The sequence below is a fragment of the Podarcis vaucheri genome (assembly GCF_965113315.1).
Source record: "Podarcis vaucheri genome assembly, chromosome: 1".
Taxonomy (NCBI): Eukaryota; Metazoa; Chordata; class Lepidosauria; order Squamata; family Lacertidae; genus Podarcis; species Podarcis vaucheri.
In genome coordinates, this window is record NC_138759.1 from 10,187,617 (window position 1) to 10,331,795 (window position 144,179).

The following is a 144,179-nucleotide window of genomic DNA, read 5'->3' on the forward strand; positions in this document are numbered from 1 at the left end:
CTAGCACTGCATATTACTCATCTATTCTTTTTTTAAAAACCCCCGCAAACCTGGGGTTTTATTTTCTATTCTCGAGACAAAACATCGTTTGCTGCAACTGCAGGCTTGGAAAGGGGTTGAGGGACAACAATGAGTTGAAGCAGGTGGGCCAACAGATCACCTTTGGGAGAGCTGTAGATCCCCGACCCCAGCCTTTAAACTTCCAAGTGCCTGTAGGCTGTGATCAAACTTGGATATGTGCCAAGAATAGCACTGGATCCAAAATGAGCAAAGAACTCCTCCGTCGGTAGTTGGGGAGATGCAAAACCTTTCCGCAGCTCCCCACCCTCCACAATGTTCAAATGGTTGTGTGAGAATGTGATGCGCCGATTGATGGATGCCGCAATTATAAGGAGGTGGCTTGTGTTGTCTGTCTTCAGACCTCTGTGTTTTCTTTCTTTGCCAAATCCACCAGTGGGAATTCCAGAACCAGGGCTGGATCCCATTTTTTTTTTTTATTGAGAGAGGGGCTTTGGCTGAAATCCATTCTGCAGCTCCTTAATTTCCGAGGCAAAAGGCCCAATTATTTATTTGCCAGTGTATGCACACAGAGGTGGGCATTTCTGTGCAAAGGCTGAACACACACTCGCTTGCAGCACAAAACTTAACTTGTTTCTGAATCCAGAATTGTTCCCACTCGTCCTCAACATGCTCCTTTCAATGCAGATTGATTCTGGATCCTGCCATCCACAATGATGAGTGTGGTTACTTGAGAACCAACTGAAAACCCTCTGCGTAGGGTATCCATGCCTTTCCATCCCTGAACCTGCCCCAGGCGAATGAAGAAGGAAGTGGTGCTTACGATCTCAGTATATGGCTCTCACATATCACTGGGCAGGCTTGGATAGACACACCAACACACTGAAGGGACTGCCTGCATAGGATTTCATCATTTTTTTAAATGGACACACTTGCATGGTAATGCAGACACAATCTGCCACGAGCTTTTCATGTTGAAACCTGTTTCTCCAAAAACGCTGTCCAGAGATCAGGAAAAATATGCAGTAGTTCTAGATTGCGTGTGGAAGAAGAAAACAAGTACTTGATCTCCATTGAGTCTAGAATAAAATGTTGTGTGTGCACAGCCAAAAACGGGCACCTTGTATGCACCAATCTCACCTTGCTTGGGGGGTGTTGCTACACACACAGGTGCCGCGTAGCCCCTGCACTCTGTGTGTGATAAATTGCCACTTGCCTGTGGTCGCTTCCGGACAACGTGCTTATTTAGCATTTATCTCAATTTGTTTGGACAGGCTTTCCAGGGAAGAAAGGGAGCGTTCATTCTGATTTGCTTGCTGGGAGGTTAGACATAGTCATCCCAGGAAATGTCACATGTATTTGCAGGCATGTGCCCCTGTGCAGCCACAAGAAGGGTGCACCGGGCCACTGGGGAGGAGCCCCATGCAACAGCCTATGAGCCCCATAGCCCTGTCTGATGTGTAGGGTGATTGCAGCAGGGGGTGGGATTTGGGGTGCTGCTTCCATGTCAGAGGTGGGGAACCTGCAGCCCATGCATTTCAGCCTACAAGGACGTTTTCCCCAAACCATGCCCTCCTGCCCTGCACACCTGATGCTGCGTTTGAGATCAGGTGTGGGGCAGGCAGAGACCTGGCTGGATTGGCAAGTTCTCTGTGGGGGACACAATCCCTGCAGAAAGCAGCTTTGCTAGCCCTGTGGCCAGCGATTGAGAAGGGCTGGGCTTAAGGCTTCTCAAACTGGCTTGCAGGGCTGGGAAGAGATCACTGGAGCCGGAAAGGTTCCCCGCCCTTGTCCTCAGTCAGGAACTGGCCGGCTCTGCAAGAGCGTTCATCCCCGAAGTCCCTTATGCAGCGTGCCTGTTCCTAAGCATGGCAGTGAAATGGGTGCATGAGCATGGAGTCAGCCCTCCATCCAGTCAAAGGAGCCCCTTTTTAGACTTGCTAAATGCAGAAGCACAGTTCATCAGAGTAGCTGATCGGTAAGAATCGGGATCAAAATCTTCAGGATAAATTAAGCACAGTTTATGGGCAATATCTAATTATTATTATTATTATTATTATTATTATTGAAATCTATATAATTGTAGTTTTGTTCTTGCATCAGAATACCCTTGATTTAAATGTATGCATTGTTTTAGTTTTTACCGATAGAAACAAAATGTACACCTTGACCGTTTTCAGATACTTACTTTTGTGTGAGATGCATCTGAATGTGCAACATTAAACTTGCAACATTTCTCTTAAGTGTCCCGTGCCAGTGTAGAGTGCTGTCTGCTTTACGGCAAACACACACACACACACACACACACACACACACACACACACACACGAAACCGCCCAAAGAGATGATGGGATGCAGAAGGGATGGATCTTACTGAAGCAGAGTTCAGAAACTACTTGCAATTGTTGATCCCAAGCAGTGAAATACTTCCTGTCTCCCTTTCCTGTGCAGTGAGAATTTCAAAGCAACAAAGCAAAGTTAAAGGGGGGTGCAGGAGGCGGTTTGTGAGTTTAAGTTGTGGGTTCACAAATGTGGAGGTTGACAGGGCACAGTACTACTCCCAAAGCAATATGAGCACTTTTAAAAAACCAATGCTCTCTCTTTCTCTCTTTTGCCAGTCAAATCCAGATCTGACTGTTCTTACCCACTCTGTTCATGCAAGCTAGTATTCAGTCCCACTCTGCTAGTTAGGTTGCAATCTGAAGTGCATTTAGGTAGAAATAACTGCCATTTGAGATCACTCTAGTTCCTTGTATTGCATTGTGGAGACTTTGGCTGGATCGAGACACATCAAAAAAAAAAAAACATTTTGGGAAAGCGCATCATAAACCTTGTAAGGGGAAAATCATGTTACCGAAAGGTGGAACTCCACAGCGCCATCTGGTGTCACAGTGCTATGATGCATCTAAAACACTTTTAAAATTATTATTATTATTATTGATGCAGCTGAGTCCTTTCTTTCCAGTTACTGGGACTGTCAGTATCCATTGCTTCTAGTGACTAGGCCACACCAAGCCTTAGGAAGAAACCATTTCCACTTTGCACAGCTTGGGGAAGTTGCACATGGGGTTTGCTTGCATGATCTAGAAAGAACCTTAAGTGTTTGAGTCTCAAGCTGTCGGTGCAAAGCAAAAATGGCTGGGTCAGGGCTCTCGCATCGCTGCAAACTGGTGGCGGCAGCGGCAGCACAGTTTTCCAGTATTGCAGCCGCATAACACGAGCAATTGAAGACGTTTGCATGGGGTACCAAAGCCACAATAGACTTCAGGATGCAAATACAGCATCCAATTGCAGACATCCACAGAGTCTGCTTGTGCGTTGAACTCGACCAATTATCTGGTTTCTCTTGGGTCAAGCAGTAAGCAAAGTACCCTTGCATTATTCCCTTTGCAAAGCACGCTCTTTGGGTTGGGGGCATTCAGGAACGATCCTTTTGCTCTTTGATTAGAGCCTCTTTTGCAAAATGCAGCAATGTGCTTTGCAGATGGATAATTCTGACTCTTGTAACGCATGGAGTTAGCATTACAAGATTCCCCCCGCCCCCCGAGGAAAGAGAATTTTAACCGGATAAGCATCGATCCCATTCCATCCTCCAATCTTGATAAAGGAATATGAAGCCAAGCCAGAATGTTTTGTCTATCTGTTCCAGGATTGTTTAGCAACAGCTCCCCAGGCCTGAAGGGACATGGGTGGCGCTGTGGGTTAAACCACAGAGCCTAGGACTTGCTGATCAGAAGGTTGGCGGTTCGAATCCCCACGACGGGGTGAGCTCCCATTGCTCAGTCCCTGGTCCTGCCAACCTAGCAGTTTGAAAGCACAACATGCAAGTAGATAAATAGGCACCGTTCCGGCGGGAAGGTAAATGGTGTTTCTGTGAGCTGCTCTGGTTTGCCAGAAGCGGCTTCGTCCTGCTGGCCACATGACCCGGAAGCTGTATGCCTGCTCCCTCGGCCAATAAAGTGAGATGAGCGCCGCAACGCCAGAGTCGTCCACGGCTGGACCTAATGGTCAGGGGTCCCTTTACCTTTACCCCAGGCCTGAGCTGAGGGTCTTTCCCCATCACCTGCCACCTGACCCCTTAAACCGGATGAAATATACCCAGAGTCGCAAAGTGATTTCATGCTCTTGATTCAGCTCCTAGTGGTGAGGAGGAATGAATGAAAGTCCCCTCACAGTATCTGCTTTATATACATTATTTACACAATGGGCTGCACATGATTGGTTAATTCCGGAATTCTACTGTAAGCCAATCAGGTTGTGGATTCACTTCAATCTGGAGCAGGATTGGGTGGTTCCTGCCAACCAATCATACTGCTGCATTGTTCTAGGACCAATCAGACGGCTGCATTCTGAATCCTATTGTTCTAGGACTAATCAGACTGCTGCAATTTGGATCCTATTGTTCTCAGTACATAACACCGGAGAAGGATAGAACTGGGACCCTTCCTCATGAAAAGGCATGATTCTGCCACTTAGATATGGCAGAGGTTTATGTGAACCGTGCAGAACAAATAGAGTCACACAAACACCATACATTAAAAGCACATTCGATGCACATTTAAAGCACATGACTTTCTCCAAGGAATCCTGGGAGTTTAAAGGGTTGTTGACACATCCAGTTGGTTAAATAAATCAAATAACTCCAATGGGTCTACTCTGAGTAAAATTTAAATGAATACAGAATTCTTCTGTTGTCACAGTGGGTGGCCAGATACCTCTTAGAAGCCCCTAAGCAGGTCGTGAGTGCCCCACACTCTCCCCACTTGCCATTCCCAACAAATAAGCTCAGCTTGGATAGTTCAGTTGGTTAGAGCATGGTGCTGATAACGCCAAGGTTGCAGGTTCGATCCCCGCATGGGACAGCTGCATATTTCTGCATCGCAAAGGGGTGGGCTGGATGATCCTCAGGGTCTCTTCCAGCTCTCTGAAAATGAAACACGTAACTCTGGAACGACCTATTTCTTTAACGGTGATTTTTTTTCATTTTTAAAAAAGCATATACGAGGTAGAATTTTTGGAGCAGGTTTTTGGCTTGATTGCTAGTGCCGTTCCCACTTCCAGCATTTATGCTTCTTTTCATCTGCGATGCCATTTATCATTGCGGGTTCTCCCTCACCCCATGTTTAACTTCACCCCATTGACTATTGATGAGCTCCTTTTGGGGAGGATGTGTGTGATTATGCAGCAGCTGCATTCTACCACCTGCTCCTCATAGAAATTGTACATATCTCTTCAAGCCAGTGACTGCTGGCGCTTGTAAAAACCATGCCTCGCAATCACCCTTCTGTCTGATGCAAAGGGAACTGCAGATGCACAGTAATTGGTGTGTGTTTTCTTTTCCCACACCCCATCACGTCTTTTGGAGATCTGGAGCGGAGGTGAACCTTCAGAAACATTTCCTCGGCTTCATCGCCACGGTCTCTGCTTTGTATTCTGCCTGCATCCCCAGCCTGGCATTGATCTGTTGTGCGGGCATAGATTTCTGTGAAGCACTGGGCTTTGAGGGCTGTGAATGAGTCTTGTGTTATTAAGAGGAGGAGAGAGACGAGCAATCATTGATCCTGTAGGGTGACGCAAGGTCAGGAGGAAAGGCTTGGAGATAGCTGCAGAAGGGCATCAGATGGCAGGCATTTGCGTGTAGCGAAACTGTTGGGGCTTTTGCACTCTGGTCTCCAAGGGAAGGATTATATCGACAAAGGGGAACCCAAAGTTCTCCAGATGTTGATGGACTATGAAATATACTCGGAGTCGAGAGTGCATTTCATGCTCTTTATTCAGCTCATAGTGGTGAGGAGAAATGGAAGTTCCCCCAGAATGTCTGCCTTATATACATTATTTACACAATGGGCCCCACGTGATTGGTTAATTCCGGGATTCTTCTATACGCCAATTAGGTTGTGGATTCACTTCCACCTGAAGCTGGATTGGGTGGCTCCTGTGGACCAATCAGACTGCTGCATTCTGGATCCTATTGTTCTAGGACCAATCAGACTGCTGCATTCTGAATCCTATTGTTCTAGGACCAACCAGACTGCTGCATTCTGGATCCTATTGTTCTAGGACCAATCAGACTGCTACATTCTGAATCCTATTTTCTAGGACCAATCAGACTGCTGCCTTTTGGATCTTATTCAACTCAGTACATAACAGACTACAAGCCACATCATCTCATGCTGGGTGATGGGAGTTGGAGATCAACACCTGGAGAGCCACAAGCTCCCCATTGTTGAAGTAATAGTGGAATAGTGGCATTGTCCCAAGCAAAACGCCACCCCTCCTTCTCTCACACTTCCTCATTCATCAACAGCACCCACACTCCTATGGTTGCTGCTTAGGGCCATCTGTCTTCAAGCTCTTAGCTCTCCTACTTTTAAGGCTCGCTGGGTTCTGGAAGATGGTGGATCTGGAATGCTTTCTAGTGATAACGTGTCAGCCAGCTGCTCCAGCTCTGCCTCCTCCTCTCCCATTATTTCCCAACTTTCCATTTTCCTCTGAGCTGTGACCTCCATCAAACCCCTGCTGTAATTCTGAACTGTCTTCTTCTCTGGAAGGTTCAGGCTGGGGAGGCAGTCTCCACCATGCCTAGTCCCTGACACCACACCAGTGGTCAGATTCCCTGCCTGATCAACCATATACCACCCTCTGCCCTCAAATGGGACTACTGGACTTCACTTATACACAGCTGCAAGGCTCCACTTCCTGAGTCTGAAGGGGGTGGGACTCTTGGAGTGAGTTCTTAATCCTTGAAGGACAGGTAGCAACTGGCTAACTGTTGTGGAGGTACTGTCCATCCCACAGGAGCTCAGGGTTGGGCTGTAGACCCTAAGGCAATAGATAGCATACACTCTAAATCAAAAGCTACTAATAAAGCAGAAGATAGAATTTTATTTATCATATGCACATTTCATAATTTTATTGTATTCCAGGTACGAATTTCCTATAAAACAACTCAAAATGATTTAACAATAAAAACAATCTTATGTTTGGTGCCTCAGTGAAACCTGTTTGCTTTATGTGGCACAATGGCTTTTGTCATTGAAAGGCCTTTTTAGTATTTATCATGAAACATCTTTATAAGACTCTTAGTGGAGGGGCAGGCAGAGGGATGAATTAAAACGTCTGGTCATCCCCCCCCCTCCAGTATGCTGCACAAGTAAATATTGTCAGTATACACAGTACTAATTTTTGCTGGGATTAGTGACAGAAAACTAGTCAGAGATTAATTAATCGGTACTACAAAATAGAAAACACCTTATACACTGAGTCACTTGTCACATATTTTTACTGTAGGGTAGAAAGAACAGTTTAAGGGGGGAGGAATATACAGCATTCTAAACCCACCAAGAATGCTTGTTTTCAATATACTGATATAGAAACACAACATAAATTATGAAGTGAAGCCTGTACCACGCTCATCCTAAAACTGAAAAAGACCCATTCTTATCTTCTTCATATATACAGCTTATCTTAATCATTGCTTCAAATTATGGTGCACTTTAATAGCAGTAAATTTGGGAATTATTATGTAAAATATATTGAGGAGACCGAACTGGTTTTATAGCAGGATGTAATATGTGAATTAATATCGAACGATTGATAAATATTATAGAAAACTTACAATGAAATAAGAAAAAAACACTAGTCTGTGTTTATATGCCGAAAAGGCTTTTGACAGAATTGAATGTCAATTCCGTGGGAATATATTACAAGCTTTTGGTACTTAGGTAAGCTTCATAAACTGAGTTGGAAGTATTTATAATGCACTGTGTACAAAGATGTTAGTAAATGGAAATATCTCTGATCCAGTTACATTAAGCCAAGGAGCTAGGCAAGGTTGTCCCCTCATCATTATTATCCACACAAAACCCCTCAGTACAGCAGTTAGAACTAATATGCATATCAAGAGTATAATCTTGGGTCAATGTGGGGGGAAAAATCTTTATGCAGATGATGTGGCCATCACCTTACTTCAGTCTGAAAGTTCTATATCTGATTTTTGTTTTTTTGACTTATATAAGATAAAAGTTATAAAAACAGAATGGATGAACTTAAACTTGCAATCTTTGGAAATAGAAAGCTTACAGGATAGAATCCCTAGTACAGAGTATTTCTTGATATAACTCAAAAGTTTCCCAATTCTGAGACTAAACAGGACATAGGTGCTGTAATTCCTAGAGATGAATGGATTTGAATTTATTAAAATGTTAAAACATAATACCAATTAAAATGAAATAAATGATTATAAAATACAGTATTGGTGAAAAAAATTGCAATCTCCAACAGGATATATGTGAGATATATTGGAATTCAGTTGCATTCATATATTTTGGCATCGTACACAAATCAAGCCCTTTCAGCAGGAGATGTTAAATAAAACAAATGACATAACTGGATGTGATATAGCTTTAAATCCAAAGCAAATTCTCCTTGGCTGCCTAAAAGGAGCTTTTAATGACAGAGACCTAGAACTAAACAATGGTGTTATTAATAGCAAAGAAACTAGTAACAGCAGATAACTGGAAATCTCCTGGTAGACCAGATAAAAAGCAATGGCAGATGGAAATCTGGTATATAACTTTCTTTTTCTTCTTCTTACTAAATTAATATGTTATAGAAGGAGGAAAGATGGATGTGCTGATAGCGTATGTATGGAGAGCTTATCCATTAATACTGGACCTTAAAATGTCACAATAATATTCAATCACATGTTTTGTTTTATATAATTTGATATTTGAAGTGTGAGATCTCACAATGGCTGGAGTGACTCAGTACATTGATTGATGCATTAACAGGAAGTTACTGAAGGATTGTTAAGGTAAACAGTGGAAATGGTTTTTCTTTTTTCTCAAGAAAGCACAACATCCTGAATTTGCTCAGTACATTCAACTGAGATTTTTAAAAATAAACTACATAATGATTATAAATAAATAAATAAAACAGAGCATTTTCCTGCTGCTTTATCACATCTTTAATAAAAAGGACTGGTGGGTGGGGGATCAGGAATCGCAGAAAACACTCTGTTCATCTATTGCACATGTTTGGTTTTTTTGCTGCTCCCCTGCGAGAAGCAATACCGCTTTTTTGACGGCATCTAGCAACCACAGAGCCTAGGGCTTGCCGTTCAGAAGGTTGGTGTTTCGAATCCTTGTGACGGGGTGAGCTCCCATTGCTACCCGGTCCCTGCTGCTGCCAACCTAGCAGTTCAAAAGCACATCAAAGTGTAAGTAGATAAATAGGTACCTTTCTGGCGGGAAGGTAAACGGCATTTCCATGTGCTGCTCTGGCTCGCCAGAAGCGGCTTAGTCATGCTGGCCACATGACCCGGAAGCTGTACGCCGGCTCCCTCGGCCAATAAAGCGAGATGAGCGCCACAACTCCAGAGTCGTCCGCGACTGGACGTAACGGTCAGGGGTCCCTTTACCCTTTACCTAGCAACCACAGATCAGCTTAACACAAACCAGACTACTGCAAATGCATTGCACCCACAAACCAATAAAAAAAGTTGCATGTATAGGTGATGGAATCATTCTGCAGGCAGACCAGAGGAATGTGGGTATGGCTTGACGCAACTTTATTTTTCAGACCTTCCTAAGGCAAATTTGTGCAGCGGCCTTCAGGCCTTTGGAACTGCCTTGTCCTATGACGTTAGGGCAAGTCCTCAAGGTACCAACTTCTTAATACAAAGGAACTATCCCTAAATGATAAACACAGTCTTTACAGGTGACTTTCCCCTTTCCACCTCACATTCCTTATCCCTTTCTGCCACATGGCACTATCCTTGCACCCTGTGCTTTTCTTCCTTTTGTTCTTCATTACAAGTAGTGGTGGCAACAGCAGATTCCAAGGGTGGCCTTGGAGGAGGATGTGGCCAACAGTGGCATGGACCAGCCTGGAGATCTGGATCCCGGGGCAGGACCTCCAAGGCTGGCAGCTTTAGGAGTCCTGGCTGTCCCTCTGCAATTCACCTGGGATGCCCACTTGTGACCTCTGTAGTCTGCAGCACTGCCTGTCAGCAGCCAAGCAAACTACAGCGTGACAACAACCTTACTTTTTGTTATATAGAAAGATATAGCAGCTATTCGACACTCTTCTGAGTTGACATGTGTATGTGTCATTTTGAAACTGAGGACTTGATCCCAGGATGGATTATTGAGGGAGCGCTCTAACTGAAACCCACAAGCTCTACCCCTTGACCTCCCCTCCTCCCAATTTTAGCCAAATCATGACTTTCTGAGAACAGTTGCTAAGAAGCCACCATCCCTCTGCCCTCTTCCCACCCCCACAAGCAATTTGAACACTTCTTGAGAATTTCACCTCATTTTCTAACACGGTTCTGGATTAATTTAGCTCTTTGTGTTGCCTCAGTGCGCTCAGTTAATTACTTTGAAGGTTGTTCCATTCTGCCTTCACCTTAATTACTCCTGGGTCCACACGAGCCTCCTGCTTGTGTTTCTCTAATATGGCTTGAGTTTTTGATATGCCTCCCATGTGGGATGCTGCTCCTTCCACAGTTTACCGTGTCATGGATACACAGACAGGGCCTTGATGTAATTTTAGCTCCTGCTGACCTTACGCAGCTTTACATAATTGGCTGGTGTTCAGCAGGGAACATGGTGCATTCTGGAGAGTGTAACCAGCTGCAACTTGCATCCATCTGAGCCAAAAGCAGCGACTTAGTGTGGTCTCCCATAGGCTTGTCAGTTTGGCTGTCCCAGACAGGAAGCCAAACGAAGAGGGGCCACCTCCTTTTTTCAGTCCTAAGGGTGCTATTAGTGGTCAGCCACCCCACCTAGGGAGAAGTAGCCAATGTAAATGAATGTGCACACACACACGAAGACCTTCTTTTATACCCAACAGATCACTCCTGCCTTCTGAAGGAGAGGGCATGCTGCAGATACCATTTTATTAGGAAATTCATTCCACACCATGTCAGAACTGGTCCTTTAGGGTGGTCGAACCTGTCTTTTAAAACTGCTTCCCGTTCTGCGTTCCTCCTCTATTGTCTTTTGGGTACCTGCTACAGATGTCCCTCTTTCAACAAGCCTTCTAAATGGAGATGTGCATTGGATTCACATCGATTTTATTTACGTGTGCTATTGTTGTTTTAAACTGTTTTCACACACATCGGGTGTTTTATTTGTTTTAAATGTTTTTATATATGTAGTTCAAAAACTGTTTTCAGATATGTTACTGTTATGGATTCGTTGTTTTTTTTAAATAATATTTTATTAAGTTTTATCAATAGAAAAGTTCAGAAAAATACAAAAACAGAAAAATACAAAATTACAAAATACAAAAATACAAACATTAAACACAAAAAAGAAAAGGAAAAAACACATATAAAAGAAAACAAAACTCCCTCTTTTTTTGATTTCTCATCTTTAGTTAACTCATTTTCCTGACTTCCTCACGCCTCCCTTTTTTGTATCCCTTTAAAAAATTGGTTCAGCAAATTCATATCCAATTTAGCTGTTATGGATTCATTTTTATTATATTGCAAATTGCTCCAGGGTGCCTTAGGGAAGGCGATTTGTAAGCACACAAATAAACGAATAAAAGACATGCAATATACTTACAGCACACATGCAGATGTACACACATACACACAGCAGCATTTTAAGCCACTCATTGCAGTGCAGGAGTTGGGTTAGCTGGTAACACTGCGTTTTGCTCTGTAGAGAACAGCGAGTTTGAGCTAGCATCTGGGAGACCAGGGTTTGAACCCCTACTTAGCATTGAAGCTCACTGGGTGGCCTTGGGGCGGCGTCTCTCTCTCTCTCTCCTACCACACCAGGTTGTTGTGAAGATGAAATGGAGAAACAGAGAACTATGTATGCCACCTTGATCTCCTTGGGGCAAAGGTGGGATATAAATGTGATGATGGCGACGAGGAGGATCACGTGGGATGTTTTGGTGGGTCAAAATTAAAACCACAACCAGCTTCTATTCAAGCCCCGCCCCCTACCTTGCTGAACATGTAGCATGACACTAGCATGGGCTGCACGCATGTCATCTGGGAACCTAACCTATCCATCCTTTGTTTCAAGAATGTTATTTCCGTCCCTCTGTTCTGGTGGCTGTGAGCTGCACAGACAGATCCTATGTACGACCGCTCTGCACTCAACTAGTTTCATTATCAGACGTTACTTCACATTAGCACCTGCAGCACAGAAACCGTTAGGAGTCCAGAGCTACAAATTACCACGTTACCTGTGGAGAGATGTATCACCATACATGTGCAATTTCATCCTCCTACAATAACCAGAAGTGGGTCAGGGGAAATCATTATCATTATTATTGTTGTTGTTGTTGTTTAGTCGTTTAGTTGTGTCCGACTCTTCGTGACCCCATGGACCAGAGAACGCCAGGCACTTCTGTCTTCCACTGCCTCCCCCATTTATTATTATTATTGTTGTTGTTGTTGTTGTTATGAATTTCATCATAACAAATTATCAAAACATATCATCTTCATTATTTCCCCCCAGTTTTCCCTGCCTTCCCCCTCGCCGAGAAAAACCCTCCCTCCCTCCCCCCCAGACTTCCCTCAGCTCCTCTCTCTGATTTTTCAATACATGTTATTCTCTGCATATTGTAAAATTGTAAAGATACTTTAATTATCTGTCTGTTATGTTAACAATCAATAAAGTTGTGTATGTTTATTCAAAACCTGCCAAGGAGTCCAATTCATATTGTTGTTTTTTTAAGAAGTTTGTAAAAAGGTTCCCATTCTACTTTAAAGTCACAGTTGTCCTCGTCTCGCAGTTTGTATGTCAATTTCGCCAATTCTGCATAATCCATAAATTTCTCTTGCCAGTGTTCTTTTGTTGGCATCAGTGGCATAGCGTGGGTTGTCAGCACCCGGGGCAAGGCAAGTAATTTGTGCCCCCTAACCAGTGGATTTTAGCACTGATTTTAGCACTGCGAGTGCGAGCGCCCCCCCAAATGTTGTGCCTGGTGCAGCCACCCCCCCTGCACCCCCCACACTACGCCACTGGTTGGGATTTCCTCATTCTTTCATAGGGGAAATCTTTAATGAGTGATCCTCGTACCTTTCCTCAAAACCAAGCCCTGATGAGTTCAATAGAAGAAGAAGAAGAGTTTACCACTCCCCTTAAGGAGTCCCCAAGCGGCTAACATTCTCCTTTCCCTTCCTCCCCCACAACAAACACTCTGTGAGGTGAGTGGGGCTGAGAGACTTCAGAGAAGAGTGACTGGCCCAAGGTCACCCAGCAGCTGCATGTGGAGGATCGGGGAAGCGAACCCGGTTCACCAGATTACGAGTCCACCCCTCTTAACCACTACACCACACTGGCTCTCATAGGACTTTTACTCCCAGGGAAACGCGGTGGGATAGCTGCCCTGGCCTAAGCAGCTTGCCAGCCCCCCCCCCCCCAGCCACCCTTGTTTCTCTGCTATTGACCCAGAAGCTGAAACTACGAATCTCTTTGCCCTTGTCCTGCGGGAGGCGCCTGTCAAAACTGCAAGGTGACCTTCCTTTTTGTATCTGAGCCAAGGCTATATAGCGTGAGCCTTGAAACTCAATGACATGATTCTCATGATGGGCCAAATTGCCTTTCCTCTCATTATTTAGATCTAACGCTCCCTTGTGAAATATTGTTTCCTGGATGAGCTTAAACAAACTTGGACGGGAACGATGAGCAGGGAGGTGGTGGAGGTGCTACCTGCTCCTTGTGCTTCGCTGAGTGTGCTTCTGGAACGTTCTACAGCAAGAGCATGGGCGGAAATGACACTAAATGGGGTGAGCAAAAAGATTCATGCATCGCAGGGGGTTGGACTAGATGACCCTCAGGGTCAACACTACAGTTCTATGATTCTATGATTGTAGATGCTGCCTGCTGAAAGCGAGACGCTTCAGGAGTGGGGGAGTATTTTCACACCACCTTTTAGGGTGAGCTTAAGTTGGGGACAGCATCTTAAAAAGTAGAGACATCACCTTGCCAACAAAGGTCCGTATAGTAAAAGCTATGGTTTTCCCAGTAGTGATGTATGGAAGTGAGAGCTGGACCATAAAGAAGGCTGATCGCCGAAGAATTGATGCTTTTGAATTATGGTGCTGGAGGAGACTTTTGAGAGTCCCATGGACTGCAAGAAGATCAAACCTATCCATTCTGAAGGAAATCAGCCCTGAGTGCTCACTGGAAGGACAGATCGTGAAGCTGAGGCTCCAATACTTTGGCCACCTCATGAAAAGAGAAGACTCCCTGGAAAAGACCCTGATGTTGGGAAAGATGGAGGGCACAAGGAGAAGGGGACGACAGAGGATGAGATGGCTGGATAGTGTTCTCGAAGCTACCAGCATGAGTTTGACCAAACTGTGGGAGGCAGTGGAAGACAGGAGTGCCTGGCGTGCTCTGGTCCATGGGGTCACGAAGAGTCAGACATGACTAAACGACTAGACAACAACAAGTTGGGGAGACAGCAGTTGAGGCGAGAGGGCTATTGCTTCCTATAAAAGCATACAGTGGTACCTCTGGATGCAAACGGGATCCATTCTGGAGCCCCATTCGCATCATGAAGCAAACACAACCCGTGTCCGCGCGCGCGCAGATTCGCCGCTTCTGCGCATGCACGTGACGTCATTTTGAGCATCTGCGCATGTGCGAGCGGCGAAACCCGGAAGTAACACGCTCCGTTACTTCAGGGTCGCCGCGGAGTGCAACCTGAAAATGCTTAACCTGAAGCTACTTCAACCCGAGGTATGACTGTACTGCATATTTGGTGGGGGGGGGGACTGGTTGTATTCCTGTATTTTGGATCTCCTCGTGGTTATCGTGGCCCCCATATATTAGCTGTTTCAGTTTATGATGATGTCTTAAGAGGCCGTATAATAATCGATTTGCACTGCTTTAAAATATGGATTTGTAAGTTGTATTTATTTGTGGTGTTTTTACGATGCCGTAAACCACTCAGAGATTTGTTGGAAATATTCTTATTAATTTATTAATCACCTTCCTCAAGAGCCCCAAGGTGATGTACAAGATGCAGTAAAAAAAGCCCAGTAACCCACACCGAAAATAACAGCATATAAATTTAAAAAGAATACTGAGCAGAGACCAATTTGTCTAGCTGGGAAAGTTTACCGGAACAAAAAAGTCTTCAGTTGTTTCCGGAAGGTGCCAATAGTGGCTGCCTGTCCTGTCTCAAAATATGAAAGACTGGAGGAACAAAACCAGTCTGTTTCCCAGACTACCATTTTGGGAATAGTACTGAACAGATCCTTTGAGATGTGAGATGGGCTTCTGGGAGAGCACACTCCTTAGCACCAGGGCTACAATTTCAGACTCTAATGGACTTCCTGGGGGTGGGGAGAAGGTCTCTCTTTAAATGGTAATGTGCAGAAGTACAGGGTTCAGATCAAGGGAAGTAATAGTCCTGCTCTATTTTGCCTTGGTACAGTCCATGCCTGGCGTTCTGTGTCCAGTTCTGTGTGCCACAATTTAAGAAGGGTTTTGACAAGTTGGAACGTGTGGAGAGGAGGGCGACCAAGATGATCATGGGTCTGGAAACCAAGCCTGATGAGGAACAGTTGAAGGAGCTGGGTACATTTAGCCTGGAAAAGAGGAGATATGATGTTTGCTGTTGTTGTTTAGTCGTTTAGTCGTGTCTGACTCTTCGTGACCCCATGGACCAGAGCACGCCAGGCACTCCTGTCTTCCACTGCCTCCCGCAGTTTGGTCAAACTCATGCTGGTAGCTTCGAGAATACTGTCCAACCATCTCGTCCTCTGTCGTCCCCTTCTCCTTGTGCCCTCCATCTTTCCCAACATCAGGGTCTTTTCCAGGGAGTCTTCTCTTCTCATGAGGTGGCCAAAGTATTGGAGTCCCAGCTTCAGGATTTGTCCTTCCAGTGGGCACTCAGGGCTGATTTCCTTCAGAATGGAGAGGTTTGATCTTCTTGCAGTCCATGGGACTCTCAAGAGTCTCCTCCAGCACCATAATTCAAAAGCATCAATTCTTCGGCAATCAGCCTTCTTTATGGTCCATATGGAGATATGGTAACCATCTTCAGATATGTTAAGGGCTATCACGTGGAAGAGGGTAGGCCTTAAACCACTGGCTTTAAGTTACAAGAAAAGAGATTCCGACTCAACATCAGGAAGAGCTTTCTGAAAATTAGGAGCTGTTCGACAGTGGAGAGGACTCTCTGGGGAGGTTGCAGACTCTCCTTTCTTGGAGGTTTTTAAGCAGAGGTTGGATGACCACCTGTCATGTATGATCTTGTTGAGATTCCTGCAATACCAAGGGGTGGATATGACCCTTGGGATCTCTTCCAATTCTACAATTCTATGATTCTGTGATTACTCCCCTTCCTTCAAAATGTGGCAAGCTAGGCTTGCTGTGTTTGGAAGTCCTCCTGTTCATTCTGCTTAGCAGGACATGTGCCCTAAAGATTTACCCTGGCATGCCATTGCTACACCTTTTCCAGCGATTGCCTTCTTCCCAGGCAATGATTTGGGTTGATTCAACCTGCATTCACGTGAGCCAGTGTGGTGTAGTGGTTAAGAGCGGTAGTCACGTAATCTGGGTAACCGGGTTCGCGTCTCCGCTCCTCCACATGCAGCTGCTGGGTGACCTTGGGCCAGTCACACTTCTGTGAAGTCTCTCAGCCTCACTCACCTCACAGAGTGTTTGTTGTGGGGGAGGAAGGGAAAGGAGAATGTTAGCCGCTTTGAGACTCCTTCGGGTAGTGATAAAGCGGGATATCAAATCCAAACTCTTCTTCTTCAAGTGGGATGTAACTTTTTATCATCTGTTTCCAATGTGTAAATAGTTTTAAGTGGTATGTAAATCTTGGTAACTAAATATATTACGTTCACTGTTTCTAAAGCCTGCTTTTGAACAATGTTTTATATCATTCTATGTAAAGAGAGACAGTGCAGGGTAGTGGTTAGAGTGTTGGACTGGGACCTGGGAGGTAAAGGTAAAGAGACCCCTGACTGTTAGCTCCAGTCGTTGACGACTCTGGGGTTGTGGCGCTCATCTTGCTTTATTGGCTGAGGGAGCCAGCGTACAGCTTCCGGATCATGACTAAGCCGCTTCTGGTGAAGCAGAGCAGCGCATGGAAACACTGTTTACCTTCCCGCCGGAGTGGTACCTATTTATCTACTTGCACTTTTTGGTGTGCTTTCGAACTGCTAGGTTGGCAGGAGCAGGGACCGAGCAACAGGAGCTCACCCCGTCACGGGGATTCAAACCACCGCCCTTCTGATCGGCAAGCCTAAGAGGCTCAGTGGTTTAGACCACAGCACCACCCGCGTCCCTTGGGACCTGGGAGACCAGGGTTCAAATCCTCACCCAGTCATGAAGCTCACTGGGTGACCTTGGGCCAGTGACTGCCTCTCTGCCTAACCTACCTCACAGGGCTGTTGTGGTGAACAAATGAGAATGGGGAGAACCATGTATGCCTAGTTAAGCTCCTTGGGGGGCGGGAAGGTAGAATATGAATGCAATATAAAAAACAAACTGCTTTGGAATTATTATTATTATGCAATATATATATGTAAATAAGCATATAATGTTTGCTATTTTAAAGTCTGTTTTAATGTATTTTAAAAGTGTGCGACATTTTATGATAACCACTTAGATTTTTTTTTAAAAAATATGCAGTATATAAAACTTACTAGAAAAATATAATTGGAATGCAGTGTTGCACTCTTCTAATCATTCCCTCTGCGCAAACATTTCAGCTTTCCAGATGGAAGGATTTCCTCTCTCCTCCCTGCACTGTGTTCCTGCTTCTGGGGGTTGCCCTGACCCTATCGCAGCCGATTTCAGGGGACTCAGGGAGCACGTGCGTGGAGGCGAGGGGTGTTTGTGCAAAGCTCAGTTGGAGGAGCAGAAATCCTTGCTCAGGGTATCTGCTGATGGGGCTGGTCGTGTTAATCCCACCCATTACGTCTCCTATTTTCAAAGCTTTCTTGCTATTTTAAGAATAAATACCAATTTCATGTAAACAGGATTTTAAAAAAAATATTGGTAGATAAATCTGTTAAATAAATAAATGTGAGCAAAAATAAATACACCTGAACACATCCACCCGCCCGTCGTAATGCCCCCTCTCCCTTTCCTTATCCCACAAGCCACTTTTCCTGCTTTACCGGGGTTGGACTGGATGACCTTTGGGAGACCCTTTCTACAGTTCTATGGTTCTGCCTCGCTGGCTCCATCCCCACAACTAACCAGCCCCTCCCCTCCCTCCCGCCTCCCACCGTCCCTGCGCTCCCACTGGGCTGGGAGCCGAGTGTGCTCCCCCCCCCAAAAAAAAACTCTCCTTCCCCGCCTCTTGAGCATCTCAGCAGGACATTCGGCGAGGGCTCTCGAGCCGCTCCGGAGATGCTGCGAGAGCGTCACCGCCTCTTAGCAACTCGCCTAGCAACGAGCCCAACATCTTTTCCCTCTGGACCAATCCGGGAAGGAAGGGAACATCTGGGCGACCGCCTCCCTGCTTCTGGGGAGAGAGGGAGGCGATGAGCTCGACAGTGACTGGAGGGACCCGCAGGAGCTGGGCTGGCTTGTTGCAGCCACGGGAGAGGCTATTTTTTTGCCGAAGGGAGCGTGGGAAAGAGGAGGCAGCCCCCCACCGCCCCAGCCAGCACCCCGCACCTCTCTGGCATGTGCGCTCCTGCAGCGACTGGGAAGGTAAACCGGGCGATCCCGACTCCTTTTCTCCCCGTTTTCTTGTTCTGAGCTTTAGGCTAGGACTTTGCCTGCTTAGTCCTCACCGGGACCGAGTCTCCTCCGTCTGCTTCCTCGTGCGCTCCCGCAGCTCGGCGCTGGCGAGAGTGCTTCTGAGCATGCACAGACTTCCCCAAGCTCCGCCGAGGAAGCGCGCAACGCGGGGCAAAGCTTCCAGGCGCCCGAGGGTGGGGAAAGTATCGTGGCGAAGAAATGGAGCTGGTTTGTGCCTAACTGGGCTATTGGACCGCTCAAACCCAGTTTGGGCTCACTCAGTTTAGCATCGCCTCCTTTCCTTTGACTGGCAGCCGGGAGTGGGGCGGGGAGACCCTTTACCCTGGTGCCTGATATCTTTTAGGATAGGATAGGGACCAAACCTTGGTCATTTACCCTGCAAAGTGTGTGCTCTTCTTCTCCTCACCAAGGCCGAAGCGCTCCCCAGCTAAGAACCGGGGTGGCTTCATCCGCCCTATAACCTCTCAGAGTCACTGTTCAAGGATATGTCTTCAAGTCAGCTAGACCAGGGCTGGCCCATGCATGAGGCCAGGTGAGCGACCGCCTTGGGTGGCAGATCCCCAGGGGCAGCAGATCACAGTGTTGATCTCCCTCCCGCCTTCTCCCTGATGTCAATCTTCTCTCACCCCTTCTTCCCTCGCAGAGAGGGGGCACACCCCAATTTGGGCTTTGCCTTGGGTGCCGAAATGCCAGCGTTGGCTATGACATCCTGTGACCAGCATCTCAGTCAAAATGAACCCCCTCTTGACAGTTGAGGTGGCTTTTGTTTCTCCCTCGTTTTAACCTTGTGGTCTTCCTCTATATGTTTGCTGGAAGATGTTTGCTTGATTAAGGATACCAGATTTTTTTCAATGAATCCAGGGACACTTTTCAACTTGAGTAGGAATGATAGGATTTTGTATGGGGACTGATATGTAAATCCAGGGACTGTCCCCGGGAAACGGGGACGTCTGGTAACCTTATGCTTTATGGCTTGGAGGAAGTTTCCCTCTTTGCCCCTGGAGAGATCCAGTCATATGGGGAAGAAGGAGGAGCGAGGTGGTGGCAAGGAGAAGACCAGATTTTTTTTTTTTTTTGGTGTGTGTGTGTGTGTAAATTCATACTCACTCCGGAGCCAATTTGCAACTCCTAGCTCACCCCACCCAGATACTCATTATTATTTTTTTTGTTCTGGAGAGTCCCCAACACAACCCCACCTTGTAAGCCTCGAGTGTTCGAAACTCTGAAAAGTAACCATAGAAACACTACTAAAAGTTCTCATCCATGTGAAGCAGCCTCCTCCCTGGATGAAATAACTGTCTATATATAGAGAGCTCATATACGTGCCAATATGGAGGGATTAGGCGCAGATCAAAATACCCGTTTTGTGACTGGAGCTGAGGCTTATTCTCTGGCATTGTTTAGAGATGGTGCCTATTCTCCGGGCAGTGCGTTCGATTCCTTAAGATTTAATCTTTTATTTTATAGTTTTAGATTCCACTCATTTCCGCTGCGGTCATTTGTTGTCGTTGTCCTTGCTTTGCTCCACACGCCACTTTTAAAATATATATAAACTAGAAAGGCTCGCCATAACACTTTGCAGCGAATTAATGAAAAATAAGCTGTCTGTCTGCAGTTTTTCTCTTGGCGCCTTTGAATCGACACTACCCCGTGTGTCTGTGCTTCCTCCATTCAGCAGGCATTCTCCGCACTTATACATAGCGATCTATCTATACCTACAGGAGAAATTAGATAGATAGAGCAATTATGATTTAGTGCCTTAGAGTGTGTGACTTATCGGGGGAACGCTGTAGCTTAGCAAAAAAGCATCTGTGTTGATGCAGAAGGTCCTAACTTCAGTCCCGGGCATCTTCAGACAGGACTGGGAATGCCCGGGAGAGCCACTGCCAGAGTACAAAATAATAAGCTACATGGACCCAGTGGTTTGACTTGGTATAAGACAGCGTCCTACGAGCTAGGAAGCCCCCTCAACAATTAATCATAGAATTGTAGAGTTGGAAGGGACCCCAAGGGTCATCTAGTCCAACCCCCTGCAATGCAGGGATCTCAACTTACCCAAACCTTCGTTCCTCAGACACTCATCTGCAATAGGATAATATTGCTAACATACCTTGCAGGGTTCTTGTGAGATCACTGAAGATAATGCACGTGAAGTGCTTTAAACATTCATAAATCGTGGGGATTTCATCCATATTACTTTTTGATCAATTGATTAAACAATAGTTAATCAATTATACACAAAAGGCAAAGGCTAGGTGTGAGCAATCCATCAAGACCTTCTGCAGGATGGTGCATGAATAAAATCATTCAAAAACTCAGCAAATTTTCCAAGTTTTCATTCATCCTTTGCTGGAATTATTGCCACTGGAGTCCTTCATTGGTGCCTCTTAATTGTTTTGAATTTTGGCAGGTATCAATTATGAAGTTTCATCAGGTGTCAAATGCAAAATGCCATTCTATATTGTGTGATAAATACTGTCAGATACTAAATTCTACAGCAAACCATCAATCAAAAACAAAATGCACCTGCATTTTGACTCTCGGAGGCAGTCAGAAATAAAATATGCTGTGATTTCAATCTTCACATCCTATCAAGTTTCAAATGTTGAAATAAAAACAGACCATCTTAGCAAATGCAGATATCTGGGGCTTGATCTCTCTAGGGCAGGGGTCAGCAACCTTTTTCCGCCGTGGGCTGCTCCACCATCCTTCAGACCATGTGGGGGGCCGGACTATATTTTTTGGGGGGAAATGAACAAATCCCTATGCCCCACAAATAACCCAGAGATGCATTTTAAATAAAAGCACACATTCTACTCATGTAAATACACCAGGCAGGCTCCACAAATAACCCGGAGATGCATTTTTTTTTAAAAAAGGACACATTCTACTTATGTAAAAACATGCTGATTCCCGGACCATCTGTGGGCCGGATTTAGAAGGCGATTGGGCCGGATCCGGCCCCCGGGCCTTAGGTTGCCTACCCCTGCTCTAGGGGCATAGTTTTGACATGCTTATCTGTAGCTGCACAGATGAGAGCCTGTATGCACAACTAAATGTTGTTTGGCATGCAACCAATACTGTGGGACTTCTTATGAAAAACACTCAAATCCCACTGTTGGGTTGCTGGAGGAGGCTGGGGGTGGGGAGTGTCTGGATTCAGCCCTTCCCATTCCCCTCTCCTGAGCAAACAGCTGATTGGCAGGATTTTAAGCATTTAAAAATGGGCTTGTCATTAGCAGCATGCTCCAATTGGGATGATCAAGTTTCCTGAGTATATCCAGCAAATTTTCCAAAAGTGAAGAGGGTGTCTGCCCTGTGCTCCACATCAAAGTTTGCAGAGGGTAGAATTCCGGTGTATTTTTAAGCAGAGGTTGGACAGCCATCTGTCGTGGATGCTTTAGCTGCGATTCCTGCATTGCAGGGGGTTGGACTAGATGACCCCTGGGGTCCCTTCCAACTCTACCGTTCTATGATTCTGTGAGATACTTTGGAAGGATATGTGCCTTGGCAATCAATGTACAGAGCGACTTCATTGTGAAGACATGCTGGTGCGCTTAAGAAATCCAGACTTTTAAATATTGTTTTAAGAGACCGTGCTAGTAAAGGAAAACACATTGAGATGCTTTTGTCTGGATGGTCAATGCAGGGAATCAGCTGAGGGTCTTATATCAGCCTGGCAGAGATCAGTAGGCCCATCAACCAGCCCATCGTAGAATAATATAACTGTAAGGTCTGCAACTGGACTTAACTGTCAGGGGTCCTTTACCTTTTACCTTTAAGGATGGAAATATTCCCCATACCTGTCTTAGGGAAAAGTGCATTCGGCAGAACCACATCTCAGAGCATCCAGATCTTTTTTTAAAAAATATTTTTTATTAGGAATTTCAACATAACAGTTTATCAAAAACATATCATACTCATTTCCCTCCCTATTTTCCCCTCGCCCTTCCCCAGGAGAAAAAAACAAAACCCTCCCCCCCAGACTTCCCTCAGCTCCTCTCTCTGGTTTTTCAGCACATGTTATTCTCTGCATATTATAACATTGTAAAGATCCTTAATTTATCTATCCATATGTTACCAATAATAAATTTGTGTATGTTTATTCAAAACCTGCCAGTTCATTTTGTTGTTTCTTTAAGTACTTTGTAAAAGGTTCCCATTCTTCTTTAAAGTCACAGTTGCCCTTATCACGTAGTTTGTGCGTCAATTTCGCCAATTCTGCATAGTCCATCAGTTTCTCTTGCCACAGTTCTTTGGTCGGGATTTCTTCATTCTTCCAGCCTTGTGCTATTAAGACTCTTGCCGCCTTTGTCGTGTACATGAAAATGTTTTTTAATAGAGCACCCAGATCTTTAATCCATCTGCTTACAATGTCTCCTGAACACGAGTGGCGGCACTATGGTCCTCATCCAATACTTTAGAGGTGTTTAATAGACTCCCCCAAATTGTCCTCTCCAGCGGAAGAACAAGAGATGGATTGTGGAGCAGGGTCTTCCATGGCCCTCTGCAATTAGGATTAATTATGTATATGCAGCGTTCCGCCCCCCCTTCCCCCGGCTGATTTCCTAACCACACTTAAGTGGTGCCATCAAAATCAATGGGACTTCCTTCCAGATCAATAGGTTTGAGGTTGAAGAGTTCATTCGCCAAGCACTTTTTGCAAAGCTCCCTTTGCACAGTTACCCTGTGAGGGACCAGGCCCCAGCTATGTTCCCTTTTAGAGCTGGGGTGGGGTGGGGTGGGGGTGAGGAGGCCTGCCTGAGGCCGATTTCTGCCTGAGGTCACATTTGAACCCAGGTCCAGGTCTGTAAAAGAGTCGTGCCGGGGGGTAGTGAGGGAGAGAAATCAACGCTGAAGACCAGTGTGAAGTTTGGGGTGTACCATGTTGAATGCACCCCGCTCTTTGTGTTTGGAACTTGGTCAACTGATGGGTTTGGGGGCTTGTCTGGTTTGGCAAATGTAAGGGAGTTTTTGAGCATCTCTCGGGCCAGATGGGGCCAGCCTCGTATGCAAACATAGCCTTCGTATCTTGAAAGAGGTAACCTGTCCTTATGAACCCGAAATGGCACGTCCCATGCAGAAGAGGAAGGTTTTGGAGGAACCCTGTGGGTTGCAGAGGAAACTGATGAATACTGGGCATGCTCAGGAGCCACGGAATGCTGAGCATGGGGGAGGAAAATGGGGGGAGGAAGCGGAATGCAATGGAGTATCTTGGGCCAGGGCATGGCTGGCTGGCGCTAGAGTAATTGCATGCCCTGCTTTGCGGAGGAGAGTTCTTTCTCTGAAAGAATCCTGTATTTCAAAGGCTGTCTATTGTGAGTCTGGCTTAAGCCAATAGGGAAAAAGAAACCAAAGGAGTGAGAAATGGGGGCAAGGTCTTGAACTTGCACATCAACAGTTAGCAGCACCTGGAGAGGTGAGTTGCATTGCGTTGCTATTTTTTAAAAATATATTTTTTTTATTAGTTATTCGACATATCATTTTCAACAGTAATTAAATATATTTTCATATCTTATACCATTTTTTTTACTTCCATCAATCACATCTGAAAATTTTCCAATTTATTCAATAAATATACATTCCTTACTTCCACAACTACATTTAACTCATAACTAATATCTCTGTTCTTTCTCTACTTTGCAATGCTTCATACATTTCTCTTAACAAAACTTCTTGTAGTCCTACTAGCGTAATTTGATGACTACAGTTGCTCTTCAAATAGTTTGTATATTTCTTCCAATCTTCTGTAAATCTCTGGTCCCGCAGGTTTCGAATCCTTCCTGTCATGTTATCTAATTCTGCATAATCCATTAACTTTGTCTGCCATTCTTCTTTCGTCGGAATTGCATTGCGTTGTCATTTAAATCCTAGAACCCCTGTTTCTAAATTTTCACCCAAATGTATAAATTAGCACAGGCAGCCTCCATAGAATCACAGAACTGTAGGGTTGGAAAGGACCCACCAGGGTCATTTAGTCCAGCGTTGCAGGAATCACTGCTAAAGAATTCTTGACAGATGGACACCCAAGCCTCTGTTTAGAAACTTCCAAGAGGGTCTGCCACTTTCCAAGGTTATCCATTCCACAGTCAAACAGTTCTTGCTATCAGGAAGATCTTCCTAATGTTGAGTCAGAATCTCCTTTCTCTTCATTGGACTCCTTTGATTTGGGCCCTACCCTCCAGAGCAGTTGAAAACCAGCTTGCTCCATCTCCCCTGGGACAGCCCTTGAGACACCCAACTCCTTCAACAGTTCCTCATAGGGCTTGGTTTCCAGACCCTTGATCGTCTTGGGTTCCAGCTTGTCAACTTTTTGCCAATTGCTGGAAGACTCTTCTGGTTCCTATACATGGTAAACATCTCTCTCTCTCTCTCTCTCTGCCCCATTTTGCCATTTTTTGTGGGAGACTTGGAGTTTTAGAAATTGAGTCATGACCACCTGTGCACTCTAAATATTTGGGGTTCTACCCCATAGCCTGGGACTTGAGAAGCTAAATCGCCAGGTGAGCTAAATCTTTGCGAACTTCGACAACTGTCTTGAAACTTGCATGTCTGACGATGGAGAACTTCCCATCACATATAAACCACACGGGATTCTTCAGCTTTCTTCTGAGACTTGAACGCCATGCAGAGGTGCCACCAAAAGCCAAACCTGAAGGCTCCAGGGACAGTGTGGCCTCTGGACCATCCTACAGGCCCACAGCTGAAGTTCTTTTACTGTTTCAAAGAAAGATCTCCACAATTCCTAAACTAGCCTGCGCAGCCAAGGGGAAAGCTTGAGGGCAGACAGAAGGAAGTACATTTTTAACCCAGCGCATTTTGTTGTTGTTTAGTTGCTTAGTCATGTCCGACCCTTCATGACCCCATGGACCAGAGCACACCAGACACTCCTGTCTCCCACTGCCTCCCACAGTTTGGTCAAACTCATGCTGGTAGCTTCGAGAACACTGTCCAACCATCTCGTCCTCTGTCGTCCCCTTCTCCTTGTGCCCTCAATCTTTCCCAACATCAGGGTCTTTTCCAGGGAGTCTTCTCTTCTCATGAGGTGGCCAAAGTATTGGAGCCTCAGCTTCAGGATCTGTCCTTCCAGTGAGCACTCAGTTCTGATTTCCTTCAGAATGGATAGGTTTGATCTTCTTGCAGTCCGTGGGACTCTCAAGAGTCTCCTCCAGCACCATAATTCAAAAGCATCAATTATTCGGCAATCAGCCTTCTTTATGGTCCAGCTCTCACTTCCATACATCACTACTGGGAAAACCATAGCTTTAACTATACAGACCTTTGTTGGCAAGGTGATGTGCTATCAGGTTGGATGGCTTTAAAAGCAGATGGGGCAAATTCTGGGAGAAAAGAGCTATCAATGGCTACTAGCCACAATGGATGTGCTCCACTGCTGTAGGCAGGATGCTCTTAAAGGTACAGATTCTGCTTTCAGGCTTATATGGTCATCCAGTTGGCCATTGTGAGAACAGGCTGGTGGACTAGATGGGCCTTTGCCATGATCCAACTGGTCTATACCCTCCAACGTTCCTCAGATGAAAATTGGGATATTTCTCACTCCCCGCTCCAATTGATCCTCCTTGAACCCTCCTTTTTTTCTCCCCCACCCCGCAGAGCATTTCCTATCAGAAGAAGGGCAGCACATCCTTGGACCTAAGTGTCTTCTGTTGCCCTGAGACTTCAGGAAACAAGGCACCTGAATAGCAGGCATTTTCATGGTATTGCTTTCCAGAATGCGGCAGCTAGACTGGTGACTGGGAGCGGCCGCCAGGACCATATAACACCGGTCTTGAAAGACCTACATTGGCTCCTAGCACGTTTCCGAGCACAATTCAAAGTGTTGGTGCTGACCTTCAAAGCCCTAAATGGCCTCGGCCCAGTATACCTGAAGGAGCATCTCCACCAGAATGGAGCATCTCCATTCTGCCCGGACACTGAGATCCACCTCCGAAGGCCTTCTGGCGGTTCTCTCACTGCAAGAATTGAAATAACAGGGAACCAGGCAGAGGGATTTCTTGGCAGTGGCACCTGCTCTGTGGAATGCCCTCCCACCAGATGTCCAGGAAATAAACAACTACAGTGGTACCTTAGGTTACAGACGCTTCAGGTTACAGACGCTTCAGGTTACAGACTCCGCTAGCCCACAAATAGTACCTTGGGTTAAGAACTTTGCTTCAGGATGAGAACAGAAATCATGCTCCAGCGGTGCGGCAGCAGTGGGAGGCCCTATTAGCTAAAGTGGTGCTTCAGGTTAAGAACAGTTTCTGGTTAAGAACAGACCTCCAGAATGAATTAAGTCCTTAACCCAGGGTACCACTGTATCTGACTTTTAGAAGCCATTTGATGTTTTGTCGTGCTTTTAATATTCTGTTGGAAGCTGCCCAGAGTAGCTGGGGAGACCTGGCCAGATAGATAGGCCGGGTATTTAACAAATTATTATTATTATTATTATTATTATTATTATTATTATTATTATTATTATTATTACGAGAGTTTGTCCTGGGCTGATGCAACACATCCAGGTGTATGCTCTGACATGCTTCCCTCTCTTTCTCTCCCTCTCCCCTTTCTATCCTCTCCCCTGCTCCTCCCTCTCTCCTCGATTCAATCGAACAGGTGTTTGTTCAGCAGAACTGCGTGGGAAGCGATGCGAGCAGAGCCTGTGTGGAGGGAGAAACTCATCAGGGCTGCTGAAAACACCGTAGAGAGGCGCTCCGTGGACTGATTCGGCATTACGAGGTACGACAAACTGCTTTAATGAAAGCGCGACGCTGCAGAATGACAACACTGTAACCAGCTGTGCTGGAGACAAGACTCCGGTCTCAGGACTCAGCTTTACTTACTGCACCGACATGATGGTCTCATCTCAGCTGCTCTACAGTGCCACCACTGCAGATGGGCACACGGTGGTACTGCAGGCTGTACCCCGGCTGTGATCAGGTGACGCAGGAGAGCCAATAAGGTGCCACCTGCCCCTTTAACGTGACCGACTCCATCCTGGCTCCTCAGTTTGTAGGATTTGTTAATATATTTATAACCACTTTCTTACTTACAACACAGGAAACTGCTGCCTTGTGTCCAGTCAGAGCATTAGCCTATCTTGCTTAGTATTCTCCGCTTTTAAATTAATATTATATTTGATGCTCCAATAAGCTACGAAAAGTGCCAAGTATTAATTGAATTGGTTTTTCTCAGTCGTCCTCCCCAAAGTTGTAAATAAATCACTGCGGTTTAGCTTAAGCTCAGAGCATCCCGAAGCCTTCCAAACCCACTCCTATAAAAAGGCCCGCTTTCGCTGCCAATTTTTGTGGTGGTGTTGTGATTAGGTTAAAAATAGTTCAAATATCCTTGCACGCCACCCCTTTTAAAATCTGGATAGAAAGAGCAAGTCAGGGAAACAGCCCACCGCCAGACCGATCTTAGACATTTCTGCTCAGACATAAACCCACGCCAAGCTGTTGTGGTGGTTGTTTTTGTTAACATTTGTATTTCTATAGACCTCAGGGTGGTTCACAAAATGAAATTACAACATAGGAAACTCAAAATACATAATAAGGAACAAAAAACAAACCAATAATCCCCCCTCCCACAACACATTTGAAAGGGCATGGGGTGTCAACCAGCCAAATATCTGGTTGAAGAGGAATGTTTTTGTCTAGAGCCTAAAGGTTTATACTGAAGGTGTTCTTAAGGAGAACATTCCACAAATGAGGAGCCACCATAGAAGATGCCCATTCTTGTGTTGCCAATGTCTGGACCTCTTGCGGAGGAGACACACAAAGAAGGGTTTCAGAAGATGATCTCAGGGTCCACATTGGTTCATTTGAAGAGAGGCCTACCTATGGACCTACCTGGTTCAATGGGGCTCGCTCCCAGAATATAGCACGGTGAATAGCTGTTATGTACTGAGTTGAATAGGATCCAAAATGCAGCAGTCTGATTGGCCCTAGAACAATAGGATTCAGAATGCGGCAGTCTGATTGGTCCTAGAACAACAGGATCCAGAATGCAGCAGTCTGATTGGTCCACAGGAGCCACCCAATCCAGCTCCAGGTGGAAGTGAATCCGCAACCTGATTGGCCTACAGGAGAATCCTGGAATTAGCCAATCACGTGGGGTCCATTGTGTAAATAATGTATGTAAGGCAGACATTCTGGGGGAACTTCCATTCCTCCTCACCACTATGAGCTGAATAAAGAGCGTGAAACCCACTCTCGACATCGAGTATATTTCAATGGCAGAGGCAGGTTAGACTCTGTGGATGTTGTTGGACTACAATCTCCCATCTCCCCTGGTCATTGACCATGCTGGTTGGGTCTGATAGGAGTCAAAGTTTTCCTCCCATTCTCCTGCTCCTTGCTGAGTTCTTCAAGGGCCAACACAGAGACCAAGGAGGTCTAAAGATGGTGGGGCCATTTCCTGTTTGCACTACTAGACCAGCCTTCATTACCAGGGCTGGATCTACACAGATATAAAAAAACACCATCAAAGGTCCCAAAGCAATTTACCATTCACTTTGGATTCCAGCTCTACAGCGCCATCTCATGTCACATTTTTATAACGCAGTTATAACATTATAATTGACCCGTGTAGCTGAGTCCCAGATGTCTCAGGACCGCAATACCTCAAGGACCACCTCTTTCCATATGAACCTACCTGGACCCTGAGATCATCTTCTGAGGCCCTTCTTCATGTGCCTCCTCCTCGAGAGGTCCAGAGGGTGGCAACACGAGAATAGGGCCTTCTCTGCAGTGACTCCCCATCTGTAAAATGCTCTCCCCAGGGACGTTCACCTGGTGCCTTCACTATACCCCTTTAGGCACCAGGCAAAAGCATTCCTTTTTAACCAGGCCTTTGGTTGATCTGACTGACATCCTATGCCTTTTTAAAATGTGACTTTTTGTGGGGGGAGGGCCATTGGGTTGTTGCTTTTATTTTTATTATATCTTTTGTGGTTTTATCTCTTGATTTTATTTTGGGAACTGCCCTGAGACCCCTGGGTATAGGGTGGTATAATAATAATAATAATAATAATAATAATGTGTGTGTGTGCCTCACACAGTTCAAATATGCATGGTAAAGGAAAACGTTTCTGTCGACTTTTCCTTCAAAAATCTGGCTTCTGATTGGCCCTACTAAGCATCTTCCAAGAAAACAATGCCCATTTACACCACAAAGAACTCATAACCCACCTACTTTCAGCAGCCAGAAACACCATAACCAGACACTGGAGAGACCTGTCAGGGGTAAGCATGGACCAATGGTACCAAATAGTATGGGAAACAGCCCTACTAGAAAAATTAACCAATAAACCGAAACTGACACGGGGACAAACAGAAGAAGACGCCTTCACCCCGGTATGGCTCCCCTTTATCACATACACAGCCCAACAAGACAATGACAATAATCCACCGACAGCATACAAATCAATATGGCTAACCTGATCCAAAACACCCACCCACCCCACTCACACATGAAAACAAAGACCACCACAGCCAACCACAAATGAACAGCCACACCCATAGGCCAACCCCAACCTCTCTCACCACCAAAGGAAAACAAGTGAACAGCACATGCAACGCTGACATCAAACCCTACATACATTAAGCATAACAGAAACATCGCCACCCGACCCCACCCCCACCCATCTTCCCTCCCTCCACCCCCTTTTTTTCTTCTCCCCCTAATGTCTCAACAAGTGAAACGGATTTGTAAAATGTTACATGGAAAAATTATGAGAGACATGACACTTCTGTAAAACAAGAAAATCTTTAATAAAAAGGAAAAATCTGGCTTCTGCACATGGATTCTGACAAGAGGCCCCGAGGCCAAACGAGCAAAGAAAGAAAGAAAATAGAACCCCAGTCCAACCATTTTATCCCTGGTCATTTGGCAACCTTTCTGTTCAGGCATCAGAACAGGTTTCATCCTTGCTCTATACCTCCCGCCCCAAGGGAGACTGAAAATGCAAAAGTGTAACAAAGACGGATGGCTGGCAACAGATTCGACGGCAAGGGCACACTGTGCAAGTGCACACACTTCACTTTAGGTTATGAAACAGAGGCTGCCAAGAACATCACCATATATCCCATGATGTCAGCCTTGTTTTGCCTCCTGAAAATCAATGTCAATTTCAGCTTGGCTCCAAGCCCTCCGGATTTGGTTTGTAAGAAGCTGCCTCTCGCTTCGCTCCACCTTATCTGGTTGCATATTGATTGTTTTTAAAGGCAGAGATAGTGGGGGGGGACCCCAAATAGAACAGGAGATAGTTGCCTTGGCCTTTCTAGGAATCCCAACAAACCAGAGAGCGAGATAGCAAGCAAATTCCAAATCTGGAACTCTGTTGGGGGGGTGGGTGGGAGAGAAATCCCAATAAAGACAGATTTATTATTGCAGAGTGTCAGGTGCTTCAGAAATGCAGCACAAAGCACTTTGCAAGACCTAATCTTAGCGCCTGGGAAGTACTGGGAAGACAGAGCTGTTCCGCCTGGCCTTTGGTTTGGACTCAGTCTGACCCTTATGTTTCCCTCCCATTATGGTTTTGATCTATGGGCTACTTTTAAAGTGAGGCTGCATTTTAAATTGCATTTTAACTTGTATTTTAAATTGGTTTCCCCCCTATTATGATTTTACTGTAATTTTACTGGTGTTAGCCGCCCTGAGCCCAGCTCTGGCCGGGGAGGGTGGGGTATAAATAAAATTTATTATTATTATTATTACTGAGTACTTTGCATGATGCTTCCCAGTACTCCATACCCAGCTGATTGTCTGGTTTTTGGTTTTTTGGGGAAAGTGTCACGCAAGAGGCTTTGCAAACCCCCGTTGTTAGCACATCCCTTAAGCAGTAAAAGGGGCCCCTGACCATTAGGTCCAGTCGTGACCAACTCTGGGGTTTTGGCACTCATCTCGCTTTACTGGCCAAGGGAGCCGGCGTACAGCTTCCGGGTCATGTGGCCAGCATGACTAAGCCGCTTCTGGTGAACCAGAGCAGCGCATGGAAACACCATTTACCTTCCCGCCGGAGTGGTACCTATTTATCTACTTGCACTTTGATGTGCTTTCGAACTGCTAGGTTGGCAAGAGCAGGGACCAAGCAACAGGAGCTCACCCCGTCGCGGGGATTCGAACCGCCGACCTTCTGATTGGCAAGTCCTAGGCTCTGTGGTTTAACCCACAGTGCCACCCACGTCCCTTAAGCAGAGGCTTCTCAAATGCATGACAACCAGCTTCCGAAAGCTCTCTGAGACTAGTCTCTGCCCCCATCTCTGAGATGCTATGTTCCTTTGCTGCCATTGTATCGAGAGAGTTCTGCTCGAAAGGACAAAAGGAAGCACCGTTGAATGCTAAATGTTTTATTGAATTTTTAAAATAAAAAATAAAATAAAGTAGCTAAACTGAATGTGACTGCGAGAGGAAATACTTTTATTTTGGTTTTGGCTGGAACACCTACTAAGGTTTTTCAATGTGTCAACACTGCCACCTTGTGCCGAAAGGGAAATCTATCTTTTAAAACATACAGCTGTGAGGTAAGTCATCTCTGCAGGGCTAACATCCCATAATTGCATTGCCTGAGGTGGGTGTTTGGTGGCATTGCCTTCCTGCTGATGGCACGGTCCTCTCTCCTGTTGCCTCCCAATCCTTTCTCCTCCTCTCTTCCCCTCTCCAGCATTAGACAGGGCACTACTAGTGTTTTCTCGGCTGACGCCTCCCCCTCCTTTTTGCTTTTATATATCAATTTCTTACATTAATATATCACCTTTTTTCCCTCCAAGGAGCTCATTGCAGTAGACAGTGGTACCTTGGTTCTCAAACTTAATCCGTTCCGGAAGTCTGTTCCAGAACCAAAGTGTTCCAAAACCAAGGCGCACTTTCCTACAGAAAGTAATGCAAAAAGGGATTGATTTGTTCCAGACTTTTAAAAACAACCCCTGAAACAGCAATTTAACATGAATTTTACTATCTAACAAGACCAGCGGTCCATGAAAGGAAAACAATAAACAATGTACTGCAGTCACACAATCAGTCAATCAGTAGCTGGACTGACTGGGGTCCACACAGCCACAAAAACAAAACGAAACAAAATGAGCCGCAAAAACAAAATGGGCCACAAAAACAAAACCGCAAAATAAATAGCAAAAACAGACAGACCTCAGTGTAATACTCAAAACAGGAGTGTGGCACTCAAAACGGAAGCGTAGCACTCAAAATGGAGCATGTTTGGCTTCCGAAAAATGTTCACAAACCAGATCACTTATTTCTGGGTTTGCAGTGTTTGGGTTCCAAGTTGTTTGAGTACCAAGGTACCACTGTACATTGTTCTTCCCTTTCTCCATTTAATCCTCCCAACAAGCCTGTGAGAGGGGGTGTCTTGTTAATTCCCCCAGTGCTCCAGCAGATGACATTCCATTTCCTCTGAAAAAAGACCTGGGGTGGAACTCCCATATTATATGCTTCCTCCACGGTTCTGCTGAGTCCATACATAGAGCTGATCATGGTGCAATTGCTTGCAAATGGATGTCGTGTGATTGTAGAAAATTGCTGCCAAATGCAACAAAAATTGATTTTACTTCTGAAAACAAAAACAAACCATATTTCTTTCTTTAGAATATCTATAACCTGCTTTATCAAAAATCTTTCCTAACACAATAAAGCTGAGAATAAAACACAACTGAAGTCGACAGTCCAATGGAAACAGGCATACGGAAAGCCAACAGCAGAATTCCTAATGACAGCTCCTCCTTGTTTGCACAGCAGGTCCCAGCCAAGTATCGACAAATACCTTAACAACGTCGAAAGTAGCCTATTTTAAGAGGAAATATGCAGAAGAAGAAGAAGATTTACATCAGGATTACCAGGGGTATTTTCCAAAAGTGAGTATGCTTCTGAGATCAAAAAGAATTGACCTCCCCCCCACCCCTGAAAAATAATAACTCTCTGATAATAGATTTTGATAAACAAACAAAGAGAGCCAGTGTGGTATAGTGGTTAAGAGCGGTAGACTCGTAATCTGGTGAACCGGGTTCGCTTCCCTGCTCCTCCACATGCAGCTGCTGGGTGACCTTGGGCCAGTCACACTTCTCTGAAGTCTCTCAGCCCCACTCACCTCACAGAGTGTTTGTTGTGGGGGAGGAAGGGAAAGGAGAGTGTTAGCCGCTTTGAGACTCCTTCGGGTAATGATAAAGCGGGATATCAAATCCAAACTCCTCTTCTTCTAACTTACAACATTGCTGTAGAGAGCTAATTTCAATCCAATGTTGTTGTTTAGTTGTTTAGTCATGTCCGACTCTTTGTGACCCCATGGACCAGAGCACGCCAGGCACTCCTGTCTTCCACTGCCTCCCGCAGTTTGGTCAAACTCATGTGTGTAGCTTCGAGAACACTGTCCAACCATCTCGCCCTCCGTCGTCCCCTTCTCCTTGTGCCCTCCATCTTTCCCAACATCAGGGTCTTTTCTAGGGAGTCTTCTCTTCTCATGAGGTGGCCAAAGTATTGGAGCCTCAGCTTCACGATCTGTCCTTCCAGTGAGCACTCAGGGCTGATTTCCTTAAGAATGGATAGGTTTGATCTTCTTGCAGTCCATGGGACTCTCAAGAGTCTCCTTCAGCACCATAACTCAAAAGCATCAATTCTTCAGTGATCAGCCTTCTTTATGGTCCAGCTCTCACTTCCATACATCACTACTGGGAAGACCATGGCTTTAACTATACGGACGTTTGTTGGTATTCAATCCAATAGCTAAAGGTAAAGGGACCCCTGATCATTAGGTCCAGTCGTGGACGACTCTGGGGTTGCGGCACTCATCTTGCTTTATTGGCTGAGGGAGCCGGCATACAGCTTCCAGGTCATGTGGCCAGCATGACTAAGCCGCTTCTGGCAAACCAGAGCAGCGCACGGAAACGCCGTTTACCTTCCCACAGAGTGGTACCTATTTATCTACTTGCACTTCGTGCTTTCGAACCCCAACCTTCTGATTGGCAAGTCCTAGGCTCTGTGGTTTAACCCACAGCGCCACCAGCATCCCTTCAGTCCAATAGAGAGGCCAAATTTATTTATTTATTTGATGCTTTTATATACTATTTTCTGTCATAAAGTGACCTCTAAGTGGTTTGCACAGAGCACGCAAAACAATAAAAACACAAGTTCTGAAATGCCTTCGTTACTCATAGCATTTGCTTCCCAGTGAATTCAGAAGGGCCCCATTTGCTTTAATTTTTCATTCTGTCTGAAGCAGAAATCCAAAGTCCCATGGCCTTTCCCAAGCCAGTGCCCTCCAGAAGTTGTAGAACTTTATCTCCTATCATCCTCATTCCACCTGCCCAATGATCAGGGATGATGGGAGATTCGGAATAGGGCAACCAAAATGATTAAGGAGATGGGTCAACTCTCCTACGTGTAAAGGTTGCAGCATTTTGGGCCTTCATAGTTTAGAGAAAATGTTGACATGGTGGAAGTTTGTAAAATTAGGCATGGCATGTAGAATGTGGATGGGAACAACGGTTTCCCCCTCTCTCATAACACTAAAACTCATGGAAACCCAGAGAGGCTGAATGTTGGAAGCCTCAGGACAGAGAAAAGGAAGGATTTTGGGCCAGATAACCCTAACGGTCCCTTCCATCTCATGATGCAGTCCAATGGAGGGAGAATCGAGTGCAAATTTGGCCTACCTTTGTACAGGTTTTGAATCCAGTCTTCTTCACCATCTTGTGGGAATGTTGTGGGTAGCAGGAGAGGATATATTGATTAAATATTATCCTTCCTAACTCACGCTAGTGAGTTTATTCATACAGCAGAGTACATTCCCCTCTTTACACAGCAGGAAGCAGATTGGTTAGAATCTCTTAAGTTCTATTATTCCTGGTAAGACCCCTTTGATTTCCCCCCCTAAAAGAATACAGACACAACAGTCTTCTTTTAAAAGTAATAAGAAGTTTACTCACATTCAGTTCACAGTTGGATCCCTGAAGGCAGGTTTTTGTTTAGAGTTACAGAAGAGTTCCCATATGGGAACTCATCCCACATGCAGTCCAAGACAAGAAAAGGCATCAAAAGAGGAAGGTGGCAGCATGACTGGACCTTTTGTTAGGTCTGGAAGGGTCACGCCAACCTACCTGGTCACATGCAAAGGAAGGATGCTCCAGACCAGGTGTAACAGGAAGTTCAACTGGCTGGACCAACATTCCCCTGCATGTCCACTCTAGGCAAACAGGAAATGTTGTATTTGACTGCTTATGTTGCATCCCACACATCTGATGTTTCTGTTATTTACTAAATCAGTTTTCTGTGCTAACGGTCTCTATTTATCCTTTAAACTCACCTCAGCACCTGATCCTGCCCGAAGACCGGACTTGTATCTTGAAACTTTCTCTGCAGAAGCTCCAGTTCCTTGAAGATCCTGAGATCTACCTCCGCCGGTCCGTCTTGATCAACAACCTGCTGCGGAAGATTCACCTGGAAACGGAGAGGGAACGCTATGAATACTTTAAGGGGAGTCCTTGCTGCCGGACTGCCTACGCGGATGCACGAAAACGGCTGAAGTTCATGGTCCAAGAATGCCGTTCTCAATCCCTTTATTACGAAGAGCTGCATTCGTATCATATCGTGCCTTACCCTACGGAGAATGCCATTTATGGAGTGGGCTACACGAGTGGCCACCTGGAGCAGAATTCTCAGTTGCTTATTTATAAGATGGAGTAACGGTCGTGCTTTCTTTTCTTGTAGACCTGCTGGCTGCTTTGCTTCTGAGCGACTAGGAGGGCTTCTTAGCCTGCTACGGCGAGGCGCTAGCTGCAACCGTAGGGAGAGGTCAAAGGTTAGTGCGTCATCTTAGGCTGCAATGATGGGCGAGCTTTGGCCAGCTTGGTTGCAAACATCGCTTGGAACTGGTGCAATAGTCAGGTTCCTCAGAAGCAGAGAGAGATCTTGTTTCAGCGATCAGTGGCTTTTCAATTTGTCCGTTATGTATATAGATGAATTAACATTAGCAGCTTAACTAGACCACCCTTGCTTAGGAAATGTAAACTGACGACAGGAGACTAATCCGTTAGTGAGGTTTTTGGTGAGAATCAGAAAGGGCGGGTGGGATTGACTTCTCAAAAGGGTCAAGAAACAAGCTTTCTTTTTAAGGGAGTCCTTCGGCACCGAAGGGTTCTCTGCCGTTACAGATATGGATTCCTTTTCACGCTTTTTTTTGCTTAGGGTATTCCACGCTATTAACTGTTCTGAAATTGTTCTGCTTAGCCATTCATTTGCTGGCTCGCTGACTTTGCCAGCACGCATGGTTCCTTGTTTTGCTTGGCACTTCTGACTTTGTGTAACTTCAGTGAATTTGGTGAGCCAGAAAAACGCATTCGCCCCGTGATCACCGCTTTCTAAGAGATCCTCTTTGAGTTCATGTCAAACTGATATGACGGTTCAGTGGCAGGGTGCTTATCAGTATTAATGCTTTGGCAGGTCGTTGTGTGTGTGTGTGTGTGTGTGTGTGTGTGTGTGTGTGATTTGGGGGACAAATATATGTTTGATTCAGTGAACCATACGAGGCAGTTGTCCCAGTGTTCACAGTTGATGAAGGCAGCCAGCTGAAGCTTAGGAAATGTCCTCTACGACCCTCGAGCATGTCACGCAAAGGAAGATGGCAAAAAGATCAACAAAGATTGGTGAGGATGCCATTGTTGCCCATGGTGTGTGGTGAAATTGCCAAAGAGAAGTATTAGACAGGAGCGTGCAAGAGGCCGCAGAACCCAAAACGAGGAATGCACCAAGTCCCGATTGACACTACAAGCTCATGGCAGATTTGTACCAATTTTTACTCTGGGAACTATAGTTTGCTGAGGTTTTTGCTATCAGTTCCTACTACAATTCCCACAGTTCCCTAGGGAGGCAGAGTCAGTAGGAGGCAGTAACAGGGCCTTCCCTTTGGGCTTACGTCAAAATTAAACTCCAAGAAGAAGCGAGTTTAAGACTGAATCCACACCACACATTGAAAGCGCATTTATACCACTTTAACAGTCCCAAGAAATCCTGGGAACTGTAGTTTGTTAAGGGTGCTGCGACTTCCTAGGAGGCCCTTGTTTCCCCCTGCAGAGTTATAAATCCCATAGTTCCCTGGGAAGAGGGCTTGACGGTTAAACCACTCAGGGAATTGCAGTTCAGAATAGGGGTCTCAGCACCTTTAGCAAACTACACTTCTCAAGATTCCTTTGGGGAAAGCCGTGGCTGTTCAAAGAGGTCTGATAGTGCTTTAAATGTGTGATGCAGATGTGGCCTACATCTGCAGTGTGGGTGTGCCTTCCAGTCTAGGGAAGTTTCTACCTGAACCTTTGAAAGTTGCATCATTCAGCATTAAAGGACACAACATTTTCCTGAAGATGCACTGCTGAGATGAAGTCCGTATTGTGCTGTTCCATGGCTCCTACTGAATTTCCTTCGGGTTTACGCGGGAGAACAATCCAAAGGGTTGGGCCCTAATGGGATCCATCATTTGCAAGCATATGGATCTCTTTGTTTGCATTTGTACATTGTAACTTTATTTTATTTTTATTTTAAAGAAAGCTTAAGTTCAAGAAGGACTAATACTGACAGATGTTATACAAGGGTGTCCTCTTAACTTCCGCAAGCAAAGCCATCGTTCTTATGCAAAGGGCAGTTAAAGCCGTCTCTGAATGTTTCTTTTCTAGGGGGGCAAGTAAGAAAAATCTTTAGAGAAGTCTAGCAAAGGGGTGGGGAGGGAGGGGACCATCATTCTGAGCCAACGTAAAATGCCTCGTTTTTGCCTGTGTTGTTGCTCGTTTTTGCACACACATCATTAGGGGTGCTTGTGAGGATTCCCAGCTGATCGTGCAAATGGACCTCACTGTGTGTCTGCTGGTGCTGGGCGATGTGGAAATCCTATGCTGTGATGCTCGCTCACACCCGAATGCTACAGCCAGCGAAGGATGAATGTGCTTGAGTACCAGGGCTGGCGCCGACCCACGCACTTGCGTATTGCTTGTTCCACAACATTTGTGTGGCACTCGGTTGTAAGAAAACCCCAAAGTGGTTTGCAAAGTGACCGATGTCGAGGTCCGTTGAGAGCCAGGGGCAGAATCATAGAATTGCAGAGTTGGAAGGGACCCTGAGGATCATCTAGTCCAAACCCCTGAAAATGCAGGAATATGCAGCTGTACCATTGGGAGATTGAGCCTGCAAGCTTGGCATCATCAGCACCATGCTCTAACCAGCGGAGCTCTCCAGGGTAGCCAACTGGTTGCCCTCCAGTTACTGGCTCCTTTGAGCACTGTTAGCCTTAACTGACCTTACATTTCTCGTGCTTTGATGCCGCTTTGCACAGAGGCTGCCTCTGTACTGCCTCTGCACAACTCAATAGTAATGTTGAGCGCCGCGCTTTAGGCATCTGAGAGTGTATAAACAGTTTGCCATCTCGGCTGGGGGCATCGGAGACTGAAGTGTGCCTAGGAGGAAAGTGGCTATTTAGCATTCAGTGGAATGTTGCATGTTTTTCCTGCTTTCTTTCTTTTTTAAAATAATGACTTATAAATAAGGAACTTGAGGACATCAGCCCCTTTCCTACTGATCGCAGTGTGTTCGGAATATTGGCAATCCCTATGTAGTTAGAGTCAGCAGTCAAATTCACGCTGGCAGCAATCAGCCCTGGTGGTTTCCCTTTTTACCACTGAATCAGTGGAGGCTGGTTTACTTAGGGCCAATGGGGCACTGCCCACCAACCTTAGAGTGCCCACAGCCAACCCTTCTTGCCTACAACCAGTCTAGGGGGGTGGCTCTGGCTGTCTGCTTCCTCCTCTATGTTGCCCCTTCTTCAGCTCAGCAGACAGGAGGAGGGGGACAAAACATAGAATGACTCTGCCAGCCATTGGCTCTGGCGCCACCTGCTGTTAGTCTCCTTGCCTTCCGCCCTACCAGTCCCAATGGACATCAGCCATCATTGCACTGAATGTATCTGTTGGCAGCTCTGGCATGTTCCAAGGAAAATTAAATGAAGTGTCCCAAGTTGTTGGCTTCCATTGCTATTACCATTGTGTACATCCCCGTTTCCAACCGGTGAGAGATGCCAGGGGTTCCAGTGCTTACCCAGGTTTCAGTTTCCTTGGAATGAAGGTCCATGGAGGTGATGGTGTCTTTATTTACGCATATATACAACCTGTGTATGGGATGGAACAGCTCACAGCAGCAACAACCCAGCATATCTTGCTCCTCCATTAGGTTTCCAGGGAGCCGTGAGCCACAGCTTTGGGACCAGCATAGATCAAGACAAGCCTCTGTGTCTCCAACTTCCAGCATCGGCCAAAACTCTGTCCTGATCCACAGGCCCAGCAGAGGGACTGTGTGCATGGTTTGGTGCAGGGATATCAAAGAAGCCTATCGAAAACACCAGAGGGATCAATTCTAGTGCTTTATTAGGTAAAGGTGAAGGGACCCCTGACCATTAGGTCCAGTCGTGGCCGACTCTGGGGTTGCGGCGCTCATCTCACTTTATTGGCCAAGGGAGCCAGCGTACAGCTTCCGGGTCATGTGGCCAGCATGACTAAGCCGCTTCTGGTGAACCAGAGCAGCGCATGGAAACGCCGTTTACCTTCCCGCCGGAGCGGTACCTATTTATTTACTTGCACTTTGAGGTGCTTTCGAACTGCTAGGTGGGCAGGAGCTGGGACCGAGCAACGGGAGCTCACCCCGTCGTGGGGATTCGAACCGCCGACCTTCTGATCGGCAAGTCCTAGGCTCTGTGGTTTAACCCACGTCCCTAGTGCTTTATTATAAGATGTCTAAACTGACAACACAGCCTGCAAAGTCTTGCTGCCGTTGCAGACACAGGGCAAACAGCAGAGCAGTAAGAGGCCATCATGAATTGTCTGCAAAGTGCTGATATGTTAAGTATTATTTATACACAAAGGAAGCTATGTAGGAAGGCATCAGTAGCCCTATTAACTCACCCCTGGCTTAGAGGACCCTTCCACCTCTCAGATAAAGGAGTAGCTGAGGAGCAGCCAGCTTGAGAAGCTCCCTTGTCCCCACTAACTGAAAGAAACAAAGGCTCCCAAGCTCCCAAGCAGATAAGCATTTGTGAGATATTCTTGCAGCAAATCACAGTTAGCCCCCAGCTTAGCTTGACTGCCAAGGTGGTATTTGCAGACCTTCTGGCACAGATTCCCCAGTGGTACTACCCAAACTCACAAGCAGAAACACACAGTCACCCCTCGCCTATTGTTCTCCCTTCCAGAAGGATGTGGCATCCAATTAGGTGATGTGGGAAAACACTCACCCATTCATGGAGTCAGGGCAACCACTTTGGACATGTAAATGGAGGTACTTAACTGGCCAGATAAGCTCCTTAACAGAGGAGCAGGTTTGGCTGGTTCAGCAGGTTTCCTGTTACTCTTTCTGACCTCACAGGTCACAGGTTTGGAAGGGACCTGCAGGTGTCATTCATACTGACCCCACAGATCTATTATTATTAAGCATCTTGAAGCCATTTCATGATACAATAAAACATACGTAAAACAATTGCATATATAAAAACAGCTGAACCAACTGCATAGCCAGCTCCTCTCTCCAGTCATTATAAGATAACCCTTTAGTGTGGCTATTCATCCTGAATTGTTGTGAATGGGTAGCGCGTCGCCATCAGAACTGCATCCAAAATCAAATAGTCTGGCAGAACAATTAAGGGTTCCAGCCAACATTAATCCGACTCATTGAAATCAACGGACGTGGCTAACTTAGGTACATAAATTTCAGTGGGTCTACTCTGAGTATAAATCATAGTCTCATGGAATGCCTAAAAGACTAGGTGCAATTTCTCAGAGGGGGGTTTGCATGCCTGTAGGATGTCATCTGCAATGGAACTTGAAGCCCTTCTGGCAGTTCTTCCTTAGGGGAAACATCTGAAGAGTTTCAAGGAAAGCTAAAATAGTTTCAAGTGAAATAGTGACATGTCTCCTTAGGGTAGTGTTAAGTTTTCTTCCAAGTTGTCATTCTACAGCTCTCTTTAGCATTGCCATCTTAGAGTGCTGGTCTGTGGGCTAGTCAGAAACCAGTAACCTGTTCACAGGGAGTTTGGCCCCAACTCATATCATCTTGAGCAGGGGGTGGGAACCTCTGGTCCTCTACTAGTTGCTGAACTACAACTCCCATCAGCCCCAGCATGCATGGCCAATGGTCAGGGGTGATAGGAATTGTAGAGGTAGGAGATTGCAGTTTCCCTTACTTTGTGTGAGAAGAGGCATGGAATTTCTCTAAGGGTGACTATTACACAGACCAAAGCCATTTCTTTGGTCCACAAAAGTTGAGACTACCTGGACAATTTGGGGGGAGGGGAGAAGACACATGCCAAATTTGCCATTTTGGAAAAGTGGATGCTATCAACATTTCTGTTTTGCTCTGTGGCAATGCAAAAGTCGTCAGTGCAGTGAATCTTGTTATGCCTCAATTTCAGGTCAGAAGCTATGAATGAGCTGTTATTCTAGAAAACCTGTATCTTGCTCGCTCTTTTTCTTTTTCCTTTCGCTCTTTGCTGTGGTTGCTGAATGTGTGTGGTTGAGTATATGGAATATTGTGCCTTAAAGTTCCCTTATCATGTGAGCCTTCAATTCTTCTCTGTGATAACTGTAAAAAGCGTGCTACAGCCGAGGATGATTTGATGCTCTTTGAAGATCCATGCTTGGTCCTTGGGTCTACCCTAAAAAGCCATTGTTCTGTACAAAACTCTGATAGGACTTCAGACTGTAATCAGAGCAGACCTGGACCCAAAACTCCACATACATATTGAGACCTAGGCCACATTCACACCATGCCTTGATTATGATACTGCTTTAAACAGTCACTGCTTTCCCCAAATAATTCTGGGAGCTGTGGTTCGTTAAGGGTGCTGAGAACTGTTAGGAGACCCCTGTTCCCTTTGTGGATCTACAGTTCCCAGAGTGGTTTCGAATTCAATCCCTCTTCCCAGGGAATTGTAGATCTGGGAGTGGAATTGAGGTCTCGTAACAATTGTCAGCAGCCTTAGGAAATGACAGCTCCCAGAATTCCTTGGGGGAAGCCATGTTTGTTTAAAATGGTCTCATAGTGCTTTAAATGTATGGTTTGAGTGTGGCCCTATTCTGTTTTACTTTTTGCATTTCTGCTACCATTTTGCAACTTCAGCTGTAGCTACAATTGATTTCCACGTACAATGGGCAAGAACTGAAATTTAATTTGGCCAGGAAACACAGGACCTGCTTTATGTTCCTTTTCTTTTATGAGCTGCTTGCATTCATGGGGACTGTGTCTGTTTGCATGTACCTTTGCGAGAGCCACTGATTCCTGGAGATTAAAATGGTTATCTCATTTTAAAATCTCCTAGGTGTTGCCTCTTCCTCACCACAAACCACAGCTGCAGAAAACAGCCTTTGTAAGCGGTGTCAAAGATATCACCGGCTAGGAGTGCCGCAAACAAACATCTTAGCCTCTAAGGTGCCACAAGGCTCCTGCTAAAATGGCTTGTGACCCCGTTTGTCAATCAATCACCCCATTAGCTCGTTAAGAAGTTGCAGTCCTGGATGGTATCAGAAATGCAATAATGCACTTGCTAGTTAACAGAATGAATAGGCCTTGAATTCAGATGTCGAGGAGGTGTGGGTTGGGTTTGATTTTTTTTATGGCACTTTGCTGGAGTGACTTTTTGTGTGTGTTGTACAATCAACATTTTGGACCTACTTGAGATCTACTGGAAAGGTTTTTATGCTTTTCTTCTTATTTTCTCTCTTTCTCTCTTTTTTTTAAGTGAACGGTGGGTGGGTGGGAAATAGATGTATTTTAAAATATAAATAAATAAATGAATATATATAAATACATGTATATGTGCATGGTCTTACTAATAAAGTTCTATTTCTATTGAAACAAGTGCGTGTTCATTATGCATTTCATTAAAAATGTCGGACTCTGTTTCTCTTTATCCATGTGGCTTACTCTCTCTAATAGATAAAGAACAATGACGCAACGCAAAAGGCAATGGGTCACATGACATCTACCTGTCCACCCACCAACTGAAGGGATTTCCTCTTCCTCTTCTCCATCCTGCAACCTCACATGCAGTCCCCTCCAAAAAACAGAGCAGCCCTCCGGAGCCAATTTGGGGTAGGGAGGAGAGGAAAGGAGTGAGAAGTCCTGTTGCTGCAGCAAAAGTCTCCCCAGAAGCATGATTAAAGATACACCCAGTTTAAGAAACTTAGGACGAGTCCAACGGCCCATTTAGGCCAGCATCACAGAGAAGGGAGGGAGTTCCATCAATGGGATGCCACCACATAGGAGGCCCTGTCAAGCCACAAGCTGGAATGGAACGGAAACCATGCTGCGTGCAAATGTATACAGGGAAGAATGGAACAGTAAACAGAGGGAGCGAAAGTTCAGGAAGGCAGGATAAAAGCACTGGGTTGCATCCCATGTATTGCTAAGGTGAATGTTCCACCAATACAAGGTTTTCTCCTTGTGCAACAGAATATTCTAGCCCTCTCCTCCCTCCTGTGCTACCCTAAATATGTTCTGGAGGTTTTCCCAATCCTCTGGAGCAGATTTAGGGACAGCTTGGGTGCGCACAGGAGGAGAAAGAGATAGAGAGAGAGATAAATAATGTGGCACTATAGGGGAATGACAGGGGCTCAAGGAGAGTGGCAGCTTCCTTGCTTAATGCTAGGACCGGCTCTGGCCAAATGAAATTTCTGCATATCTTAGAAAGGTGTCCATTAAAAATGGCCACAGGTATTTGAAACCATAAATCTATGCCAGTTTATTGTGATGCAGCTGTTTACTGTAACTATGGATGAAAGAAGGCAGCTTTTTCGATTATGTCCGGCGCTTGTCACATGCATCGCTGTTTCAGTTCTGCAGTTCGCCTTCTGCCAAAACCTGCATTATCTGTCTTGCTGTCCACTGTGGCAAAAATGATGTAACTTATGTAATTAATTACTCAAATAACATTGCCAATACACTACTCCACCCCATTCGTGTCAATGCAAAGGAAATGCAATGCACACTGAATTGATACAATGAATTGTAGAGTTGGAGAGGGAGCGCCAGGGTAATCTAATCCTACCCCCAGTGATGCTGGAAGAGTCTCATGCTCTACTGACTGAGCTATCCTGGCTACGATGGGGCAGGGGGAGCAATAGATTAGGTACAGTGCCAGATTTATGTATAAGCTAAACAAGCTATAGATCAGGGCCCCACTCTCTTGGGGCCCCCAAAAAATGTAAAGGGAAAAAACACCTGGATGTACATTTCCAAAATATATGATAAAAGTTAAAGGGACCCCTGACCATTAGGCCCAGTCGTGGCCGACTCTGGGGTTGTGGCACTCATCTTACTTTAGTGGCCGAGGGAGCCGGCGTACAGCTTCTGGGTCATGTGGCCAGCATGACTAAGCCGCTTCTGGCGAACCAGAGCAGCGCATGGAAACGCCGTTTACCTTCCCGCTGGAGCGGTGCCTATTTATCTACTTGCACTTTGATGTGCTTTCGAACTGCTAGGTTGGCAGGAGCAGGGACCGAGCAACGGGAGCTCACCCTGTGGCGGGGATTTGAACCGCCGGCCTTCTGATCGGCAAGCCCAAGAGGCTCAGTGATTTAACGCACAGAGCCACCTGCGTCCCATATGATAAAAAGCAAATAAAATAAAACCTACATACAGCTACAGTGTTTTGTGTTGTGTAGGCTCCTATGATGTAAATAATGGGCCCTGCCTGCTAGCCTGCTCCTAAAATATCACTGGTTTGCTCATTTCTATATATAGGGTGCCTACATTCTGCATGGACTGGTTGAACAGCAACATGTGCCAATGGCTTTAGATACCTATTAGGGTCACAAATTACCATATAGCATATATTCAACACAAAAAAACAGTGACAATTTGTTGTTGACAAAGGGCAGCTGGACATATGAAGGGCCCCATTACCTTCAGTAGCTGAGGGCCTCATCAAACCTCAATCTGGCCCTGGTTATGTATCATTTGCAGACTGAAAGCAAGAACCACAGTAAACACCAAGCACATTCACCGCATCAATTTCTGCTCCAGAGACGGGATGAATAAGCTGAAACAAGATGAACAAACAAGATGAACTTTAACAGGGAGAAATGGAAAGTATTGCACTTGGGCAAAAAAAATGAGAGGCACAAATACAAGATGGGTGACACCTGGCTTGAGAGCAGTACATGTGAAAAGGATCTAGGAGTCTTGGTTGACCACAAACTTGACATGAGCCAACAGTGTGACGCGGCAGCTAAAAAAGCCAATGCAATTCTGGGCTGCATCAATAGGAGTATAGCATCTAGATCAAGGGAAGTAATAGTGCCACTGTATTCTGCTCTGGTCAGACCTCACCTGGAGTACTGTGTCCAGTTCTGGGCACCACAGTTCAAGAAGGACATTGACAAACTGGAACGTGTCCAGAGGAGGGCAACCAAAATGGTCAAAGGCCTGGAAACGATGCCTTATGAGGAACGGCTAAGGGAGCTGGGCATGTTTAGCCTGGAGAAGAGGAGGTTAAGGGGTGATATGATAGCCATGTTCAAATATATAAAAGGATGTCACATAGAGGAGGGAGAAAGGTTGTTTTCTGCTGCTCCAGAGAAGCGGACACGGAGCAATGGATCCAAACTACAAGAAAGAAGATTCCACCTAAACATTAGGAAGAACTTCCTGACAGTAAGAGCTGTTCGACAGTGGAATTTGCTGCCAAGGAGTGTGGTGGAGTCTCCTTCTTTGGTGGTCTTTAAGCAGAGGCTTGACAACCATATGTCAGGAGTGCTCTGATGGTGTTTCCTGCTTGGCAGGGGATTGGACTCGATGGCCCTTGTGGTCTATTCCAACTCTATGATTCTATTCTATTCTATTCTATTCTATTCTATTCTATTCTATTCTATTCTATTCTATGAGAACCTCAGCAACTTCCAAGCCCATTTCCATTTCTGATGAATTCCCTTTAAAGCGAAACACTCCCCTCCACACAATTGCATTGAGTCAAAATCCCCTTTCCGCACCTTCTTTGCTGTAGATGGAGCTGTTGCACCAAGAGGCTTCGAGAACTCAGACTGTGAATCCTTTCGTCCATGGTGCTAAATGCTGTGCACTTTCGCTTTCCTCTCCAGAGGACAAAAAAGGCAATGTGCGACTGACTGTCCGCGGACTGTGAGGAGGAGAAAACTCATCATTGTTAGCTAACCTTAAAGCCTCTTAAAGTTCTTTCGCTCCAGGCATGGCTGCAAGGGCAACAGTTCCTGGCCTTTATGCCAGCAGGACTCGCCTTGCCACTCAGCTGTCGCAGGTGGTCATCCGAGGTTGCATTTCAAGGGATTAGTAGTTCTTCTACAGCCGGAGATGGAAGGGACTTTTCCTACTAATATTTATTTCTCCAGTTTACAAAACTCTAAACTATGGAATCTGCAAAATGCAAGAGGTAGAAAAAGTGAAGTCCAGAAGGGCTGGGGAGCAGGAGGGTGGAAAGCACTCAGTGAGATGAGTTACAAAATTGGAAGCTGCAGTTAGTGTCGAATGCTGCAGCACGATTGCTGCCAGAGGGAGGCCTTGCCAGCATATAACACCCGTGCTCTTTTATTGTTGTTGTTTAGTCATTTAGTCGTGTCGGACTCTTTGTGACCCCCTGGACCAGAGCACGCCAGGCACTCCTGTCTTCCACTGCCTCCCGCAGTTTAGTCAAACTCATGCTGGTAGCTTCGAGAACACTGTCCAACCATCTCATCCTCTGTCGTCCCCTTCTCCTTGTGCCCTCCATCTTTCCCAACATCAGGGTCTTTCCCAGGGAGTCTTCTCTTCTCATGAGGTGGCCAAAGTATTGCAAGGAAATACCACCGTCACCTCTCCGCTGTGAAGCGCTGAGCAAAGGCGAGCCCCAGGCAACGCGGCCAAGCAACACAGTTGGAGCCTCCCTCCTCCCTGGCCAGCAGGGAGGGAGGGAGGGAGGGAGAGGAGCTGCTTCCTTTGAAACCCAGGAAATTTAAGGGACATCATCAATAAGGGACAGGAGCGGGACATGGCGCTGGGATAAGGGAGTTTCCCGCCAAATAAGGGACGGTTGACAGCTATGAGTCAATCTCTCCTCTGCCCTTTTCATGCCTCTTCTGGTATTGGGAAACAAACAGGGAGAGGAGCTAGTTGCAGCAGGAGGGGGAGATACTGTCAGGAAAAAGCACCAATGCAAGAGCGAGCTGCAGGTGTCTGGAATGCAAAACAGGATGTTGATGTTTGGGACTGTACTACTGGAATGAAGGGGCAGTATATTCACTGTTCTGAGCATCGGATGTTAGCTCAGAATGTCATCTGACCTGTACTGGAAGTACAGGGGTGGAGTTTATCTCTCTACTGCTGGAGACTGGAGTGTGCAGACACGTTTCTCTGTACTGCTGCAAGGACAGAAATAAAGCGATGTAAATAGATTTCTGTCTGGCTCTTTTCCCCTCCCTGAGGGAAGCAGGGAGGAGGGAGGAGGGGTGTGTCCCTCTCACGTTGAGTGGGATCACCGATAGAGACCTCGCCTGTATCCTGCCGGGAGACGCAGATGGGGAGGTCAACTAGGATCTCAAGCCGAATGCCTGGAGAATGGCCAGTTACCTCTGACTGCGGCTGAGAATCTGACAGATACTTGTGACTCTTCACCAGGCAGACTCATCTCTGCCTCTTGACCTCCCTCCTCTCCTGGTTCAGCCTCTTCCTCTGACTTCTCTCTGCCACAGACTTTCCCTGCTCACCAAGCCCTCTTACCTCTTCAGCTTCCAACCCCTCTTCCTCCCAGTCTTTCCCTCTTTTCCTTTGACCACTCATGGCCACCCCACCACAAATCCCTGGGCTCTAAGCCTTCTTGCCTTGGTAGTTCCCCAGTGGGTTCCTCCCAACATTCTTCTGTGCCCAACCAGTCCACAACACCCGCCTTTTCTCCAAGGAGTTCAAGGCGGCATACATGGATTCCCGCTCACAACAACCCTGTGAGGTGGATAGGCCGAGAGAGAGTGACGATCCTCAAGTGAGTTTCATGGTCAAAGTGGGATTTGGATCATCATAAGAGCATAAGAATAGACTGCCAGATCTACTCTAGCATCCTGTTCTCACAGTGGCCAACCTATTGGAAGCCCACAAGTTGGACCTGAGTTCATAATTGTGGGATGTATCACCAATGAAGCAGTCAAGTACAACAGTTTCCTGTTGCCTAGAGTGGACACACAGGGGAATGTGGCTCCAGACAGGGAGGACTTCCTGTCATACCTGTTCTGGAACCACCTCTCCTTGTGTTTGACCAGGTAGATGGGCGTGAGCCTAGCAGACCCAGTAAAAGAGCTAGGCATGCCGCCATCTTCCCTTCTTCCATTTTCTCTTTTTGGACTTCTCTCTTGGACCTTCTCTTCTGGCTCTTAGCCAGCACAAGGCTCATCCTTACAGAGGATGGAAGCCACAAGGAAGAAAGTCTGAGGCCCAGCTCAGACTTACCTTTTCTCTACAAATGTAACTGTAAGCACAAAATAAAGCCTGCCTTCAGAGCACTGCTGTGAGCTGAATGTAAGTAAACTTTACTCTTACTTTTAAACAAGACTGTCATGCTATTATTATTTTAAGAGGGAATTACAGGTGAAATATACTCAGAGTCGAGAATGGATTTCATGCCTTTTATTCAGCTCATAGTGGTGAGGAGGAATGGAAGTTCCCCCAGAATGCCTGCTTTATATACATTATTTACACAATGGGCCCCACGTGATTGGCTAATTCCCTGATTCTCCTGTAGGCCAATAATAATAATAATAATAATAATAATAAATTTTATTTATATCCCGCCCTCCCCAGCCGAAGCCGGGCTCAGGGCGGCTAACAACACTAAAAAAGTGCAACATTATAAAAACATCATAAGAATTAATTAAAATCAAAATTAATGGCAACCATAAACTAAAGTATTGTAAAGATTGCTGAAGGAGGGAGTCAGGCTGTGCCCTAACCAAAGGCCTGGTGGAACAGCTCTGTCTTGCAGGCCCTGCGGAAAGATGTCAAGTCCTGCAGGGCCCTTGTCTCTTGTGACAGAGCGTTCCACCAGGTTGGAGCCGCAGCCGAAAAAGCCCTGGCTCTAGTTGAGGCCAGCCTAACCTCTCTGTGGCCTGGGACCTTCAAGATGTTTTTATTTGAGGACCGTAAGTTCCTCTGTGGGGCATACCAGGAGAGGCGGTCCCGTAGATACGAGGGTCCTAGGCCGTATAGGGCTTTGAAGGTTAAAACCAGCACCTTAAACCTGATCCTGTACTCCACCGGGAGCCAGTGCAGCTGGTATAGCACCGGATGAATGTGATCCCGCAGCGAAGACCCCGTAAGGAGTCTCGCTGCAGCATTCTGCACCCGCTGGAGTTTCTGGGTCAGTCTCAAGGGCAGCCCCACGTAGAGCGAGTTACAATAATCCAGTCTGGAGGTGACCGTCGCATGGATCACAGTGGCTAGGTCAGGGCGAGAGAGGTAAGGGGCCAACTGCTTAGCTTGGCGGAGATGAAAAAATGCCGCCTTTGTTATAGCTGCAATCTGCGCCTCCATGGAAAGGGAGGTGTCGAAGATTACACCCAAACTCTTAACGGACGGTGCTGGCACTAATTGCACCCCCGCAAGAGATGGGAGTTGCCCCCTCAATCCCATATCGTCCCGTCCCAGCCAGAGGACCTCTGTCTTCGAAGGATTTAACTTCAACCGGCTCCCACGTAACCATCCAGCCACAGCTTCCAAGCATCTGATCAGTGTGTCTGGGGCCGAGTCAGGATGGCCATCCATCAACAGATAGAGTTGGGTGTCATCGGCATACTGATGGCAGCCCAGCCCAAAACTCCGGACAAGCTGGGCGAGGGGGCGCATAAAGATGTTAAAAAGCATCGGGGAGAGAATCGCACCCTGAGGCACTCCACACACCAAGGAGTGGCGGGATGACAGTTCCCCCCCAAGCGCCACCCTCTGTCCCCGACCAGAGAGAAACGAGCGCAGCCATTGAAGGACTGCGCCCTGGATCCCCACGTCGGCGAGGCGGTGGTCCAAAAGTTCGTGATCGACCATGTCGAAAGCTGCTGACAGATCTAGAAGAATCAGCAGCCCCGACCCGCCTCGATCCAGCTGTCTACGAAGATCATCTGTTAGGGCGACCAGAGCCGTCTCGGTCCCATGACCAGCGCGGAAGCCGGACTGGAATGGATCCAGAGCCGATGTTTCATCCAGGAACCTACCAAGCTGTTCAGCAACCGCTCTCTCAATCACCTTACCCAGGAATGGAAGATTCGAAACTGGGCGGTAATTGGATTCACAGTTGCAGATTCACTTCCACCTGGAGCTGGATTGGGTGGCTCCTGTGGACCAATCAGATTGCTGCATTCTGAATCCTATTGTTCTAGGACCAATCAGACTGCTGCATTCTGAATCCTATTGTTCTAGGACCAATCAGACTCTGCATTTTGGATCCTATTCAACTCAGTACATAACAACAGGCGTACCTTGGTTGTCAAACGGAATCCGTTCTGGAAGTCCGTTCCACTTCCAAAGCGTTCAACTTCCAAATCACGGCTTCTGATTGGCTGCAGGAAGCTCCTGCAGCCAATTGGAAGCCGCAGAAGCCCCGTCGGACGTCCGGCTTCCAAAAGAAGCATAACACTCACTTCTGGGTTTCGATTGTTCGGGAGCCAAAACGTCTGAGTTCTGGGGTGTTCGACAACCAAGGTATGACTGTAAAGGGGAAATTTACCAGGAACAATCCCAACTGGACAAGCCAGACTGGATTGCTTAATTTAAAGGATTCTAACAAATCATCAACTTGCTTCCAGCAATCTGTAAGGGAATGTGCTCTGCTGCGTCCTCACTGCAGTGAGTGAGGAGGGATAATATTTAATATATATATCCTCTCCTACCTTCCTCAACATTCCCACAAGAATCACTCCTCTCCCTTATGATTCCTGGAAGATAGTGTTCTACTGACTCTGACAGCGGAGGCACAACGCAGCCATGGTGGTAGGCCTCTGCTGATGGTTGTCTCCTCCATCAATTCACCTACCCTAATCCACTTTTAAAGCCCTCCAAGTTGGTGGCTGTCCTTTTCTTTCCCTTTGTTGTTGTTGTTTAGTCGTTTAGTCGTGTCCGACTCTTTATGACCCCATAGACCAGAGCACGCCAGGCACTCCTGTCTTCCACTGCCTCCCGCAGTTTGGTCAAACTCATGTTGGTAGCTTCGAGAACACTGTCCAGCCATTTCATCCTCTGTCGTCCCCTTCTCCTTGTGCTCTCCATCTTTCCCAACATCAGGGTCTTTTCCAGGGAGTCTTCTCTTCTCATGAGGTGGCCAAAGTATTGGAGCCTCAGCTTCAGGATCTGTCCTTCCAGTGAGCACTCCAGGCTGATTTCCTGAAGAATGGATAAGTTTGATCTTCTTGCAGTCCATGGGACTCTCAAGAGTTTCCTCCAGCACCATTCTTTCCCTTTAAAGGTACAGGTAAAGGGACCCCTGACCATTAGGTCCAGTCATGGCCGACTCTGGGGTTGCGGCGCTCATCTTGCTTTATTGGCCAAGGGAGCCGGCGTACAGCTTCCGGGTCATGTGGCCAGCATGACTAAGCCGCTCCTGGCAAACCAAAGCAGCACATGGAAATGCCGTTTACCTTCCCACTGGAGTGGTACCTATTTATCTACTTGCATTTTGTGCTTTCGAACTGCTAGGTTGGCAGGATCCAACCTAGAAAGGATCCAACCTAGATCCAACCTAGAAAGAAATCGCTTCTTTCCCTTTAGGTGGCAGCAAAGCTCAGGACATAAAAACGCATAATAGGTCCTAATTCCAATATTAGCTTTTTGCCTGCGGCAAGTCCAAGTTGTACGTAGTAATTACTAGAGCTGTCACCCAATTAAAGAAATCTTAGCCAATTAATCATGCGATTTTTTAAAATAGCACAATCCTAGCAGCAGTGTTAGCTGGTAAAATGCGGGCTGGCTGATGCGACCATTAGGTGGATTTGTGGCTGGTTGGTTGCTTCCATCTAGTCTGTCCGCATTTTGCGGTAGCGATTCAAGCATGCACTGGCCGGCGCTTTGGGCTTGTGCAATTAGTGCATTAAAGTGCTCTGCTATCCTAGCTCAACATCAATTAATCGACCCGATTGACTAAATGTTGCTCTTCTAATAATTACTAATGTTCTTCCATCTTGTTTATTCTCTGGCCATCGTCTTCTAGAAAGCCAAACACAAACAATTTTAATTAGATCAGCAGCAAAAAAATAAATAAATAAAAAATCTGGGAAACAATAAATGCTCTGATCTTGCAAATGGGACATAAACTTCAACGTAAAATTTGCCAATTTAGCAACGTTTTCCAAGTGGTTAATAAACGAAAGTATGAAATTAGCACAATATTTTAGATGTGCCCCATTTGCGAGCTGTGAAGGATGTGATACACTTTCAGTCCATTCCAGGGTGGGGTTGGGGGCTTAAATATTTCCTCCAGGCAGGCAGGTTTATTTTTGCAGGGCCCCAGTATCATTCAGAGCTTTCTTCTTTTAAAATGGTCTCACTCTTTTGGTCTTGCTTGTAAACACGTGTTCTTCCCCACACGTGTTCTTCCCCACAGTGCTATTTCTCTGGAGAAAGAGGTGCCAGAACTCAGCACGAACTCATCCCTTGCACACCTTCCTCCTCTCTTCCTCCTCTCTCCTGCGTGTGAGGGGAGCACCCTGTTGCAACTGTTTTAATAAAGATCAGGCTTACTAGCTGCTTTGCTTCTCAATATTCTCTGGTTGGCCTTTGTTATTTTCTCCTACTGATAGGGAACCCACTGAAGGTCTCTATACGGGCTCTTGGGTACCCCATAAGGGAAAAAGGGCAGATTTTGTTTACAACATCTTTATGAGTAGGTTTTAGATGCAGTTCTTGCTTGTCTGTTTCTCCCTCACCTCATGAAACCAAAACCAAATACTAGTTGAGAGTTTTACTATTATTATTATCTGTTAAATTTGTATGCCACCCTTCACCTGAAGATCACAGGGCCGTTCCCAACATAAAAACACAAAACAAGAACACAAAATACATAATAAAACAAGAACAAACCACTATCCCCCGGCCCACAAAGGCATTTAGAAGGCCATAAAATGACAATCAACCAAACAACTGGTTGAAGAGAAAGGAACGGTATGTAATAAAGGTTCCAGGAGAGCCTAAACTTCTGTGACAAAAATTGGTTATACACCCCCATTTTATTGGGTGTTCTGTTTGCATGGTGAGTGAATAGGACAGAGAGGAGAGTAAAATCCTACATGTTGAGGTCTAGAAACTTTACAGGATTTCATCTCTCCTGAATGAAATGGCACTTTTTGCATGCAGAACAGGTGATCTTCCGCTGAGCTTTTCTGTTGAAAACAAGAAGCCAGATTCAATGGATTTTTGGTCTGATCCGCCAGGAATCTCCTGATTCTCACTTGCCCCCTCATAGGATGTGTATGCAAAGAAATAAAATCCAATATTTGCTGGCATCTGACCCCAAGCACTGCGCTTAAGGAGCCTTCCCTTTTCAGAAGCACTGGCCTTGCAGACCTTTCTCTCTCTCTCTCTCTCTCTCTCTCTCTCTCTCTCTCTCTCTCTCTCTCTCTCTCTCATCCTTGTCAAAGAGAAAGGCATCTGCCTTGCCAGGGGTGGAAACACTGGAATGAAAGAGGCTTCTGACAATGCGTGTGGGGAGAGAGGATGTATTTCCGAGGGCATCTTAGTTGCTGTTTTGAAGCTGCCGGTTCTCTGCCCTGCAGTGAGTGACTAACGCTTTCCCCATTGCTCACTTACAATACCAGCAGCCCCAAAGCAGGAATAAAAAGGCACAAGGATGGGGGTGGCAATGGTTAGCAATGAAAACAGTGTGCTCTACCTGGAGGCCATTGCTTATGTGTATGTGTGCGTGTGGGCGCACTCAGGCACACTACAGTATATTGATCGCTATAGCATCTTTGAGCTTCGTTTTTGCATTCTGCACCCTCCCCTTCTAAAAAAAACAAGCGCTGCCAATTCATTGAGGCTTCATTCAGCTGCGATGGTCCTTTAGTGTCTCACTGCCATTGCAAAACCTTCCTGCCCAAGTTGTGTCTGAATGGCGCTCTCTCTCTCTCTCTCTCTCTCTCTCTCTCTCTCTCTCTGTGTGTGTGTGTTTGAACTTTTTGGCATTATTTAAAGGCAGCAAGGCCAGTTGCTGGAAGTTGCCCTTCCGGATGATGAGAAAAGCTGGAGGATGTGTTTTGCGTGCGTGTAATGCGATGGATTCACCTTAAGACACATTGTGCGGCAGCCCACTGTTCCTTTCTACCTCCTCGCCTTGTTTACTGAAGGTGACTGGGAAAGAAACAGCAAGCTGAAGACAGGAGGAAATATACTGAGCGACGAATTGCTGGAATATTTACAGGGCACAGAGTACGCAATCCCACTCCTGGCAATATCAATAATTCAGCTGTCTTGTTGGTTTTCTGACTGCAAGCTGAGTGTCCTGGTTTTAAGAAACATCCTAACAGATGGGTTTAATATTGCTGCTGCTTTTGTGCAGAAGTTTTTTTTGTGTGTATGTATGATCCAAAGAAGAGATAGTTTTTTTTGTACATTTAGAAAACAGCAATTCTACTTTCCTCTTCCCTTTATTTATTTATTTAAAAATCTTTATTAGTTTTCACATAGACCAATATACATAACATATAATACAAAAAGGGTACGAAAGAATAAAAACAATAGAGTAAGAAAAGATAAAGAAACAAACAAGTACACTATATTACATTTACATAACAAATTAAAATATGTAACTTCCAGTAATTCTCATTATACTACTTAGATTATCTGTATTCCTTGCACAGATTCATATTATTTTATTTTGTATATAGATACGCAATCCACTATTATATTTTAATTAATTCTTGGTTATCAGTATCACTCTATTTCTGCAAGCATCTTATTGTTCATACAATACATTTTCGAATATTATTTAAATATTTTCCATTCCCTAAGTCCCTTTTGGTTTGACATTCCTCTAATTGACTGGAAAATTTCCTGTTCCCTTTAAGTTAAGAACATAAGAATGTGAGAAGCGCCGTCTGGATCAGGGCCCTGGACCGTCTAGTCCAGCACCCTGTTCTCACAGTGGACAGCCAGAATCCTTCAAGCAGGATTTGAGCACAAGAGAAATTCTCTCAACCTGTGGTTTCCAGCAGCTTGCATTCAGAAGCATTGCTGGCTTCAATGGCAGAGGCAGAGCTGAGCCCCCGTGGCTAGCAGCCTTCAGTGGCGCTGTCAGGCAAAGAATGTCCTGAGAGAGGAATTAACTCTTTATTGTCAAGAGTGCACTTACGCTTCATTTACATTCAGTATGAGACACTGTTGTCATATGCATTGTGCGGTTGCGGAGAAAGAGAGAGGAGATGAAGAGGAGGGGAGAGAGATGTGAGGGGAGGAATAGTGATCTTTCATTCTATTGCATAGTTTTTGCAGGGTTTTTGTATTAGTCCTTTACTCTCTCTCATTCTCATATATATATGTGTACACACACACACACACACACACACACACACACACACACACACAGTGGTACCTCAGGTTAAGTACTTTATTCGAGGTCCGTTCTTAACCTGAAACTGTTCTTAACCTGAAGCACCACTTTAGCTAATGGGGCCTCCGGCTGCTGCCGTGCTGTTGGAGCACGATTTCTGTTCTCCTCCTGAAGCAAAGTTCTTAACCCAAGGTACTATTTCTGGGTTAGCAGAGTCTGTAACCTGAAGCATATGTAACCCGAGGTACCACTCTATCTATCTATCTATCTATCTATCTATCTATCTATCTATCTATCATCTATCTATCTATCTATCATCTATCTATCTATCTATCTATCATCTATCTATCATGTCAGGAGTTCAGCATACACTTGAGTAGGAGCCTGGCAGAGACACATGTCCGACTGGCATGTTCCCTCCCTCCTGGTCGATCATTCGGGAGTTTCATAAGCTTTCTTCTGCCCGAACATCACAGCGACCGATGCCAACCGATACTGGCACACTTAGGGATCCACAGAGTTTGCGCATCATGTGTAACAGACCTCAGCAACTCAGCATTTTGGCTAATCTACTTTACTTACATATAAACACCCACGGACCACCGCAACATGGCTTCCTCTCTCTCTAGCATTTTTTCCCTTTTCTTTTTCATTATGTAATATTGTGAAAACTTTAATAAATATTTATATAAAAAAGAGAAAAAGAACAAAGGACAATAGTCCCACTTCACGGAACACAGTAACACAAACATTCTGTCTCTGTCACATGTTGGATCAGCTTAGCCATATTGATTTGGGTGCTGTTGGAGCGAATACGTTTTTGTCCTGTTTTGCTGCATATGTGATTAAGGGGGAACCACACCAGCGTAAAGTCACCCTCCTTTGCTTGTCCCTGTGCTAGTTTAAATTTGCTGGTTAACTTTTCTAATAGGGCAGTTTCCCATATTTTTTGGTACCTGTGATCTATATTCACCTGGGATAGGCCTTTCCAGGGTCTGGTTATGATGTTTCTAGTTGCTGGGCGTAAGTGGCTTATTAATTCTTTGCTGTGTGAACGTGTGTTGTTTCCTGGAAGACTCTAGGGCTGGATCTACACACAGGGGGAAAAACACCACTATAAATAAGTCCTAAATTAGATCGTTGTAAGAAAATAAAAGAAAACCCTTTGTAAAATCACATAGACAAAGTTTTTTTGCTCTACAGCACCATCTGGTGTTGCATCTTTATAACAGAATTACAGCAATATAACTGAGTGTAGCTGAAAGTGGAGACGCTATATGTACTTTTCTTGTTTCTTTGTTACTCAAGAAAATCCTTAATTAAAAACTAATTTTTTTAAAAGTACAAGTTAAAAAAGGCATGTCCACCGGTCCTGCATTTCTCAGCTACTCCTAGGTGTGCACCCAATGAGGCAGTTGCCACAACAGAGAGACCTTGGCTTACGTATCTGTCAGGCTTCTGGGAATCAGATCTCTCCCCCCGGGGGCAGCACAGAATAAGAGAAACGCTAAAAGTTCTTACCAATCAATTTATACAATAATTCACAGAGAACGACGAAGGAATACAGCCTTCCCTAATAATGGTGTTGCTCCAAGTAAAGTCCCACTCCTCTATATCCCCCTTATTCGAAGTCACTCCTGCGTTGGTGAATCTGAGCTTTCTGCCTCTGAGCTCTCTGTTCTGATACCCTCAATGCCTGCCTGGTCCTGGGAAAGGGGGGTCAGGAATGTTTTCCAAAGACACTGAGTCTGTCAGCTGTCTCTCCCCTGGTGCTTCTTCTTCCTGCTGTTCCTCTTCCAATATTTCCCAGCTTTTGCCCTTTACAGCCTCTGAATTATGCCCTTCTGCAAACCACTGTTCTAAATCTATACTGTCCTCCTGTTCAGGGATGGTTCAGGGGAAGGGGGAGGGAGCTGTCCCCACCATTCCTCCTCAGTCCAGTCCTTGAGAGTATCTCCTCCACATGAGCTGCATGCCAGCAGGCGTAGACTCTGCCTGCATGCAACCTGCTCCTGCTCCTCCATCTTCAATCTTCTTCTGGTCCTGGGAGACAGTGGAGCAGGAGAGGTTGGGGAAGGAGGAAGTGGTGTGGAAGCCCTTGACTCCACACCAGCCCAACTTCTCCCTCCCTCCTCCTGCTCCTTTTCTCCTGTCAGGAATGAGCCAGCTCCAAGAAAAGGTATGCAGCCAACTGCAGAAAGCAGTCAGGAACAGAGAGACTTTAGTCAGACAGGGGAGAGCCGACGGATTCAGACTCTGGCCCTGCTTCACCTTGATGTGCCGGCTGATGAAGCAGTGGGTAAGAGCAGACTGGAACTCAGCCAAAGTTCTCCGGAAGAGCAAATAGGTGCAAACAGAGAGTTTATCGGAAACGGAAGGGGTTGGAGATGATCCAATCAGTCCAAGAAGTTGGCAAATGAGAGGGCTTCTAGACAGGAAGCAAAACAAAAGATGTAAGGTGAGAAAGTTCAATATATTCTGTAGACACAGGAAGCAGTCTTCAGAAGGGTCATCTTGAGTGATAATGCCGCCGGCTGCGTTAGAGATGTCCGGAGCTATCTGTTTGTTTTTGCAACAAATCCTCACTTTTAATTACCTACGCTTACTGCGTTATCAAGCGGGGAACTTGGACTCCTGACATCTCCACTCTCCAATCCTGCAGTTTCTCTTGCTTCTGCCTCTCATCTCCCAGCTGTTACAGGACCCCCAGATCACTGACAGCTTCTTCCAAGTCAGTCTCCAACCCCCATCTGCTTTAGATGTCTGGTGTGGATCCGATACCCTGATACCAAGGAGGAGGATGTTGTGAGGGAGTCTCAGTTCCTAGATTGGTTGTAAGGAAGCAAGTGGGGTGAGGGGGCTGGCTGGCTGGGATTGGTGGGGGAGTGCCTCATTTGCCCAGATGGACCAGCCATCCCTGCTGCCTCTTCCATTTGCCTACAAACAGGCCTTCTTGCCAGAGGCAAAGCGGAACCCAAGGTCAGGAGAAGTTTAGGTGAGTTGCAGACACGTCCCCGGGAGTACAGCAAGTTGAAGCTTTCATTTATTCCAGCAGCAGGCTCCCATCAAGCATGAAATAAACCCAAGTACATCTGCCTTGATCTGGTGGAATAAAGCAATGAAGAGGGAAGGAAATGATCAACTGCTTTAGACAGGCATTATATGTATTACTGAGCCTGCAATCGTACAGCCACTTACCTGAGAGTAAATCCTGCAAAATTCAGCAAGAATTACTTCTAACTAAGCATGCTTAGAAGCTGATCGCTGAAGAATTGATGCTTTTGAATTATGGTGCTGGGGGAGACTCTTGAGAGTCCCATGGACTGCAAGAAGATCAAACCTATCCATTCTTAGGGAATTCAGCCCTGAGGGCTCACTGGAAGAACAGATCGTGAAGCTGTGGCTCCAATACTTTGGCCACCTCATGAGAAGAGAAGACTTACTGGAAAAGACCCTGATGTTGGGGAAGATTGGAGGGCACAAGGAGAAGGGGACGACAGAGGACGAGATGGTTGGATAGTGTTCTCGAAGCTACCAGCATGAGTTTGATGAAACTGCGGGAGGCAGTGGAAGACAGGAGTGCCTGGCGTGCTCTGGTCCATGGGGTCATGAAGAGTCGGACATGACTAAACAACTAAACAACAACAAAGCATGCTTAGGGACGTGGGTGGCACTGTGGGTTAAACCACAGAGCCTAGGACTTGCCAATCAGAAGGTTGGCAGTTCCAATCCCCGCGATGGGGTGAGCTCCCGTTGCTTTGTCCCTGCTCCTGCCAACCTAGCAGTTTGAAATCACGTCCAAGTGCAAGTAGATAAATAGGTACCGCTCCGGCGGGAAGGTAAACGGCGTTTCCGTGCGCTGCTCTGGTTTGCCAGAAGCAGCTTAGTTATGCTGGCCACATGACCCAGAAGCTGTACGCTGGCTCCCTCGGCTAATAAAGCTAGATGAGCGCCGCAACCCCAGAGTCAGCCATGACTGGACCTAATGGTCAGGGGTCCCTTTACCTTTACCTTTTTAAGCATGCTTAAGGATTGAAGTGTTGGGCTGAAATCCTTTGCGTCTGTACCAGGGAGTAAGCACCATTGAGCAAAATGAGGTTTACTTCCAAAACATGGGTTGCCTTCCAGAAAGCAGCAGCTAGACTAGTGACTGTGAGTGGCCGCTGAGACCATATAACACCAGTCCTGAAAGACCTACATTGGCTCCCAATACGTTTCCGAGCACAGTTCAAAGTGTTGGTGTTGACCCTTAACGCCCTAAACAACCTCGGCCCAGTATACCTGAAGGAGCGTCTCCACCCCCATTGTTCAGCCAGGACACTGAGGTCCAGCTCTGAGGGCCTTCTGGAGGTTCCCTCACTGCAAAAAGTGAAACTACAGGGATCTACAGGGTTTGGCCCAGGCACTCCTTCAGACAGAAAATTCATTCAAATCAGGCCACGCATAAGAGGCCTTGGCAAGTCCACCTAAAAAATATTCAGAGCAGGCCAGGTGGGTTCTCTTCTTGGCTGCTCCAATAGACATGTGGACAATTCTGACGCAAGTTATGGGATGTGCAGTCGCTTCTATCCCAAAGTATTTTTTTTTTGCTGCTGGGCTGCAGCTGAGCTTGGCTGTTCTGTTTCCACATTCCCAACACAGCTCCCGTTTTTCTTCTGACATGCACCACTAGAAATGTTTTCTTCTTCCAGTAATCTCGTTGCCTGACATTTTGTCTGATAACCGTGGAGCGCTGTTGAGCCCCAAGATTAAAAGGTTTGCATTGTGTTCCTGTCAGTAACGTGAGGAGCTTTCCCAGAGCCAAACAGCCTCGGCTCATTATTTCTGCTCTCCTCTCTTTTTTTTGCCTCTTGTCATAATATTGCCTCCAAAGAGTTACTTTAATCCCAGCCCCGCCAACATATTACAAGGCTGCAGACTTTGATCGAAGATCTTCTCTCAAGTGAGCATCCCATGCTGGAACAACCAACCTACCGTTCATGCTAGAAGACATCGTATCCTCATAAAAATTATGAGATTCCTCCCTTTTCCTTGACCTCCCTTCTGTTAAAAGAAGATGGTCACTATGCAGAATTTTTGCATAACTCCATATGGTCCAACATTTCTCCCATGACAACAAGGACGTCCTAAGGAAAAGCGGGACATTCTGGGACATTCTGGGACATTGTGGGATCTGGGCCTCTGTAAATCCGGAAAATAAGGGCACTTGGAGGGTCCGAATAAGTCAATAAAATGAATTTGCACACATATTTCTCATGCATGCAAACGTATCCAGAAACAATGGAAATGTCTAAATGATTATTTATATAGACAAGGATTAAATGTAAGGTATTGGTTGTGTTTAGAATAGATTTATGAAAGATTTAGAAAACTTATTGATTAGAATATTTGTGTGAGCTTGTATGGGAAAAATATGGAATAACAGATACAATCTTGCTTAAAATGTATATAGGAAGTGCAGTGTAAGTGATGGAAGTCAATCAATGAAATTTTATAATTTTCATATTGAGATATTTGTAGAATAAATTTGGAAGAAATTCTTCCAACTTTTCTTCTTCTTTTCTCTTTATTTTTTCTGCTTTTCTTCTTTTGTTCCTTTTTTCATATATATGTGCTTATTTGAAATATATATGTATGTATGTAGTTGCAATCTTTTGCATATATTTTGTAACAATTATGTTAAATAAATTAAAATTAAAAAAAACATATCCTGTTAGCTTCATTTGGAGAGTTGGCACCAGGTTTTAAACTGTCCTGATATATCAGAGATTGCATCTCTAGGAAAAGCTAAAGGACCCCTGGATGGTTAAGTCCAGTCAAAAGCCACTATGGGGTTGTGGCGCTCATCTCACTTTCAGGCCGAGGGAGCCGGCGTTTGTCCACAGACAGCTTTCCGGATCATGTGGCCAGCAGGACTAAACTGCTTCTGGCACAACAGAACAGCGTGATGGAAGCCAGAGCAGTGCACGGAAACGCTGTTTCCTTTCCTGCCACAGTGGTACCTATTTATCTGCTTGCACTGGCTTGCTTTCGAACTGCTAGGTTGGCTGGAGCTGGGACAGAGCAATAGGAGCTCACTCCATAGTGGGGATTCGAACCGCCATCCTTCTGATTGGCAAGCCCAAGTGGCTCAGTGGTTTAGACTGCAGTCTCTAGGAATATAAGAAGTGCACTCACACCAAGTCAACCACTGGCCCACCGAGCTCAGGGTTGTCTACTCTGACTTACAGCAGCTCTTCCAGATTTCTGACAGGGTGGTACTCCCAGTCCCACCTGCAGATGCTGGGGCCTGATCCTGGCACCTTCTGCATGCAAAGGAGATGCTGTGCCCCTGAGCAAAAGCTCTTCTCCATGTTCCTCACTGGCAGAGGCCGGTGAAACCTTCCACCAACTGGAGTTACCGGGAAATAAAAGGAAAGTAGCAGCAGAACTGAGTCAAGGCTCATGGGGGGCAGGTGGACATGTGTAAGATTTGCTAGAAACAAAATAAATGAAAGACTTTGAGGCTGGGATACCACTGGAGGCATCTCTTGATGGTTGCTTTATCCAAGGCTGGAGAGCCTTACTTCTTTACTGACATGCAAACTTCCACGAAAGGGGAAATCATACAGTAAGTGGGATGTTAATGCTGAATGACGACATAATGAAATGTGGACGATGTCTGCTGTTCCTGCTCTTCCCAGGTGAAAACCCTGTGAGAATTGTCTGGTCTGGGAATCCCCCAGGAAACCGTTGCTAACCTTTTAGAGTAAGCATGCACAATATTACCAAGGCTAGTTTGGGAAAGAGAGAGAGAAAGGCTCATAAAATCTCCCATCTCATCAACTAATAGCAGGTGAAATTATCGAAGCAGAAAGCTTGGGACATTTCCCAAGCTAATCATTCTGCAAAAAAGAAATCATTTCTTATATGCAAGTGTGAGATTTATAGTGTAATGGCATATAAAGATTTAAAGGTGGTTATTGTATCTTATCCTTCCCAGCAAAGGACGAGGGAACAAAGCACAGTTCCCAGCATGCTAATGCAACCCAATGGTTGAATGTCCAGAGAATGCATCAAATCTAAGCATGATACTTCAAGTTAGGAGCGAGCCAGCAGTAAATCACAATGTATAAGTTGGAGTTAACACTTTATTAGCGAAAGCATGATTGACACAGGCGTGTCAGGCCAAATGAGCATAGCAACTCATCCGCAATAGGTCTTCCCCCGTGGATCAGTTGCCGAGACTGAAAGTCCCTGCCTCTCCACAGCCATCTAAGTCTCCTCCTCTCCAGGGTTTCCCCAAGCAGTCAGAGACTGTGTGTGATGGCCTGGGATTGTTACTCAGAGGCTGAACCTGAGGGATCCCAGTCTGCACAGGATTCCCCGCCTCCAGAACCAGCTGAGCTGGGGCTGGAGCATGAGCTTGAAGGGTCCTCACCTGTGCTGGATTCTCAGGTGCAGGTATCAGCTGAGTCTGCTCTGGCTCCTGAGGGGGTGGAGGACCCATTGCCTGCAGGTGCTCCAATCTCAGCCCCGTCAGGGGAAGGTGAGGTTGCCTCTGGGTCCGGTAACCCTCCAGCCTCTCCTGAGCTGCAGCGGCTCAGGGCAGAGAGGCAGAGGGAACTAATTTCCCGCAGGAGGAGTGCTCGCCTCCAGGCCAGGAGAGGCGAGTCACCAGAGGATTGGGGCCGCCCTATGCCTCGGGGCAGATAAAAGCCGGCCAGCCCCAGTCTCAAGTTGCGGGAGCAACATTGTTGGTTGCTAGTTCCTGCCTGAACCCTGTCCTGCTTCCCTGCCTGAGCTCCTGACCCACCCTGGCTCCCTGCTTGCATGCCGGTTCTTGACTTCACCCGACTCCCTGCCCTGCACCCAGCTTCCGCTACTACGGACTGCCTCCACGTTGCACCTTTGACCACGGACCAGACTTGGACCTCGCCTCTTGGGTAACCCACGCGACCAGCACACTGTGTCTGTGTGTTGCCAATTTCTCCTCCCTCTCTTCATGCCTCTTCTGGTTCTGGGAGACAATGTGGATGGAAGCTTGTTGCAGCAGAAGGGGAGACACTCATCACTCTTCAGCAGGCTGACTCATCTCTGCCTCTTGGTCTCCCTCCTCTCCTGCTTCAGCTTCTGACTCTGACTCTGGACTCCTCTCTGCCACAGACTCTCCCAGCTCACTAAGACCTGTTACCTCTTCAGCTTCCAACACCTCCTCCTCCTCTCAGTCTACCCCCTCTTCTCCCTCTGACCACTCATCATTATCCCACCACCAATCCCCTGGCTCTGAGCTTTCTTCCCCTGTCTGCTCCCCTCCATTGGTCCTCTGCACCCAGCCACTCTATGACAGTCATGGACCTCAACTGTGTGAAATTTTCTCCTGTGTGAAATTTTCTCTGAAGTCTCTCAGCCCACTCACCTCACAGAGTGTTTGTTGTGGGGGAGGAAGGGAAAGGAGATTGTTAGCCGCTTTGAAACCCCTTAAAGGTAAAGGCAAAGGGGCCCCTGACCCTTAGGTCCAATCGTGGCCGACTCTGGGGTTGCGGCGCTCATCTCGCTTTATAGGCCGAGGGACCCGGTGTACAGCTTCTCGGTCATGTGCCCAGCATGACTAAGCTGCTTCTGGTGAACCAGAGCAGGGCACGGAAACACCGTTTACCTTCCCGCCGGAGCGGTACCTATTTATCTACTTGTACTTTGACGTGCTTTTGAACTGCTAGGTTGGGGATTCGAACCGCCGACCTTCTGATCAGCAAGTCCTAGGCTCTGTGGTTTAATCCACAGCGCCTCCCATGTCCCCTTGAGACTCCTTAGGGGAGTGATAAAATGGGATATCAGATCCAAACTCCTCCTCCTAGAATCATAGAATCATAGAGTTGGAAGAGACCACAAGGGCCATCGAGTCCAACCCCCTGCCAAGCAGGAAACCCCATCAGAGCACTCCTGACATATGGTTGTCAAGCCTCTGCTTAAAGACCTCCAAAGTAGGAGACTCCACCACACTCCTTGGCAGCAAATTCCACTGTCAAACAGCTCTTACTGTCAGGAAGTTCTTCCTAATTTTAGGTGGAATCTTCTTTCTTGTAGTTTGGATCCATTGCTCCGTGTCCGCTTCTCCGGAGCAGCAGAAAACAACCTTTCTCCCTCCTCTATGTGACATCCTTTTATATATTTGAACATGGCTATCATATCACCCCTTAACCTCCTCTTCTCCAGGCTAAACATGCCCAGCTCCCTTAGCCGTTCCTCATAAGGCATTGTTTCCAGGCCTTTGACCATCTTGGTTGCCCTCCTCTGGACACGTTCCAGTTTGTCAGTGTCCTTCTTGAATTGTGGTGCCCAGAACTGGACACAGTACTCCAGGTGTGGTCTGACCAGAGCAGAATACGGTGGCACTATTACTTCCCTTGATCTAGATGCTATACTCCTATTGATGCAGCCCAGAATTGCATTGGCTTTTTTAGCTGCCGCGTCACACTGTGGGGTCATGTCAAGTTTGTGGTCAACCAAGACTCCTAGATCCTTTTCACATGTACTGCTCTCAAGCCAGGTGTCACCCATCTTGTATTTGTGCCCCTCATTTTTTTTGCCCAAGTGCAATACTTTACATTTCTCCCTGTTAAAATTCACCTTTTTTTTTTTTGGCCCAGTTCTGTAATCTGTCAAGGTCATTTTGAAGTGTGATCCTGTCCTCTGGGGTGTTAGCCACCCCTCCCAGTTTGGTGTCATCTGCAAATTTGATCAGGATGCCCTTGAGTCCATCATCCAAGTCATTGATAAAGATGTTGAATAAGACCGGGCCCAAGACAGAACCCTGTGGCACTCCACTAGTCACTCTTCTCCAGGATGAAGAGGAACCATTGATGAGCACCCTTTGGGTTCGGTCAGTCAGCCAGTTACAAATCCACTGAGTGGTAGCATAGTCAAGACCGCATTTTACCAGCTTCTTTACAAGAATATCATGGGGCAACTTGTCAAATACCTTGCTGAAATCAAGGTAGGCTACATCCACTGCGTTCCCTTCATCTACCAGGCTTGTAATTCTGTCAAAAAACGAGTTCAGGTTAGTCTGACATGACTTATTTTTCAGAAATCCATGCTGACTATTGGTGATCACAGCATTCCTTTCTAGGTGCTCACAGACTGTTTGCTTAATGATCTGCTCCAGAATCTTCCCTGGTATTGATGTCAGACTGACTGGGCGGTAATTATTTGGGTCCTCTCTTTTTGAAAATAGGGACAACATTTGCCCTCCTCCAGTCTGCCGGGACTTCGCCTGTTCTCCAGGAGTTCTCAAAGATGACTGCCAGTGGTTCTGAGATCACATCTGCCAGTTCTTTTAATACTCTTGGATGCAGTTCATCTGGCCCTGGAGACTTGAATACATCTAAACTAGCCAAGTATTCTTGTACTATCTCCTTAGTTATTCTGGGCTGTGTTTCCTTTGCTGAATCATTTGCTCCAAATTCTTCAGGTCGGGCATTGTTTTCTTTATCGGAGAAGACTGAGGCAAAGAAGGCATTGAGGAGTCCAGCCCTTTCTGTGTCCCCTGTTTGCATTTCACCATCTTCTCCTCTGAGTGACCCCACTGTTTCTTTGTTCTTCCTTTTGCTACGAACATACCCATAAAAGCCTTTTTTGTTGCTTTTAACCTCTCTAGCAAGCCTGAGTTCATTCTGTGCTTTAGCTTTTCTGACTTTGTGTCTACATGTGCTGGCTATTTGTTTGAATTCCTCTTTGGTGGTTTCCCCCCTTTTCCATTTTTTGTACACATCCTTTTTTAATCTTAACTCAGTTAAAAGTTCTTTAGATAGCCACCCTGGCTTCTTTAGGCACCTTCCATGTTTCCATCTCATTGGTATTGCCTGACGTTGTGCTTTTAGTATCTCCCTCTTAACAAACTCCCAGCCATCATGAACTCCCTTTCCTTTTAGTATTACTGTCCATGGGATCTCACCCAGCACTTCCCTAAGTTTTATGAAGTCGGCTTTCTTAAAGTCAAGAAATTGAGTCCTAGTATGCTTGGCTGCTCCTTTCCGCTGTATAGTAAACTTCAGAAGAGCATGATCACTCGCGCCTAATGATCCTTCCACTTCTACCCCACTAACATTGGTTAGGACCAGATCTAAAATGGCTGTTCCTCTTGTTGCTTCTCCCACTTTCTGGACAATGAAGTTGTCTGCAAGGCCAGTGAGGAATCTGTTTGACCTTATGCTCTTGGCTGAGTTTGACATCCAACAAATATCCGGGTAATTGAAGTCCCCCATTACTACTATCTCCCTTCCTTTTGCATGCTTGGCCATCAAGCCTTCTGTGATCAAGATGGTGATGATCAAGGACTGAGGGTGTGTGTGACATAATTCTTGAGGACGTCGTGAGGTGTGGCTTGTGTGTCTGCCCCTGTTCCTCTGTACATTTGGAGCCTTTGCATGTTCAGGCAAACATCTGAACACACCTTCCTCCCCTCTGTAACTCACCCACACACCCAAACTTTCTCTCTCTCTCTCATGGTACATGATGACAGTCTTGTCTTTAAGAATTTCCCCAGTTAATCAGCACTGAGCATGCAGAGCACATTTATCTGAGAAGGAAGCACAAAGTTCTGCATCTCCTGCAGACAGGAAGTTGTTATCTCCAATCAATAGACATTATTTCCTCCCCACATGAAATTGTCGCTGCCAATTCAGCAGATACATATGATCATTAGTGCATCCTGCTCTTCTTACCCGCTTGAAGTTATATGACAATTAAGAAAACTGTTCTAAAGACAGTAGATGGATCGACTCCATGGTTTCAGTCTCAAGGCACTCTGTACAACAGTTTATATTGCTGTTTGAGAGAATTTTTATTGCATCCCCCATCCACATTTGACACTTATCTGTGATATTTTTAGTGTGTTGTAAACTGCTCGTAGATTCCTTTGAAATATGAAGAAGACTCATAAAATCATAGAATTGTAGAGTTGGAAGGGATCCTGAGGGTCATCTAGTCCAACCCCCTGCAATGCAGGGATCTCAGCTAAAGTCATCCAGCCTTGCTTCAGCTAGCTATAAAAGAGTGCTTTACAGTACGTTTTCCATCACCCACGTTTTCTCATTATTATAATTTTTATGAAATTTCTATTTTATATTTTAGAATATTCACTGAAGCAACCTTAAAATATCCCTCCCTCCCTTTCTTTCCATGGTTCATTTTGCACAACATAAATCCCCGCATATTTTATATAAACTGAACCATTGTGTATTCCATGACTCTATTGAATATTGTTCAGCATTCAAGTATTTGGGTATCACTTTTCAGCATGGGCTTAGCTGGTCAGCTCACCTAAATATGACCATCCTGGCTGCCCGTAGAACCATCAAAGCCTTGGAGAAATTCTTCTATGCAAAAGGCGGCCAGTTGGTTCCACCAATCAGAAAAGCATTTATCAGCAAAGTCCTCCCGATGTTACTGTATGGGGTTGAAATCTGGGGGTGGAATTTAAAAACACTACAACGGCTCGAGATTCTACAAAACACTTTTGCACGAAAGCTACTGGGTCTCCCCAAGGGCTCAGTTGCTGCACAGTTAAGAACAGAACTGGGCCTCCCCTCCTTTGTTGCGAGAGCCCACATTAGAATCATTAGTTTTTACTGTAAATTAATCAATGCCCCAGGTTCCCTACTAGCTAGGCAAGCCTTTTTAACTTGTTCTCATACCAACAAATGGTCCAAGGCCATGGAGACTATTACTGCACGCTACTCCCTCCCAGATCTCGACACGCTATCATCTTGGGACCAACATAAAATCCGGGCCTGGATTCTTACAAGAGACGAGGCCATGGACCGGACACAGTCCACCACAGCCCGCCTCTCCATGTGGCTCCCTAAAGTGAAAGTGGTAAGATCACTTGCTAACTACTTGATAGAACTGACAGAGCCCAATTTGAGAAGAGCGTTCACTATGGCCTGTTTCCACTCTATACCCACGGCCTTCCTGCAGGGGATTTACTCTAAGACCCCCATTACTCAGCGTTTATGTCCATGCACAATGAATGAAGTAGAGGACTTCATACATTTCTTTTTCTACTGCCCTATTTATGAGCCAATAAGACCTAAGCTCCTCCTCTTGATCCCGTCCACCATTACATCTAAGGAAGACTGTTTGAAATCGCTTCTTGTGGACGCAAATCCCCAAATTTCACGTGGGGTGGCAATCTTTATTGTGCAGGCTCTGAAACTCAGGGCTACTCTGACTGGGTAGTGTGTCCTAGACCTGGACCTGTTTTAATTCTTTTTATTACTTTTTAACCCAATGTGCCGAGCCTATTTTGGGGCCATTTTATGCTCTATATACACCCGCATTTTAGATTCTTGGCGCTGGAATAAGATCCACTATTTGACTACTGATTCAAAACCCTAAAATGTATTTTATATAATTGACTTTTTTTTAATTTCTACTCTTTGTATATCATATTGTTGTTTTATTGCTATGGCCGATGGCTGAAGCAAATAAAGATTCGTATTCGTATTCCATGATAACATCCATCAAAACTTATTTGCACTGTTGAATTTATCTTAATGCTGCCAGGATTTTCAAATATACACAATTTCCCTCCATATATTCAATAAACATTTTCCAATCTTCTTTAAACGTATGTTCTTCTTGTTCTCTTATTCTATATGTTAAGTCTGAAAGTTGGGCATATTCTGTCAACTTAAGTTGCCATTCTTCTTTAGTTGCAACTTCACTCGTTTTCCATTTTTGGGCTAACAAAACACGAGCCGGAGTACTGGCATACATAAATAGCCTTTTTGACATCTGGGAATTTCCACCTGCGTTATCCCAATGAAATACTCTTGACCACCACCCATATTTTCCACCCTCCTTCAAATATCCAGGGTTAGGTGGGCTCCACAGGACCAGAGAGGACCTCCAGGATCAGTCATGCTGACAGACCATCTTGCGTTCTCATCCCACCATGAGACCAGGGTCACAACAAGACCCCAATCTCCACGATGGAAGGAAGGTGAGATACAAATGCAAGGGGATGAACAAGTGGGAAGACTTTGCTGTGGCTACTGCAAGAGACTTCAGACAGCTCCCCATTTATACCAGCTGTTCCACAGGGGCTTTTTAATAGAATACGTGGATCTTAAGAAGCAGAGACATCACCTTGACAATAAAGGTCTGTATAGTTAAAGCTATGGTTTTCCCAGTGGTGATGTATGGAAGTGAGAGCTGGACCATAAAGAAGGCTGATCGCCGAAGAATTGATGCTTTTGAATTATGGTGCTGGAGGAGACTCTTGAGAGTCCCAGGGACTGCAAGAAGATCCAACCTATCCATTCTTAAGGAAATCAGCCCTGAGTGCTCACTGGAAGGACAGATCGTGAAGCTGAGGCTCCAAGACTTTGGCCACCTCATGAGAAGAGAAGACTCCCTGGAAAAGACCCTGATGCTGGGGAAGATTGAGAGCACAAGGAGAAGGGGACGACAGAGGACGAGATGGTTGGACAGTGTTCTCGAAGCTACCAGAATGAGATTGACCAAACTGCGGAAGGCAGTGGAAGGCAGGAGAGCCTGATGTGCTCTGGTCCATGGGGTCATGAAGAGTCGGACACGACTAAACGACTAAACAACAACAATGTGGATTAAAATAGCACGTGAAACAGTCAAAGATCAGAACATCTGGAGTGATATTATTTCTTTGCATTCTGACACAATGGATCCAAAGCTTTTGGAGTATCTTGACAACACAAACATGGATGGAGTTCATAGAAGCCACAGAAATCCCCCAGCCGGCCTAAGAAAGAGAAGCTTGGCAGCTGGAGGCTGAATTTATTTTTTTGTTTTGTGTTGGTGCTTGACAGGTTCAGCCTCATCAGGTAGCTGAAGGTTTGCGCCTTGGAGGGAAGCTGTTGATTTCTTGCAATGTGCACAGCCTGCGGAATCAGACGGAGCAAGGAAATGGACTTTAAGCCTGAATCAACATGGGGTAGGGCAGAAGACTCAGCTACATTACTTAAAAAACAGCATTTTAAATGCATTATGCATCACCAGATGGCGCTGTAGAGCACAAAACCTTTCTATGAGATTTTACATAGCGTTTCCCCCCATTTGTTATAACAATTTAATTTCTGTCTTATTTATAGTGACTTTTTCTCTCCCCTGTGTGTAGATCCATCCAGAGTGGGACCTGATATAATACTGGATGGAATCCTTCCTGGTGCCATCTCCAGAATTTTGAGAGTTTTTCAGGAAAGGCATTCCTAACCCCTTAAAAGTAAAAATGGATGAATGCAAGGCATGCTGCCTTCAACCTTCTTGGGTGCAAAATGAGAATGCCTGTTAGCAAAATCACTTAAATAACAGAGTCCAGAGAGAAAGGAAATCCCGATAACACTTTACTGAGGAAATGAAAACAGTACAGTGGAACCTCGGTTTTCGAACATCTTGGAAGTTGACCGTTTTGGCTTTTGAATGCCGAAAATGTAGAAGTAAATGCTTTGGTTTTCGAATGCTTTTTGGAAGTGGAACATGCCACACGGCTTCCGTATTGAGCTTTCTGGGTGTAAATGCTTCTGGAAATGCATGTTCAGATTTCAAATGTTTCAAAAGTTGAATGGTCTTCTGGAACGGATTACGTTTGAAAACCGAGGTACCACTGTACATCATTTGAAGAGAAAGGATCAGAAAGGTTTTGCCTTCCTATGTCCTTGTTCATAGTAGGGAGACATACAACCAAAGATATAGAAGAAAACGCACTCAGAACTACACTGGCAATCAGATTGCATGGTACCTCAGCAAAGATCATACCACCTAGCCTGGTTGCTAAGCAACGCCCCCCTCCCAGTTAGCTGTCTTACTGACTACAAAATTAACTCTTCAGTTACACACTGAATGATCTCTGCTGTTAAACTTCCAGCACTACCATTAGGGCAGAAATTCCCCAACAATGATGAGAGAGGCCACAGCTCAGTAGTAGAGCACTTGCTGTGCAGGCACAGGGTCCCAGGTCCAATTCCTGGTATCTCAAAAGGATCAAGTAGCAGGAGATGGGAAAGACCTCTTTTGCCTGTGATCCAGGACCACTGTTGATAGCCACAAAATGTCTTGGGTGAGCTTAGAGGCTATTCCAGAAATGCTGGAAGGTTTCACTCATATTTGAGGTGTATGGCCAAAGCTACAGATACTTAAGGTAAAGGGACCACTGACCATTAGGTCCAGTCGTGGCCAACTCTGGGGTTGCGGCGCTCATCTCGCTTTATTGGCCAAGGGAGCCGGCGTACAGCTTCCGAGTCATGTGGCCAGCATGACTAAGCCACTTCTGGCGAACCAGAGCAGCGCATGGAAACGCCGTTTACCTTCTCGCTGGAGTGCTACCTATTTATTTACTTGTACTTTGACGTGCTTTTGAACTGCTAGGTTGGCAGGAGCAGGGACTGAGCAACAGGAGCTCATCCTGTCGTGGGGATTTGAACCGCCGACCTTCTGATCGGCAAGTCCTAGGCTCTGTGGTTTAACCCACAGCGCCACCCGCGTCCCAACAGATACTTTCCATACCATTATTGCGTCAGATCCATTCTGGGCACGTGACACTGGAACAAAGCATAATGACTCTGGGTTTCTGCTGTTACATAATATGGGACAGGTTGGGGTTAATGATGCCAAGCAAGCCATTTGTCTCTTGGAGCACACTGAACAGCATGAAGTCTCAGCGACACAACTTTGCTCGCATGAAGACTATGAAATGCTTTGCTTGTTCAAACACAAGCTGCCTTTATTAAATTTGCATTAACAATGATTGGGGGGGGGATGTAAATCTCTGCTATTATTAATGGAAGCAAAAGAAACCCTATCTAATTTTTCTTCTAATTGCTTCTAGTGTATAATTGAGCTGAGCAAAAATGCCCCCCTCTGTCATTTGACATGTCTTTTGCAATCTGACTGGCTCTTTTTAAAAGAGAGAGAGAAAAAAACAGAAACAGTTCACATTTTCTGGTGACACGGTGATGCAATCTGGTTCACTTGAGTCCTCTAGTACTGGCCAATTATTAATCAGGCAGCACTTAACAAATGGGAAAAAAGATATTTATTAGGTATTCCTTGGCATTTCCTAAAGGAAAATAAGATAATAGTGCTATTTTGGGGTATTTCATAATCTGGTTTATGGTCTGAATTCCCGCCCCAGCCAAAGGGAATAATCTTTGGACAGCACCACCACATGTGCCACAGTGATTCAGAAAGTGTGCAGTCTTGCCAGCATAATGTAGAGCTATTTTGCCTGATTTTATGCAATTTTGCAGGTTGCAGGTACCACCGGTGTACATCCCCTACAGCAGTGATGGCCAAACTTGGCCTTCCAGCTGTTTTGGAACTACAACTCCCATCATCCCTAGCTAACAGGACCAGTGATCAGGCATGATGGGAATTGTAGTCCCAAAACATCTGGAGGGCCAAGTTTGCCCATCACTGCCCTACAGGGTTTAAGTCAAGCTTCCTCAACCTCGGCCCTTCAGATGATTTGAGGCTACAATTCCCATCATCCCTGACCACTGGTCCTACTAGCATGGGAGTTGTAGGCCAAAAACATCAGGAGGGCTGAAGCTGAGGAAGCCTGGTTTAAGTCCTACTGAATACCTGTGACTTTTTTCTGAGTAGACCTTCTGAGGACTGTGAAATGGGATAGAGGGTGCTTCCATATTACTGTTTTTTGTGTGGATTGGGGGCTTGGATGTTTTCCACAGTGCCCACAGGGCATCATTGGCCCTAAATGGCCTTGGCCAAGTATACATGAAGGAGCATCTTCACCCACATCATTCAGCCTAGACACTTGAGGTTCAGCTCCAAGGGCCTTCAGGCGGTTCCCTCCCTGCGAGAAGTGAAGTTACAGGGAACCAGGTAGAGGGCCTTCTCGGTAGTGGTACCTTCCCTGTGTAACACCCTCCCTTTAGATGTGAAGGAAATAAACAAAAACTTTTAGAAGACATCTGAAGGCTGCCCTGTTTAGGGAAGTTTTTAATGTTTGATGTTTTATTGTATTTTTAATATTTTTGTTAGAAGCCACCCAGAGTGGCTGGGGAAGCGGGGTATAAATGATGATGATGATGATGATGATGATGATGATGATGATGATAATAATAATAATAATAATAATAATAATAATAATAATAATGTTATTAAAATGCCAAACTGTACTTTTTATTTTTTGCATCCAGATTTCCCCTTGCCACGGAAAATCCGATCAGTAAAAATAATCCTATACATCTGCAGTGTGGAAGCTCCTTAACACTTGTGTGTTTGTGTGTTTGTGTTAGTGGAGGTCTGACAGTTGAAGTCATCCACAGAAATGCCACACCTGAAGGCTCAAGGCAGTTAATGAATGCAATAGAGTCAGTAAGGTAGAATTCGCTTCCATCTCACATGCCAGCAGTTCCCCCAACCCTATCGCAGAAAGGCTTCCACAGCCAGCTGAAACCGCTCTCCCCAATGATGCTCAAGTCTCGGCTTGGAGAAGTAGAAAGGAGATCCATAACAAAGGTATCCCTTCGTGTCCCACCTGATTTAACCTGATGCAGAGATGGCATATTTTAAAGCCAAGTCCTTGGTTATTACAACGCTGCTTCTTAAGGGAGTGGATACGATGTGCTGTCCTTTTCAGGACTTCATGGCATACCTGAGGTGTGTCAAGCTCAGGTTAGAAGGCTGCCATTTCTTATTTCTTAATTGCATAGCCAGAGGCACAGCTGACTTTAAGGATACTCTTTACTCCTAGCTGGAATACATCTTTAATCTTGTCAGAACAAATGCATCTTGCAGCCCAAATGGGAAGCTTGAACCAACCTGTCATTTTGTTCCCCTAATGAGCCCTGGGCTTCAGTCAATTTAGCTGATTCTTCAGCATCCCAAATTTTGTGCAGATAATTTCATATCTATGGTGTTAGTTTGCATTGGGACTGAACAGACACTACTATTTCTCTCTCTCTCTCTCTCTCTCTCTCTCTCTCTCTCTCTCTCTCTCTCTCTCACACACACACACACACACACACACACACTCTTTATGTAGCCTTATTAGACTTTACTGATTGGTGGGCTCTGCGTTGCTCCCGGACGGGAGGGAGGAAGTCAAATGACACCGAGGGTTGGTTCAGAGAAAGAGTTTTTTATTTCTGCTCTCCAGAGCAGCAGAAAGGCACTTGCGTGGTCAGTCCACAGCAAGTCCAAAGAAATGAGAAATTTCATGCAGTATATATATTCTCCAGGCACCCTCTCCCCCTTTCCCAGGAATCCAGCAACGTCAGCTTGTACAAGCAGGTTGACATCACAGATGTTCCTGCTCCGGCACTCTTAACCATAAAAGGGTATTCCTTCCTATACTTCTGACCATAAAAGGGATTTCCTTCCTGTACTCCTGACCATAAAAGGGTTTTCCTTCCTACACTCTTATCTTGGAGCAAGAGGTCACCAACTCCAAGAACACACTCTGGCGCTGTTCCCAGACTAGGTCTGTGCGTCAGAGTATGGTCAGGACGTAAGATAAGACCTAGACATGTCATCCCTACTCTACTGGAACAGCCAAGGTCATCCATTGCTGTGACTGATAAAGGAGAGAGCTGTTTATACCGCTGTGTTCTTGTTATGCATTTGCTCAAGTTAATGCATTTTAGAAATGCTCTCTTGGAGAAAGAAGAAAAAGGGAGTTTTGAGTCAGTTTCAAACTGACTGCACAGAAAGCCATTCCTTCATTTACATGGGTTAAATCCCCCCCCCAGCAATTTTTGGACACCCTGTGCAAAAACAGAGTTGTTTGCTTTGTCCCCACTTGCACTCACTTTCATTTGCTTCCTCTCATCCTGGCTAGATCGACACTGCTATAAAAGACACTTTGAATATGCCCTGCAAACAAAACAAAACAAAACAAAAAACCGTTGTAAAGCTTACAATTGGAAATACAGTGGAAACTCGGTTTTTGAACGTAATTTGTTCCAGAAGACCGTTTGACTTCTGAAACATTTGAAAACCGAGGATCAATGGGCGGTTGGCAAAATCCATTGAAAAAACGGAGAAAGGCGCATTCAAAAATGGAATTCGACTTCCAAGGCGCATTCAAAAATGGAAGCAATCACTACCGGGGTTTGGCATTCGGGTTCCGAATTGTTCACCTTCCGGGACGCTTCAAAACTGAGGTTCCACTGTATCACTGAGTTGCGATTTCGGCTCTACAGCACCCTCTGGTGTCACAGTGTTATAACGCATTTATAACGCTGTATTTTGACTGATGTAGCTGAGTCCCCTATTGAGGTATTACCTCGCCTATACCTCTTCCTCTTCCAAATAACCAGTGCCGGCCCACCCATGAGACAGACCGAAGCAGCTGCCTCAGGAGGCAGAACGCCCCTAGGGTGCTACTCCCTTGGGCGCCCCACCTGCTGCCACCGCCGCTGCAACGTTGGCTTCCAAGTTCTGGGAAGATCTTGCTGGAACCCAGAAGCTGCTACCGCACCTCTTGTGATGGTGGGGGCCACACCGGTGGAACCCGGAGGCTCCAGTATTTGTGGGGTGGGGGAGCCTTTGGCTAGGGATGAGTGGCAGAGGCAGCAGTGGCTGAGTGTGGCTGCTCCTCAGGTGGCAAAATGGGATGCACTGCCGCTGCAACAAACAGCAAAAAATCCAGGGACACTTTTTTTTTTTAAAAAAAGAGATTTTTTTTTTTAAAAAAAGAGAAGTAATATCTTCTCTTCTGTGGTCTCCTCCATCGTGTGGCATTCCTCTGGGCCCTGGCCTGCATGGAGAAGGCTTGGGTCGGGCCTGGGCTCAGCCACATGTTCTTGCCCTCCTACCTCTCCTCAGCGGCAGTGGCGCAGCAAGGTCGGAGCGCCCCTCTTTTTTCTCCTTCCTCTTCCTCTCTCTTCCTTTTCCTTCTCCTCTCCTCCTTCTCCCTGCGTTGGCTTTGGGGCTTTTCCTGGCCCCAGAGCACTGCTGGGCAGTCAGCTGGATGGCCAGGCACTCTCGCTCCCGGCTTGATTTGGGTCACAGGGCGGGAGGTGTGTGTCAGTGGTTTCCCCACGCGCCAGGCACCCCCGGTTCCCCTGTGGTGGTGGCGGCAGTGGCAGTCTCAGCAGCCCAGAACCAGCCTGGTAGCGCAGTTGGCTCCGGCTGGCTTCAGGGGCTGTTCGCTGCCGTGGCGCCCACCATTTTGCCTCTCCGGAAGTCCCCATATGATGTGTCTTGTGCCGTTGAAACAATCACACAACATTCATTCCCTACTAATAAATCTACAACACTTAAAATATAAATCCGGGGACATTACATGAAATCCGGGGACATTCCAGGGACGGATTTGTAAATCCGGGGATTGTCCCTGGAAAATGGGGACGTCTGGTAACCATATCTTTGATGGGCTTTTTTGTGAGGAAGATTTGGTGCATCAAGGAGTTGTTCTCCTCATTCAGCCTCTCCTTCCCTCCGGAGGTTGCATAATGGATTGCTTCTGCCTATAAAGCCCTTTCATTTGATGCATTTATTTCTTTGCTCCGTGGAAATATTCATGTATTTTTAAACATGCGCGTCCTCTCGGGGGTCTCGTTCGCATGCTTAAGATTGTACGCTAATGCCTTGCTCCCTGTTACTTCGGCCCCAACTGCAGAGTTAGGAACACTCGAATCCTCAAAAGGTAAATGCTTCTCAACTGAACCAGACAACTCACCTGTCACATCAGAAATTTGTCTCCTGCACTTCACTTCCCTCTGCTTCATTGACTATTCCTTCTGCAAGCTTTACTTGTGCCCGATTCATCAGGAGTCACTAAGAGAACGACTTGCATTTGAAGAAAAGCCCCCATTATTTTTTCATAAAGGACAACAGAGCTTCACCTTAGATTAGGATGGACATTGCTGCCTCTTTGCAATTAAGCAAAACATGTTTCCACCGAAAGGCTGGAGAAGAACAGCAGAACCTACTTTTGTCTTCCGGTTAAAAGGAGCAGGATGCAGTTTCCGTCACGAACCACGATGCTCAGAAGATTTCCCATCTTTTATTAGCAGCTCGAGGCACCATGGCCAAATTCTGGAAGAACTTTACACAGCAGTTTCTGGGCCAAGTGTGAGGGAAGCCTCTCACAGACCGCTCTGCAGTAATACAGTGAGTCAAGCTTGCTTCTGTGGTAGAGAATCTCTGGCCTGCCAGGCCTCCTTTGGACAGCCACTACCCTAGATTTGGACAAATTCATTCTGGGTAAGGCTATCAGTGGCCACTAACAATGATGGCTCTGTTCTGCCTCCACAGTCAGAGGCAGTAATGCATCTGAATCGCAGTTGCTGGAAAGCCCAGGGAAGTGAGCTTGCTTGGGTCTGGTTTGTAGGCTTCCCTACAATATCTGGTAAAAACTCAGCCAAGAGCATAAGGTCAAACAGATTCCTCACTGGCCTTGTAGACAACTTCATTGTCCAGAAAGTGGGAGAAGCAACAAGAGGAACAGCCATTTTAGATCTGGTCCTAACCAATGTTGATGACCTGGTTATAATAATAATAATAATTTATTATTTGTATCCTGCCCATCTGGCTGGGCCTCCCCAGCCACTCTGGGCGGCTTCCACAGAAACCAAAAAACACTAAAATATCATACATTAAAAGCTTCCCTGAATAGGGCCGCCTTAAGATGTCTTCTGAATGTCAGGTAGTTGTCCATCACCTTGACATCCGATGGGAGGGCATTCCACAGGGCGGGCGCCACCACCGAAAAGGCCCTCTGCCTGGTTCCCTGTAGCTTCGCTTCTTGCAATGAGGGAACCGCCAGAAGGCCCTCGGTGCTGGACCTCAGTGTCCGGGCAGAACGATGGGGGTGGAGATGCTCCTTCAGGTATACTGGGCCGAAGCCGTTTAAAGGTCAACACCAGCACTTTGAATTGTGCTCGGAAACGTACTGGGAGCCAATGTAGGTCTTTCAAGACCGGTGTTATGTGGTCTCGGCGGCCGCCCCCAGTCACCAGTCTAGCTGCCGCATTCTGGATTAGCTGTAGTTTCCGAGTCACCTTCAAAGGTAGCCCCACGTAGAGCGCATTGCAGTAGTCTAAGCGGGAGATAACTAGAGCATGCACCACTCTGGCCAGACAGTCAGCGGGCAGGTAGGGTCTCAGCCTGCGTACCAGGTGGAGTTGGTAGACAGCTGCCCTGGATACAGAATTGACCTGCGCCTCCATGGACAGCTGTGAGTCCAAAATGACTCCCAGGCTACGCACCTGGTCCTTCAGGGGCACAGTTACCCTATTCAGGACCAGGGAGTCCTCCACACCAGCCCGCCCCCTGTCCCCCAAAAACAGTACTTCTGTCTTGTCAGGATTCAACTTCAATCCATTAGCCGCCATCCATTCTCCAACCGCCTCCAGGCACTCACACAGGACCTTCACCGCCTTCACTGGTTCTGATTTGAAAGAAAGGTAGAGCTGGGTATCATCTGCATATTGATGGACACCCAGTCCAAACCCCCTGATGATCTCTCCCAGCGGCTTCATATAGATGTTAAAAAGCATTGGGGAGAGGACGGAACCCTGAGGCACCCCACAAGTGAGGGCCCAAGGGTCTGAACACTCATCCCCCACCACCACTTTCTGAACACGGCCCAGGAGAAAGGTTAGTGGGGTAGAAGTGGAAGGATCATTAGGCGCGAGTGATTATGCTCTTCTGAAGTTTACTATACAGCGGAAAGGAGCAGCCAAGCATACTAGGACTCAATTTCTTGACTTTAAGAAAGCCGACTTCATAAAACTTAGGGAAGTGCTGGGTGAGATCCCATGGACAGTAATACTAAAAGGAAAAGGAGTTCATGATGGCTGGGAGTTTGTTAAGAGGGAGATAGTAAAAGCACAACTTCAGGCAATACCAATGGGATGGAAACATGGAAGGTGCCTAAAGAAGCCAGGGTGGCTATCTAAAGCACTTTTAACTGAGTTAAGATTAAAAAAGGATGTGTACAAAAAATGGAAAAGGGGGGAAACCACCAAAGAGGAATTCAAACAAATAGCCAGCACATGTAGACACAAAGTCAGAAATGTTAAAGCACAGAATGAACTCAGGCTTGCTAGAGAGGTTAAAAGCAACAAAAAAAGGTTTTATGGGTATGTCCGTAGCAAAAGGAAGAACAAAGAAACAGTGGGGTCACTCAGAGGAGAAGATGGTGAAATGCAAACAGGGGACACAGAAAGGGCTGAACTCCTCAATGCCTTCTTTGCCTCAGTCTTCTCCGATAAAGAAAACAATGCCCGACCTGAAGAATTTGGAGCAAATGATTCAGCAGAGGAAACACAGCCCAGAATAACTAAGGAGATAGTACAAGAATACTTGGCTAGTTTAGATCTATTCAAGTCTCCAGGGCCAGACAAACTGCATCCAAGAGTGTTAAAAGAACTGGCAGGTGTGATCTCAGAACCACTGGCAGTCATCTTTGAGAATTCCTGGAGAACAGGCGAAGTCCCGGCAGACTAGAGGAGGGCAAATGTTGTCCCTATTTTCAAAAAGGGGAAAAGAGAGGGCCCAAATAATTATCGCCCAGTCAGTCTGAAATCAATACCAGGGAAGATTCTGGAGCAGATCATTAAGCAAACAGTCTGTGAGCACCTAGAAAGGAATGCTGTGATCACCAATAGTCAGCATGGATTTCTGAAAAATAAGTCATGTCAGACTAACATGATCTGGGTATCAGTCTGGCTCTGTTGATCTACTGATACCCAGAGAGAGAACTTGCTGCAAGACAGACCCAAAAAAGAAAATAACGGAACACCTCTAGTCATCACATACAGCTCCCAAGTTTAAACAGTACAACGCATCATCAGAGATCTACAACCTCTCCTGGACAATGACAGTTCTCTTTCTCAAGCTCTGGGAGGAAGACCGTTCATTGCCTACAGACAGCCACCCAATCTTAAACAACTCCTAACCCACAATAATACTACAACCAGACTTAACACGGACACTGGCACCAGAGCCTGCAATAAACCCAGATGCCAACTTTGCTGCCACATACACCTGGACAACACCATTACTGGCCCCAACAACATCACACATACCATCTCGGGACTATTTAATTGCTCATCGTCTAACATTGTGTATGTCATCAAATGCCAACAGTGTCCTTCAGCTCTCTATATTGGACAAACAGGCCAAACCTTACGCCAAAGAATAAACGGACATAAATCTGACATCAAGAATCACAAAACAGAGAAACCAGTAGGAGAACACTTCAATCTCCCAGGACATTCTATACAAGATCTCAAAGTAGCTGTTTTACTACAAAGGAATTTCAGAAATAGACTGGAAAGAGAAGCTGCTGAATTGCAACTCATTACCAAACTTAAGAGACATTGGATTCTTATCTCATTATACATGACTAGCCATTTCTCACCTTCTCACCCCTTGCCTTTTCCTGTAAGACCTATTACAGTCGTTAAGAGTCGTCAACAGGCTCATCTCAGCTATCTGCCAATCTCCCATTCCCACCACCCTTCTGAGTAATACCCCTCCCCACCTTCTCACTATATAGAAGGATCTGGCAACTTCTGTTTCAGTGTATCTGAAGAAGTGTGCATGCACACGAAAGCTCATACCAAGAACTAACTTAGTTGGTCTTTAAGGTGCTACTGGAAGGAATTTTTTTATTTTGACTATGGCAGACCAACACGGCTACCTATCTGTAACATCAACATTGCATGTCTATTGAAATCATTTCTATTTTGCATTGTGTGGAGGCAAGGAGGGACACACACATGTCTTCTTCAAAGCTGTATTTAAAGGGTTCCTGGTATTGGTAGCCTTCAGGTTTCAGCCCCCTCCTCTAGAAGTCCCTTGTCTTGGGGTGGGAGTATGGCTGCATCTATTCCTGAAAGAGCAGGCTGCTCTTTCATGTGCTGCAGCTGGCGAGTTCATTTTGAGCTGTCAATGACATATTATAGGACAATTATGTATTTCTGGTGTCTCTTTAACCATAAATACCCACCCCCTTTCTTCCTTTGCCTCTATCAATGCAGGCCAGGCTACCACTGAGCGAATTAATACGGCGCACAGCAGGCAGAGTGGAAGCTAACGTGTAATTGTGTGCCTGTGTGGGTGGGCGAAGGAACGAGTAAACAAATGTGCACATCTGGAGCAGCCCAGACTTCCCACGGGGAGCGCTGCCTTGCTTAGAGGTGCATTTCATTGTTCCCCCCTTGGCCCGTTGTGCAGGCATGCACCTGACACAGGTGTGGGTCCCTGGGCCCCATCTCTAAATTTGTGTGAGCAATGAGGTGGAACGGGTCTGGCCTGCGGCAAAAGGTCACAACAAAATGGTGCTTCATAGCTTCAGCCAGCCATGCCGTTTTCCAGAATCACTCCATTCCATTTCCCCTCTCCACAGCTTTCGGTTTCCCTTTCCTCTCAACAGATAGCCATCAGTCCCTGCGGTTGGAGCATGCTCAGTCTCTCTGGGCTGAGAGGTCCCCAACTGATGCCTCACACTTCCCCATAAATGATGTCATTTTGGCTATAGAAGGATTGACTCTTAGAGAACGAGTTTGCTGTTCAAATGCAGCAGGGATGTGCATAGGCCCCAGGATCAACCTTATAACTGAAATTTTTTAAAAAAATTCTGATCTGTTTCTAAATTGCTTTGTTCTCTCTCTGCTTCTGCTTTTAATTCGGGTTTCATGCCGCTTTGAATCAAATGAAGCTCTACATTTCCCATTTTGCTATAAAGGGCAATTGCTACAATCCTTCCCTAATTTTATTTTATTTTGCCAAAGTGGACTAAATTTATAGGCAGAGGACCCTATCTAAATGCAGATAAGTAGCAAAGCCTTCCTGATGAAAGCCCTCCCCTGTCAGAAGGTAATGCTGCACTGACTTGCCCCCCACATTGAGGGGGCCTGGCATCACATGATATCAAACAATGATGTCATGCACCCCTCCATGTGTTCTGCCCCTGCCCAGTGCAAGAGTGCCCACCCAGCAGCAGTAGGGGGTAGAGCACATGGAGGGTGATCTTCACCCTCTGTGCTCCTGTCCCCACCTGGCACGCGAGCACTACCTAGCGGTCGTGGGCTGCAGCAGATGGCGGCCCCCTCAATATTGGGGTGGGGATCAGCCTCTTACCCACAAATATTGAGGGCGCTGAAGCCCCTTCCGCCCCTATAGTTGGCGGCCCTGGCTGCAACAGAAGTCCCAGCTGCTTCTGGTTGGATCAATCCATCAACCTCTGATGGATGATTTAGAAGGGTTAGGTCTGGCCTCACTTTTGCTGCAGCCAGGGTGCTGACTTGGCCCCCCACCACATTGAGGGGCCCTGGCGTCACGTGACCTTACACAATGACATCATGCACCCATCCGCCCTTCCCGCCCCTGCCCAGTGCATGAGCACTCACCAGGTGGTGGGGTGCAGGTTGTGTGGAGGACAATGTGCACTTCTGCATTCTGCATGGAGGAGATGATTATCAGTGGCTTCAATCTATCATGCTTATCCTCAGCCTCTGCAGTTGCAGACAGCAATGCTTTTGAATATCAGTTGCTGGAAACCACACAGCGCTCTTGCTCTTGGGTTTTGCGTATATATTCTGTTGGTACTAAAGGGTTAAGAGGTAACAAGTCGCTCTAATCACTGAGCAGCTGGAAGTCATTAAGCATCCAGGAATGTGAGTGAGTTTGTATAAATAGTCAGTTCACCCGTGTGTTTTCTTCTTCTCCCACCCCTGACCTGACTCGCAGACTCAGTTTGTGGCCATGGGCGTGTTTGCTAATATGAGCTAAGTTTAGAGTAAAGTTTTCTTTATGCCGGAGATAAAAGCATGTGTGCTTTATCGCCAGGGTTTTTCTTTTGTAAATAAAGTTTTTTCCTGAGTTCCAAAGTGCTTGCTCCAGGATTCTTCATTGAAAGGTACTGACTCTCCTGCCTTCTTCAACTGCTGCACAAAATTCTCTGCTGAGATAAGATTTATGGCGTTGGAAGCGCAGTGGACGTTTACTTAACATTAAACTAATTAAAGTTTAATGGACATATTCCATTCTGGTTGACTACTATGGGTGAGATGGGCTGTTGGGCTGATGCAACAGGCTGTTCTTATGTTCATAGCTCATGTGCCCCATTCTGAGTTCATAGTACGACTCATGCAACATGTTGGCGACTAATATACATACAATAATTACCAAAATAATTATACAGTGGTACCTCGGGTTAAGTACTTAATTCGTTCTGGAGGTCCGTTCTTAACCTGAAGCTCCACTTTAGCTAATGGGGCCTCCTGCTGCTGCTGTGCCACCAGAGCACGATTTCTGTTTTCATCCTGAAGCAAAGTTCTTAACCTGAAGCACTATTTCTGGGTTAGCGGAGTCTGTAACCTGAAGCGTATGTAACCTGAAGCATATGGAACCCGAGGTACCACTGTACATTCTTTATCAATCTTCTGAGAAAAATACGAAACCTTGTGTAAAGCCACAGAGACTTATGAACTACCCAACCTAAGATGAACTTATAATGTGTGGTATCAATGGATTTTTCAAATGCTCAACTCAGTCTTTTGTTTTCTTTATCTTTTTAGATGAGTTCATGAAGATACCAACAAAGGGTAAGTTCGGTGTTGTTCACAATACCGAGAGATGCTAGTGAAGTTGTAGATGCATGTTAGTGAAGTTGTAGACGACAGGGTGCCGGCGTTTTGCACCTGTTTCGCCCTGGCAGTCCAAGTAATCGAGAGGCCAATGTTTGCCCTCGATGGGGCCCTTTTACTGGGACTTGCAGGTAGCAAATTCCAAGATAGTTTTCCGGGCTTCTTCAGTGGTCTAATCTCAAAGCCTTGACACGTCCCGTATTTTTCACTCCATAAGACGCACCAGACCATAAGACGCACCTAGTTTTTGGAGGAGGAAATCAAGAAAAAAAATATTCTGAATCTCAGAAGCCAGAACAGCAAGAGGGATCGCTGCGCAGTGAAAGAAGCAATCCCTCTTGCTGTTCTGGCTTCTGGGATAGCTGTGCAGCCTGCACTCGCTCCATAAGACGCACACACATTTCCCCTTACTTTTTAGGAGGGAAAAAGTGAGTCTTAAAGAGCAAAAAATATGGTATATTGATATTCAGTTTCATAAAGAATACTATTTCTTGGCTTAAGCTTAACAGCAGCCCTTAATGTATAATTATTTTGGTAATTATTGTATGTATATTAGTCGCCAATGTGTTGCATGAGTCGTACTACTTCTACCAGCCGCACAGGTTGCATTTTTCTAACAATTCTGAGTTCATGGCTTTTAACCACTGATTAGGAGAAAACACCCTATGAATCCTTTGAATCCCCAACCTGTATGCCTTATTTACTATCGCTCGGCTAACCTCTGCAAAGCAAGAGCGCAAAGGCATTTGCTGCTGCTCATTCTGGATTCAGAAACTGCTATAAATACCTACTTGGCGGCATTACTTTTTTATAAAGGACAGAGGCGTGTATCTTGAAAATGCAGTTTATTATTGATGTTTGCCTCTAAAGAAAAGGCTTGCAGGGTTCCCATTAAGAGAATTTCACATTGATGCCTCTACTTCAAAGGCTTGGTCTAACCAACTAAGGGGAAAGGGTGAGTTATTTTTTCTTGTTATTTTTAAAAAGATCTAACCTCCATAATGAAGCTTCGGAACTGACTTAGGTCATGTTTCATGGTGTCCATGAACAGCAGAGATAGAGTGTTGGACTAGGACCATGGAATCATAGGATTGTAGAGTTGGAAGGGACCTTGAGGGTCATCTAGTCCAACCCCCTGCAATGCAGGGATCTCAGCTGGAGCATCCATGACAGATGGCCATCCAACCTCTGTTTAGAAACATCCAAGGAAGGAGAGTCCAGCACCTCTCGTGGGAGTCTGTTCCACTGCCGAACGGCTCTTACTGTCAGAAGGTTTTTCCAAATGTTTACAGTGGTGCCCCGCAAGACGAAATTAATTCGTTCCGCAATTTTTGTCGTCTAGCGAATTTTTCATCTTGCGAAGCACGAAATCCCATAGGAATGCATTGAAAATCAATTAATGCGTTCCTATGGTCAAAAAAAGTCCAAACAAAGCCAAATTTGGTACAAAAAGAGTTTATTAACTGCTCTTTAAAGTCACACATACTGTAAAGAGCAGCTCAAAAATTTAAGGGAAAATAAATTAACTTTATAAACAAAACATGTCTTTGTTTTTAGTCAAAGAAAAAAAGTCGCGAGACGTTTTCGTCTTGCGAAGCAAGCCCATAGGGGAAATTCGTCTTGCGAGGCAAATCGCGAACGGAAAAAACTTTCGTCTAGCGAGTTTTTTGTATTGCGAGGCATTCGTCTTGCGGGGCACCACTGTAGTCGGAATCTCCTTTCTTGCAACTTGAAGCCACTGGTTCCAGCCCTACCCTCCAGAGCAGGAGAAAACAAGCATACTCCATCTTTTATGTGACAGCCCTTGAGATATTTGAAGATGGCTATCATATCTCCTCTCAGTCTCCTCTTTTCCAGGGTAAACATACCCAGCTCCTTCAACGGTTCCTCAGAAGGCTTGGTTTCCAGACCCCTGATCATCTTGGTCGCCCTCCTCTGCACATGTTCCAGCTTGTCAACATCCTTCTTAAATTGTGACACCCAGAATTGGACACAGTATTCTAGGTGTGGTCTGACCAAGGCCAAATAGAGAGCTACTATTACTTCCCTTGATCTGAACACTATACTTCTGTTGATGCAGCCTAGAATAGCATTAGCTCTTTTTGCTGCTGCATCACACTGTTGACCAAGAACCCCAGATCCTTTTCATAAGTACTATGAGTAAGCCAGGTGTCCCCTATTCTATATTTGTGCACCTGGTTCTTCCTGCCTAAGTGTACAACCTTACATTTGTCCCTATTGAAATTCATTTTATTAGCTTGCACCCAGTTCTCCAACCTGTTAAGGTCATTTTGAATTCTGATTCTGTCTTCTGCAGCGTTAACTACCCCTCCCAGTTTAGTGTCATTTGCAAATTTGATGAGCACTCCCCCAATTCCTTCATCCAAGTCATTGGTAAAGACGTTGAACAACACTAGGCCCAGGACAGAACCCTGCGGCACCCCACTTGTCACTTTTCTCCAGTTCTAGTTTCAGATTTTGGAGGACTTGGGCAAGATGCAAATCAGGGATCATGTAGAGCACGGGTTTAAAAACATGGTGTCCTTCAGATATTGTTGGACTACAACACCCATCATCCATATCAATTGGCCATCCTGGGTGGGGCTGATGGGAGTTGTAGCCCAAAACACCTGGCCTGAAGTAAGCTCTAGAACAGGCATAGGCAAACTCGGTCCTCCAGATGTTTTGGGACTACAACTCCCATCATCCCTGACCACTGGTCCTGTTAGCTAGGGAAGATGAGAGTTGTAGTCCCAAAGCATCTGGAGGGCCAAGTTTGTCTATGCCTGCTTTAGAATGAGCTCCAAAGTCTAGCTTGGTTGGAGGGACACCGAACCAGGCAGTAAGGTAGCACTCTCAACATTCCTTTGCGCCTAATAAACTTCCCCATGAAAGCCCAGAGAACAATACTTTCTTTGCTGAGCCACTTAGTCTTCTGATGCGGACTGTTATTTGAATTGGCACCCTGGACTACCTAGGCCATTTCACAGAGGGAAAATCATGCTGTTGCCCAGGCTGTGCAAAAGCCATTTTGAGCAAGGCTCTCCTTTTGTAATCTTATGCTACACAGGGGGTGATTATAATGGATTTTCATTTGTCTCTGAAGAACCTGACCAACAGCAGCTGCTGCACTTTTGCAAAATGACAGTGTTTTCATGTGTGTCTGTCAACCAGGCCAAGGGAACCCATTTTATGGGCAATTAGGCCCCCGCTAAAATGGCAGCAGGGCATTGCTTTTCAGAAAATGGTTTGGCACGTGGAGGTTGGATTAACTCTGCTTCTCTTGGAAAGGAAATAAAGATAAAGGTAGCCACATTTCAGCTGATTGCCTTGGACTTGTCCTGAAGACCTGGGTTAAAAATGTTAGAATTCCTGCTCCATGACTGCAGTCATAGGGTTGTTGTCTATCACATGACAGTGTATGTTTTGACTCCACAGAGTGGGAAGTGACAAAGACAGGATGTTTGTGTTACTGTGTTCCGTGAAGTAGGACAATTGTCCTTTGTTCATTCTCTTTGCTGTCTGATGCTAGAAAGGGAGGGAGCCATGTTGCAGTGCTCCATGTGTGTTTATATGTAAATAAAGTAGATTAGCCAAAATGCTGAGTTGCTGAGGTCTGTCACTCATGATGCACAAACTCTGTGGGTCCCTAAGTGTGCCGGTGTCAGTTGGCATCAGTCGCTGTGATGTTCGGGTTGAAGAAAGCTTTTGAAGCTCCTGAACGATTGACCAGGAGGGAGAGAACATGCCAGTCGGGCATGTGTCTCTGCCAGGGTCCTACTCAAGTGTAGGCTGAACTCCTGACAAAAAATCCCTACAGTGGGCACCACACTCAGACATTATCATCATCATTTAATTCATCTCCTTCCCTTTGCCAACAGATCCCAGAGCGAGTTGCAACAAAATTCAATATTAAAAACAGTTAAAACAAGTTATAGGAAGAAGGTGCGTCCTGAACACACAGGTGTCAGGTGTCAAAGGCAGGGTAAAGAGGTGTGTTTTCAGCATTTGCCAGAATGGATGCACTTCTGTGGGGAGGAAATTCTATGACCTAGGGGCTGCCACAGAAAATGCCCTCTTGCATCCACCCCAAACTTCTGAGGGCAGCAGAATGACCTCTCTACTCTTCTCAACATCCAAGAGTATTTGCAGGAAAGGAGGCAGTCTCTCAGATCTCTGGAGCCTAAGTTGTTTAGGGCTTCCAACACTATCCTTTGTGCCTTAAATTGGACCCAGAAACAAACTGGTAACTAATGGAGCTGTTTTAAAACAGAGATGATATGTGAGTTTTAAGGCAAACCCAGCCAGTGATCTCGCCATTGCGTTTTAAACCAGCAGTTGGTAAGAGCATGAGATTTTTAATCTCAGGGTCGTGGGTCAACATTGGGCTCCACATTGGGCAAAAAGATTCCTTCATTGCCGGGAAGTCCCTTCTGACTCAACAATTCTATAAGTTTCTGAGTCGTCTTCAGAGGCAGCCTGATGTAGAAGGCAATCCAAGAATCCAATCTGGAAATTACCAGAGCGATGGAAAAACATATCAAAATATTACCAGAGCAACAGAAAAATAGGAAAACAGAAAAACTCCTAACCATCTGTGCCTCAAGGTACAATGTTGGATCCAGGAGTGACCCCAAGCTATGAACCTGCTACTTTCAGGGCAGTACAGCCCCATCCAGACCAGGCCGTCTTCGCTCCTCTTGGATTTGAGAATGGGAAACACATAACACCTCTGCCTTTTCGGGATTCAATTTCAGGTCGATCTGGTATTGAGTTCAATGAGGAATTCCAACTAGAGAAAAACACTCAGTTGGGTGTGTGATGGAAAGCTGTTGAGGGAAACAGCCTAGGGAGAGTTATGAGGGTTAGATAGAGAAGATATATATTTTTGGATGCATCCCTTTATAGAGTAACCATAGTTCAGCTGTACAGCACATACTGTGGTACCTCTGGATGCGAACGGGATCTGTTCTGGAGCCCCGTTCGCATCCAGAAGCAAACGCAACCCATGTCCACGGGTTGTGATTTGCCGCTTCTGCGCATGCGTGTGATATCATTTTGACCATCTGCGCATGTGCGAGCGGCAAAACCCAGAAGTAACACACTCAGTTACTTCCGGGTCGCTGCAGCGCACAACCCGGAAATACTTATCCCGAAGCTACTTCAACCCGAGGTATGACTGTACTTTGCTTGGCGAGGGTCCCAGATTCAGCCGCCGGATAAGAGACTTGTTCCTTGAGATCCAGAGAGTCACTGCCAGTCAGAGTAGACCATTCTGGACTACATAGAGAAGACTGAAGGGCCACATTGAAAGGCCAGACCCAAGCTTCCTCATACCTGGTAAAGACCAGTGGCGTAGCGTGGGTTGTCAGCACCCGGGGCAAGGCAAGTAATTTGCACCCCCTAACCCGTGGATTTGCGCCCCCTAACCCGTGGATTTGCGCCCCCTAACCCTAACCCCCAGATGCTGCGCCCGGTGCGGCCGGCCCCCCCTGCACCCCCACGCTACGCCACTGGTAAAGACACATACAGTGGTACCTCAGGTTACATCCGCTTCAGGTTACATACACTTCAGGTTACATACGCTTCAGGTTACAGACTCCGCTAACCCAGAAATAGTACCTCGGGTTAAGAACTTTGCTTCAGGATGAGAGCAGAAATTGTGCTCTGGCAGAAGCGGGAGGCCCCATTAGCTAAAGTGGTGCTTCAGGTTAAGAACAGTTTCAGGTTAAGAACGGACTTCCGGAACGAATTAAGTACTTAACCCGAGGTACCACTGTATTACAATAGCCAAAGTTTGGTGCAAAGTTCCAAACTTCCTGACCTTACAATTCTGCTACTGGACCTCTGCTTAACTGGACCTCCCCACTTAACATTAATGTAATCTGTTTTACAGCAGAGAAAAACCCACACCGTGCCATTAGCCCAAGATCAAGAGAGAAATTCTACGCCACTGTTCTTTGACATCCTTCCGCTTCTGTAATGAATGGGGGTGGCTGCCCAGCTCATTCACCCTGCTAGCGGCCGACAAAAGAAGTGAATGAACATCTCTAGGCATGATGCTGCTGGATAAAATATGTGGGCAGCACCAACCCCGATCTTGTAATGCACATTTGCATGGCACTCTTGGAGGTGGCTGCCAGCGTCCATTGATGCTTTGGGGGTAAAATAAAACATGAAACCAGGAATGAAGACAGACATAGTATTCAGAAGAACACAGTGTGTTTCTCAGTTGTAAGGCAAACAAATAATAATAATAATAATAATAATAATAATAATAATAATAATAATTAATAATAATAATGTATTATTTATACCCCACCCATCTTGCTGGGTTTCCTCAGCCACTCTGGGAGGCTTCCAACAGAATATTAAAATACAATAACCTATTAAACATTAAAAGCTTCCCTAAACAGGGCTGCCTTCAGATGTCTTCTAAAAGTCTGGTAGTTGTTTTCCCTTTGACATCTGGTGGGAGGGCATTCCACAGGGCTTCTTTCAACCTGCATTTGTCATCAACAGCGCTGTTTCCATACCGCTGCAGTTTTATTTCTGCCAAAAACTACCTTTTTTGTATTGCTGTCTGCTATTCAGTGTAAGTTGTGTAACTTAGAATGTAAGAGCTCACCCATACGTCTGCTTGTTCAACACTTAGAAAGCCTGGGTCTGAGCAGTTTTCTGTTGGCGTGGGGGGGGGCAGAACTGACGTGATTAGTCACTTAGTTATATCTATTGGACGTGGGTGGTGCTGTGGTCTACTCTAAACCACTGAGCCTCTTGGGCTTGCCGATCAGAAGGTCAGCGGTTTGAATCCCCACAATGGCGTGAGCTCCCGTTGCTCTCTCCCAGCTCCTGCCAACCTAGCAGTTCGAAAGAATACCAGTGCGAGTACAGTGGTACCTCGGGTTACATACGCTTCAGGTTACATACGCTTCAGGTTACAGACTCCGCTAACCCAGAAATAGTGCTTCAGGTTAAGAACTTTGCTTCAGGATAAGAACAGAAATCGGGCTCTGGCGGTGCGGCGGCAGCAGGAGGCCCCATTAGCTAAAGTGGTGCTTCAGATTAAGCACAGTTTCAGGTTAAGAACGGACCTCTGGAACGAATTAAGTACTTAACCCGAGGCACCACTCTACATACAATAAATATAAATACCATAGCACACTGTAAGCCTCCAGTGACCTCATTCCAAAGAAGACGAAACCCTGGAAATGATCATAGTTTGGAGAACTGGAGTGCACATAATGATATCCTTCATAAATTCTCTGCATCAGGAAATCTAGCATATCAGAGACTTAGTCTTTGGCATGCTAGCTTTCCAGATGTGGAGAGATTCCAATGTGGAGGGAAAAGGTATGACCTCTGGGAGATCTGCACCATTTGGAACAGCTCCTTTTTTCCTTTTTCAGTTTTCTTTTCAGAGTGGTGTGCGAGAGCGCTGCACTTGCTGTCAGATCGCCCTTCATGCGACCTCAGCTTCAGGTTGAACTTGTAAGGTGTCCTGTAAACAACAGCAAGCTGAGGTGGAAACCAACTGGGCATGTTTCTCCTGGGTTTCTGTCTCCGTCTAAAAACGCTCGACCCATTTTGCAAGAAGAAAAAAGCATGCATGAGACCCAAAACAAACAAAAAACAAAACAAAAAGCAACCGGCTCAATCATAACCTCTTTGCATTCCTATCTGTGTTAAATGAATGAGGCAACGCGGAAGTCGCAGGGCGTCAAGCTCAGTTTTGCTCCTCTGTCCTCCATTTTGTTTACCGCCACACGAAATACCCCAAAGACAGCTCTCTCTCTCTCTCTCTCTCTTCTGAGGGAGCAGGGTTTGGCTGAGTTAAGTCAGCCATCCAGAAAGAAACATGGAGTCCTGTCAGCTCCGATCCGCCTTCAGCTCTTCATTCCAAATCGCATTCACCAGCCTTCGGTGTGGAGAAAAGTACCTCAGAGGATGTGTCGAGGTGAAGACTCGTCAGACATCCTGAATTTCAAGAGTCGCTCTAAATTATGCACCTGAGGTCTGCTCAGTAGCAGGTGCCATGAGGGCTGAACCACAATCTCCCGAGAGGCTTTCAGGAAGCAAGTTAGCTGTGCAGGAGAAGGAACTTGAGGCAATCTACTAGGGCTGTGTATGAACACCAGAGGCGCTGGCTTGGGTACAAGATTGGGGGGTGGTCAGCATTGCGTTGCATGCCTTGGGTTCCCATCTTTGTACAGTCATACCTCATGTTACGTTTGCTTCATGTCACGTTTGCTTCATGTCACGTTCCACGGAAAGGGTTACTTCCTGGTTTCGCCACTCATGCATTTGCACAAGCACTAAATCGCGCTTCGTGCATGTGCACAAACACCTGCGCAGATACGGCGCTTCAGTTTGCAGGCTTTTCATGTTGCGAACGAGCCTCCAGAACAGATCCCGTTAGCAACCAGAGGTACCACTGTATTAACAAAATATAGGAAAGGGCCGGGAGGTTGGGCGGCCATTTTTTCCCATCAGGTGCTGAAGTGACTTCAAAGCGATCTGTTGCAATCTACCACAGCCTTACAGGATGCCCCCTCTAGAATTTGTCACACGCACACACACATACACATGAATTTGTAAAACTGTCTGTGCTTGGCTACCCAAAGCTTAAATACATGACTTTTTACACACCCTTAGAAACATTTGGAGACGATCCCTAAGTTGACAGAGAGAGAGAGAGAGAGAGAGAGAGAGAGAGAGAGAGAGAGGAAATACAGGACAAAACTGTATCAATGCAGGACGTAGGATGGAAGAACGACAAGATACCAACAAAAGAAGAATGGCAAGTCAAGCTTATGGAATATGCAGAAATGGTGAAACTGACGGAAAGAGTCAGAGACAATGATAATGAAGAATTTTAAAAAGACTGGGAATCTTTTGTGTTGTATTTACAGAAATACTGTAAAGATATGGACTCACTAGCAGGGTTTAATTAAACACTTTCAGGTAAGAAGATAAGATCAAAGGTTTAGTAAGGACAAGGTGGAGTGAAATTGACTGTAAGATGTAATGGTGAAGGAAAATTTGGTATAAAACTGATAATAAAATAAGAGTATTAAGGTATAAGATTATAAAAATAAGGTAATAATTAAGCAGAAGTGGTAAATATTTAGGGAACCAGAAGGGGAAATTGAGGGAAGTCACAGGGAGGTGGGTGGGTTCTTTTTCTTTTATATGACAATTGTTATATGGTGTTGTTTGATTGAATATAAAACTGTAAAATCCAATAAAATCTTTTTTAAAAAAGAAAAAAATACAGGACATAGCATTTTACATTGAAATACAGGACAATCCTGTATCACACAGGACAGGGGGCAACCCTAGGCATGCCTGTGACATCATGCGCCTGTGCATCACATGCATGTCATTGGAAGGAGGCCCAACGCAGAGCCGAGCACTGTGCATCTTCAATGGCTGACCAAAAGTCCAAAGGTAGCATTACAGTGGTACCTCTGGTTGCGAACGGGATCCGTTCTGGAAGCCCGTTCACAACATGAAAAGAGCGCAACCCAAAAGTGGTGCGTCTGCGCAAGCACGGGTTGCGATTCGCCGCTTCTGCACATGCACATGGTGTCATTTTGCGCTTCTGTTCATGCTTGAGCGGCGAAACCTGGAAGTAACCCTTTCCAGTACTTCCGGGTCGCCGCGGGACGTAACCTGAAAGAACGTAACATGAAGTGGACGTAACTGTTGGGATACTGCCAGGGAGATGGAGCCATCAGGCAGGCCTCCAAGTCGCCTCCAGACGATCACCGGTCTCCCGTGGAACAGCATCAGTCAATTAGCGACACGAGCCTCAGAGACATTCCAAGACTCGTGCACACCCTTTTCAGCAGTCTTCACAACTGAAGATTCAGACAGGAGAGCATATTTATTTACAGTGAAGGAATGGGTTTCCCAAACCCGAAACTGACTGTGCAGGCATTTTTAAACTGCACCAAAATCCCCATTTCTCCTTAGCTAAAATGCATAAACTTTAGCCGTTGAGCAAATGCAAAACAAGAACACAGCTCTCTCCCTTATCAGTTTGACGGCAAGACTGGCCTTGACTTTACCAGTAGAACAGACACAGACATATCTTATGTTCTGACCACAAATGACGGGGAGACCCAAGTCTGGGACTAACGCCAGAGCATGTTCTCGGAAGTAGTGACCTTTTGCTCCAAGATAGGAGTAGGAACAGGAATATCCTTTTATGGTCAGGAGTGCAGGAAGGAAATCCCTTTTATGGTTGAGAGTACCAGAGCAGGAACATATGTGATGTCAACCTGCATACATAGGCTGACGTGGTTGGAAGGAGGGAGAGGGTGCCTGGAGGATATAAATACTGCATGAAACTTGTCATTTCTTTGGACTTGCTGTGGACTAATCACGCAAGTGCCTTCTGCTATCCGGAGCAGAAGGCACTTGCGTGATTAGTCCACAGCAAGTCCAAAGAAATGACAAGTTTCATGACAAGTTTCATGACAATGACAAGTTTCAGTCAGTTTTGTGTTTGGGAAACCCATTCCTTCAACAGCTTTATTCAACGTAGATCAGAACAAAGGAAAAACATGACTGCTTGCCTCCGTGTCCAGGAAAACAGCCGGAACAAAAGCTATATACAAAACGGAAGTTCCCAGCGAGACAGTGCTGGGAGTAAACAGGCATGTGATACACAACAATCATGCCTGATTATTTAAGGTGGAACGGAAATATCCTAACAGCAACATGAGGTATGACTGTATTATCAATTTACGATGGGGTGGAAGGTTTGCAGGCTTTGAAGGACTTGCTCACAAAAATATTGACAGATGTACGAGTTATTATAGCTAGGAGGTGGAAAAAGCTAACAGTATATAAAATGGTATAAAGAGGTTGCTATTAATGATAAATTAGCATGTGCCATTAAGGTAAGATGGGGAACATGCAGGAGAAATGATTTTGAGGGGATATGGAGGGAGTTTGTAGAATTTGTATTGTTAAAACAGAAAGGGGTCAAACCATTGCAAGAGGTGTTGAAATTCTGGAGGTTGGATGGTTACAATGGAATGGTCTTGGGGGTGGTGTGCACGTTTTTATTCTTATTCATTTATGATTATTACTGCTAAAAAATATTGAGGGGTCTGAAGAAACCTGCGCCCTTGGGATTTGGTGCCTATCATACCCCCTCCTACATTTAAAGCACACAGGGTGGTATTCAACTATCCAGCCCCGTCAGTGTGTGTTAACGGAAAAATCTGAGGGCTCCCTTGGACAAAAACAAAGACACCAACCAGGATAACTTGGAGCAAAACAGCAGCCTGTAGGCTTGGCCTTTATTGAATACTGTCGCAACAGGACTCCCACCCACAAGTTGAAGCAAAATGGAAGCCCAGAACAAAAGAAGACCCCACCTTTTATTAGTTACTAATCCCCCAAACAGATAGGTAGCCGTGTTGGTCTGCCATAGTCAAAATAAAAAAAATTCCTTCCAGTAGCACCTTAAAGACCAACTAAGTTAGTTCTTGGTATGAGCTTTCGTGTGCATGCACACTTCTTCAGATACTGAAGAATATCTGAAGATATCAGATGTGGTGGTAACCTGAGTTTCCTGTCACCTGGCTGATTGCTCCTTTCCCCCCTCCCCATGAGTACTTTCCAGGTGACAAAGGGGAGCTTGCAGTTTCCTGCCCCCAGAGGGAAGAGCTGTTTATTGTCCTTTGTTCCAGTCCGTGCTGAATCCACTCCCATATGCAAGTCCTTTGTGACCTTGATGGTCTTCTGTCTAGGACCATCAGTGTTGGCATAGCAACTGGGCAGGGCTCCTGTGTATGTGCTGGTATGCTCAAGGGATTATGGCTGCCCTGTATCAAACCTCCCCCATTTTGTAGTCCTTCCTTCATGGAGTAAAATAAAAGTGGAACAGTGCAGATCCAATGTATGGTTGATTTTCTATGAATTTATAACAGAAGCGTAGTGTATGTAGTGTGTGTGTGTGTGAGAGAGAGAGAGAGTGTGTGTGTGTATGTGTGTGAAGTTTGTACAAACTGAATGATTGGGGGGGCGTTTCCTGCGACATGTGGAAAAAAGAACTTCCACTTGCACAATGGGGCTTCCCACCTCTGTCCTCCCCCTTGCCCTCCAGAATTATTGTCTCTGGGGGTTCAGGAGAACCCCTAGACGGGGAGAGGAGAAAGGGGGTGATTGCGTCTGGCAAGCTGGCATGCTTGCACAGAGAGAGCAACGGGGAAAGATGTTGAATCCCACCCCTGTCCCCCCCCCCGGAGATGCCCAGGGACCTGCTAGATGCCAAGCAGCTGCCCTCCCACTGTAGCCCTTCCCCAATTCCATATCACCCAGTGCAAACCTGGTTAATGGCTATGAAAATAAACAAAGAGTACACTTCCACCATCCATTTTTAATGCCCTTTCATCAACTTGAAGCTACTTGGATGAATTTTAAGGTGCTTTAATGTGCTTTTCCAAATATATATATATAATAACCTGTGGTATTTTTAGAACCATTTTTAGGATGAGACGACTTAAATAAATGGCAGAAATGTGATAGTATGTGAGCGAGCGGAGCCAAATTAATGTTCCCTTAAGTGGAGGACATAAATCCAAAGGGGAAATCCATTACATGATTAACTTTCATTTGGGCTGCCTTTTCGGTTCCCAGAGTTAAGCCTAACAGAGTTGTGCGTGATGTTTTGGAATGATTTTAAAAGGGTTTTGTTTTTGTTTTTTAAAAGCATTTTATGCAAGCATGACATTCCATTCATTGCACTTCTAGAGAATGCTGCGTTTGATGAAGTTTGCATCAGTTGCATGGCACAGATGTACCTAAGCAAGTTCCAATCTTAGAGCCCATGTTTGAAGCTTTCTTTCTTTATTTTCTACCCAAGTGTATTCTGCCTGTGTTCTTATTGCTGCTGCTTAGATATATGCATGAACCTGACCTTTGGAACATTTTGTAAGTAAAGCATTTTTAACTTTTTTTTAAAGTTTGCATCTGATAAAAATAGTGGCAGAATAATAGCATATTGATGATAGTCTATGTAGTTTGTTTGCAGAAGATTTCAAGTTCAATCCCTGCCATCTCTAGTTAAAACGTGGGGAATCTGTGGCCCTCTGGATGTTGTTAGACTTCTTAACTCTCATCAGCCATAACCAGCATGGCAAATGGTCAGGTGTGATGGGAGTTGGGAGTCTGGCATAATCTGGAGTGTCACGGGATCCCCATTCCTGAATTAAAAGGCACAGGTAGCTTTAAGGTTAAATGATAATGGGGAAGACCTTCTTCCTGAGACCTTGGAGAGTAGCTGCTAAGTAAAGGTGTAGTGCAGTGTTTCCCAACCTTTTTTGGGCAAAGGCACACTTGTTTCATGAAAAAAATCTCGAGGCACACCACCATTACAACCCCGTGACGTCAGCGCGCAGCGTCACGCCGGGAGGGACATGAATTGCTAGCAAATTACATAATCACCTCCTTGAGGGCTGGCTCATCTTCTCCGAAGGCAGAACCCCATTAATTAACAGCACAGACTCACACCATAGCCAAGACGAGGGGGGAAAACCTCAGTCATGCACAGTCATGCACATGTGGGGGCTAAATGAGGATGAAGACCGGGCAGAGAGCAGGGTTCAAATCACCCCACCTGGCCAGGACAATCCCTGGGTGCTCCCTTGGGCCACTCGCCTGACCCACCTCGCAGGGCTGTTGTTGCGAGGATAACACGGGGAGAACCACGCGCGCCCCCGGGAGCTCCTTGGAGGAGAAAGCGGGCGATGAATGCAATGCACGAAATATATGAGAGGCGACCAGGTTTTGCAGGTGAGGGGCCCCCGCCAGCCTCCGCTTCCAACACCCGGCGCAACGACACCGAAGTTTCCCCCCGGGCTCGGCTCGGGGAGCAGCGCTGCTCCCCCCGGCTCCCCTTCGCCCTCCCGGCTCTCTCTGCCGCCCACTGGGGACCCCCCTCACCTGCCAAGTCCGGAGCACCGGTGGAAGTTGCATGCATGCATGCAGGGCGCCGCGTTGCCATTGCATTGCACTGCACTCCATGCAACGCCTGCACGCATGCAATGCCTTGCACGCCCGCCAAGGGGTCTCCCTGCGGTCCGATGCGTCCCCTCCGACGCGGATGCAGCATTGCAAAAATACCCCCCCCGACACAGCCCTACCTGGGGGGCAGCCTCCGCCGCTCCGCCTCCGCGGGGATCCCCGGGCTCCATCCTGCCACCCGATCTCCGCGGGGGCGCAGGCAGGCTGCGCAGGGTCTGCACGGAAGAGCCCCTGCCCGCCCGCCCGCCCGCCCGCCGCCGCCGCGCTCATTCCATGGCCGGGAGAAGAGCGCTTCAAACAAAACGCCCGGCCTGCCAGGCCACGCTGGGAAACGTAGTTCGCGCACCCCGCACGGGCGCGGAGCCCAAGGGCGAGGGGACTACGGATCCCGGCAGCCCCCGCGCCGGGGACGGAGGGGGAGAGGCCGGGTGCAGGGATGGAGGGACGGGTGGGCGAGCGAGTGAGTGAGTGGCAGCCGCCAAGCCTTGGCCTCCTCCAGGAAGGGCCTCCCCGGAGGAGGAGGAGGAGGGAGGCGCAGAGCGGGAGGGAGGGAGGGAACCCCAGGGGTCATCTAGTGATGGCGCCCCAATCGAAAATTTGACTTAAAAAAAAAAATCTTTCGAATTTTTTAATTTTTCCCGCGGCACACCAGGCAACATCTCGAGGCACACTAGTGTGCCACGGAACAGTGGTTGGGAAACACTGGTGTAGTGGTCATGTAGGATTGCTATGAGGAATTATGAAAAATGAAGCAAGCCATTGTGTCAGTGGTGAAAGCACCGCTTTGACTAGGTTTGGGTCATTGACATAATTTCTGATCACTCCCACAAGCCTCTGCATCTCTGCCCCATTTTCTCTATGCCTGACAGTCACGTATAAAGCATTCTAGCACAGACCAGTTGCTTACCAGGCATCCTGGGTACATAAAAATAAGAAGGTAGCTTTGATGTAGCTTTTGTTAATCTTTAGGTAGATCTTAGGGCCAGGAGCAGAGTTCACATGGAGGTGGTAAAATGCCTGTCTTTCTTTATTACCTCCGGGGTTTGCTGATCAGCAGTGGCGGGCAAGCGGTGAGCGATTGACAGACCCCCCCCCCCAAAAAAAGCTAAACAACTTATTTTCTTAATTTTGGGTTTTAAAAAATAGGGCTCTTATACACAGAAAAACATGGTATATACTAAATCCAATGAAATTGAGCCCAAGAGAGGGTCTTCTTGCTTCTTGCTTCTAAAACACCTTTGGAGCAATCCATAAATTATAGCTTGTCCGTCCTCACCAACTCCTCCAGGCAGCATGCTATTGGACTCTCCATACTCGCCAGAACAATGACACAACGGCAGAACAGCCAGCCAACTACAAGTCCCATGCCCCCAGCCAGCATGGCTAGCAGTCAGGAATTATGGGAGTTACAGTTCGCCAGCATCTACAAGGCTGCAGCTCTTCCCATCCCTGGCTTAGAGATGATGGGGAACAAGCTTATGTATATACCATTATATCAGAAGTGATGGTAAGCCTTGTGTCCGGCTGCTTGAACGCAGGAAGTGAACAACGCACCAAGTGTACAAATTCTTTGGCAACCTGCAATGTGCAGCTGAAAAACAACAGGGTCACTCAACGAGCCTCTGTTTTCGGGGAAAGGCCTTCAATTTATAAAGCCAGTGAGCTTGCAATATTAAAACTTCCTGTCCTATTATGGTAATGGGAAACAAATGAACCTGGATTTCCAACAGTGAGCAAACTGTCCTCCCTCGGAAACTTCACACACATTAAAATGAGAGCAAAATAATTCAGAGCCAATGGTTTGTCCCTGAGGGAATAAACATTTCATCTATGTTTTCTTTTCTTTTTTTTCATTCCTAGGAAAAAGAATGCACACCTTTGTTTAAGTAGGTGAACTGAAGGCTCATGCTACATTAAGTATGCTCATAAATTAAAATGATACCAACCCATGAATATGGATCAACTCCTTTGCAAGCGAGGTTTGTTGCTGGTGCTGTATATAGGAAGAGTGCATCTGATAGCTGGATCCTGCAGTGTTACTCACAAAGTGGCAGTATCTGATTTTGTTTCACTGTCCCACCAATATTACGGGCTCCACAGGTTTTCTCCCACTGAAATCTTGGAAAGAACAGAAGCTTATGCAGGGAGAAAATGAGGTGGATTTTTTTTTTGTTAGGCCAGTGTCACGGACGCAAGAATACAACCTAACTACCAGGGTGTCGGAGCCAGCCGTCACAAATGGCGCAGTTTAGCATAAAATAAAGACACAGAGAGCCAGCAATATTTTCATGGATGGAGGGCAGCTCCTTTCGAACTTCTTCTCTCCAGTAACTTTTATTATCCTTTGTTCTCTCCTCTTGCATGGCCGTTTGCCAATGTCTCACATTACCTACATCCGGTCATGGCTTAAACCCACCCATCGCCAAATAGGGTCATCACTGCCCAGAGGAAACACAACTCAATTTAAGGTCAGTACATTCCAATATATTGTAAAGCTCAGAGTGCTGGTCAGCCGAGGTCAGGGGGCACCCTGCAATATTACAAGCCTTTGCCGTGGCTTTATGACTCCCACACTAGGGCTGGGCAATATAACAATATATTGTCCAAAACTGGTTTGAAGTCCATATTGTGATATTGGTTTCATAGTTTTTGACCTGACAATATATATATATCACAAATCGTGATGTGGATGTGCTGTGCAAAAATCACAAAGTGATTTTTCCCTTTGAATTATTATGTTACTTGAGTTATTATTTCTAAAGCCATTGCTCTGCCACTTCTGGTTCCTCGTTACGCAGAGGGGAAGCTTCTGGTCCTCCTGTTAACAATGAGCAAGGAAAGCCACCGAGTGCTTCTGCAGAATAATCGCGGTCGCATCTTAAAACTGTGCAAGTCAGCCGGCTGGTTTGTTTCCAGGCAGAAAAAATGATTGCAGCCCTTGTCTGACAGACATGATTAATAACCCGGCAGTTGCCTTTGAACTAGATGCAGCACTTGCCAAAAAAAATCGGAAGGAATCGGAGGAGGAGGAGGGCGATTGTGGCAGTGACAGTCATTTCGCAGCCAGACGACTGTTACTTTGTGATTAAAGAACAAACACAATTACATGGAGGGCATGCAACAGCAGAAGCACTCTCTTCCTCTTCCACTTCTGCCTCCCTCTTCATTCCAGACCCTCCTACTTCTTTAAAGCCCATTTAGATATTTGAAGATGGCCATCATATCTCCCCTTGCTCTCATCTTTTCCAGGCAAACAACAACCCCAACTCCTTCAACCGTTCCTCATCAGGCTTGGTTTCCAGAGCTTTGATCATCTTGGCTGCCTGTCTTTGCACACCTTCCAGCTTGTCAATATCCAGCTACAAACCCACGTAACAGTTACCTCACCCAGGGGGTTGGTGGTTATCCCTTTTTGCCCTTCCTAAATGCATACCCTAAAAAATAAAAATTTATTTATTTATTTATTTATTTATTTATTTATTTATTTATTTATTTATTTATTTATTTTACTATTCTACCATCTGACTGGGTTGCCCCAGCCACGCTGGGTGAAATCCAGAATACAGTGGATGCTTGGGTTGTGAATGTGATCTGTGTGGGATGCACATTCGCAACCTGCAGTGTTCCCAACCCACGCCTGCGTGCCTGTGGGTTGCGATTCGGTGTTTCTGCGCATGCGCAAAGCGCAATTTAACGTTTCTGCGCATGCACGACCGCCGAAACCCGGAAGTAACCCGTTCTGGTACTTCCGGGTTTCGGCGGTCCGTAACCCAAAAAAATGCAAGCTGAAGCGTATGTAACCCAAGGTATGACTGTATATAAAAACATAATAAAACATTAAACATTAAAAAGAAAAAAACCTTCTGTATACAGGGCTGCCTTCAGATGGCTTGGGGTGGGGGGCAGGGTCGGATAACTCCATACCCAGCAACATTGATCTGATGAAAATAGGGACAGCCGAAGGAAAAGCAATCTGGAAGGACAGATCCTGAAGCTGAGGCTCCACTACTTTGGCCACCTCATGAGAAGAGAAGACTCCCTGGAAAAGACCCTGATGTTGGGAAAGATGGAGGGCACAAGGAGAAGGGGACGACAGAGGATGAGATGGTTGGACAGTGTTCTCGAAGCTACCAGCATGAGTTTGACCAAACTGTGGGAGGCAGTGGAGGACAGGAGTGCCTGGCGTGCTCTGGTCCATGGGGTCACGAAGAGTCGGACACGACTAAATGACTAACAACAACAACAACAAGGAAAAGCAGGACATTCTCGGATCAAAAGAGAAACCAGGACAGTTTCTGTAAATCTGGGACTGCCCCTGGAAAATAGGGACACTTGGAGGGTCAGTAAAGGTCTGCCCTGCTGGTCCCTGCTGATTCAGAAAAGCCTTTTTGTTCTCCTGTCGCCAATTTCAGTCCAATCACATTGATACCACCCACAAACACCCTCTAAAATGTCTGCTGGCCGAGCTTGATAAATAAACAGGCTGTGGGATTTCATAAACCTCCCACTTGCAATTCCCAGCCAGAAGTGGCTGAGGATTTTCCAATCCTCTCAGTTCACCCTGGAGTGGGAGGTTTGGTCCTGTTCAATCAGTGCTAAATTATGACCCTTGCTTGGAGTTTATTCTCGGCATCCTCTCCAGACAACCAAGAGCATGATTTTAGTGGCTTGCAGCAAGGACCTTTCCCAATAAAGAAATAAGCTTACAAAAGTCCAATCGCTTCTAGTATAAACACAACTTGCCAAAAAGGATCCCTATAGGGCCCAGAGGAGAGCCCCCTTTCCAGACTTTCCCACCTTGATGTGTATGTGTGATAAGCATAATTGATTTAACTGAAGGTTTAAAAATGCAAAATGGCAAAATGTCTATTGCTAACATTGGGGCTTTGAGCTCCTAAATGGGTAAATGATTACCTGTTGATTGTTCTCTAGCTGTAAACTGAATAAAAAAATTCCTTCCAGTAGCACCTTAAAGACCAACTAAGTTAGTTCTTGTAAAAAAATTCCTTCCAGTAGCACCTTAAAGACCAACTAAGTTAGTTCTTGGTATGAGCTTTCGTGTGCATGCACACTTCTTCAGATACCCAAAAGAAGTGTATCTGAAGAAGTGTGCATGCACACGAAAGCTCATACTAAGAACTAACTTAGTTGGTCTTTAAGGTGCTACTGGAAGGAATTTTTTTATTTTGACTATGGCAGACCAACACGGCTACCTATCTGTAACTGTAAACTGAATGTAACCCTTGATCATGCGGTGAAGGTATTGAGTTGCAAATCTCCATTTTGAAAGGGAGTTGCTTTGTGCTTCTGTCTCCCGAAGCCCATGGAGTGAGCATGTAAATGAAGCTCTCCTGAAGGGAGACTAAACAGCCTAAGGCCAATAGAGGCTGAAATGTAGGCTGTGGGGTAGAGAGAGACCTCTGTTTCTAGACCTGATTGGATTATTTCCTGTTTTCTAAATTGCTGAGCCTGTGCTAGACAACACAAGACATTGTGTGAATATTTTGGGATGCATGTTTGATGCTTATGTTCTGTTTTTAAAGTGTTCTGCCAAGTAAAAGTTTGAATAATGTTTTTATGGTCCTCGATAATGATTTATTCCAAAAACATGAGTCAGTTCTTATGCTTCCAGTCACTTCAAACTGTGCAATATTAATGTAGGCAGGCATGTGTACACTGCTCTTCTTAAAGAGTACATGTCTGACTACACTCAGCTTTCCCTGGCCTGTGCATCACGAAACCCAGGGGAAAATGATCATTTCTTCCCAAGTTTCCAAGAACTTCCACTTCATCAGGCAGTTCCTCACTGATGATTATGTCCAGGATAGATGTTCCCCTTGCTACTCTTTTTACCTTCTGGGGAATGAAATTGTCAGTGAGGCAACGGAGACATTTGTTGGACCTTACATTCTTGGCAGAGTTTAAGTTCCAACAGACATCAGGATAATTGAAGTCTCCCATGACTACTATATATAATTTTTGAATGTACAGGAAAGTCTAGCAATAGGTGTGGGTAGGTTACTGGTGGTGGGGCTGATGCCTTCTCACTCCCCGCCCACCAGGTGCCACCCGTGTCTTCCAGTCGGAGTAATTCTGAAGACCCTGTTGATGGGCTGTGCTAACTCTTGAGTGCATCAGATCATGGCAAAGCAGCTTCAGCTCACTGTGTTGTCTTTCCTTTGGGAGTGTGGATGCTAAATTTGCATGCCATTGAAATTACATCATGGGCTCGGAGCTCTTGCAGTGCTGCTGCTTTAGACAGTGGCTGTCCTAAAGGCCACTAGAGGAGAAATACTAAAGCTTGCTTTTATGTCCACCCCCCAGCCCACTGTTCTTATTTCAAATGATTGTGCCAGGTTTCTGTTTACAGAGAGAGAATCGGGAAGAGGGGAGCAACAAGGAGGAGCCTGCTTATGTAACCTGACATGTTTATCTTGGACTTTTTAGCCCTCCTGGCAATTCCCTTTGGAATTCACGTTAATGGCCTGGGTTTGTTTCTGCTGAAATCACCGGCAGCAAATCCATGCCCGAAAGGAACAGCGCCAATCTATTTAAACTCAAGAAGACAGCCTCGCTTTTGCCTAATAGTTTCATCAAAGCCAATTAAGCAATTTCTCTTGAAGTCCTCCCCTTCTCAACTCTACCGGCCTTGAACCATAGTTGCGGAGACTTAATGAAACAGCCTCTTTCTTCCTCTTTTACATTGGTCCTTAAATGCTGGTTCATAGATGTGTGCAAATGGCTTCAGTCCAGGATTGTCTTAGGGACTAGCATCCCATGCGCTAAGATGTGAGATAGCTCATCTCTATGCCCCATCTGGAGTGGAGATTTGACTGACGTTCAATCCCAGGCATTTTACAGGTAGGGGGTTGGTAGGATTCCTGCTTGAGAGAGAAAAAAAGTGAATGCAATTCAAGGCTGCAATAACAGAAGTCTAGTGTCCAGATCAAGGGAAGTAATAGTACTGCTGTATTCTGCCCTGGCCAAACCACACTTGGAGCACTGTGCCCAGTTCTGTGTACCACAGTTTAAGAAGGGCATTGAAAGCTGGTAGGTGTGCAGAGGAGAGCAACCAAGATGATCAAGGGTCTGGAAACCAAGCCGTATGAGGAACGGTTGAAGGAGCTCGGTATGTTCATGCTGGAGAACAGAAGACCGAGAGGTGATATGACAGCTATCTCAGCTATTGGAAGGGCAGTCCCATGAAAGATGGTGCAAGTTTGTTTCCCGCTGCTCTATCTGCCTATCTGTCTATTAAAAACAAATAGATTGTTAGCACAGCACCATCCCTATATATAAATATAAAACCTATTGAAAACATACAGATAAACATGTAATGAAAACAACACAGCACAAGCCCTTTCATTAAAAGCAGTAAGTGTCTGGATTCACAGAATGCTGTGTCAGATAGTAAGTCTGCAGGCTTGAGTTTGCTAGCTGATGCAACGGGCTGATGCAATCAGCCTGCAATACTTCCTATGGAAGTGCTGGGTCGGAAAAACTCAGCAGCAATGTGCTGTCAGTTGATTGGCTGTCATCGGTTTAAAAGGGAAACCTGTCCAGCAGTAGGGTGATGGTGTAGAAGAGTGTGGTCAGAAAGAGATAGAGAGATAGAAAGGTTTTCCTATTTGCCTTAAGGTGCCGTCAAGTACTCTGTTTGACCATATGAACTGCTCGTGTATTATAGCCTGTAGATTATTGTATGTTTGTATATCTATAGCTCACAATAAATATACTGCACTGCACTGAAGAACCTGGAACTCTGAGCATTTCTGCTAAAGTGCCGTGGAGAATTTGCGACAGTCAGTTCCCCAAAGCCAGTTGGAACCAGGAAGTCTTCACCAGCTGGTGGAAGTACAACAAGGACGCAGACAGTCTGGCTTCTCTAGGGAGGGAGTTCCAAAGTCTGGGAGCCACCACCGAGAAGGCCCTCTCCTGTCCCACCACAACCAAGTGTCCCTGTGAGGGTGGTGGGACTGAGAGAAGGGCCTCCTTCAAAGATCTCAAAAGGGCAGGTTCATCCGAAGGAATAGGCTCTTTCAGATAGCTTGGACTTAAGCCATGTAGGGCTTTATATATCCTAAGCTGAACTTCGAATCGTGCCTGGAAACAGACTGGTAGCAAGGGGAGCTATTGCCACAAGGGTCGTCATATGCTCTCCATAACCAGCCCTGGCCAACTGATCACTTTTCAAATACGAAACCACCCAGGTAAAAGGAGAAGAGTGACTAGTGGGGTGCCACAGGGTTCTGTCTTGGGCCCGGTCTTATTCAACATCTTTATCAACGACTTGGATGATGGATTCAAAGGCATCCTGATCAAATTTGCAGATGACACCAAACTGGGAGGGGTGGCTAACACCCCAGAGGACAGGATCACACTTCAAAACGACCTTGACAGATTAGAGAACTGGGCCAAAACAAACAAGATGAACTTTAACAGGGAGAAATGTAAAGTATTGCACTTGGGCAAAAAAAATGAGAGGCACAAATACAAGATGGGTGACACCTGGCTTGAGAGCAGTACATGTGAAAAGGATCTAGGAGTCTTGGTTGACCACAAACTTGACATGAGCCAACAGTGTGATGCGGCAGCTAAAAAAGCCAATGCAATTCTGGGCTGCATCAATAGGAGTATAGCATCTAGATCAAGGGAAGTCATAGTGCCACTGTATTCTGCTCTGGTCAGACCTCACCTGGAGTACTGTGTCCAGTTCTGGGCACCACAATTCAAGAAGGACACTGACAAACTGGAACGTGTCCAGAGGAGGGCAACCAAAATGGTCAAAGGCCTGGAAACAATGCCTTATGAGGAACGGTTAAGGGAGCTGGGCATGTTTAGCCTGGAGAAGAGGAGGTTAAGGGGTGATATGATAGCCATGTTCAAATATATAAAAGGATGTCACATAGAGGAGGGAGAAAGGTTGTTTTCTGCTGCTCCAGAGAAGCGGACACGGAGCAATAGATCCAAACTACAAGAAAGAAGATTCCACCTAAACATTAGGAAGAACTTCCTGACAGTAAGAGCTGTTTGACAGTGGAATTTGCTGCCAAGGAGTGTGGTGGAGTCTCCTACTTTGGAGGTCTTTAAGCAGAGGCTTGACAATCATATGTCAGGAGTGCTCTGATGGTGTTTCCTGCTTGGCAGGGGGTTGGACTCGATGGCCCTTGTGGTCTCTTCCAACTCTATGATTCTATGATTCTATTCTAAGGGGGGTGGGGATGGGAAGGGTTGTCAGAATTACAAGCACTCCTTTGCAAAGCTATTGGCACTCAGGGTGGGGGTGGTGGTCCTTTTTGTTGGAATAACGCAGTCAGCAAAATCTCTCCTGCCGCGTCTAATCTCAGATCCATGGCTGTGAAAATATGCCCAAAGGGGGGGATGCTGAAATTTGCAATAAAAGAACCACAAACACCTTGTGTGGCAGACAGCGGTGACGCTACCAAAGCAATACATACCTTTACAGAGTGCTAGAGGCGAGGAATGAGAGTCAAATAAATCCCCAGCAAAGATCAGACAAGACCTTGGTCTGTCACTTTAAAACAAAAGAGAGTTAACTCAGGGTACCGAAAACCTGCAACAAAAGTCCCCTTTGGATTTATAAATTCTACCTCTCCGTCTCCACCCCCCCAATGATTTTTCATTCTTAGTATGTTTCATAAGCCACTCACTCTCTCTCACTTCAGGTCTTCCATAACCTCTGCAGGGTGGAGAGCGTTTATTGCAGGCTGCGCAGGGAGGCGAAGGGAGCTTGGGGCGGGGGGAGAGTGCATTTCATTTTATCAAAGCATTTTTATTGCTTTCCTCCCCTCCCCTGCCTCGCCTTGCTTCCATCCTTCTGAAATTTCATAAAAGCGCACCCTGTCAATCTATGAAGTGCACATACTGAGCTGTGTGTGTGTGTGTGTGTGTGTGTGTGTGTGTGTGTATATCACAAAGAGAACGTTTCACTGTTTTTGCTATAACAGCTATTGTTGCTGAATTAGATTCATCCCAGCTCATAATGCTTTATTCAATGAGCTAGGTTGGACTGCAAATAGCAAAACTCATTAATTATTATTATTATTTTTTACTTAGTACATTTGTCAGGAAACCAGAAGCATTTTTATTAGGAATAATAGGCGAGGAAATACCCAAGAAAGACCAAAAACTGTTTAGGTATGCAACTGTTGCAGCAGGAGTTTTATCCGCACAGAGATGGAAGCGACAAGACTTACCAATGATCCAGGACTGGCAGACAAAGATGGTGGAATATGCTGAGGTGGCGAAATTGACCGGGAAAATCCGAAACCAGTGGGATCAAACATTTCAAAAGGGCTTTATAGAGTATTTGAAAGATAATTGCAAACACTTAACAACACTGACAGGACTGGTCTAAAGCCTGATAGTTTATAGAAAGCACCGATTTACAATTAATATAATTAAACCGAAAGCTGTGGAGAGGGGAAATGGAACGGAGTGATTCTGGAAAACGGGGTGGCTGGCTGAAGCTATGAAGCACCATTTTGTTGTGACCTTTTGCCGCAGGCCAGACCCGTTCCATCTCATTGCTCACACAAATTTAGAGATGGGGCCCAAGGACCCAAACCTGTGTCAGGTGCATGCCTGCACAACGGGCCAATGGGGGAACAATGAAATGCACCTCCAAGCAAGGCAATGCTCCCCGTGGGAAGTCTGGGCTGCTCCAGATGTGCACATTTGTTTACTCGTTCCTTCGCCCACCCACACAGGCACACAATTACACGTTAGCTTCCACTCTGCCTGCTGTGCGCCGTATTAATTCGCTCAGTGGTAGCCTGGCCTGCATTGATAGAGAGGCAAAGGAAGAAAGGGGGTGGGTATTTATGGTTAAAGAGACACCAGAAATACATAATTGTCCTATAATATGTCATCGACAGCTCAAAACGAACTCGCCAGCTGTAGCACATGAAAGAGCAGCCTGCACACTGTATCTTTAGCTGGAGACAGGAATAGATGCGGCCATGATCCCATCTCCAAGACTCTTTTCAAAGTTGAACTTCTAGAGGAGGGGGCTGAAACCTGAAGAATAGCAACACATAAACATAAACACCAGGAACTCTTTAAATGCAGTTTTGAGAAAGATCTGTATCCCCCACCTCCTGCCTCCACACAATGCGAAATAGAGAGGATTCCACTATTCTTTCATTTATTAATCACTTTCCTGCAGCATCTCAAAGCAATTTGACAGAATCATAGAACTTCAATGCAGGAATATGCCGCTGTCCCATGCGGGGATCTAACCTACAACCTTTGCATTATGAGCACCATGCTCTAACCCAGGGTTTCCCAGCCTTGGGTCTCCAGCTGTTTTTGGACTACAATTCCCATCATCCCTGACAACTGGTCTTACTAGCTAAGGATGATGGGAGTTGTGGTCCCAAAACAGCTGAAGACCCAAGGTTGGGAAACATTGCTCTAACCACTGAGTTATCCAGGCTATTTTAACCCAGTCCTCCCAGTTGTTGGCCATTACTGTCAGTACGCCTTTCAACTGATGTCAGCGACTGGGCTCAATAACTGGTTCTGCCCCGACTGGGCTAGGCGTCTGGAGCACTTTCAGAGACCTTCCAATCCTGGAAAACAGGTCCCAGTGCACTGGACCCACAACTGTGCATTGTGAGCACCAGATTCAGCAGAGTATAAATAACGCGGAAGCTAGCTCTGAAGCATAACTCCTTTGATTTCTAATAGTGTCTACAAACTAAAACACTACTGGCTTGCATGAGTGTTACAGCTCCCATTCAGCCATCTAGTGACTACATAGATAAGACTCTCTCCACACACAGAGTCAGGCAGTCAGTCAGGAGTGGAAGATAGAAGAGCAGTTTCCACCCCCTCCTTTCTCAAAACATCAGATCAGGACATTCTCGCAATGGGAGGGGGTGAAAATATCAACCATCACCACCTCTTGTGGGAGTGTGTTCCATAGTTTAATTCAGATTCACTGGAAGCCCTTCACATTCCCCCCCCATCCACTTTCTCTAGGCCATCCGTAATCTTATAAAGTTCGTATCACACCGCCTCTTGCCATCTTTATCAACTACCATATTTTTCGCTCTATAGGACGCACTTTTTCCCCTTCAAAAATGTGTGTGCGTCCTATGGAGCGAAGATGCCATAGCCCCGCAACCCTCTCCCGGCTGGAGAGGTGATGCGCGGCTATGGCAGGAGCCTCTATAGCCGTGCATCACCTCCCCAGCCAGGAGAGCGCATGCAGGGCTAAAGAAGCCATAGCCCCACGACCCTCTCCCGGCTGGAGAGGTGACACGCGGCTATGGCAGGAGCCTCTCCGCTGCGCCTTTCCGCTGCTCCCTGACCTGCTCTTTGGGGCTGGTGGTGGGCTTCCCCCCGCCAGCCCCAAAGAGCAGGTCGAAAGGAACCTGAAGCCTGGAGAGCAAGAGGGGTAAGTGCACACCGACCCCTCTCGCTCTCCAGGCTTTCAAGGTAGCCACCTGAACGCACCTTAAACGGCACCTTGTTTTAGAGCGGGAAAACAAGAGGGGGAAAGTTCTCCCCCTCTCTGTGCAGCGCCTCCTGCCGCTTCACTGAAGGGGCGCTGGGCAGAGAGGGGGAGAATTTTTCTTTTCTTGTTCTCCCCCCTCTAAAACAAAGTGTGTCCTATTGTCCGGTGCGTCCTATGGTGCGAAAAATACGGTAAATGCTCCAACCTTTCATTCGAGAGAAGTTGCTCCAACCCCTTGGTCATTTTGGTTTTTTCCTGAACCTTTTCCAAGTCCACAATATTCTTTTTGTGATGAGGTGACCAGTATTGCAAATGCAGTCGCCCCTTCCATGTGCATAACAGCATTACAACAGGTGCAGCTTTTATCTTCAGTTCCTTTCCTAATGATCTTTAGCATGGAATTTCGCATGGCATGCTGTTGATTTTTAGATATATTTTTATTTGTTTTCATCTTTATTTAACGTATGAATTCTATTTTTTTATTTATTTTGCAAACCACGTCTTAGAGGTTTTATTTACAATCAAGTGGCATACAAGGTCTCTTAAATAAATAGGGAGGACTAACAGAAAATTATGGGACGCGGGTGGCGCTGTGGGTAAAACCTCAGTGCCTAGGACTTGCCGATTGTATGGTCGGCGGTTCGAATCCCCGCGGCGGGATGCTCTCCCGTTGCTCGGTCCCAGCGCCTGCCAACCTAGCAGTTTGAAAGCACCCTTGGGTGCAAGTAGATAAATAGGGACCGCTTACTAGCGGGAAGGTAAATGGCGTTTCCGTGTGCGGCTCTGGCTCACCAGAGTAGCTTCGTCACGCTGGCCATGTGACCCGGAAGTGTCTCCGGACAGCCCCGGCCTATAGAGTGAGATAGGTGCACAACCCTAGAGTCTGTCACGACTGGCCCGTACGGGCAGGGGTACCTTTACCTTTAACAGAAAATTGGGACTGCCCTAGATAAACAGAGTGCTTCATTGATAGCCCATCAGGCATTCCTGCTTTGTAGACTGGTCATCTCCAGTATCTAGAGTCTAAAAACCTTTGGAACATAGGGACACAGGAAGCCAATTTGTACCCATTCAACCACAAGCATCTATTTCAGCATTGTCCCCACATGAGGTGGGGCTCAAATGCAGACCCCCCCAAGTGTTCCTATTTTCCAGGGATAGTCCTGGATATACAAAAGTTGTCCCAGTTTCTGATTTGATCCAGGAATGTCCCGCTTTTCATCAGGATGTCCCTATTTTCATTGGTGAAATGTTGGAGGGTGTGGAGTTAGCGACGCCCCGAGCCAAGGAGATAAGGAACTATGCATCTGAAGGCAGCCCTGTATAGGGAAGTTTTTTTAAAATGTGTAATGTTTTATTATGTTTTTATATATGTTGGAAGGCGCCCAGACTGGATTGGCTGGGGCAACCCAGTCAGATGGGTGGGATATTATTATTATTGTTGTTGTTATTATTATTGCAGTCATACCTTGGTAGCTGAATGGAATCCATTCCAGAAGTCCGTTCGACTTCCAAAACCTTCGGAAACCAAAGTGCTGCTTCTGATTGGTTACAGGAAGCTCTTGCAGCCAATCGGAAGCCATGGAAGCCTCATCGGACATTCAGCTTTCAAAAAAAGTTTGAAAACTGGAACACCGACTTCCGGGTTTTGGTCATTCGGGTGCCAAAATGTATGAGTACCAAGGTGTTCAACAACCAAGGTAAGACTTTAATGATGACAACAACCTCTCCTCGGATACTGAGGTCCAGCTCCGAGGGCCTTCTGGCGGTTCCCTCACTGTGAGAAGCCAAGTTACAGGGAACCAGGCAGAGGGCCTTCTCGGTAGTGGCGCCCTCCCTGTGGAACGCCCTCCCACCAGATGTCAAAGAGAACAACAACTACCAGACTTTTAGAAGACGTCTGAAGGCAGCCCTGTTTAGGGAAGCTTTTAATGTTTAATAGACTATTGTATTTTAATATTCTGTTGGAAGCCGCCCAGAGTGGCTGGGGAAACCCAGCCAGATGGGCGGGGTATAAATAATAAATTATTATCATTATCATTATCATTATCATTATCATTAATAGGATATCCCTATTTCCATTGGAGGAATGTTGGAGAGTGGCCCTCCAGGCTTGTCTGTCTGGCCCTCATGAGTTTCCCCAAGCCACACTTTTTCTTCCCGAGGCCACACTGTTCACTGGCCTTCCTTCACATCTTATATCTTAAGTGTTTTTGCTTGGCTGGAACGTATCCTCTGATGATAACTCCTGCTTGCCTTCCTGGAGAACAGAGAGCAGAAGGTGATGGTTTGCAGAAGCTGGCTTACTGTGCAAAGATCAAAATTAGATTCGTGCTCCAGCCACTTTCCTTTCTGTCTCCACTCACCACTGCCATGTGGCCCTCAGAAGTGTTAGTTTCTGTTTCTCACTGAGCAGCTGCATGGAGTCACAGGACTGTGTTTACATTCCAGTCCAGGCTATTGGAAGTCTCACGGGAGACTAGAGACGGATGTGACGTTACTGTTTCCTGTTTCCTTCGTTCCTTTGTTCAGTTGCTCTCTGCTCTCAGAGAGAGGATGTATATTTCTTAGCTGTCTGCATAGCTAGAAAATAAAGTAAAGAAAATAAATAAAGCAATGTAGCCATAAATCTCATCACTTCCGCATGCTGTTTTGATGCTGTGCTGGGAGGACGTGCCTTGGAGCCTCATCAAAGGCTCGAGGTTGTTAATTAACCGCCGGAGGCGATTTCAAAGGCTCCAGCCACTTTCCTTTCTGTCTCCACTCACCACTGCCATGTGGCCCTCAGAAGTTGACCCGGAAGGGAAAGTGACCCTTAGCTTCAAAAAAATGTCCCCCACCCCTGCTCTTCACCGACTTGCATTGACTCAACATTTTGGACAGGATAAATTCCCAGAGCTCCTGGAAATGCCTGCGATAGGACTTGGGACCTTGTTCATCAGTATCCCCACCACTGAGCTCAGTGCTTCCTGATGGCTACATTTTGCAGCTCTGGTATTATTATTTTTTAAGTGCCTCATTAGAGCAGACGGGGCTGAACTGAGAAGCAAACAGTTCCCACTGCGATATTCCCCATGTTTACCCAAGAACTCTGCTGTCTTCAAGGCCTGTGTGGGTGGAGATTGATGTAAGTCCGAGGCACTTTGGAGAGCGCAAGCAAGCTGTTGATATTGCATCCTGCCAATTCCCCCTTTTAAATGTAGAGAAATGCCTTTTGCTTTACGGCCGTAACAAAGTGCTCATGGCTGGCACGCTCGCGTTTGGAGAGTTCTGCACATCAAAACTTTGCAGGAATTCGCCCACCCCAAATGTGCGAGTTATATTTATTTGTTTGTGGCATTTGCATCATAAGATGTAGCCTCCTACAAACCCAAACACTGCCATATATGAAGGAAAATGTTGCCAGTAATTCTAACACTCTGATATCAGACTTGCTAACATCTGCATAATGCACATGAATATGCTTTTTGGGGGAACCCACCGCCCAAAAAAAATACTCTCCTGCATTACGGGAGCTGTTATTGAAATTGGTGGATGTGCTAGAAAGATAAATTTGCTGAAGCTGGTTGCAGAGGACAGAGAATATGCCGATCAGCAAATTTGGCGGGTAAGTGGCTGCGATTTGTTATGTATTGGAATGAATATTGTCCCCAAAGTACTATCCAGCTGTTTGTGTAATCTTTCAGTTTTCTTCCTAAACAGTGTGTGTATTTAAAGCATTTGTATTTTGGGTAAGGTAAAGGTAAAGGGACCCCTGACCATTAGGTCCAGTCGTGGCCGACTCTGAGGTTGCGGCGCTCATCTCGCTTTATTGGCCGAGGGAGCTGGCGTACAGCTTCTGGGTCATGTGGCTAGCATGGCTAAGCCGCTTCTGGCAAACCAGAGCAGCACACGGAAACACCGTTTACCTTTCCGCCGGAGCAGTACCTATTTATCTACTTGCACTTTTGATGTGCTTTCGAACTGCTAGGTGGGCAGGAGCAGGGACCGAGCAATGGGAGCTCACCCTGTCGCGAGGATTTGAACCGCCGACCTTGGTTTAACCCACAGCGCCACCCATGTCCCTCATGTATTTTGGGTACAATGCACTAAATCTAGTAAAAAAACAAACAAAAAACAAGTATAGCAGCAGAAGCTTTTGGGAATACAGAAAGGTGCCTTATACCAAACACTGGCCCAGTGGCCCAGAGCTTCATCCACTGGCCTGAAACATACCCCAGCCTAACTTGCTATCCTATGCTTTTAACAGCTGCTGGCTCTGCAAGAATTAGCAGGTGAAGCTTTTCAAGACCTAAAGATAAAAACACAATCATTTGCTAATGCCAGCAAATCAAGCTGCCTTTATAGGAACAGCAGCAAGGGTCAACGAGAAAAGCTAGCTACCTCCTCCCCGCTTCTCTGCTGGTAGTGATAAATCACTCATTATATCTGTGGAGTGGGTGGAATAGCCTTGCAGATAATTTTGCTCCTTTGCAAGCTGTTCAAAACAATGTTTCACTGGTAGCCCTCATTTGCAGAGCAATGAGTCCTCAGGTAATTGCAGTGCTTTAACTTTTAAAACAAATGTCCTATTTTTATTTAATCGTCTAATAAGACACCTCTCGTTATCAGATGTGTGGCTCTTCATAGCTTGCTCCTACAACGGCATGGAATTATTTTTCTCAACTCAGGTTTGTGAAAACGCACCCACAGACGAAATGGGTCACTTTTGCATTCTTAGCAGATCCTTAAAAATGTTTGATTTCCCCCGAAGGAAATGGAAGGTAAGTAGCAAAGCTGCCAGGGGCGTAGAAAGATTGCTATGCAATGGGAGCAGGAAACGAAATATGCACAATCTCATGAAAGACGCAGTAAATCACGAGAAATGCCATAAACTGATGATGCGAACAATCAGCTGCTAGGAGGAACTATAAATAGACAAGTTTATAAATTCAGGGTGGATATAGGTGGCATTATTCTTTTTAAAATAAATAAATAAATAAATAAATAAATAAATAAATAAATAAATAAATAAATAAATCTGTATACCTAGGAACGCATTATGCAAGCATACACACAAAGTGAAAATAGGATAGAGAGGTGAGAGATGAATTCATCTGCCTTCTCCTGAGTCAAAGTGAGAGTCCATCCGTCTATTCTGACAGACAATGTGCTCTCTAAGATTCCCAGCAAAAGGATTTCTCAACCAGATGGATCACAGAGGTAAAGGTAAAGGACCCCTGGACGGCTAAGTCTAGTCAAAGGTGACTATGGGGTTGCGGCATTCATCTTGCTTTCAGGTCGAGGGAGCTGGCATTTGTCCACAGACAGCTTTCTGGGTCATGTGACCAGCAGGAATAAACAGTTTCTGGCACAATGGAACACTGTGATGGAAACCAGAGCGCATGGAAACACTGTTTACCTTCCTGCTGCGGTGGTACCTATTTATCTACTTGCACTGGTGTGCTTCCGAACTGCTAGGTTGGCAGGAGCTGGGTCAGAGCAACGGGAGCTCACTCTGTCACAGGGATTCGAACCACCGACCTTCCAATCAGCAAGCTCAAGAGGCTCAGTGGTTTAGACCACAGAGCCACTTCATCCCTTATCCTCAGTTGCTGAGAACATAGAAGAGCCTGCTGGATGAGGTCGATGGACCATCAACATGAGCTCTGGTCAGACCTCACCTGGAGTACTGTGTCCAGTTCTGGGCCCCACAGTTCAAGAAGGACACTGACAAACTGGAACGTGTCCAGAGGAGGGCAACCAAAATGGTCAAAGGCCTGGAAACGATGCCTTATGAGGAACGGTTAAGGGAGCTGGGCATGTTTAGCCTGGAGAAGAGGAGGTTAAGGGGTGATATGAGAGCCATGTTCAAATATATAAAAGGATGTCACATAGAGGAGGGAGAAAGGTTGTTTTCTGCTGCTCCAGAGAAGCGGACACGGAGCAATGGATCCAAACTACAAGAAAGAAGATTCCACCTAAACATTAGGAAGAACTTCCTGACAGTAAGAGCTGTTCGACAGTGGAATTTGCTGCCAAGGAGTGTGGTGGAGTCTCCTACTTTGGAGGTCTTTAAGCAGAGGCTTGACAACCATATGTCAGGAGTGCTCTGATGGTGTTTCCTGCTTGGCAGGGGGTTGGACTCGATGGCCCTTGTGGTCTCTTCCAACTCTATGATTCTATGATTCTATGATTCTGTTCTCACGATAGCTACCCAGATGCCTGTAGGAAACCAGGGAGCAGAACATAAGGGCATACGTGGGGCAGACCTACTGGGAAGACTTGCTGTGATCACTAGGCCTGCACTGCTTCAGCTTCTTTGAATGAAGAGTTAACTTCACTGACACTGGGTCTCCTGGGACTCCTGACTCTAGCTCCTGAAAATTGACTCCTGAAAATTGGGGCAGGGGGTATGTTGTAAGCAAAATCTGCCCCTTTCCCCTTATGGGGTATCCAAGAGCCCATATAGAGTCCTTACGTAGGTTCCCTATTGGTAGGAGAAAATAACAGAGGCCAACCAGAGAATACTTAGAAGCAAAGCAGCTAGTAAGCCTGGTCTTTATTGATCTGTTGCAACAGCGTGCTCCCCTCACACGCAGGAAAGGAGGAGGAACCCAGAACAACAGCGCGCATTGGCGTAGCGTGGGGGGTGCAGGGGGGGCCGGCCGCACCGGGCACAGCATCTGGGGGTTAGGGGGCGCAAATCCACGGGTTAGGGGCGCAAATCCACGGGTTAGGGGGCGCAAATTACTTGCCTTGCCCCAGGTGCTGACAACCCACGCTACGCCACTGACAGCGCGCAAGGCCTTATATAGACATTTTGAAATTGCCACCCTGGTGGCACTGTGGGTTAACCCACAGAGCCTAGGACTTGCCGATCATAAGGTCAGCGGTTCGAATCCCTGTGACAGGGTGAGCTCCCGTTGCTTGGTCCCTGCTCCTGCCAACCTAGCAGTTCAAAAGCACATCAAAGTGCAAGTAGATAAATAGGTACCGCTCCGTCGGGGAGGTAAATGGCGTTTCTGTGCGCTGCTCTGGTTCGCCAGAAGCGGTTTAGTCATGCTGGCCACATGACCCGGAAGCTGTACGCCGGCTCCCTCGGCCAGTAAAGCGAGATGAGCACCGCAACTCCAGAGTCGGCCACGGCTGAACCTAATGGTCTGGGGCACTTTTACCTTTACCTTAGATCAAGACCACCCCAGACACATCATACCTACATCACAGAAAAGGTGGTCTAAAGCAGAAATTTGAATGTTGTTTATCTTCTGTCTGGCAGGTTACTTGATTGGATACCCTGGGAAGCCTGGCCAGTCTTTTATAATGATAAATACTTAGTTCCTGAGTCAGGTCACAGGCTCACCATATTCAAACACAGGCATACCCTTAAGACAGGATTTGTGAAGGAAAAGACAATGGGGAGGCTTTTTCATTTTCCTTTGACCTTGCAGAGAAAACATTTGGTCAGTTTGGGACACTTTGGGAATCAAAAATGGTTCCAGGTCGGTCTTCCTGTGCTGATCTATGTACGTGCTTGGTTGGTACACTTATGAACATTTAACATATATCTTAGACCTCAAAATTCCTATCACAGGTAGCAGACCCTCCAAGTGTCCCTATTTTCCAGGGGCAGTCCCAGATTTACAAACGCCATCCCGGTTTCTGATTTGATCCTGGAATGTCCTGCTTTTCCTCAGGACGTGCCTATTTTCCTCAGGCTGGATATGTTGGAGGGCATGGAGGTATGCAACCCCACAAGCCAATGAGATAAGTAACTATAATAGGGTTGCCCTACGTCCAGGAAAACCCGGATATGTCCTCTTTTGGGGGGCAACATGACCATCCGGGTGGATCTCTACATTTTAAAGGAAATGTCCATTTTGGGGGGTTTGGGCTCAGGCCGCTTTGCAAGCCCTGGCTGCTGCTAGCCCGAGCTGGGGAAAGAGGTGCTCAGGGGCTGCCTTTCCCCAGCTCGGGCTGGCAGAAGCTTGGGCTGTCCTCTTTTTTGGTCTTCAAGATATGGCAGTCCTACTATAGGGCAGCTCTCTGCACAGAAGGTTTTTATGTTTAATTTTTTAATATTTTTACCGTATATATGTTGGAAGCTGCCCATAGTGGCTGGGACAACCCAGTCAGATGGGCGATGTATAAGTAGTAGTAGTAGAGTTTGGATTTGATATCCCACTTTATCACTACCTGAAGGAGTCTCAAAGCGGCTAACATTCTCCTTTCCCTTCCTCCCCCTCAACAAACACTCTGTGAGGTGAGTGGGGCTGAGAGACTTCAGAGAAGTGTGATTGGCCTAAGGTCACCCAGCAGCTACATGTGGAGGAGCAGGGACGCGAACCCGGTTCTCCAGATTACAATTCCACCGCTCTTAACCATAGAATCATAGAATCATAGAATCATAGAGTTGGAAGAGACCACAAGGGCCATCGAGTCCAACCCCCTGCCAAGCAGGAAACACCATCAGAGCACTCCTGACATATGGTTGTCAAGCCTCTGCTTAAAGACCTCCAAAGTAGGAGACTCCACCACACTCCTTGGCAGCAAATTCCACTGTCGAACCACTACACCACATTGGCTCTCGAATGTAACAAAATGATTATGATAGAATAGAACATCCCTAATTTCATTGGAGAAATATTGGAGGATATGAGGCAATGAACCTGCATTTTTTTCTCAGTAGCAAACAGAGAGAGGAATAAAGCAGACTTGAATGTACTTTAAGATGAATTGGGTACATTTCCGAGCACAATTCAAAGTGTTGGTGCTGACCATTAAAGCCCTAAACGGCCGCGGCCCAGTATACCTGAAGGAGCATCTCCACCCCCATTGTTCAGCCCGGACACTGAGGTCCAGCTCCGAGGGCCTTTTGGCTATTCTCTCTATGCAAGAAGTGGGGTTATGGGGAACCAGGCAGAGGGCCTTCTCAGTTGTGGCACCCGCCCTGTGGAACGCCCTCCTACCAGACGTCAAGGAAATAAACAACTCTCTGACTTTTAGAAGACATCTGAAGGCAGCCCTGTTTAGGGAAGTTTTAACTGTTTGAAGTTTTAGCGTGTTTCTAATATTCTGTTGGGAGCCGCCCAGAGTGGCTGGGGAAACCCAGCCAGATGGGTGGGGTATAAATAATAAATTATTATTATTATTAAAATTATTATGGGTAGTATCTGAAGCACTTTGGACTGAGGGCAGCTGCTTCCTGACCTGACAAAGTAGGGTAAATATCAGATCTTTGGTTGATCCACATATCCCTATTCATTAGATATCGTAAAATGTATCTACTTATGAAATGCGCATTTCTAGATGTATTTTCTCTCCACAGTACACAATTCCCAACACATTGTCTCTTAAAATATGCATTTTGGCCCGCATCCCGGTGTGTGCTTTTTGATCTGGAAACTGTGTCAGATCATTTAGAGAGTAAAACCCACCCATCAGTCTGAGAGATGAAGAACTGATCTGTCCATATAGAAATTTGCCAAAAAAAGGGGAAAAAAGAAAAAGGAATTCCTCAAGCATTCCTAACTTATTTATGCTCCTGTCAGAAGCATGACACATTAGGCCAACTGAGCATGCAATACCCAACGATAATTCGGGTCTGCCTGCATTTATACCGGGCATCGCCTCTTTGAATGGGAACATGATGCACAGTTAAGTCAATTGGGCATGTGATGCACAGTGGTGCTTCAAATCCTTACTCCAGGCTATGGAGTGTGTGCGGTACTGGAGATGATAGCAATGAGCATGGCATTGATTCACTTCCAGTTTGCAAAGATCACATTTCTGCTTCTGCAGAGAAGTGCTCTGAACGAGTGACGCCGGCAGAAAAGAACGAAACGTTTCTGAAAAGAGTTCCGACATGTTGCTAGTGCTCTGTTTTGAAGTTGTGCATTTCAAACCTCGGTCTTGGCATTTAGCATTGCTTTTGGGGTCCTACTCCGGTGAAAACGAAGCCCGAGGCGTCAAAATACAGCGCAGCACATCGTAGCAATTCCCCAACACGGTCGTAAGATGCGTAGCAGCCGACATTTATGTGCCCTAATGATGCGGGAACCCCAGGGAGGGAAAAGCCTCCTGGAATTTGTGTAAACAAGTCGACGGAGGGGAAAATACATTTCTGTGAAATGGGGTATTGTGGCGTAAACGGCAACTTGCATGTTTAGGGTGGGATTTTAAAAGCACCTCTGTCTTCAGGACCACAGGTATTTGGGGTTTTCAGAGTTGTGCTTTGTAATTAATAGCAACACATGCTGTTTATGGGTGGAAAGTTGGAGGGAAGTGTGGTGTAGTGGTTAAAGTGTCTGCCTGGGACCTGGGAGACCCAGGTTCAAATCCTCACTCAGCCATGAAGCTCACTGGGTGACTTTTTGCTGGTCACCTGCTTCTCAGCCAAACCAACCTCACAGGGTTGTTGTGAAGGAGGAGAACAATATAGGCCACCTTGAGTTTCGTGGAGGAAAAGTAGGATACAAATGCAATGTAAAGTGCATCTAGGGATGTAGTAGTAGGAGGAGTTTGGATTTGATATCCTGCTTTAGCACTACCCGAAGGAGTCTCAAAGCAGCTAACATTCTCCTTTCCCTTCCTCCCCCACAACAAACGCCCTGTGAGGTGAGTGGGGCTGAGAGACTTCAGAGAAGTGTGACTAGCCCAAGGTCACCCAGCAGCTGCATGTGGAGGAGCAGGGAATCGAACCTGGTTCACCAGATTGCAAGTCCGCTGCTCTTAACCATTACACCACACTGGATTGAATCTAGGACCCCCTGCATGCAATGCAGGCTCTCTAGGACTGAGCTACAGCCCTCTCTCAAATGTACAGTTCAATATTGTAGAGGGAAGTAATACATGTCAGCATCGCCCTTGAGCCAGTGCCACTAACTGGACTCATCCACTTCAGCCCCGACTGGGCTAGGCGAGCTGGGTAGCACTTCCAGAGACCACCTTCTGCACAGGAACAGGTCAAAGTGCTGTGGACTCACAGCTTAGAGTTGTGAGCACCGGATTCACTCCAACAAGAAGACAGTCGTCGCACAGCAGAGTACAGCAGAGTATAGCAGAGCATAAACGACTCAGAGAGCAGCTCTGTAGAATATCTTCTTTTATTCTCTCTACAACTATAATACACAACTATGTACAGTGGTGCCTCGCAAAACGAAATTAATTCGTTCCGCGAGTCTTTTCGTCTTGCGATGTTTTTCGTCTTGCGAAGCACGGCCCGTCGCAACTGCGCCTCTTCAAGCGGCTTTAAGAAAAAAGCGAACAGACTCGCAAGACGTTTTCGTCTTGCGAAGCAAGCCCATAGGGAAATTCGTCTAGCGAAGCAACGCAAAACCGAAAAACCCTTTCGTCTAGCGAGTTTTTCGTCTTGCGAGGCATTCGTCTTGCGGGGCACCACTGTACAGAGCTAAATAAGGTCTAAGCGAAAATGCTGAACTGCACTGAGTGTCTGCAGCTGCTCTTAGCAGCAACCTTATCTATATACACGATCTCTCTCTAACACTCGGTCTCTCTCTCTCTTTGATGTGAGGCTGGAGCGGAATAAGTAGAGAGCAGAAACTGCCCCCTCCTCTCTGGAGAATCAGCAGAGAACATCAGCAGATTCTTGGATATGAGAGGGGTGAAATCTCCTCAATACAGTGGTACCTCGGGTTAAGAACTTAATTTGTTCTGGAGGTCCTTTCTTAACCTGAAACTGTTCTTAACCCTGAGGTACCACTTTCGCTAATGGGGCCTCCCACTGCTGCCACCGCACGATTTCTGTTCTCATCCTGAAGCAAAGTTCTTAACCCGAGGTGCTATTTCTGGGTTAGCGGAGTCTGTAACCTGAAGCGTCTGTAACCCGAGGTACCACTGTAATACCAGTCTATTCTGCTTTGTTCAGATCGCACCTGGAATACTGTGTCCAATTCTGGGCACCACAATTTAGGAAGGATGTTGGCAAGCTGGAATGTGTGCAGAGGAGGGCAACCAGGATCATCAAGGGTCTGGAAACCAAGCCTCACGAGGAGCGCTTGAAGGAGCTGGGTATGTTTAGCCTGGAAAAGAGGAGACTGGGAAGAGATATGAAAGTCATCTTCAAATATCTCAAGGGCTGCCACATGGAAGAGGGAGCAAGCTTGTTTTCTCCTGCTCTGGAGCGCAGGACACGAACCAATGGCTTCAAGTTACAAGGAAGGAGATTCCGACTGAACATCAGGAAGAACTTTCTGACAGTAAGAGCTGTTCAGCCATGGAGCAGACTCCCATGAGAGGTTGTGGGGTCTCCTTCCTTGGAGGATTTTAAGCAGAGGTTGGGTGGCCATCTGTCATGGATGCTTGAGTTGCGTTTCCTGCATTGCAGGGGGTTGGACTAGATGACCCTTGGGATCTCTTCCAACTTTGGAATTCTACAATTCTATGAAATTGCTTTGAGATGCTGCAGGGAAGTGATTGATAAATGAAATGATAGTGGAAATTGCAGTCAAGATTACCTGGTGGGTAGCCTAGGACAAGCCATAGCTGTCGATAGGGGACCTTGAGTTTTAATGTGAAATTTAAATATTCTGTCTGCCCCCTCCACGACTATATTACAGTGACTTCAAAGCAAAGCAAAGCATTTTTCCTAGAGTAGGTCCAGCATTAGTCTGTACTTCAATTCTAGCTAATATGATTTATTGAATCATTAAAACCAACTGTCACAGAGTTTCTTTCATTATTCCAGAAAGCAAGCCATGTAATAGTTGAGGAAACTGGTTGCAGAATGGGTGTATATATATATATATATATATATATATATATATATTGGTGTGTGTGTGTGTGTGACAATACCGTGGTATTAAATCAAAGCATATTAAATGCGGAAGCGCTGTAAACCGTCTTTTCTCCTAATTACGGGCATTAACACACTTTGTAATCTCATTAAGCTAATTGTATTGCTTCAGAATGGGCCTTTCAAATGCGAGATGCGAAAACAGCTCAGCTAAACAAACTGGATATTTGATTCAATAAAAGGAAAATTACCACGCGAGTGCAAACAGCTGCAACAAGGGGGGCAACTTAAATGAAATATGGTGGGGGCCCAGGAAAGCCCCGCTCTACACAATCGATCACACAGCGCAGTGCATACACACCATTTGAATGGGAATGCCCATTAACTTTGTGGGGGGACCAGATGATGTTAGGATTTCATGCTTCCTGGTGCTGCTTTTTTATGATTGGTATAATTCCCAAGCCTGTCCGAGTAGAGCCTGAGAAAGGAAGACTGTCTTTTTAATATATATATATATATATATATATATATATATATATATATATATATTTATTAACTTTTCAAAGTTTATACAAAAAAAGACAAAAAACAAAAATACAAAAAATTAAAAACACATATAATCTCACTCACTTGTGTTCTTTTAACTTATTTCTCGGACCTCCTCATACCTCCCCTTTTTGTATTCCAATTCAGATTATTCCTTCAGCAAATCCTCCCCCTTGATTTTCACTTAATTTTACACCTTTCTTTCTTCTCCCCTCCATTATCTTAATCATTACAGCTAATAACCGCTTAAATTCATTCCAACATCAATCTAACATTCACTAATTTTATAATATTTCCCAAGATAGTCCTTAAATTTCTTCCAATCTTCTTCCGCCATCTCTTTTCCCTGGTTTCGGATTCTGCCGGTCATTTCTGCCAGTCCCATGTAGTCTATCACCTTCATCTGCCATTCTTTCAAGGTGGGTAGATCTTGTGTCTTCCAATACTTTGCAATAAGTGTTCTTGCTGCCGTTGTTGCGTACATAAAAAAAGTTCTATCTTTCTTTGACACCAATTGGCCGACCATGCCCAAGAGAAAGGCCTCTGGTTTCTTAAGGAAGGTATACTTAAATACCTTTTTCAGTTCATTATATATCATTTCCCAGAAAGCCTTAATCTTTGGGCACGTCCACCAAAGGTGAAAGAATGTACCTTCAGTTTCTTTACATTTCCAACATTTATTATCGGGGAAATGATAGATTTTTGCAAGCTTGACTGGGGTCATGTACCACCTATATATCATTGAAAGGAAGACTGTCTTATCTCCCTTCCGATATGAGACTGTGAAACTGTACAGTGGTACCTCGGGTTAAGTACTTAATTCGTTCCGGATGTCCATTCTTAACCTGAAACTGTTCTTAACCAGAAGCACCATTTTAGCCAATGGGGCCTCCCGCTGCTGCTGCGCCACTGCTGCACGATTTCTTTTCTCATCCTGAAGCAAAGTTCTTAACCCGAGGTACTATTTCTGGGTTAGCAGAATCTGTAACCTGAAGAGTCTGTAACCCGAGGTACCACTGTACTTTCACTTTTACATCATTTTTTCTGGTTTGTTCTCGGAACTGGAGAGCTGGAGAGAAGAGACGCCATAATGCTGTTGTCTGTAAATATTCTGTAAATAAATATAGTTTAGAACTATGATGCCTCTTTGTTTTGTTGTGTCAAGAGAGAGAAGGCTAATGTGCATAAATCAAGCTGGTTTATGTCGCTGGAGCACCCTGGAGGAGAAGGGGATGCCTTTTCCTGGGCTATGCTCACCGTAGGATGCTTGGAGATAGCCCAGAGCGCTCTCCCAACAGATGAGTCTCTTGCTACAATGGCTCTGCTGGCTACCAGTCTGTTTCCATAGTCAAAATTAAAAAATTCCTTCCAGTAGCACCTTAAAGACCTACTAAGTTAGTTCTTAGGAGCCAGTGTGGTGTAGTCAGTGTAGTCACGTAATCTGGGAAACCGGGTTCGCTTCCCCGCTCCTCCACATGCAGCTGCTGGGTGACCTTGGGCCAGTCACACTTCTCTGAAGTCTCTCAGCCCCACTCACCTCACAGAGTGTTTGTTGTGGGGGAGGAAGGGAAAGGAGAATGTTAGCCGCTTTGAGATTCCTGAAGGGGAGTGAAAGGCGGGATATCAAATCCAAACTACTACTACTACTACTACTACTACTACTACTACTACTATTCTTCTTCTTCTTCTTCTTCTTCTTCTTCTTCTTCTTCTTCTTCTTCTTCTTCTTCTTCTTCATATGAGCTTTCGTGTGCATGCACACTTCTTCAGATACACTGGAACAGAAGTTGCCAGATCCTTCTCTTTCCAGTCTATTTCTGAAATTCCTTTGTAGTAAAACAGCTACTTTGAGATCTTGTATAGAATGTCCTGGGAGATTGAAGTGTTCTCCTACTGGTTTCTCTGTTTTGTGATTCTTGATGTCAGAAGGACATTCTATACAAGATCTCAAAGTAGCTGTTTTACTACAAAGGAATTTCAGAAATAGACTGGAAAGAGAAGCTGCTGAATTGCAACTCATTACCAAACTCAAAACCATGGAGAGACCTGGTCTGAACAGAGACATTGGATTCTTATCTCATTATACATGACTAAGCCATTCTTCACCTTCTCACCCCTTGCCTTTTCCTGTAAGACCTATTGCAGTTGTTAAGAGTCGTCAACAGGCTCATCTCAGCTATCTGCCATTCTCCCATTCCCACCACCCTTCTGAGTAATACCCCTCCCCACCTTCTCACTATATAGAAGGATCTGGCAACTTCTGTTTCAGTGTATCTGAAGAAGTGTGCATGCACACGAAAGCTCATACCAAGAACTAACTTAGTTGGTCTTTAAGGTGCTACTGGAAGGAATTTTTTTATTTTGACTATGGCAGACCAACACGGCTACCTATCTGTAACTAGTCTGTTTCCAGGCACTGTCCAAAGTGCTCAAAGACGGTATAGGTTTTGAGGAAGTTCTTTCTCTTGGTACCGCCACTATTACAGGTACCCTTGGCAAGAATGCAGGAGAGGGCCTTCTCGGTGGTGGCTCCCAGACTTTGGAACTCCCTCCCTAGAGAAGCCAGACTGGCTCCCTCCTTGCTGTCCTTCTGCCGGCAGCTGAAGACATTCTTGTTCCAACAGGCTTTTGGGAGTGGACTACTTTTTTTTTATAAGATATTTATTGAGATTTTCAAAGTGTTACAAAATAAAATAAAAGCAGAAGAAAATACAAAATAAAAATAGTTAACAAAGTAGAAAAAGAAAAAAATAACAAACCCCTTCCAACCATACGAATGCAAATTCAAAAATAAGAAAAAGATACAGAAAAAAATACAAAAATACACCACAAACAATTAAGAACATTTAAAAACAAATTCATTGTTCTCCAATCCTCAACTGTCATTACCTTCTTTCTTTGACCTCCTCCTCCTCCCTTTCTTTGTATCCTAGTTATTAATTATCCCAGCAAATCCTTTCCATATTTCATAATATTCTGTCATTACATTACCCTAAACTGTTTTAATCTTATCTTTCTATAGAAAAATAAACCTTAAAGCTTAAAACTTAAATCTTATCCTTACCAACTTCTCATAACCATAATATTCTTTCATAATTCTTTAAACATCTTTACTAAAGCCGAGTAATTTCATTCCAACATTTTTCTGACATTCATCAATTTTATAAAACAGTTCTAATGGTAAAAAAAAAGAAATACAAACAGATCCAATCTTCATCCAACGTCCCTTCCTCCTGGTTCTGGGTTTTGTCAGTCCTTATTATCCCATCGATCTAGCCTATTAACCTGGCAACCTTATATCCGAGGCCCTCAAGTCTCTTCCATGTCCCTTCCGCAGCTCTTCTTCATATTTGTAACTGTATTTTCCCTTGTCTGCTGTTCGTGGTAACTCCAGCTTGGCAATGTTTTTAACCCTTCTCGACAGATCAGCCCCTTTTCCATATTCAACACTGAATTCCATATGGTATTTAAAAACATGTTTCAAAGACCCTCCAAAATTAAGAGCCCCCACAATCCCAAACATCTCACGGCCCATTGCCAGATTTGAAAAGTCCAAACATCCCAGCATAGGGGAGTCAATCCAGCCCCCCATTTCCAAGCCAAACCAAACTTTTTCTTTCCAAATCTGGCTTTTTCCAAGTTCATTTGTCAAATCTGAAAACTCATATTCCTGTTGGGCCTGTTCTGTCAGGACACACACCTGATTTCATTTCTGGGTGGGCTCCACATATTTTCCCACTGTCTGTTCAAAATTTCCCACTGCCTGTTCAAAATTTCTAGTCGAAGTCGCCATCAAATTCACCTTCTCATGTAACTGTTCCAGTAGGGCATTTGTTTTATAGAAAGCACACAACAAAGCTTCTGAATACATTGTCCTGCAAGGTCAAATGCCTATTCCCACGATTGTAATCTGTAACAGCTGCCGGCTCCCTGGAGTTGGTTACAGTTTCACAGTCTCCCTCTAAGGGGAAAACTTCTATTTGTTCTTGAAACAAAGTTTCCCTTTTTGAGATACTTTGTCAATATTTATTCCTTTAAAGTGCGAAGGGAAGCAGTGGAATCACTATGTTTCTCTTCTTTTAGCTATCTGTCAAAAACGTTTGTCTCTGGTCAATGAACTTCAAACATCAGTCCTGACACCCCGCTCCAGGACCAGGACGGAGGAAAGTTGCTTTACTTTAAACTCACTTTAAACAGTCTGAAAAAGATCCCCCTTCTTCTCCTGCTGTCGAAGGGGGGTTCCACAATTTTAAATGATGAAATCCAATCCTTTAAAGGCGATTTTCTGAGCTCTAGTTTACGTTGTCTATGCTTTATTCTGTCTACAAAAGAATGGAAGGCTGACTTCCTGTTTAGACCTTCCCATTCCGCACCAAATTAAAATAGATTTTTAAGATCCAATTCCTTTCTGCTCACAAGTCCCCATTTAATGTCCAGTTGTTTAAAGTCTAAGTACTCACGGGTGCTTATTTTAGAGTCCAAATTGTCCCAGGAAACAGGCAGCGCTCTCCGGCAACGGCTATGCGGCTTTGCTCCGCGGAAATAGCGGTTGACTCACAGCACCGCGCCACTTCCCCCTCTTCACTTCGGAGCCCGTTAGTGGGTTCCTTAGCGAGTTGGGGGGCGCTAAAGGTGCCCGCCGAGTCCCATGGTCACAGGCTTCATCCACCTGTGATTTTTAAAAGGGTCCCCACTTCGCCGTAGCGGAGAAGACCCGTTTCCCGCGGAGCTAGTCCCTCCAGTTCAGAGGGAGTCTGCCATTGCCGATGGCGCCACCCCGGAAGTCCGGGAGTGGCCTACTTTTAATGAACGGTGTGGTGCCGTATTGTTTTTATTATTTGCTTATCTGCATGTTTTTAATAGATCTTATATTTTTATACATTTTTAATTCCATTACTGTTTGTTTTATAACGATTGGGTTTCCCCCTATGTTCTTAGCTGTTCTTATTTTATCAGTAAGATGCCTTGTCAGGACGAAAGGTGGGGTACAAATAAATAAATATCGTATTTTTCCAAGTATAAGACTAGGATTTTTTAAAACAAAAAATTAGGTTTTAAATTGGGGCTCGTCTTATACATGGGTACTGCTGAGGGGTGTTTTCTTAATTTGGAGTCCCCAAAAATAGGGGGTGTCATATACACAGAAAAATATGGTATATACTACTGTTACCACTACTACTACTACTAATAATAATCAGCGTTTTTTTCTGAGGGTACTCAAAGGTATGCAGTACTGCCACCTTTTTTTTGCTTTCTCATATGTTAAAAGTATGACACTTTATGGTGAGTACTGGTACTTTTTTTCTTAAAACAACAACAACACCCTAATAATAATAATAATAATAATAATAATAATAGATATGATAGATAGATAGATAGATAGATAGATAGATAGATAGATAGATGATAGATAGATAGACAGACAGACAGACAGACAGACAGACCACCTGAGACATGGAAACATCCAGAAATGATTCCCATCCTCTGATAAGTTCTGGTCTAGCTCATCAACACTATGGCACACCCCCCCCCCCGTATGTATGGCACCTGTCCCAGTCTTTAAATTCGACTTTGGAGACATGGTCTACCATCAGTGTTGCAGCCAGGAGATGTAGATGCCCCGAGAAGGCAGGAAAAGGTGAGTGCTTGCCAGGAATAGCAAGCCTTTTCCTGCATATATAAAAGTAGGTCCTGTGTTTCAGGCCAAGAATAAGAGGCAGATCTCAGGTCTGGACCAGCTGAAGACCACTGGTTTAGCACTTTAAACATTAGTGTGGGCGCCTGGAATTGAGCCCGGAAATGAACTGCCAGCCCATGCAAGTTATAAAAAGAACGAGCACGATTTGCGTGAATGTGTGGGGAGGGGAGAGCCAGCAAAGAATGTGGACTTGAATCATCCTCCTGGATGTCAAAAGATAAAGATAAGAACATGTTGAGGAGCCCCCTTGCAATATTCTCATCCTTTGAAAACGTCTTCTTCTCTTCTGCCACCCTTACCTTTTTTTAATAAAGGCTCCACAATGAAGATCGTCACAATGAGTTTGGAAGCAACCCTCTTTTGTTGCGGACGGCTAATAATACATTTAAAAACTGCCTCGACAATAAGCGGAATTATATAAAGTGACTGAATAATTAGTAGCTACCAGCCTGACAAAGCTTTATTAAAATAGTGATGGGGGCCTGCTAAAATTATCGTTGTTTATGCATCGGGGAGGAAAAGAAGCAACTAACAATGAACCAGGAACGGGCCTAAGTTGAAACAGGCGATGGGAAACAAAAGGTAGATCCAGGAGATGCCCACACACATCCTCTGGCGGCACATTGTAGATAAAACGCAGTGAAAGACAATGGGCCTTCCTCCTTCTCAGCCTCACAGCTGAAAACCCAAACTACATCATACTCCGCAAGTGTCCCGGAAAAACTGGGACATCCCATTCTTATCGCAAGAGAACGGCGGCCATTTTGTTGCCATGATCTCCCCTAAGCACTTTTTTTCTGGCCTGAGATCTACCTAACCTAGGGTTGCCGTATTTCAAGAAGTAAAAATCTGGACACAGTTGCTCAGCTTTTTCTGGGTGATGGTCCATAAAGCTGTTGAGCTTCTTTTGGACAAAGGTAGTGGCGGATGGCAGGGTGGCGAATGAGCTTCTTTAATTACCACCCAGGAGGCAACAAGGAATTGCCCGCCGCACAGCGCTTCCACTGGTGAACAGACGAAATCCTGGACATTCCCGCCTGGTGCCAATTTAGCCCCCACCCCCTTCCAGATTTTTTTCGGAAACATATGATGACTCTACCTCACCCAGCTTGAAAATTCTAAGGGGAAAAACAAACAAACCAGAGCAGTTTTGATATCACCAGTTAAAGCCAGTGTAGTTTTGAAAAGATTCAGTTTGCCATCCCATTGTATTCAAACATAGATGGAAATCGGCTCCTTGATTTCAGGAACCACCATGCAAAATTTGGTTATGAGAGCTTAAGACATGCCCAAATGCAGACCAGACAAATAAAGTACAGTCGTACCTCAGAAGTCAAACGGAATCCATTTCGGAAGTCCGTTCGACTTCCAAAATGTTCAGAAACCAAGGTGTGGCTTCTGATTGGCTGCAGGAAACTCCTGCAGTCAATTGGAAGGTGTGTTGGATGTTCAGGTTCCAAAGAACGTTCGCAAACAGGAACACTCACTTCTGGGTTTGCGGTGTTTGGGAGCCAAACCGTTCGACTCACAAGGTGTTCATCAACCAAGGTACGACTGTACTCTCCTAATTATGCAAATGAGCTAGGGTCCTTTCCTGTTCCTGACTCTCATCCCTGCCTATTTGGGCATCCTGCAAGCCCTGTGTCACTTTAGGATATTTGATTTATGTATTTAATCAAATTAAACATAAAAAAATCCCTCTGCTAAAATTATCAAAATCGGCTTTGATTTCCTCCCCGCACTGAAGGCAGGGATTGCAGTTTAAAAACAAAAATAGCCAAAACTGGTGTGCCCCACAAATGACAACACTTTGGAGGCCCCAGGTCGCAAGGTGGTTAGATTGGTCTCAACTAGGGCCAGGGCCTTTTCAGTATTGGCCCCGACTTGGTGGAACGCTCTGTCACAAGAGACTAGGGCCCTGCGGGACTTGACATATTTCCGCAGGGCCTGCAAGACAGAGCTGTTCTGTCTGGCCTTTGGTTTGGACTCAGTCTGACCCTTATGTTTCCCTCCCCTTATGGTTTTGATCTATGGGCTACTTTTAAAATGAGGCTGCATATTAAATTGCATTTTAACCTGTATTTTAAATGGGTCCCCCCCATTATGCTTTTACTGTAATTTTACTGGTGTTGGCCACCCTGAGCTCGGCTCTGGCCAGGGAGGGTGGGGTATAAATAAAATATTATTATTATTATTATTATTATTATTATTAAACCACTGGGAAAGAGTGTGGTGAAAAGAAAACAAATAAATAAACAATAAAATGGTAATGAATGATTTACTCGCACATGAATTATGCATTGAGGCCTACCTATAGAATATCTAAGGAAAGAGCGTGAGCTTGGGGAATACATAGATGCAACGATGCCTTTCAGTGCCTTCAGACTGACATTGGGCTCAGCAATCTCCAGAGCAACACATCCTTTGATCTTGTTGGCTTCCTTGGGCACAGGCAGTTCACTCAGAGTCACGTGGAATTTGCTCCAGGCACTACTAGTGACTTGGGAGTCTCTTTTCACGCCTGCTGTGGTTTCGTAGCCTCCGTCCCCCCACCTTTCTGAAACGATCAGCTGAAAGGCATGTTGGTGTTCCTGGTGGAAAGAGGCAGCTTAGAGAATAGCCAAGCGAGAAAACTAGGGTTTTTTAACTTTCATGTTGAATTTTCATGTTAAATTTTCATGGTGAAGCTCTATAGCTCCCCCCCCCCATGCAAATGCTCTTATGTATTTTTATTTATTTATTAAATCCGTACACTGCCCCTCATCCGTAGAACTCAGAAACAGCAAGATAAAAACCACAAAGTACAGACTACACACGTGAAACGGATTTTACATTTACGAAAAACAACAGAGGTGAGCTGTGAGAATGGACTAACATCAAGAGAAGAATTAAAGGTAAAGGTAAAAGGACCCCTGACCATTAGGTCCAGTCACGGAGGACTCTGGGTAGCGGCGCTCATCTCGCTTTATTGGCCGAGGGAGCCGGCGTCCAACTTCCAGGTCATGTGGCCAGCATGACTAAGCCACTTCTGGCGAACCAGAGCAGCGCACGGAAACGCCGTTTACCTTCCCGCTGGAGTGCTACCTATTTATCTACTTGCACTTTGACGTGCTTTTGAACTGCTAGGTTGGCAGGAGCAGGGACGGAGCAACGGGAGCTCACCCCGTTGTGGGGGTTCGAACTGCTGACCTTCTGATCGGCAAGCCCTAGGCTCTGTGGTTTAACCCACAGCACCACCCACATCCCTAGAGAAGAATTAAGAGGAGATTAAAGAAGAATGAAGTGGCTACTGGAGGAAGTAATGTTTGTAACAGGAGCGGGAAACCTGATTTTTCCAAAAAAAAATGTATTAAATTAATAATAAAAGTAATTTAGTGATTTGGACTGATTTGTAATAATTTGAAAAAACCAATAAAAACACACACCACAAAATACATAGCACAAATTAAGCAAAACAACAACAAACCAATAACGCCCCCTTTAACAACACATTTTAAAGGGCACCAGAGGTCAATCATTGTGTGTGTGTATGTAAGCTAGTAGGAGAATTTATTATCCCTTTTTCATAACACTAAAACTCTTGGACACTGGATGAAACTGGATGTTGAAAGTGTATAACTTGCTGTTGAAATGGAATACTCAGGATGAAACGGTGAAATCAGCAATGATTAAATGGGCACAAGATGTTGGACATAACATAATGATGGCTGACTGGGAACAGTTATGGACCACAGGTATGAAATTTACGGCATGTAATGCTTTAAGAGAAAACTTAATGAAAATGATTTATAGGTGGTACATGACACCAGTCAAGCTTGCAAAAATCTACCATTTGCCCGATAATAAATGTTGGAAATGCAACGAGACTGAAGGCACATTCTTTCACCTTTGGTGGACATGCCCAAGGATTAAGACATTCTGGGAGATGATTTATAACGAAATGAAAAAGGTATTTAAATATACCTTTCTGAAGAAACGAGAGGCCTTTCTCCTGGGCATGGTCGGCCAATTGGTGCCAAAGAAGGATAGAACTTTTTTTATGTATGAAACAACAGCAGCAAGAATACTTATCGCGAAGTATTGGAAGACACAAGATTTACCCACCCGGGAAGAATGGCAGATGAAGTTGATGGACTATATGGAATTGGCGGAAATGACTGGCAGAATCCGAGACCAGAGAGAAGAGTCGGTGGAAGAAGATTGGGAAAAATTTAAAGATTACTTACAGAAATATTGTAAAATCAATGAATGTTAGAAAAATGTTGGAATGAATTTACATGGCTTTAGTAGAAATGTTATAAGGAATTAAGTATAAATAGATTAATAGAGTATTAAAGGGGGGGAAAAGGTTAGAATGAGTTAAGATAATTATAAGATAGAAAACAGAGATAGATGGAAAGGAATTGCTGAAATAATTAACAGAAGTGGAATACAAAAAGGGAGGTGTGAGGAGGTCGCGGAAATAAGTGAATGAAAGATGGGATAATGAAATTGATTGATTTATTTTATTGTTGTTGTATTGTTTTGTTAGTTTAATGTATTGTATTGTATGTGTTTCTTCTTTTCTTTTAGTGTTTAAATTTTTTTGAAAAGTAATAAATATTATTTAAAAAAAGAAACTGGATGTTTAAAGGCCCAGCACTGATAAAAGAAAATACTTCTTTATGCAGTGCATGGTTATACTACGGACATTGTGAGGGCCACCAAATTGGATTGCTTTGAAAGAGGAGGAGACAAATTCATGGAGAAGGCTGTTAGCCATGATGGGTACACTCGGCTTCCAAAGTCGTGGGCAGAATTGTCTCTGAATACTAGTTGCTGTGAACAGCCGGAGAAGAGTGTCTTCTTCTGCTCCAGTCCTACTCTGAGGATTTCCCATAGACATCTGGTTGGCCACTGTGGGAACTGAATTTGGTAGCCCTGGCCTGATCCAGCAGCGCTATTCTTTTATTAGGATGCTGTCTTATACTGAGTCACTTTGCTCCATCCAGCTCAATATGGTCGGCAGCTTTCCAGGGTTTGGCGCAGGGGCATAGCTGTCAACGTTTCCCTTTTTTAAAGGGAAATTCCCTTATTCTGAATAGAATTCCTCACAAGAAAAGGGGAAAGTTGACAGCTATGCGCAGAGGACAAATCCCAACTCTACCTGAGAATGCCAGGGACTGAATATGGAACTGACCTTCTGCATGCAAGATGGGGGATAATTCAGATAGAAATCTCCAAGAGTCAAAAAAGATTATTTATGTATGCCATTAATGTGGCCCGTATTTTTTTAGCCCCCAAATGGAAAACGAGGGAGGTCCCAACTAAAGAAGATTAGCAACTTAAGCTGATGGAATATGCTCAGCTTGCGAACTTAACATATAGAATAAGAGAACAAGAAGAACATTCGTTTAAAGAACACTTGAAAGCATTGGCAGCATGCAGATAAATTCAACAGTGTAAATAAGTTTTGGTGGGTGTACAGTGGTACCTCAGGTTACAGACACTTCAGGTTACAGACGCTTCAGGTTACAGACACCGCTAACCCAGAAATAGTACCTTGGGTTAAGAACTTTGCTTCAGGATGAGAACAGAAATTGTGCAGCGGCAGTGGGAGGCCCCATTAGCTAAAGTTTGTACTTCAGATTAAGAACAGTTTCAGGTTAAGAACGGACCTCCAGAACGAATTAAGTTCTTAACCCGAGGTACCACTGTAATAATGGAATGCTGAATGGTTTAGTTTATGTAAAATATGCACGGATTTATGATATGCAAAATGAACCATGGAAAGGGAAGAAGGGAAGTCACTGATGTTTTAAGGATATTTAAATGAGTATTCTAAATTGTAAAACAGAATATATATATATATATATATATATATATATATATATCCCCAAAAAGATGGTTATGCTGTTTATGTATGTAGCAACAGCTCATAGGATTCTTTATGCGCAAAAATGGAAGGAAGAAGTTCCTACCAAAGAATAATGGATAAGCAAGGTGATGGACTGTGTGGAAAGGGCAAATAAAATAAGAGAACCTAACAATGATTGCTTTATGGAGGAATGGAAGCCTTTTTCGGACTCCTTAAAGAAATGCTACAGTATGATGAACTCATGAGCAGGATTTGAGCTATGAACAATGGGAGAAATGAGAGATTATAGTATTGTTCTGGTATAAGGTATAGAAAATAAGGTGCAGCGATAGGAGGAAAATGAAAGCATCATGGAAAACAGAGTGGGAATTTGACAAAATCAAAAGAAGAAATTACTATGCATTGAAGTATATATGTTAAATTTTTGAAGTTTAATAAAACATAATTTTTAAAAAAGAGGAAAGTGTCTTAAGGTGTGGCTACCACAAGCCCTTTCACAGCTGTGCAGTCATACCTCATGTTACGTCCGCTTCATGTTACATTCTTTCAGGTTACGTCCCGCGGTGACCCGGAAGTACCGGAAAGGGTTACTACCGGGTTTCACCTCTCGCGCATGTGCAGAAGCGCAAAATGACGTCACGTGCATGCGCAGAAGCAGCGAATCGCAACCCACACATGCGCAGACGCACCGCTGCGGGTTGCATTCTTTTCATGTTGCAGATGGGCCTCTGGAACAGATCCTGTTTGCAACCAGAGGTACCACTGTAATCCTGACTGATACGGAAGGGGGGGCCATGTCTTCTTCACCTCCTTCTTTGCTACAATATATCCATTTATTTCCAATTGTCAATGTCAAAAGGGACTAAAATCTATAAAATTCATAGAAAATCAACGTGCCAATTTGCTCAATTTCTCTAGGACCCCATGACATCTCCCCTGTCCTCCATAATCCCTCAAGCAAGGTGTCAAAACCCTAATCCGGTCAAATTGCTCTGCCAAGCCCTTCCTCCGGGCGATGCCAGGTGACAGACTATGCATACATGGACCATTGTCTTCTCAGGATGTGCTTATCTGCGCATATCTCCAGCTCTGCATATTCCCCCCTCCCTCCTCCATATGTTAATCCGGTGTAACCCAACCTCTTCCTAATGTATTCGTGATGTAATCTGTGTAACCCAACCTCTCCTTAATGTATTCATGATGTAACTGGGATGTATTTTGCACTGTATTCTGGGATATGGAGGGAAATTTCAAAAGTTCATGTCACCCCTTTCTCGCTGTTCAATCTCGCCTTGAACCTGTTGCGCAATAAACTTGGATCTTCTGCAGTTTGCTCCTGTCCGGCTGAGCTCATTTTCTTCCGCAGGGACCTGCGGACGTAGTCCGATGAGCTGGGTGGCAGAGTAGCCCCGCACCCAGATTTTTCCGTAACACTGACATTGGTTTGCGAGCAGTGGCAAAAAGGCAGAGCTGTGGCCCAGGAAGCCTCTCTGTCAAAAACTTAACCAAGCAACATTGCTGTCTTTTCGCACCAGCTGGCAATCTGCAAGAGGAAGAGAATGATTTATATGTGGAGGGCTTTGCTTTCAATGTGTGGACCCTATCCCCCCAACGCCCTTCCAGCGTGCTGCAGGAGGTCTTTCAGCATGCCAAACTCCTTTGACTGATCTCCGGTTTCGCTCATTCCTGCCTACTTATTCTTCCCGGTGGGAGCCGAGGGCCTGTTTACCCCCTGTGACTTCGCCCTGCTCTCTGACAAAGGGAGCGTCATCAGAAATGCCGTGGGGGAGCTCAGTTGGGAAGTTAAATAATGGAGGGCAGGAAGAATTGGGCTGTTTGGTGGCTTTGCCGGGAACAAAAGTGTGTGCGTGCGTGTACCGGCAAAAATATTCTACATGCACTCAGACCCATTAATATGTTTCAGGCTTCCAAGCTGTTAAATAAAATCCTCTTTATAGTCAGCTTCACCTCTCCTCACAAAGGAAGCTGCCTTAAACTGAGGCCAGACCCTCCAAGTGTCCCTATTTTCCAGGGACAGCCCCAAATTTACAGAAACCGTCCCAGTTTCTGATTTAATCCTGCAATGTTCCACTTTTCCTTAGGACGTCCCTATTTTCATCGGAGAAATGTTGGAGGGTATGGAGTTATGCGACACCCCGAGCCAAGGAGATAAAGAACTATACAACCTTTAGGAGACATCTGAAGGCAGCCCTGTATCGGGAAGTTTTTTTTTATGTTCGATGTTTTATTCTGTTTTTATACATGTTGGAAGCTGCCCAGAAGGTCTGGGGGAACCCAAGTCAGATAGGCAAGGTATAAATGTTATTATTATGGAACAGGATGTCCCTATTTCCATCAGAGAAAAGTTGGAGGGTATGTGAGGTAGATCATTGCTCTGTCAAACTGAGTGTTGTCTACACCAGGAGCGGGACAATGTTTCAGGCCTGGAGGTTGCAAGTCCACAGGACTCTTCCCAGGCCATTCCCTTTCCCTCAAGTTGTGGCTACACAACCAAGGTGCTGTGCAAATTGGCCCTAAGAATATGAGCTGCGCTCTGGGGTGTCCCCTGCTTCCAATCTCACCTCAGCCACAAACCCGTTAGGTAGTGGTAGAAGAAGAAGAAGAGTTTGGCTTTGATATCCCGCTTTATCACTACCCGAAGGAGTCTCAAAGCAGCTAACAATCTCCTTTTCCCTTCCTCCCCCACAACAAACACTCTGTGAGGTGAGTGAGGCTGAGAGACTTCAGAGAAGTGTGACTAGCCCAAGGTCACCCAGCAGCTGCATGTGGAGGAGCGGGGAAGAGAACCCGGTTCCCCAGATTACGAGTCCACTGCTCTTAACCACTACACCACACTGGCTCTCCCAGTAGGGAAGCCTCTCTCTTTTTGCCTCAGTTTCATCATCTGTGCAATGGGAATAATAATACTGAACAGCCTTGCGGCACTGCTGTAGTAGGGCCTTCTGTTGGTGAAGCTGTTTCAACACTCAAAAGGGATATGCAAATAGTTGCTGCTGCTGCTGCTGTTGATTTCCTCAGCTTGCTTCCTTCTCCATTCGAATGGCTATAATGACATTCAGCTCTCCCCTACTAGAGGTTTATTTCCTTTCATTTCCTCTGCCTTTTGTAAGGTTTTGATATTTAAAATGACCATCTGGTTCAACAGAGCATCGATTGAATAATAGATCAAACACCTCTTTGGTGTATTTAATAAATGATGTACCTTTTTGCTTGCCTGGTTCAGAAGAGTGTTACGTTTAGAGATTACACTTCATGGACTCTCATGCAGTATGTCTTAGCCAGTGATCAGGTCCCCCCCATTCATTCATTCATTCATTCATTGAATCATTTATTATTTTTTGGGTCTAAGGACAGCATTTCTTGGCAGCCAAAGGTATCAAAGGACCCAATTTAAGACAAGTTGAGACTCTCAAATCTTTTGAAAGACAAGCCAGGCGACTTGCTGTTGACATTATTCCATTGCTCTCTGATGCCTGCTTCTCTGTCGGTACAAATGTAATCCAGCAAGCAACGTCCTCAAGATTGGCAGTGCAAGGTTTTATGGAATTTAATAGCAATACAGTGGACGCTCGGGTTGTGAACATGATCTGTGCAGGATGCATGTTTGCAACCCGCAATGTTTGCAACCCGCAGTGGTGTGTCTGTGCATGTGCGGGTTGCAATTCAGCGCTTCTGCACATGCGCAAAGCATGATTTAGCGCTTCTGTGCATGCGCGGCTGCTGAAACCCGGAAGTAACCCGTTCCGGTACTTCCAGGTTTTGGCACGTCCGTAACCCGAAAAAACACAACCTGAAGCGTCTGTAACCAAAGGTATGACTGTACTAAAAGTTTCTGACAGTAAGAGCCATTCGACCAAGGAACGGTCTCCCTTGGGAGGTTGTGAACTCTCCTTCCTTGAAAGTTTTTAAGCAGAGGTTGGATGGTCATCTGTCCTGGATGATCTAGCTGAGATTCCTGAATTGCAAGGGGTTGGACTAAATGACCCTCAGGTCCCTTCCAACTCTATAATTCTATAGTTTTATTATTCCCAGTCAACAAATACTCACCCACCAAAATATCGCCAATGAACCATTCAAGGACCACCAAAGAGACCTTTAAACATTTCAGTGCAGTATAGCATAGTACAGTATCAAAGCCGATGTTTTAGATGCAGCATATGGAAAGAATTTGCAGGACACAAACGGCATCCATGCCTCTCTTCCAGAGAATTGGCTCTTCACCTGCAGTTTTCTACGGCATAGGAGAGATCAGGAAAGAGAAAGGCTTCTTTTGTTGATGAGGAGATGAGTTAGTTTGTCTCAAATTAGATATAAATGAGATTTACCCAGCAAAAGCAAGCTCACACCTCTCCTTGAATTTGCATACATACTTAAGGTACATATGTAAGAGGCTCGTTTATATTATGGGAATGATTCAACTGCATTGTGTTATACTTACTGGTTGTCCCACAGTCAATTTATGAAGTAGTTGTGTTCTATGTTATAATATCAAGCACTGCTAGGAGTTGTTGCTCCCCCCCCAACCTATTTCTTATCCATAAAAAACTTCGGGTGACATTTTTATCCATAAAAAACTTCGGGTGACAAATTTTTATTCTGAAAGTGTGGCCCAGAGAAAAAAGTTTGAGAACCACTGGCCCAGCTATATCTCCTAGGGCTGTTGTAATGATAAAATTGGGGTGGGGAGAGAGACCTATGTATGCCATTATTATTATTGTTGTTGTTGTTGTTATTGCTGCTGCTGCTGCTGTTGTTATTGTTATTATTAAATAGTTAAAGATATGGTTATCCCAGTGGTGATGTATGGAAGTGAGAGCTGGACCATAAAGAAGGCTTATCGCCGAAGAATTGATGCTTTTGAATTATGGTGCTGCAGGAGACTCCTGAGAGTCCCATGGACTGCAAGAAGATCAAACCGATCCATTCTGAAGGAAATCAGCCCTGAGTGCTCACTGGAAGGACAGATCCTGAAGCTGAGGCTCCAATCCTTTGGCCACCTCCTGAGAAGAGAAGACTCCCTGGAAAAGACCCTGATGTTGGGAAAATGGAGGGCACAATGAGAAGGGGATGACAGAGGACAAGATGGTTGGGCAGTGTTCTCGAAGCTGCCAGCATGAGTTTGACCAAACTGCGGGAGGCAGTGGAAGACAGGAGTGCCTGGTGTGCTCTGGTCCATGGGGTCACGAAGACCCGGACACGACTAAATGCCTAAAGAACAATTATTATTATTTCAGCAGGAAAAATAAAGGCAGAGCCAGTTTGTGAAACAATTAGGAGCCAGACGTTTTTGCAGGTACACTTCAAATTGCTTGGAGATGCAACAGTAGACCCTGGTCTCCTCCTGCCCACCCCACTACGAAGTATTTCCATAATATTTGAGTTCTTTACTCAAATATTTATTTAAGATTTATGTAACGTTTGAGCGTTGTGAGGACTCAGGAGCCAGGCAAGCACCCCAAGATGTGTTACACTTCCCAGAGCTCTCTCTTTCTTCTGTCTCATCCTGCAGGGAGAAGAAAACATTGCAGAAAGGGAGGGAGGGGGGGGTTATGGTGAAGAAAAAACTGCCAGAAAAAGAAGCAGAACTGAGCACCCCTCTTCCTGTGGTGAAACCCTCTCTGCTCCCAGCTTTCTAATTCTGGTTGTGACTTCTGGTGATGAACCAAAACAAAATGAAGCACATTGGGGAAGCATTCATGACCCTAAACTTCCCTCCCCAAATGCACTAGCATCCTGCATGCAAAGAAACTTATTTTGCATGGGTGAATGGTCTAAAAATGACACACACACCCGTCTCTCCCGTCTCCCTCCTGTCTGAAGTGGTACAGTCCAAAATTCTACGACCTCCATGCACCATCTCATTAAGCGTAATGTGTAGAGCGGCACTTAAGAGTTAACCCCACTGGGATCATTATTGCTGTCGGCAGCGAACACGAGCTTTTTCGCAGCAGAGCCTGAGCTGCTTCTTTCCATCCTGAAGCCCAGTTGCCTAGCAATCGGAGGATCCTGTGAAACCAAATGTATGAAAATATAATTCACTTTGCAAAAAGAGAAGAGAATAAGGCTCTTTATAATTTCAAAAGAGGCTGCCACAATAATGCACCAACTTCACAGAGGAGAAGCTCGGCAAACGCTCTTTGGGAAATTATTCCGATGTTTTATTTTTCTTGGTTGAGCGCTGTAAGATTGATGGAAGAAGATACACCGGTGCAAAATTGAGTTAGCATCCTTGATATAAATCATTCCCCTCCCCACTTCAGAACAGACAATATCTCTAACTAGAGCAAAATTACTGAAGATACACACTCTCCCTTCCCTCCCTTCGCCTTCCCTGATGATGTCTTTGACTGGGACGATATTACAGAATCAAAACTAGGATTTAAGTTTGACAGCAGGGGTGGGGAACCTCTCAGTGCCCCAGTGCAAGGGCCTTATTCCCTCATGGTAACTTTCGGGGGGGGGGGAGGAATGTCACATGCCACTCACTGGTGGGTGGGACAGGAGCCAGTAAGTGAGAGGAGTCACAAATGTGCTTCCAGTGTGAGCCAGTGTGGTGTAGTGGTTAAGAGCGGTGGACTCGTAATCTGGGGAACCGGGTTCGCTTCCCCGCTCCTCCACATGCAGCTGCTGGGTGACCTTGGGCCAGTCACACTTCTCTGAAGTCTCTCGGCCTCACTCACCTCACAGAGTGTTTGTTGTGGGGGAGGAAGGGAAAGGAGAATGTTAGCCGCTTGGGGACTCCTTAGGGTAGTGATAAAGCAGGATATCAAATCCAAACTCCTCCTCTTCCTCCTCCTCCTTCACTTTGTAGAGTAGGCTATGTTACAGCCATGCAAGTATCTGTGGCTTCTCTAGATGTCAGGGACTGGGCAGATGAGGAGGAGTTGTGGAGACCGCCACCCCAAGAGATTTCCAGAGGGGAGGAAGTGTTGGGAGAGTGCTCTGGGCTATCTGCAGTCCCCCTGGATCTCCAAGCGTCCTCTGGTGAGCAGAGCTCTGGAAAAGTCATCCCCTTCTTCTCCAGGGTGCTGCAGCGACACAAACCAGCTTGATTTATGCACACTAGCCTTCTCTCTTGACACAGCAAAAGAAAGAGGCACCGTAGTCCTAAACTACTATTTATTTACAGAATATTTATAGACAACAGCATTATGGCGTCTGTTCTCTCCAGCTCTGAGAACAAACACAACAGTGTAAAAGTGAAAGTACAGTTTCACAGACACACACCGGAAGAGAGATAGGGCAGTCTTCCTTTCTCACGCTCCATTTAGACAGGCGTGTGAATTATACCAATCATAAAATCAGCACCGGGGAGCATGAAATCCTAACAGGAAGGAGGAGAGGGTATGGACCTAGGGTTGTGGTTTGAGATGGGCACACCCCAGAAGAAAAGAGGAGCTGGGAAATAATTGGACATGAAGAACAGGAGCCAGATAGCCGTGAAGACAGACAGGAGTCAGATGTCAGAATCAGTACAGCAGCCAAGTGACACGCTGTCTCTGGAGAGTATGCCAGAACTCCCTCCTTCCCCCAGGACTAGACATTCTTTGCATGTCTCAGAGCAGGAAGTCCCAAAGAGAAATGCCCTTAGCAGCCACCATAGGCAGCAGGAGGGGTTCTGAACACCAGGAAGTGACTGCCAGGGGTGTGTGTGTGGACCGCCACTCTGAGCGACATCGGCTCAAGTGTGAGGGTGTACTTTTGTGTCTTCCTGTGCTCCTGTGTATTAAAATAAAAGAACCGAAAAGCTCTCTCTGTGGACTCAGCTTGTTGTTGTTTAGTTGTTTAGTTGTGTCCGACTCTTCATGACCCCATGGACCAGAGCACGCCAGGCCCTCCTGTCTTCCACTGCCTCCCGCAGTTTGGTCAAACTCATGCTGGTAGCTTCAAGAACACCATCCAACCATCTCGTCCTCTGTTGTCCC

General features: G+C 45.6%; 1 long non-coding RNA gene across 3 annotated transcripts; it reads left to right on the top strand.

Annotated features, from left to right (window-relative positions):
- Window positions 1-18,487: 18,487 nt before the first annotated feature.
- On the top strand, window positions 18,488-110,274 carry LOC309531032. 3 transcript variants are annotated; one of them, XR_014219012.1, is made up of 5 exons: window positions 18,488-18,677; window positions 27,345-27,467; window positions 33,480-33,598; window positions 36,048-41,851; window positions 110,217-110,274. It is a non-coding gene; the product is annotated as an uncharacterized lncRNA (long non-coding RNA). The 3 variants fall into 3 exon arrangements; XR_014219013.1 differs by lacking the exon at window positions 110,217-110,274 and adding an exon at window positions 98,197-98,207; XR_014219014.1 differs by lacking the exon at window positions 110,217-110,274 and having other exon boundaries at window positions 18,497-18,677; window positions 36,048-42,055.
- Window positions 110,275-144,179: the final 33,905 nt, after the last annotated feature.